This window comes from Borostomias antarcticus, assembly GCF_949987555.1.
Source record: "Borostomias antarcticus genome assembly, chromosome: 8".
Classification (NCBI taxonomy): domain Eukaryota; kingdom Metazoa; phylum Chordata; class Actinopteri; order Stomiiformes; family Stomiidae; genus Borostomias; species Borostomias antarcticus.
This window is the reverse complement of record NC_140241.1, coordinates 21,736,818-21,880,996: the sequence shown is the minus strand read 5'-3', so window position 1 is coordinate 21,880,996 and position 144,179 is coordinate 21,736,818. Positions and strand designations below refer to the sequence as shown.

At 46.6% G+C, this 144,179-nt stretch overlaps 3 protein-coding genes across 3 annotated transcripts; 1 reads left to right on the top strand and 2 right to left on the bottom strand.

Moving 5' to 3' along the window:
- Positions 1-38,073: 38,073 nt before the first annotated feature.
- On the bottom strand, positions 38,074-44,223 carry rnf170 (ring finger protein 170). Its single transcript, XM_084441913.1, has 7 exons — positions 43,919-44,223; positions 43,440-43,603; positions 43,206-43,281; positions 42,856-42,964; positions 41,266-41,339; positions 40,841-40,972; positions 38,074-40,125 (listed from the first exon to the last, which is right to left on the bottom strand). Exons 2-7 carry the CDS (start codon positions 43,577-43,579, stop codon positions 39,856-39,858), a joined length of 801 nt encoding a protein of 266 aa, XP_084298039.1. The 5' UTR covers positions 43,580-43,603; positions 43,919-44,223; the 3' UTR covers positions 38,074-39,855.
- A 2,015-nt stretch (positions 44,224-46,238) lies between these two features.
- hook3 (hook microtubule-tethering protein 3) lies at positions 46,239-72,975 on the top strand. Its single transcript, XM_084441622.1, has 22 exons — positions 46,239-46,580; positions 54,995-55,080; positions 55,638-55,710; positions 55,804-55,854; positions 56,258-56,390; positions 57,002-57,069; positions 57,185-57,247; positions 57,749-57,832; positions 59,788-59,951; positions 61,603-61,743; positions 62,529-62,730; positions 62,814-62,924; positions 63,669-63,753; positions 64,076-64,145; positions 65,136-65,276; positions 65,711-65,798; positions 67,521-67,555; positions 67,679-67,761; positions 68,119-68,219; positions 68,338-68,442; positions 69,106-69,177; positions 70,037-72,975. Exons 1-22 carry the CDS (start codon positions 46,524-46,526, stop codon positions 70,175-70,177), a joined length of 2,154 nt encoding a protein of 717 aa, XP_084297748.1. The 5' UTR covers positions 46,239-46,523; the 3' UTR covers positions 70,178-72,975.
- Positions 72,976-85,903: 12,928 nt separating this feature from the next.
- On the bottom strand, positions 85,904-122,435 carry trabd2a (TraB domain containing 2A; the record flags this gene model as incomplete). Its single annotated transcript, XM_084442343.1, has 6 exons — positions 85,904-86,177; positions 90,082-90,172; positions 105,802-105,976; positions 106,737-106,883; positions 121,101-121,661; positions 122,331-122,435. The coding sequence occupies 6 exons, from the start codon at positions 122,433-122,435 to the stop codon at positions 85,904-85,906; spliced, it is 1,353 nt and encodes a 450-aa protein (XP_084298469.1).
- Positions 122,436-144,179: the final 21,744 nt, after the last annotated feature.

The window sequence follows — 144,179 nt, the reverse complement described above, 5'->3', positions numbered from 1 at the left end:
TCATTGAGATTAAAAACCTCTTTTCCAAGAGCGACCTGTCCAAAAATGGCAGCATAAAAACATGGTTACAACAAAACACACAAACAGGTAAACTACAGTACAGTCAGGCATACAATAGTAAGATTACACGACAGGGCAATCACAGGAGCCAGATAGCTCATTTCTCTATCCTTTAAAACTGACTTGAATTCCCCCAAAGTTATGAGATATGAGAGTTTTAAGTCCTTCTGCACATTGTTCCAGGTAGCGGGGGCAGAATATTTAAAGGCCTTTTTACCCAGTTCAGTTCTGACTCTTGGGACCTGCATCAGAATGATATTCTGAGAGCGCAGGCCGTAATGACTAAGGTTCCTACACATATGTGAACGCAAATACACAAATGACTACAAATAGTAAACACATCTCTTCTTTCAGGTGTGTTCCCACAAACCCTGAACACTGCAGTCGTCAAGCCACTCTTAAAAAATCGGATTAATAATAAGAATAATCTAGACACCTCACAAATAAACAGTTATAGGCCCATATCAACCCTACTGTTTTTAAGTAAAAGCATTGAAAAAGCAGTTTTTCAACAGCTGAACAACTTCCGGGCACTAAATCATTGTTTTGATGTCCAGTCAGGATTTCAACCACACCACAGCACAGAGACTGTTCTTGTTAAGGTCTTCAATGACATCAATTTAAACAGACAATGGCAGAATTTCAGTCTTAGTATTACTGGATCTCAGCGCTGCATTCGACACGGTTGACCACAACATATTACTAGGCCGACTGGAAAACTGGCTTGGAATTTCTGGCAGTGCTTCAGTGCTAGACTGGTTTGAATCCTACTTGAAGGACAGGGACTACTTTGTGTCTATAGGCAATTACAAATCTGACCTGTGGAGTTCCCCAAGGCTCCATTCTGGGGAATCTTCTGTTCAACCTTTACATGCTCCCACTAGCTCAAATTAAGGAAAACAACAAAATCTGTTGTATGTTGACTATAATCCCATACAAGCGCTGAGTAAGTGCATTGAACAAATCAACAATTGGATGTGCCAGAACTTTCTTCAACTAAACAAAAATAAAACTGAAGTAATTGTCTGTGGAACCAAAGAAGAACGATTAAAAGTCAGCGCTCAGCTCTAATCAGTAATGCTAAAAACCACAAACGAAGCCAGAAATCTTGGGTTACTCATGGACTCACACCTGAATTTCAACAGTCACATTAAGACAATTACAAAGTCAGCCTACTATCACCTGAAGAATATATCAAGGATTAAAGGATTTATGTCTCAGCAGGATCTGGAAAAACCTTTCCATGCGTTTATCTTCAGCAGACTCGACTACTGTAACGGTGTGTTTACAGGTCTCTCTAAAAAATCGATCAGACAGCTGCAGCTGATTCAGAACGCTGCTGCAAGAATCCTCACTAAGACTGAGAAAGTGGATCACATCAAGTGTAAAGTCCCAGTTTCCACTTAAAATCAATACCATGACACAATTTTATCCGATCAACCATAAAACCCTGGAGGACATTATACAATATCTGAAATCCTCCTCCTGTTGCCTTGATATTCTGCTTACAGGCTTTTTCAAAAATGTATCTAACTGCATGGCCTCTGATTTGCTACAAATAGTAAACACATCTCTTCTTTCAGGTGTGTTCCCACAAACCCTGAACACTGCAGTCATCAAGCCACTCTTAAAAAAGAATAATCTAGACACTCACAAATAAACAGTTATAGGCCCATACAAACCTCCCGTTTTTAAGTAAAATAATTGAAAAAGCAGTTTTTCAACAGCTGAACAACTTCCTAGCACTAAATCATTGTTTTGATGTCTTCCAATCCACCACAGCACAGAGACTGTTCTTGTTAAGGTCTTCAATGACATCCATTTAAACAGACAATGGCAGAACTTCAGTCTTAGTATTACTGGATCTCAGCGCTGCATTCGACATGGTTGACCACAACATATTACTAGGCCGACTGGAAAACTGGCTTGGAATTTCTGGCACAGTGCTAGACTGGTTTGAATCCTACTTGAAGGACAGGGACTACTTTGTGTCTATAGGCAATTACAAATCTGACCTGTGGAGTTCCCCAAGGCTCCATTCTGGGGAATCTTCTGTTTAACCTTTACATGCTCCCACTAGCTCAAATTATGGAAAACAACTAAATATGTTGTGCGTTGACTATAATCCCATACAAGCGCAGAGTAAGTGCATTGAACAAATCAATGACTGGATGTGCCAGAACTTTCTTCAACTAAACAAAAAAAAATCTGAAGTAATTGTCTCTGGAACCAAAGAAGAACGATTAAGTCAGCACTCAGCTCCAATCAGTAATGCTAAAAAACACAAACGAAGCCAGAAATCTTGGTGTAGTCAGGGACTCACATCTGAATTTCAACAGTCACATTAAGACAATTACAAAGACAGCCTACTGTCACATGAAGAATATATCAAGGATTAAAGGATTGATGTCTCAGCATGATCTGGAAAAACCTTTCCATGCGTTTATCTTCAGTAGACTCGACTACTGTAACGGTGTGTTTACAGGTCTCTCTCAAAAATCGATCAGAGAGCTGCAGCTGATTCAGAACGCTGCTGCTCGAGTACTCACTAAGACTGAGAAAGTGGATCACATCACTCCAGCTCTGAGGTCTTTACACTGGCTTCCTGACTGTCAAATAATTGACTTTAAAATACTGCTGATGGTTTATAAAGTACTGAATGCTTTAGGGCCAAGATATATTTCCGATCTGCTGCTACGTTATGAACTATCCAGACCTCTCAGGTCGTCTGGCACAGGCCTGCTTTCGTTCCCAGATTTAAAACAAAACATGGAGAAGCAGCGTTCAGTTTTTATGCTCCACATATCTGGAACAAACTTCCAGAAAACTGCAGGTCTGCTGCAACTCTCAGTTCTTTTAAATCAAGACTGAAGACTTTTCTTTTTGCCGCTGCTTTTTATTACATCAAATAATTATTCACACACTGCACTGTAACTTTTATTCCTGTATTTTAATTTTTCCTGCATTTTGTTTTATATGACCTTTTATGTGTTTCTTGCACTTTGTCTTGATGCTTTTAATGTCTTATGTAAAGCACTTTGAATTTCCTTGTTGCTGAAATGTGCTATACAAATAAACTTGCCTTGCCTTGTTGTTGTTGAATGGACGGAAGACTATTCACCATTTTAGAAGCAGGATGCATGTTCGATTGCAGTCTGGAAGAGGCATTCCTTACCAAGGTTTTAAAGTACTGTACCAACTGCTCAAAGATGCTATCATATAGCTTGGGTACACATGTATATTAATGGTGTTTATATTTGGAAGCCTGGTAAAGTCCACAAGGGACTTGCAGATGGCAGGAATGCCCAAGCCAAAATCTGAGACATTGGCAAGGTTCTGTTCCATGTCTGGTGTGATTGACAGTCGCCACGTATGGAGGAGGCGCTGCTTCCTGTATACAGTTCAACCTTTATTTACTCTAAATATATCCATAGACTGAGACTGAAAATGTGTCATTTGTGCTCAAGGATTTCTAATCCAATGTGAACACAAATTAAGATTTGAAAGTGTGTGTGTGTGTGTCGTGTGTGTGTGCGTGTCTGTGTGTGCGTGCATGTGTGTGTGTGCGTGCGTGCGAGTGTGTGTGCGTGTGTGTCGTGTGTGTGTGTGTGTGTGCGTGTCTGTGTGTGCGTGCGAGTGTGTGTGTGTGTGTGCGTGCGTGCGTGCGTGCGGGTGTGTGTGTGTTGCTGTAGAAGTACGAAGGGTTGTGTTTGAGAGTTGGAGGTTCATTATTGGCAATAGTGGAGGTTTGTGATGACTCAGGGGCTCCGCCCCCAGACATCCTGACTCACTGTGTATCATCAAGTGATATTTGCTCATTAGAAAGTGTTCTGTATGTACTCTCCAATGAACCTGAGAAAGCATAAGATTGTCACAACACACGGTGTGAGACGCCATCTTGCACATTTGTTGTTGTTTTCTTTGCTCAGTCACACATGCACCTTAAAGTGACTGTAAAGTGTATTATGAGATTTGTTTCTATACATATTTAGTTACTGAACATATATGGAAAGTCTGTGAACTATGTAGTATTGAATTATGGAGTTACTGTATACCGGTAAACTTTTTTTCAACATTTTTAATTTACTGATTTTCAAAACAAGGTTTGATGATGTCATGAGGCCCTACTTATCATGGTGAGTGCACTGTGATGCGTACCGTGATGCGTTAAAACAATTTGGTGTAACGTTGAACAGCAAAATTCGCTGTTTTTGAACTAGGTTTTCTATTAGTTATGAAGGTTTGAGTTTTCATTATTGTGGATGACACTAAACCTTCATATCACAAATACATTTTTACTATTTCGAACCAGGTTACAACATGCACAGAACATTTACTATCGGCAATGCCATTTGGATCTGATCTGATATCTAATAGATAGTTTATCTCGGGCCAGGGGAGGAAAAAGGGCCTAAAACAATATCAACGACTAACCCTTACTTCACACCAACTCCCTGCTCTGTGCCCTGGTCTAGTAAGACACCCATGTTCTAGTAAGACAGTCTCTCTCTGTCCCCTGGTCTAGTAAGACACCCATGGTCTAGTAAGACAGTCTCTCTCTGTCCCCTGGTTTAGTAAGACACCCATGGTTGAGTGAGACAGTCCTCTAGTCTAGTAAGATGCCCATGGGCTAGTAAGACGGTCTCTCTCTGTCCCATGGTCTAGTAAGACACCCATGATCTAGTAAGACAGTCTCTCTCTGTCTCCTGGTCTAGTATGACACCTATGGTCTAGTAAGACAGTCTCTCTCTGTCCCCTGGTTTAGTAAGACACCCATGGTCTAGTGAGACAGTCTCTCTCTGTCCCCTGGTTTAGTAAGACACCCATGGTCTAGTAAGACAGTCTCTCTCTGTCCCCTGGTTTAGTAAGACACCCATGGTCTAGTGAGACAGTCTCTCTCTGTCCCCTGGTCTAGTATGACACCCATGGTCTAGTAAGACAGTCTCTCTCTGTCCCTGGTCTAGTAAGACACCCACGGTCTAGTAAGACAGTCTCTCTCTGTCCCCTGGTCTAGTAAGACACCCACGGTCTAGTAAGACAGTCTGTCTCTGTCCTCTGGTCTAGTAAGACACCCACGGTCTAGTAAGACAGTCTCTCTCTGTCCCCTGGTCTAGTAAGACACCCACGGTCTAGTAAGACAGTCTGTCTCTGTCCTCTGGTCTAGTAAGACACCCACGGTCTAGTAAGATAGTCTCTCTCTGTCCCCTGGTCTAGTAAGGCAGCCCTGCTCTACAGTAAAACCGCCCTGGTCTACAGTAAGACAGCCCTGGTCTACAGTAAGACAGCCCTGGTCTACAGTAGTGTAAGACAGCCCTGGTCTACAGCCATATCTCAACATGAGAAGGTCACAGAGACACAGGGTTTGGACTGGCAGAAAGCTCTGGACCTAACAAATGCAGTAGTCATTCGTTTTGTTAAGGCTGGGTTGTACTATATAAACTGGACCCAAATGCACGACACAGGAGGCGAAAAATAAATGTAAAGGCGCAAAGGTCCAAAGTCCGCAAACCCAAGCTTGCGGACAAGAACAAAGACCAATAACCAGAACCAGAACAGACCAGGGCTGAGTTTCCCAGAGGCATCGTAGCGCTATGTTCATTGTAGCGCTATGATGAACGCCATAGCTTATGATGAACGTAGCGCTACGATGCCTCTGGGAAACTCAGCCCAGACCAGAACAATAGGGACATCAATCTATAGGGCCTAAACTAAGGATACTTACCACACGGATCCTATGGAAAGATCTGGCGATGATTGTTAAGAAATCCAGGTTCTTGTACAGAGATGAGATGATGACGATGATTGGAGTCAGCTGTGCAGTACATGGCAGCAAAGCGCATCACCAATTAGTCACAACCGTATTCGCCTGCGGTGACGTGCCGAGGTGCTGGCCGTCTCCAGATCCAGGGAGAAGGAGCGGGAACGCACCCCGGAGACGGGGAGAGCAGAACCCGGGCCGGGCGAGCGCCGTTACGCATGACGCGTCCAGCGCGCACCGGTGGCCCAGGGGGGGGGCGGAAGGAGGTGGTTTCGGAGGCGAGGACCACGGAGCCGTAACAAGATCCCCTCTCCAGCGTTAGTCACCTGGACAGGACATCAGGTTGAGCCGGTGGAGCCTCATGATCTGGTTGGGTGCACCGGGCCCTCCTGACCACTGTACCACCAGTATGAGCTACTGTTGTCCACAGTAACTGTTAAGGCCATAGTAGCATATATATATATATCTATATTCAAGCTGAGGTAGCCGGTAGCAATAACTAATCCTAATAATAACCACTACTAACTGTCCAGACAAGACACAAGCACCTATTGTATTGCTATTCTTGCACTTTGCCTTCAGCACTAGATTAGGCTCTTAGTCACTCGTTTTAGAAAAGAGATGCACTTGTGAGTTATGGCTAGTAGCAGTATATTGGCTTTTCCTATGTTAAATGCAATTATTAGTATTAGTCGCTTATTGTTAGTCGCTTTGGATAAAATCGTCTGCTAAATGACTGTAATGTAATGTAATGTAATGTAACTGGCGCCAGAGCGGCCATCTTAGTTCACACTCAGCTGGCTCAGGTCTGTAGTGTCCAGCCAGTCAGGGGATGCGTTGACCGTCTGATGGCGGATGGTAGGAAGGACCTACGGAAGTGACGAGTCCAGCGCAACTGACCCCACCATGGTGGGGTCAGTCTGCCGCTGAACATTCTCCTCGGCCAGAAAGGGTGGGAGACATTGTCCACGATAGCCGTCGGTTTGGCCAGCCTTCTTCTCTCTGCCGAGTCCAGGCTGACCCCCAGAACAGAGCCTGCCCTCCTGATCAGCTTATCCACTCCATTAGCGCCCACTGTCCGATTTGTTACCGGTACCACAGCACTCCACCGCGAAGAGGATTGTGGGTAAGAATGCAACAGCATACAGCCAGTATGAAGTTCATTACCAACAACCACATGACCACATTCTTCAAGACGCCAAGAAAGAACACCAAGAAGTATGTCTGTCTGTCTGTCTGTCTGTCTGTCTGTCTGTCTGTCTGTCTGTCTGTCTGTCTGTCTGTCTGTCTGTCTGTCTGTCTGTCTGTATTTTGATGTTCTTGAGAACCAGGCCCTGAATGACACATACTCTCCTGACGTTGCTTTCATTACCTCCGACCCAGACACAGTTTCATTTCAGGATCAGAATCAGAGTCAGAATTTGTTCTGCAGAATTTGTGCGGACAGAGCCACGAAATGCATTAATGGGCTGAGGTCTGTGCTCTCTGAGCACCATTTCTAGTTATTCATACATTCATGCTCCAGAAAGATTTGAGTGAGGAGGGTTTGAAGGGGAGTAAAGGAATCTGTTTTCTTTGGGAAATGTAGTTAAGTAAAAGTGAAAGAAATATAGAAGAAAAGTACAGATAACAATAAAAACTATTTAAGTACAGTAAAAAAAGTTTCTACTTCGTTACTGTGTGAGTGTGTGTGAGTGTGCACGCGTGTGCACAATCAATCATTTGCTGTCGCCTTATGTACTGCTAACCACTTTCCCCCACACCTGATTTCAGTTTCATTGACTGTGTGGGGAACATGGGACCATCGGGTCTTCCTGTTTAAATATTTCTGTATTTAGCATAATCACATGCTGAACATGAGGTTAAAGCAGAGCGTGGAGTCTAAACCCTTTTGACAGGATCTGTCTGAAAAGTCCTTTTAGTTGCTGGATCACACACAGGCTCCCAGCCAATAGGAGGGTAATCATGCCGGCTCTCTCATCACCCCCCGTCCTTGTTCAGATATATTATATAGCATCAAGCTACAACCTGCTCACTTCGGCAGTATTAATCCAGCTATTAAATCTCCGAGCAGCCTCAAATCCCTGCAAAACCTTGTTTGGTTATTTTTTTTCACCATACCTTGCCAGCTAATTATAAGAGATTAACTTATAGGATTGGCTCCGATATACCAACTCTGAAGAGGCTCCTCCACAGACTTTGAAGAGGCAGAGATGCATGAGTACCTAGAAGGGCACATTACTGTCTATGCTGCTACAGAATTTATCAATGTTTCCAGTTACTTCCAGAACTATCTACCCCAACTCCAGAAAATTGACTGCAGAACTGTGAACTCACTTTTTTGTTCCAATGTGTTTCATCTTAAACTGAACAACCTCCTTTAGCCTCCCTGAAACAGCTGAGCGCGCTACGGCCAACAGTTAATACCTTGCATATGTCGAGCTGGAAAATATTACACACTCTTACACATATGGACAGGCTAAAGGTTGCATTTTGTTACAATCTGGGCCTATGGACAAAATTGTATAGTTTTTATGTGGCTTTGCTTGTGGATCACGTACTGTCAAAACGGACTTTGAATGAATACGGAAAGTCTTCTCATGTTGGACACACTATTAATAGTAGGCAACAGCATTAGAAAAGATGTTTCAACAAATACTAATTAAAAACATGCAGACAGCAAGAATGTTTCTCCAGCGTGTTCAGCTAGCCTGTGCCTTTGTTTTGACTGATCTGGTCACATCAGGTTGGGTGTTGACCTATGACCTGACATGGCCGCTGGGAGCGTTCAGGTGAACACTTATGAATAATTCATGAACCAAAACTGAGATGAGCCAAGAATAACCTTTTTAGACAGTTTTGTAGATTTACAGTTGGATCGTTCGCCGCATTTGATCAGCCTAACTTGTCTCGTTTATCACAGATTGGAAACGGGTGTTTTGTTGATGTTGTTTTATCTCATACAGTAGATGGTTAACTGTCAAACTGTGAGTCTCTAAAGGGTGAGAACAAAGGAACTTCCCAGAAGGGGCCCCTCAGCATGTATTTTAATCCCAGACAATTATATCCAGAAGGACTTGATTGATTGGCTACACTCAAAAAGTGGAACAGCAGCACCAGTATAATTAGTTTATAGCAAATCAAGCCTTTCCAAAGTTGCGGCTTAAGCTCCTTGTTCCAGAGCCCAAATCTCTTCCTAGTGTTGTGCCCACAGGAAAAGAAAGAGGGTGGAAGGGATTTATTTCAGGGGGTGCTGGATGGAAGTAACAAAACAAGTATTTTGCTCCCTGATTTCCCTCTGGTAAAAGACAGTAACCAGCAGTAGTGACTACCGTAGATTCAAGGATCAAGATAGAGGCAGATCTATAAATATACATCTGCCTTGATAATTACTGTGTGAATCTAGGATTTAATCCTCTCACTGAATTCAAGGATTCAAGGATTATTCTCTGGAAAGCAAACTGCTTTGATGAGTCGCTCTGTTCTACATTTAAAATTTCAGACTGTTTAAAAAACGATTCTGGCTGGATGACGATTGCCAATGCTACATAATGGATTAATTAATTAGTTAATGTATTCATTCATTCATTCCTGTTTACATGATGGCACTCTGATCGTCTTAACAGGTGCATTCAACCAGATCAAATTGGCCTGACATGAATGCATACCACATAATATGTTCATACTGTAGAGCACATTCACACCATTCTAGAGCAGCAATGTTCCGAGAAACTACTACTGTAATACAAACAGATGGATCAATCACAGGAGAATGTATTTCTTAACATAATGACTCCTTTTACACACGGACACTCAGAGTCCTGAGTCAGTTTGCGCTTCCATAAATACCATTAACACAACTGCTTACAGTAGCTCCCTCAAACACAGACACACACAGACACATACTTGTACAAGAAATACTGATATTTTCTGATAATATCTGATATTAACTTTTTAATTGTATACATCTGGTTATAAAATGTAGTTGAGATGACATATTAACAGATTACAAGAAATGAGGATGTGAATTTCATGATAATGACGGCACAACAATGCAAATGTAATCCACAAGAATCTACACCTCAAATGTGATTTCAGAAATGTTTTTTTCTCATTCACATTATTTACTTTGAAGTGAAACAAAGAAAGGATAAATGTATCTCTCTCTCTCTCTCTCTCTCTCTCTCTCTCTCTCTCTCTCTCTGGCAACATAATTAAAATGATCCACTTTTCAGGAATTCAGGGGGACTGAGTGTGTTGTCAGTTTGATCTCAGGGTTTCCTATGAACAGACGCAAATGTTCGGCAGCAAACTGCTTCACTTCTGAACCCTTAATCAACGTAGGCATGTGGGGCGGTGGTCCAGGAAAGACAAAACTAATTATTCCTTTCCTCCTGTTGCCACCCGGTTTATTTTGAGCTTTCAGTTGGGACATTTGAATAAGCCTCATGCTCACAAATCCAAAACATGAATTTTAGATAAGCGTGGATAGGATTAATTGCAGGGAGATAAACCCCATCCCAGAGCGTTAAAACCATTGCTAATGCAACTGACAGGGGAGTTACGCTGAGCTGCTTCCGGGGGAGGGGGGGGAATAAAAACACGCCATACTGGCTCTGAGAGATGACTGAATAGTCATCCCCAGGCCACACTCTCTCTGTCCCACCAAGCCGAGGATGCCATCACAACCTGAAACCTGAAGAGGTTTGTCTGGGATTCAATCAGGATCGGAAATACAAGACCGCTTGAGGCTCCATTAGCCGGCTGAGGGTATTTCAGGAGGTGGGTTTCAGTGCCTCTTGGCGTTATTTCAGGTAATTTTAGAGTGTTATGGCTGATGTCACTTTTGATTGTTCGACAGAGCTTCACAAACTATTTAAAGATCCAATGATGAACTTTGTACAGGGAATGCCCCGTTCTCTGCTTCCTGTACGGTCTTTCACTCCGTGGGAATCGGGGCCGTGTTGCAGAGACAGGGTGCTGTTCACCCTCCCCCCCTAGCACGGGTAACTATAGCACGCCATGCCAAGGTGTCAGGGATAGGGGAATTCTTTTGCCATGTAATGTCAAGTGCAATTTAAAGGTCCAGGTGTGACGGTAGCCAGCATCATACGAGCTGTCGCTCAGTGTCAGAAACGGTGAGGGTGTTGCTCCGTGGACGCGATGCTGATTGGTCCAGAGCGCCGTCCAGGCTACGGGCGTCCAATGTAAAGCCCGGGGAGTCCAGGGTTGTCTGTCTGTTCCTGTACAGCTCTGGAGCGGACGAATATGCAATCAACACTATTGCCCTTGAACACAACACACATACTGTAGAGCCTGAACACAACTGCATGGGCACGCACAGGGTTTAGTGTTAAGGCTTGGTTTAGTAATGGTCTGAGGTCAAGGACTACATACTTAACCTAGACTAAATATTATAGTGGTTTGTCTTACTGTGATCATCTGTGTTTGATGCTGTTTGAATTGATTATTATTTTAGTTTATAGTTGTTCACTTTTGCAAAAAGAAAACGCGTAAAAATGAATTCAACACAACTTTGCACTCCAGTCACCCAGATATAGTAATGGTAAATGGACTGCACTTATATAGCGCTTTTATCCAAAGCGCTTTACAATGAAGGCCTCTCACTCACCCACACACCAATGGCAGCAGTTGCCATGCAAGGTGCTAGCCTGCTCATTGGGAGCAATTTGAGGTTCAGTGTCGTACCCAAGGACAATTCGATGTGTGGACAGGAGGAGGCGGGATTCGAACTGCCAACCCTACGCGTAAATTAGTGTAATTGCATTTACTGAAATTAAAATGATCTTTACTGTGCAGAAGCTAGCCATATTTACCCACCAAATAATGACATTGGACATTGTATGCACAGTGGTTTGATGAAAAACATGTAACAAAAAAAAAAAATAGTTAAGTGATCCTTTAATGGTCGTCATATGGCAACATATGAAAAGCAGCAGATTAGCTTGAACGAGCAGTCATTGTTGGTCATTGATCTGATTAGCAGACCTCACTGTACATTATGGTGATGTCGTCGCTGTGTTTTCCAACTCACAGGCTCTTCCAGTAGATTTGATCTTGACTGTGGCGGCAACCTTGGTGTGAATGAACGAGTGAGAATGCAATGACAGAGTAGGATGGGAACGGAATTTACAGCTCAACATGGATCAAGAGCTGCGGACCTGAATACTTTAACAAAATCAGACAGTCTCATCTAGAGTTAAAGCTAAATATGTTTTCTTTTCTTTTATTGTTTTGTAAATTTTCATGACCATTGACCTATTTACTGGACATTAAGATATGACTCATTTGACGCATCCTTCTGAACATGTGACTCTCACTGTTCATGTGCTTTCCATTCCACAATTACGTGTGATGGCCCTCCCACTCTGCCTGTGCTTCCTAGCCGTGTTCGGGATCGCTTTCTCGTTCCCTCACTCCCTATTCCCTATATAGGGTTCACCATGTAGTGAACTACCTAGGGAACGGACAAAATGTAGGGTACATGCACTGTTCACTGGAAATCAAGGTGAATTGTGGGTAATAAATAGTGGACTATATAGGGAATGAAAATTCCGTGGAGAATTCGGACACTACAAACAAAATGGCTGACGCCCTATATAGTGCACTATATAGTGAATAGGGAGCGATGCCGAACACAGCTCCTGTGTGTGTTTTCTCTTTGCAGGGCAGTCCTGGTGGGCGGGGCTGGGAGGAGTGTCGTCAAGGCTACCGGCGTTCACCTGGGTCCAGGTGGGGCCTGGGGAGACAAAGGCCTGCTGCCCTCAGATGTCTTGGAGATTCTCTCCCTGAACACATTCTTTTGTTTGCTTAGCATTTTTTGGAGTTCGGGAGTGAAAAATTCCCTCCATTTATTGTCAATAGGGGTCTTTGAAACGACCATATAGTATCTTGACACAGGAAGGTCACAGAGACATGTGGTTTGGACTGGCATAACGATCTCAACCTAACAAATGCAGCAATACCAAACATGTCCTGCTCACACACATCTGCACGTGCACAGACCCACAAAATGCATTCATGGGTGGAGGTCTGTGCTCTCTGGGCACCATTTCTAGTTAAATATGTGTTATTCCTGTAGCCTACTCTCTTGTGTGGACGCCCCCTTGTTTATTCCTGTAGCCTACTCTCTTGTGTGGACTCCCCATTGTTTGGCATGGACATTACAACCCCTTTGTGACAAAAATGGGGTCTGGTCTGGGATTTGTTTGTTGTCCCCTAGTATGTTTTGGTTTGTGCTCAGTTAGCTGGATTGGTTTGGTTAATTGGCTGTTGTTTTGTTGCTTCTCTGTTTGTTGAGTGGACAATGGTGTCATTGTTGGAACCAACTTGCTTGTAGGCATTAGCATTGAGGGGCACTCCGGTGTCTATGTTGACCTTTCTTTGTTTTAGTTTGTTATTTTTGTGCAGTGACGTGGTCAGAGCAGTTGGCTCGGGCACACTTCCATGACAGTCTAGGTGATTGTCCGTGTACTGGGAGTTAGCCAGGTCATGGAGTTCATGCTTAACTATCAATCATGCTCAAGTGTCCCACAACAGACTAACATGAAGACTAGGGCTGAGACCGTCAGTAGTTGTGGGGTTAGGTACTGTAGATAGAGCAAGGAGATTCCTTATTAAAACTGTTTTGTTGATTTGTAAATTGAGTATTGGAGTCTAACTGTAATGAGCATAATCTTGGAGCCGGCAGCATTTCACTGTGACTGTTCACTGTGACTGTTCACTGTACATTACATGTGACAAATAAATGAATCTTGAATCTGTTGTCTCATTGTGGAGTAGCCCAGATAGCAAACAGATGTGTAATGATTCTAGGCCATATATGGGCCGGAACTAAGCCACAAGGGCCAGGGCTGAATTTCCCAGAGGCATCGTAGCGCTACGATGAACGCCGTAGCTTACGATGAACGTTGCGCTACGATGCCTCTGGGAAACTCAGCCCAGATCTGGCCTGTATATGGCCCAGATCCGCTTACTATCTGGGAGTGGTTATGGGGGAGTGATCTCAGTCTGGTTTGGCCCACAGGGGGTAATCAGTTAGCAGCTAAGCTTGATTGGGAATACCTGTGCAGCTAATTCTCTACCAAATTAGTAGAGGTTTTGTTTGAAACTGGTTTGGTGTGGTTGGCACATTAGTAATCTGGGAAGATGACCTCTATTGAGCAGTCTTCAAGTGAGGAGGTATTAAAAACTAAAGACCAATTGTTAAACACTAAAAACCAATTGGTCCGGGTTGCTGCTCATTATGGAGTAACACTGGCAGACAAGTGAGATGTGATACAGTACTTTGCAAAGCAAGGCAAGTTTATTTGTATAGCACATTTCAGCACAAGGCAATTCAAAGTGCTTTACATGAGACATTAAAAGCATCAAGGCAAAGTGCAACACATAAAAGGTCATATAAAACTAAATGCCCAAAAAATTACATTTAAAACAAAATGCAGGAAAAATAAAATACAGGAATAATTCCACACTCCTAGCAGGCCTAATTGAGGAAAGGGTTTAGTCTGCTCACGGTGAGGCCAGTAAAGTGAGAAAAATATTAGCTCATGACAGCCTCCCTGTGTACTAGTTTGCCAGTAGATCCAAAGACCGGTTTGGTGCCTGGTTCTGGCGTGGGTCTGACTTTTGAGCAGCAAATTGAGCTTTTGTTGCTATACTACCAACAGGAGCAGGCCCCTGAGGAACAGGACTGTGCTATTGAGTTGGAGAAAGCGAGCCAAGACTCGCGTATCCGTGAAGTAGATCTGGCCCAATTGCAGGAAAGGCAACAGATGGAACTGGACCGTTATAGATTCGATGTGATTAGGGATGGCAAGCTCTCTGCAGAGCAGCCCGCTGGGGAGCAGTCCGGTGTGGGGCCCATTTGCTGCCGGGGTTTGACCTGTCTGTCAACTTGAAACTGGTGCCCAAATTTACTGAAAAAGACCCAGACATTTTTTTTTTGTGCTTTTCGAATTATTAGCCATGTCTCGTTCGTGGGTGTACTTGGATAGCACTTCGCTGTTGCAGTGTGTTCTATCAGGAAGAGCACAGGAAGCCTTTTTGGTCCTCGGTGTAGCCGATAGTGGAAAGTACTGTATCAGGCAGTTAAAGATCGTAAAATATGGTCTGCACTTATATAGTGCTTTTATCCAAAGCGCTTTACAATGGCCTCTCATTAACCCATTCACACACCAATGGTGGCAGCTGCCATGCAAGGTGCTAGCCTGCTCATTAGGGGCAATTTGGGGTTCAGTGTCTTGCCCAAGGACACTTCGACATGTGGACAGGAGGAGCCGGGATTCGAACCGCCGACCCCACGATCATTGGATGATCCACTCTACCTCCGGAGCTACAGCAGCCCCAGATGCAAAGATGCAGTTCTAAAAGCTTATGAAGGCTCAGATCTTCACGGTGGGACAAACAAACGCATACCGAGTTTGCTCTAGGGTTAGCCATCCACTTGACACGGTGGTGTGTTGCATCAGAGGTTAATTTTGATGAGTTGCGTGAATTGGTTGTGCTGGAACAGTTCAAAGATACTTTACCTGAGCATGCGGCCACCTACATAAATGAACCTAAGGTGGAGACTCGATCCGAGGTGGCTACATTGGCCGATGACTTTGTCTTGAGTCTTGCTGGGGATATGGGTCTTGCTGGGGATATGGGTCGCCGTGATCCGGGTGGTGGTTCTGCCACTCAGACCACCGATCGGTTTCCTGTCCCTGCTTCTAAGAAGGTTCTGTTCTGGTTCTGTTTGAGTTTCTCTACGGTGGTCGCGCCCGTAACGAGCTTCCCAGCCCAACGATGCCATTTGATTGGTTCTCTCAATGCCAGCAGGCTTTTGTGAATGTGAAGGCCTTGCTGTGCCATTTCTTTCACAGCTGTTTGTGAAGGATAGGAAGGTAAGGTCCTTGAGTGCATTCTGAACTTGGCAGAGCTGCTTTTTTCCATTATGCTCCTTATACCTGGAATACTTTACAGCAGACTCTAAAGCTTGAGGTACTTCCTTCAATCGCAGTGTTTAAATCAATGGCAGAGTTTAAATCCTTTTGACATTTGTACTTCGACCTGTAACTGTTTTTAATTATTACTGTATTTATTATTATTATTATTATTATTATTATTATTATCGTGTATTGTATTTGCTCTGTTTATTTATGTATTTGTGTGAACTCGTCAACACTGTAAATAAGGGAAACTTCAGTGTTTCACGAGTATAAATAAAGGTTTGAAATTAAATTAAATTAAATCCTGTTACCGGCCAATGACTGGTGTGGATTGTCCAGTGAGTTTCTTGTCCAAGAAACTCTCCTTTAGCTCCTTTCAGTTAAAGTATTCTGTGGTGAAACGGCAGGATCTGGCGTTGGTTTGGACACTGCAGCATTTGAATGTGTTTGTGGGTCGGGGTGTGAGTCATTTGCTGGTGTATACAGACCCAAACCCGTTTGACTTTTCTCCACTCTGCAGAAACCTAACCGGCGCTGGTGTCTTTTTCTTCAGCCGTTCCATTTGGACATTCGGCATGGGGTAAGGGGTTCGGAAAATGTGACGTCGGATGCCTCGTCACGGACCTCCTCTGATTGGAAGCGATGTGTCTTCCTGTCTTGTTTTGTGTCTGGGTTGGTTCTCTTGTCTCCTCTCTGGAAGCTGGATAGTAACACAAAGTCTTGATGTTCCTTTTCCCCATTCGTAACTTTCAGTTCTCTTTTTCAGTCTTTTCATTCTGTTTATCGCACATTCTCACTTATTTATGGATATAGTGACCTGTATAAGTACAGTATCTGCCACTCCACCGAATAGTTATATATGATGGGCGGTCATTTGAAATGATGCGTTGATTTGCTCACCCCTCGTGCCTGCTTGACAGGTGGCTTTACAGATGCAGGAAGACTGTCAGATTGTGTCAGACTGTGTCAGACTGTGTCAGACTGTGTCGGACTGTGTCAGACTGTGTCAGACTGTGTCAGACTGTGTCAGAGTGCATTCGCCTGCGATGTGGTGACTGGGGTCACTGGGAGGGAATTCGGGGCTCTCTGGAGCTCCGCTTCGCCACATAAAGGAGCGTTCACCCCTGGACCAATCAACGGAGAGTCTCTGCCCACACGCAAAGATGGCGGTCGATAGGCCCTGCCGTAATGGTCTATCACGATCTGGGGGCTCGGAGGGGGCCCCTCTCCATTCAAACAGATGATGTATTCACTTGATGTTTTCTGAAAAACTACTTTTTATTAGTTCATTTTAGTTGAAGAGGAGCTTTGTATATGTTAGAGGTAAGGGTAGATCAATTTTGAATGTGATGAATTGCAGAAATAGCTTGGCTCTGATGTTAACATTTGTATGTGCCCATATCTTATGTTTTAAGCCTATAGCGTATTAATATTTATAAATTATAATGAACATTCCCGGCCTCCTTCTCCAGGCAACATGAGAAGAGGAGGACCCCCCCCCCCCCATCCCCCCAAGTGAGCTTTTCTCTACAAACTGAGGCTTGTGAGGCTCCTGTCATGCATCACTATGCGGTGGCACATCAATTCTCTGGAGTGAAGATACTGAGGTGTGCTCGTTCAAGCCCAGCCCATCCCAGTCAAATCATATCCTCACCAAAACCATCATGTATGGACCACCTTTACAACAGATAATCTAGAAAAGAAAAAAAGTGAATCTTTTATTTTTTAAAGAACTGCTAAATTATCCTTTGTTGTCACATAATTGAAATGTTTTCCACTGGCTGTGTTGGATAGCTTGGTAAGGTGAGGCAACGGGGAATTGATAATTACACACTGGGTATTGGTGACTGAGTGATATGAAAACACAGCTAATGCCACCTGCAGCACACAGAGCTGGTTGACGATCTAACTCAGGAGAAAGTGTCCCCAGATCAGACGAGGTGCGAGGAAAAGTTCATTCTCCCTCTCTGAAGGGAAGGCAAGCTGGTCGTTTGGTTCAAGGGGAAGGGAAACTTTTAACTTTCAGGTACTGAGCACTCAGCCCCTCAGACAGGAGGAAACAGCAGACGATTTTCCTGGTTTCACAGGAGAAGCGAGACGTTTCTGTTTTCTCTAAGAGTTTTAGATCTGCTCCAGCAAAATGCTGATGATAGGATTTCATAATAGTCCTCGAGGTTTGAGAATTGTCTCTGGATTAGATCTACATGATCTGAATGCGTCATTCGTTTAAACCGAGATATAATAAAACAAATGACATTAGCTCGCTCTCTGTGCTCTCAGCAGGCCTCATTCGCTCGGCCTCGGGGCATAGGGATGGATTTTTGTCTATTCTGAGAACACAGTGACAGAAATATACTGTATGAGTACACACTTGTATGTTGATGTGTTAACTCATTAGATTAACATCCTGTTATAATGATTCCAAGTCATCCGGAACAGGTTCTATGGAGAAGAAAGAGTTAATGAACTTCATCTTAAATACATTATCTCAGCTACATTAATGTTTAAGTTCACTATATTAGAGTACACTATTACTGTAGGTCTAGTATGATTCATATTCCATACTCAAAACATCCAGCTTTTTCTCTGTTGTACATTCAACTTTTTATACAATTTAATTAATTACGAGATATACCATTATTTCCTTAATAAATTATTTGAATAGGGTCTAGTGTGCTCTCAGAAGCTGCAACCCTGTAATACTGATCATTGTGGTGGAGTTCCTTATTAGACTCAACTCCCATGAACTTGCTATCTTCACAGTCTAGCAGGACTTGAAGTCTCAGATCTTTACATTACTGAGGACACCTCTGTAATGTACACTGCTGCCCAGTGTCCATGGTGTGACCCTGATGTGTTGCTGTAGTGTGGATATTTTAGATATCCACAACACACAACCAAGCTTGAAATCCTAGTTCAGAGATTCTGGACATACTGCAGCTGTTTTATTGAATTGTTTATAGTCTGGAAACATCTTGTCTTCCTCTAAACCCCAAATGGATGAAGACTACAGCAATTTCCCCAACTAAATATAATACTAAAGTGTTTTCAGTCAGACAACTCAACTCAGCACTCAAGGATCTTCAGGGATTCTCAGATGACGTTAAGATTCATGAAATTATAAACGTTGATGAATAAAACAGATCTGTTTACATATCCTGTATAGGTTAATAGTTTACCACCACTCAACCCCAGAATCATACTAAATAAACAAACAAACAAACAAACAAACAAATAAACAAAAGGGATCACCATGAGATGCCCAACCCTCAAGTATGTCAACTTGTCTTAGCAGATGTCACTGTTGCCTGGGAGACCAGTATCACATCGCCACTAGCTGCATTAGTGATACATACTGTATTGCTCATCACATAACTCCTCATCAAGGGATCTGAGTTGCTATAATTACTACCCTGAACTTTTTCACTGATCAACTTTAGGGGCCAAGCATAACTCATAGTTCCTATACAGCTTAGTGGTCATTAAATTCACGGCTGATTGATTGATGATTAGTGCTGGAATAGTCTGTGTGTTCAATATCATCATATTTATGTACCAAGTATTGTTTTGCCAAGAGGATCGTACAGTAAATAGGCCAAAGGTTATCTGAACCTGTGTCAGCTTCCTTTTTATTAATGTATAATTCGGTAATAGGCCATTTGAAATGTTTTAAATGTGATGTGATTAGATGAATGTCTCTATTGACCCCTATCAACCTTCTGTTCAAATTTCAAGAAATGCATTTTGCCCACAGCTGTACTGTGCATAATGTAGTTGATTCTAGTTATACAAATGTTTCAATATGATGTCTGAAAAGAGGTACCGTGTTTATAAATATCCCATAATACTCAACCTGATCAAACAAACACAGTGTAGTTTCTGTGACCAAACCACATCCTTATGCGGTATCTCTTTCTTTCTAACTGTATATTATGATTCTTGGAGAGAAATATATGACTGTTACAATTTAACGTTTGTGGTTGTCAGTGTGATAACCAAACCTGTGATTTATATAACTAGAGTGTCTTATCTGTTCAATATGCTTCAGTAGGCTGTTTAGTGTACATTGACGACTACTTGTCATTATTTAACAAATCAATTAATTAATTTGCCCGTACGTCCATCCAGGAAGGAGGAGAGCCAACCATGTGGGCAGCGACCTCAAGTCTCACCAGCCCCTAAGCAACTGGGCTGTCCACTGATGAGGCGTTAAGGGCAGCAGTACCATGGACAGCAGCTGACCAGAAGGACCAACAGCTGACCTCACTCCTAGAGAATGCTACGGGACCACACTCGCAGCTGCCACTGGGTACAATTGAATCATTTAGCAGATACTTTTATCCAAAGCTTTGAGCACAACGGCAGGCAACAATATGGGAAGCCTATACCGACCAATAACCACAGCAGTGCCATTTACTGTACATTTACAGGTGTGTTGCTGTTTTGTAATGTCAGTGTCTTCTGACTTTTACATCAAAAGAGGGTTAAATGCATAGCACTACAATCATTCACACAAAATATTATTAGGATGGTCTGTACATCTGTTAATGATCAAGTGCTCCCCTAAGAATCCAAACACACATATATGGTTATTTGTCTCTAGGCCTCGATTGTCCAGTGGCCAGGTCCGGTCTTGAACCAGCAGCCTTATGGTTTCTGGTCATAATGCTCTAACTACTGACCTACCTAGTGCCCCATGACCTTATGGGTACAACCTTATGAAACTAGAAATATAATACATAGAACCAGGGCTTAAAAACGAAATTATTTTTCAATCGGTTCGCTCCAAGCAGAACCAGCATATTTAATGTTTCCGTTGTTGTGTTCCGCCACCAACATAGCGTTATTCCGCGGGGGAACGATACAACCGGGAAAAGGCTCCGCTTTTTTTACAATTATTTTTAAGTTATATAGACCTACTACAAAGAACGGAAAAATAACGTTATTAACCGGTTTTAAAGATTTCAAATTAACGTTTCGGTTCTGGAACAATTAAAGACCATTTCGTTTTCGTTCCTGTTTCTGTTCCTCGTAAAATACCGTTCATTTTCGGTTTTCTTTTCCGTTCCTTAAACCGGTTCAGAGCCTTTCACAGAACAGACATGGGACCCTGGCCAAGACCACTATACCCTTTAGATCTATACACAACATCTCTATCTGTAACCTTAACCTTATGAGTGAAAACCTCATGTCACGTTGATAGTTTGGACACCTGAGAGGGCTATCAAAACAAAAGCAGCCTAAGTAAGTAGCCTTGAGAACCAATGGTTCTTGAGCCTAGTGGCCCATAGGGCAGGAGCCTGTCTCCTGATTCCTTAGCGTGAGGCAGCTTGATGTACAAGTACACCCCCTGGACATGACGCTAGTAGATCGCAGGGACCCTTGATGCTGAGTGCCAAGCAGGGAGGCGTTGGGTACCATTTTTTGGTATGACTCGGCCGGGGATCGAACCCCCAATCTCAGGGCGGACATTCTAGCCACAAGGCCACTGAGCTGGTATCAAAGCAAAAGTTTGCCCAAAACGTTTTCAAAACTCTTCTTCACACATTATTGTTTGTGATTTGTGATTAGGATTTGGGTGTCAAATGTTGGCTATAGTGTAATTAGCGCGTCACGACCGCTATGGTACTAATGTAAACGAGTGACCCCACGCTCCCATGTCCTCTCCCACAACACAGTTAATACCAAAGACCTTTAAATGATCTCATTACAGGCTTATAGTTGCCTACAGTGACGCCAACCATGTGTGGCTAATCCCCGTTATGGCTATCAAGATGAGGGCTGTTGACGCGTGCCTCTCTAGCTTCTGCCCTTGGGGACTTCCATGATGACGTCCATGTCTTGATATCTACTGTACCTCATTCACTGTCAGCGTCACAGCTCGATAATACATTCAGCTATTTAGGTGGAGAACGTGCTGTGAACATGATAGCTTGTTTATGTGATTGTCAGTGAGGGATACCAAACATTGGAAGACTGCTGTAGGGTATGAAGTATGGATATGGTTAGTTATATATATGAGGTATGGATATGATTAGTTGTATTTGTTGTAGTTGTATTTTTTTCAGGCATGTGAATGTGTCCAGCTGATTCATAATTAAAATATTTTACATATATCACTGCATTATATAATCACTCATACTTATGTATTCTATATTTAACCTATTTTATATTAACAGAACTGTTGAGATACAGTATCTTCCAGAGCAGTTCCTAACACAGGCACACACTGGGGGATGCAATCCCAAGGTCTCAGAGGACCCGACAAGGCCAACTAATCAGGAACAAGTACATATGTGACTCAACCCTGATAGCAATGACCGAACTCAGACTCAAGAGGGATGCTCGTACCGTCGTTCCCATGGCTGAACAACAGGCTACGGCTTGATAAAAGGTATCAAAATTCAGATAATGTTCCAGATTGAGTTGTTGTTTTTTTCTCTTTTTCGTGAGAAAAAAAGAGTGAGTTCTTTATTTCTACAGTCCTACAGAATGATAGCGGGGGGAAAATTCTCAGTGGAGCCCTTTTCAGAGAGACAGACTGGAGTACGAGCATCAGTTAACATTCACACAACCACCAAACCACTTCCTTCCTCCCATGTTTTGTGGGTAATTACTTCCTTAATAGAGAATGTGACACGTTCCTCCATGCCTCATATGAGGTTAAAGACTGTGCTGAATCTCTGGCTGTAAATTTTAATTCCCACCTCCGGCTGTAGCCAGTGTATGTCAGGAACATTCAGACAGAGGAGAGCAGGTCTGAGAGAGGCTGGCTGGCTGCTTCCGGAAGCCTGGTTGCTGCTGGCTCACTGCTACTGGCTGGCTGTTGCTGGCTGGCTGGTGACTCCTGGCTGGCTGCTACGGGTTGGCTGGCTGCTATTGGCTGGCTGGCTGGCTGGCTGCGATTGGCTGGCTGCCTGACTGCTATTGGCTGGCTGGCTGGCTGCTACTCACTAGCTGGCTGGCTGCTACTGGCTGGCTGGCTGGCTGGCTGCTATTGGTTGGCTGGCTGGCTGGCTGCTATTGGCTGGTTTCTATTGACTGGCTGCTACTGGCTGGCTGGCTGCTATTGGCTGGCTGCTATTGGCTGGCTGCTACTGGCTAGCTGGCTGGTTGCTACTGGATGGCTGGCTGGCTGGCTACTATTGTCTGGCTGGCTACTATTGTCTGGCTGCTATTGGCTGGCTAGCTGCTAGCTTGCCGGTGGCTCCTGGCTAACTGCTGCTGGCTAACTGCTGTCTGGCTGACTGCTGGCTGACTGCTGGCTCCTAGCTGTCTGCCGTCTGGGTGCAACCGTCTGGGCTGGCCTAGCCCCCAGGGCCGGGACTGAGCTGCTGTTTTAAGAGGGATGCAAGATGCTTCAGGACATGCCTGATATCACATCAACTTCACATAGCACTGCCTTCAGCCATCCTCTCCGGCTCCCATTAGAAAAATAAAGGCACCTCTCAAGATTGAACTACCAGCTCTGACAATAGAGGACGTGAGAGAAGGAAACAGGCTCTCTGCAAATGTGCTCTAGCATTTCAACGAATCGCTGTGAATAGAGGTGCAGGTTTAAAGTAGCACTGAAATAAAAAAAGCATTCTGTCCCATTTTGGTTCACATAATTAGTCATAGTGTTCACCTATTCAACATTTACAAAATTCTACTTTTGTTGTAATCTTATATCAAAGTATATAATTTATTACTTCCTGGAAAACGGTAGGTCACGTGCAGTGACGACAACAGGTACCTTAGATTTTAGGCCAATAATCTCACGACATCCACCTGTCAATAAACGCTATCCTTCTATCGAATCTGTCTAAAGTTCTTAAAACCCGTCTACTTTTCAATGTTCCAATCAAATTCCTCTAAACATATGTCCCACCCTCATAGCTTGTTTGCGTCAGAAATACGTCAAACTACGGAAGTTAGATGATCTCAAACGTCCGTTTCAGTGCGACTTTAAAACGGCTTTTTTTCCCCACACATAAAAAGGCTTTTACTTTGAGATACATCAGGAGTCTGAGAGCACATGGTGATCTTTTCAGAATTTCAGCACGGTCTCTGTAGTTGTTACAGTACAGTGTGCTTCTGAACACTTGCCAAGAGAACACTGTATGGTTTCCATACATAGTCATACATTACTGTAATGCAATCAAACTACATTTGAGTATTTGCAGTGACTTAGCAGACAAATCAAATCAAATTCACTTAATTGAAAATGAACTACAGATGGAACACCTTATGATGCAAAGTCCAACGTGAAATTATACATCGTCCAATCTCTTTCCTCACCACCTAAAAAAGACAGTCAAAACAAACTCCTACACAGCAGTTAATTTCTCATTCATGAAAAGCAAACCAAGAAAACAATAATTATACACTCAAATCGATGAGGTGACCAGTGAACACACTACAGGAAGTAATCAGTTTTCTCATGACCACAATGTCCTGAAACGTGACTGTGATATGACTGTTATTTATACAGTTCCTTAAACGGAAGATTCGAAAGGTGTGTGTGTGAGAGAAATACTGTATGCTTAAAAGAGAGAGAGAGAAAGAGAGAGAGAGAGAGAGAGAGAGAGAGAGAGAAATGAGAGAGAGGGAAAGAAAAAGACCAAAAGCTAATTTTAAAGTAGCCTGATTTCACCCCTGCAGCAGTTCAAGAGTTCACAGCGATGGCCAGTGTCTAGTTCACATCTGGCAGCTAGGCCATGTTTCTCACAATGGCTCAAATAGTGATAAATGGGATATTTCATCTCTTGTGTCATCGTGTCAGCATTGTAATTCTACAGCAGAGGAGAACTAGGCCAGCTGTATGCACACTGGACTGTGTCTAAACAAAGAACCACAGAGCTGTGGAGCACTATACTGGATTTTATTGAACATGCAGTGTAAATTTGTCCTCCTCAACGATGCAAAACAATTTCAACACAAATATATTTAACCTCTGGCAAAAAAAACAATATACAGAAAGCCGTTTCACACACTTCACACAGTTCATTTCCATATCTACCCATCTGTATCCATGCAGTTATTCGCTCCGGGAGCCGGCCTAGTGTGACTAGCCACGCACATGGAAAGTGTGGGAGTACGGGAGTTGATTGGCTGCCTATTCTTCGATGCGAGAGAGGCGATCCACCAATAATGAGCGATCCAGTCAGCCTAGCTGCTGCATATAGCTGTTTTCACACTGTACGCAACTCTCAAACGTGTGTATTGAGCTGATCCAAAGCCCCCTGATCCACGCCACGGTCACGCCATTTCTGGTTTCCTTCAAATGTTCCCGTGAACCCAGCTCTGATGCTGGATCTATTTCAAAGACACAGAATCAATTTTGAATTCCTACTAGAAAAAAAATCCATACTGGACTGACAAACCTCCAGTCCCCTTTCTCTGCTGCTCTTGATTCAGGAGAAACAAGAAAGCTGTTTCGATAATAACATAACCTCTCCCTCCTGCTAATTGAATAAAATGTCCCCTGGTACGATTTTATCCAATCACAGTTTTGTGATAATGTAGCCCTAGGCTGGGGGCTAAATAGGGTGTGCGGGGCTTGAAATTTAAAGCAAAAGGTTAATGCAAATAAGCATGGCTGCAGGGCTGATGAGGCTGTTCTCCATGCAGGGCACAGCAGGGCCCCGGTGGAGCACAGAGACCCAGATGTCATGCTGGCTGGTTCCAGGCCAGAGAGGGGCAAGTGGCAGGTAGGGAGTGACCTTGGCAGGACACAGACCAGTTTATCCGCCAGCCCTCCTTGTACGTGTGAATAGTGTTTGTTGAGCCTTTCGTACATGTGTACCTGTGGAAGGTCCTCTCTTCCCCCCCCATAACCAATCCGGGCTTGTGACACGTCAGGTGAGAGTAGCCCCGTGTCACGAACGAGGAGCCTTATATTCGATCCCGAAATCGGTATGTAACAACGCCGCTGAAACATGAATGTCATCGCTGGCCCAGGGGAAGCCGTGAGCCCACGACCTAAATCGGCCTATTTCAGAGGGAGAGCCAGAATGTCAGCATGTTTCAGCCACAGAGGCGAGATTAACCATAGGCTACAGGAGGGGGCTGTGATGTCACAAGCACCATGGTGTTGCGGAGGATTGCAGGTCAGACTCTTTCCTGCATTGTGACATCAGGACGGCAGTAGAACAACGGACAACATCACTAAGTTCTAAACAGGATGAAGATTGGAAGTATGTTGAAGTATTTACAAACCCGTATGAATGATGTAATCGAGGGCGATTTTTAGGTTCAGCCTTTTTTGAGTACTCATTGCAACTATTTAAACACTGTTGATTGCACTGTACCTCACTGTACCTTTTAAGATATATTATATATCCCCTTTGCAGTTCTTTATTTTTCCATTTGTGTTATATTTTTACGTCTCTATCCATTGTTTTAAGTTTAGTTTATCTAATTTGATAGTTTTATTCTTTATTTGTATATTCTTTATTTGTATATTAGTTTATTAGTTCGTTGTTTTATATAAATTGCTGCTACGCTGTTGAACGGAGCCTCATCTTAAGCGTTTCAATGTCCAGACTCCATATGATCCTGTCACTCTGCATATGTGATTTAAATAAAAGACGTTGACTATATCTGTCTCCATCCTCACCACAGGAGTTCCAGCTGTACTCGGAGAGCAGAGTGCTTCGCTTACTTATACATGGACATGGTTTCTAGGGGCAGTTCCCTTGGAAACAGATTGACGTACTTGTACAGATGCCAGTACATATGCAATGTCGCAAGGCAGGAGGCAGTGTGGTTTTGGTTTACTTTGTGAAAACATGTCAGGAGTTTGTTAGAGCCCTTTTTTCCGAGGCATGATGGCGTCACAGGCAGGGGATGATGATCATGCAGTGCCAACAGAGCCAGTCTAAAATAGCCGCGGATATAAATTTAGCTCGTTCCCCAGATATCAGTCCAAGCCATCCATCCATCCATCCATCCATCCATCCATCCATCCATCCATCCAATATTATAGCATTCCTCCAATATTATAGCATTACTATGATATTCTGAAACAATGCTTTTCTCTTTCTTTTCTAGCCTTGGATCGACAGACCGGCCTTTTGAATGTTGTGAATGATGTAACAGAAGAGCAGCTCTTCTGGGGCTGTCTGCTACCTCATCCAGGGTAATCACTCCAGCTGCGAAATAAGTGGTTTGCCACGGAGCAGTGTGGTGTTGAGCAGTGTGGTATTGAGCAGTGTGGTGTTGAGCAGCGTGGTGTTAAGAAGTGTGTTATTAAGCAGTGTGGTGTTAAGCAGTGTGGTGTTGAGCAGTGTGGTGTTGAACATTATGGTGTTGAGCAGTGTGGTAATAAGCAGAGTGGTGTTGAGCAGTGTGGTATTAAGCAGAGTGGTGTTGAGCAGTGTGGTATTAAGCAGAGTGGTGTTGAACATTATGGTGTTGAGCAGTGTGGTATTAAGCAGAGTGGTGTTGAGCAGTGTGGTGTTGAACAGTGTGGTTTTAACCAGTGTAGTGTTGAGCAGTGTACTGCGTTAACCAGTGTGGTATTAACCAGTGTGGTGTTGAACAGTGTGGTATTAAGCAGAGTGGTGTTGAGCAGTGTGGTATTAAGCAGAGTGGTGTTGAGCAGTGTGGTATTAAGCAGAGTGGTGTTGAGCAGTGTGGTGTTGAACAGTGTGGTGTTGAGCAGTGTGGTTTTAACCAACGTGGTGTTGAGCAGTGTGGTATTAAGCAGAGTGGTGTTGAGCAGTGTGGTATTAAGCAGAGTGGTGTTGAGCAGTGTGGTATTAAGCAGAGTGGTGTTGAGCAGTGTGGTATTAAGCAGAGTGGTGTTGAACAGTGTGGTATTAAGCAGAGTGGTGTTGAGCAGTGTGGTGTTGAACAGTGTGGTATTAAGCAGAGTGGTGTTGAGCAGTGTGGTATTAAGCAGAGTGGTGTTGAGCAGTGTGGTATTAAGCAGAGTGGTGTTGAACAGTGTGGTATTAAGCAGAGTGGTGGTGAGCAGCGTGGTATTAAGCAGAGTGGTGTTGAGCAGTGTGGTGTTGAACAGTGTGGTGTTGAGCAGTGTGGTGTTGAGCAGAGTGGCGTCGGACTCGAGCAGCGGCACGCCGAGAGGTACAGCGTGGCGTGGTGAGTTATGACGCGTTCGGGCGCCGTCCATCCTGCTGGTGACTCAGTGCCTGTCCTGCCCACCTCGGATGAGTCAGGTTCCCACTCAACGCCTTTGCCCAGCCAATCACAGGAAGTGCTGCTGCCGTGTCCACCCGGTCGCCTGCGTCAGAGCAGCCCTGATGGAGATCAGAGTTGGCTTCCTCCTGACACACTTCCTGGTGGGAGGGGGGCGTGGAGGAGGGGGGGGGGGGGGATAAGAAAAGTTCTTCTTTTCTGATTATGTTAATGTTCACCTTTATTTCTCTGCTGTTCTTCTCTCCATCTTAAGCATAAAGAGATACGAGGTGATCAATATTGTTGTGATTAAGTTCAGTGGTGGTCCGGTCCAAAGCCGATTTAACCTGTCCTGTCAAACGAAGATAGATGTAATTTATTATGACCAATATTGTCTGCAGCATTTTCTGGCTTTGCCTCGAATTTTCCACCTCACTTTCTCTCCTGCTTCGTGCGGCGCAGCGAATGGGTTCAGACTGCGCATAATAATGACGAGCTCTATTTGATCCACGGTGATTCAAATGAGACACACTAATGCCTGCAGTGCCGTATACTGTAAATGGCTGTAATCTGACAGCGCCACCGAGTGCGTTCTCTCCTCCCAACACAGGGCCGAGCGTCTGACTTCTACGCGCCGTGTGAAGACGAGAGAGAGGGGCCGAGGTCAGAGAGGAGAGCGGGCGCGTCGGGAGAATAGGAGATTGGACATGAAGTGTCTGCTAGCGATGAAGTGTTTTGATAGCGCGAAAAGTCGTCCTCAGCGGTGGCGCTGCAGCTGCGCGTATGGCTGTTTGAGGAGGCAGCCGAGTTTCCAGTCAATAAACAATTGACCCTCCAACCACTGTATGAATACATTTAATCAAGTTGAAAATCATTGTTGTGGATAATTAATTAAGCAAAATTTGAATCCAAGAGAGAGAGAGAGAGAGAGAGAGAGAGAGAGAGGACAGGAGTCATAGGTTTGCAGTGAGAGTGGAGAACATCTGTATTATCTAGCTCACGACTCAACTCGGTGGAGAAGTGAGGTGCTGGTGTAGAGTGTTCGGGAGCTTTCTCCACACAGCTCTACAGAGTTATCACTGTGGATATCTCTACACTGTACCAAAGCAGAGAATGATGAAGATCTGTCATGAGCTGATGATGGAACCATACCTCAGCTTGCATTGTTCCTCACCTTGCATTAACAATACAGTAGTAGTTCAATACCATTATTTAATATAATATCATATAATACCAGAAAAATTAATTGTTATCCCTTTTTTTCTTTTGAATCCTCAAATTCTAGAACGCATCATTCCCAGATAGCAAGCGGATGTGTAATGATTCTGGGCCATATATGGGCCGGAACTAAGCCACAAGGGCCAGATCTGGCCTGTATATGGCCCAGACCCGCTTGCTATCTGGGTTGCAACAGGAGTCATACACATAGCGCAGAAAAGTGCAGTATTTTGCAATTTGGTGCGGATGAGAGGACAGAACAAGATGTTAAGTAGCTAAGCAAGCGGAGTTGACAGCCACCTGCTGTGTCTACAACCATGCCTCCTTATTCTGACACTTTAGTGGTTATTCAAATGCGTTCTCCCACGCAGACTCCAGCTCAGCAATATCAGGGTAAACACGACACATGTGAGAAGAAACACAAATAACATTTGGCGCTGTACAACGTGAACCGTGTCATCCCTCTCGCTAACAAAAGCCAAGACTACATAATCCTCCTGTGCACAGTGCGACACCTCGGCATTCGCATGCAGGGGACAGAGAACGAGAGAACGAGAGAACGGCGAGGCCTGAATCTGATCCATCCGGGAGATCTGTCTTGGTGCCTGGGTATGAATCATATGTGGGCAGCCCACAACGCTTATTCCGTATGTTGAATAACTTGAGTGTTTGCGGGGCCCAGAAGGGCAGGTGAAACTCAGCTGTCGTTTGTGTATTGTGTGATGTGTGTGTGTGTGAGAGAGAGAGAGAGAGAGAGAGAGAGAGAGAGAGAGAGAGAGAGAGAGGGAGAGTGGGTGTGTGAGTGTATGTGTGTGTGAGAGAGAGAGAGAGAGAGAGAGAGAGAGAGAGAGAGAGAGTGTATGTGTGTGTGTGTGTGTGCGTTGAGAGTGAGTTAAAAGCAAACAGTCAGTAGTCATTGAATGCTCCTGAAGTGGTTGGATGGGCCAGGCTGAGGGTCAGTCCTGGTGAGTTTGAGGAGGAGGAGGCCAGAACAATTTGGACAGAGAGGTTCTTCACTCTGTGAAGAGATTTGAGGTCTCACATGGGCACATGGGCACAAACACATGGGCTCCACAGGAGAGACCTGCTGGGTGACAGAGCTAGAGGTGACCAGATGCAATCTGGGAACATTAAAGAAACAGTTTTATGAAACACACACACATATGGCACATTCGTTTCAGAGTTTGCGCACTGGAAACAGATAATAAATAAATCCAAATTAAAATATTGGTGAAATGTTTACAGCTGCAATAATGCATTGTGTATCCATGAGTACACCTGATCACTTTGTGCGTTCATCAAACGACGCCATGGATTCATGTCTAAGCTCATGTTCTCTTGTCAGGTCTCATGAAAAGTATATTGTTTACACAACCAAACTAACTACCCCAGGTAGCCCTGCGTTGTCAGTCTCCATCGATGTGACTGCTTGAGTAGAGGAGCTTGAGTCTAAATTTGTGGGATGTTTTCTGCTTTATTTCCTCATGGCCAGTAACTTTCCAGAGGTTACCCACTATAGTGAAGCATGCTTGAGCTCCGCATAGACAGAGATAGAGACAGACACACAGGGAGAGAGAGAAAGAGAGAGAGAGAGAGAGAGGGAGGGAGAGAGAGAGAGAGAGAGAGAGGGGGAGGGAGAGAGAGAGAGGGAGGGAGAGAGAGAGAGGGAGAGGGTGGGGGAGGGTAGAGAGAAAGAGAGCCAGAGAGAGATAATGAGAAAGACAGACGGAGAGAGAGAGAGAGAGAGAGTGAGAGAGAGAGAGAGAGAGAGAGAGAGAGAGTGGAACCTGGAGCTATGCTGACACAAACAGCTCCTCCAAAAGGAAGACGTGTCTACAATGGCTCTAATGCCACGGGGGGGGGGGGGGGGAACCTCCAGTGAGCCATGCGAGTTGATGGGTTAGACGTCAACATCAAGCCCCCCCCCCCCTACCCCACCCCCTCCCCCCACACCTCCACGGAGCTCAGAGCACAACCGGAGGGGGTTTGAAAGAAAAATTGTGCCACGCAAAAAATGCCTGGATCAAGCCCCTCTCGGGGGAATCAACCTCTCCGTCTTGCATCGAGGGTGTTTTTTTTTGTGTGTTTTCATTGGAGATTGTTGAGCTAATCATTCTCTCCTTTGCAAGCTAGTTAGAACCATCTGTCTTTGATTAGAACCTCCGCTCTGTTTGTTTGGGAAACGGATCCTGGTGGACAAAACGGTTTCTACGGAGATGAGATCAGACTTGACTGTGGTCAATTAAGCCACACCGCTAAGAATGCCTTACGAGATTATATCTGGTGACATACTAACAGCCCAGGTCATCCTTTAAATTGTTTTTCTGCACTCGTTGTTTTGCAGTGACAATTTTGTGGGCTCCATGAATGTTAGGTGCTAAATCATATTAAGTCAAATTTCTCCACCAGGGAAATTTTGACACTTTTCTGTACTGTATGTGATGGAATATCTGCTATAAGGATTGAGCCTTCAGTATAGTAATTTTATCTGTAGGGTAAAGCAAGACCTTGGACGAACAAAAAACATTGCAAAGCTAAACGACTCCCCAAGGGACAGGACAGTGGACAATCGTGGTAGGATAAAGAGAGTTTCTGGAATGGAATGCGCGTTTCCTCTGGAGGAAAATGACTTCATCGAATGTTAATTCAATTTAGGAAATCTTATATTTAGAACATTCCCAACAGCGTATGACATTAGACGTTACCAAAAGAGGAGCAGGCTCAACGATGAGCAAGGCAGTGGAAAAAGCCTTTTGTCATCTGTCAAAAGAATGTTTTCGGGGATGGAGGGACATCGGGGAGGAAGTGCCTTGCGTGTCGACACAGCAATTAAAGAGGGAAAGACAGCAAGACGGAAACAGGAAACGTATGTAGAAGAGAAAATAATATTACAGAGCAGCCAGTGAACATCTCTGGTCTCCAGATCCACATTGTTTCCCCAATGGAGCTGCGACCCCATTCGGTCCCTACTCCTCCATCTTGATCTGTCACTCAAAACGCTCCTCTGTGTACTCTCAGGGTCGAGGGCGCTGGGAAGACAATACGTTTTCTATTTGTGTCTACTGTGGAATCCCTCTCTCAATGCTGGAAAATTAGCATGCTGTCCGTCCGGAGGTGAGCGCGGTCACAAGGTATATGGTTTTTCCACCCTCGGCATGCTGGGAACTCACTGGATCCCTTATGCGTTCTACCAGCAGCGCAGAGAGCTACACACAATAAGTCATTGTACTGCCGGACCTCGTCCCCGTACCTTTGGCATTGGGAGAAACGCTGGGGCTTCATCCTGGAACTTGGAGCCTTCTGGAGTGTTCCAGAGTGTTCCAGTGTTCCAGAGCGTGGGCAGATGTGGTCACAAGCATTAGAGCCACCTTGGCACTAGAAAGCAGGACTGAAGGGGCGTTCTTTGCGCTCGCTCTCATACTGCAGGTCGGACCGGACCCACACCCTGGCCCAGTTCGACAGCAGGGCGTGAGAACTACCAGTTTATGTGAAGCTTACTCCGAACGTTGGGCGTGCCCGTTTTAGTCAAAGCGGGCCAACTGTCCGTGGAGAAAGTGGTTCCATTATTTTAAAAGTCAATATTGGTTTATAGGCTGGTATTGCCATTGATGTAAATCCCACTTGCTTGTTGATGTAATCCCCGTGAGTTAACTCGGGATGAAGCGTGACCGCGGTTTCCCTTTGACCTTTAACGTGTCACCGCAGCAGGTTAGAAGCGGCCGGCAACAAGGAACGAGCCGGCCTCAGATACGCCTCCGCGTCTGTCCCCGCCCGCGCGCTGTCCAGAGCCCAGGCTAAATAACGACGCTGATGGATATTCAGGCAGCGAGCTGAGCTGGGAGGGGTCAGCGACGCGGAGGGCAGAGGGGCCGCTCGCTGTACCCGCCGGTACGGTGGGCGACGGCTCGGAGCGCAGCCTAGCTCTGACCGAGGCAGACTGACCTCACTGACTCTGCGTCCTCTCTCTCTCTCTCTCCAGATCAGCTGCAGTCTCCAGTCAGTGAGTTCATCTGTTAACCACTTGTCCAGGAGTCCAGGGAGTCCAGTGAGAAGGGGCTGGTCTGACAGGCCGTAAATAAAAAAAGACAGAGTCTGTCTGTGTATATGTGTGTGTGTGTGTGTGTGTGTCTTGCCAGTCAAACCGCTCCATCTCTCGTGTGCACGCCAGCATCTGCACACAATATGAGCGTCTTCTGTGTGTCGTAAAATACCAAGATACACAAGTCACTTCAGATTGAGAATCAGCATCTTGGCTCGGACCCACAACCTTGGGGGGAGATGAAGGGTTCTGAGGCAAACTCAAGACTGTGGGAGGCAGGAATGTATGTCAGGCCCTTGTCATGACAGAAATATGGCCCAGATCATTGACATTTAAGATTTCAAACACTGCGTATCCAATTCACATTATTATGGTCTAAGTTGATAAGGGTTTGTATGATTAATGTATCACCGAGAACATTGTGGACAGGGCAGGACAGGACAGGACATTTGATGCACAACCAGAAGTGATGGCAGTTAATCTACTAGAGATACAGCTGTAGCGCTACAGTGCTATATCTATACTGAACCAGATACAATACTGTCATGAACCTTTAAAACTATATAAGCCTATGGATATCCATGTGAGACAGCCCTCAATGCAAAGATTGATGAATTGTACTGTATAGCTGAGACCTACTGTAATTAAAACATTGCAACTGCAAAATGTAACTATGGATACAGTTTAAACACTGACTGCTTCCAGCAAGCATGTTTTTCTTCAGAAAATGTACCCTTTGAAGTCCAATGTGTTTTTCTGTGTTTACCAAGAATAGTGTTAATATTGTTAGGGTAGAGGTTCAAAGTATTGATATTTACAAACCATTTTACAGTATAGCCTACAAATGTATGAGTCTCCTTCAGTCAAAGGGAGATGCCAGTAGATGGTCTCTGACATCGTAGGCCACATGTTTGGACTGGCGTCCTCATTGCTGACATTCTGTTGTCGTGGGTGACTAACTGCCCATGCCTGCAGAACAGAGGGTCGATATGCTTGGGAGGCAGCGCAAAGCTATGCGAGCAATGTGTCACATATCCCACCATTGAGATCATCGCAGAGATGATCAGAGTGATGATATTATAATGAAGCCTATTAAAAAAAAAGTTTAAATAAATAAATAAAAATGGATGTGTCTTTCTGTTTTGTCTGTTGTAGTAAGACTGTTTTGTCTGTTGTAATTTGACTGTTTTGTCTGTTGTAGTTTGACTGTTTTGTCTGTTGTAATTTGACTGTTTTGTCTGTTGTAATTTGACTGGGATATGTGAAGGTAATGAGACATAATAGTTCAATATTTCTTAGTGTGTGAGAAGAGAACATATACAGAGAGACAGATTGAATCACTCAAGCAGGAAACCACTACAACGAGGGGTGTGTCACAGCAGGAGTGTGTGGAAAAATCTGCACATCAAACCACAAAACCAGAACGTCATTTAAAACTTCTCACATTCTGTAAATCAAGAGACGCTGGTGGCAAGTAATTGGACTGTAGGCTACTGCCACCTGGTGTTCATGAGACTATAATAGGCCTACTAATAGTGTGGCTTCAATTTTATCTAGTTTCACTCGTCCACAAATCAAGGGAATTAAATTAATAGGCAGGGTAAACCTTTAGCAGCTTTGCTGAACACAGCCCCCATGCAACTTAAACTGTTCGCATGAAACATGATGCAGATACAAGTGGACTTGACTTAAATGGTTTTAGAAAATGGAGGCAACTGCGGTCGATTGTATAAAAAAAAAACTCTCGGAACATACATCTTAATGTTTTTGACAATTCAAAAGAAACACCTTCCATCGAAAAGCAACACAACAGCTTTAATAACATAATAGGATGAATGCTAATCTGACCTGTCCTTGAAACGTGAGAGGGGTGTGTCCAGGTAGCCTAATCCATGGCGCTGTAGCCTTGCCTGTCTGAAACTCCATACGCACTAACCTGCAGGAATGGCTCGGACACTTGCTTCGGCGTTGACCTTGGTTTTTACCTGTAGGGCTACAACGTAATGGTATCACACCATGGTTAGCCTTTAGCCTACACATGGACAAGACTGTCCTAGGCAACACTGCTCAGTCTTCATTCAGACTGACTCTGAAAAAGAATTACAGTACCTATAAAATGTTAAGTCATAAAACAAAATTAAAAGGCGACTGTAAATGGTAGGCTACACAACAGAAAGGTTTCACACCACAGTTAGTGTTTAGGTTACACATGGACAAGATGGTCCCAGGTAACACTGTGTAAACACCTTGGGATAGCCTAGGCTAATTAGCCTGGGACCTATTTGCTTTCCAGTTGTGGTTTCCGGTCTACAAGGATAATGATTCCCCCTGTCCAAAAACAGGCCTGGCCATAAACCTACGATACCATGCGGCATGAACTTCTTCTGGAATAGTTTTGTTCTTAATTAGTGTATCCGCCCAGTGATTCAGGTAGCATATGATTTCTATGTCATACCACAGGATCCAGACTAAATAAATGCAACTCTTTCTAATACAGTGTTTATCTGATTTGTTTCTCATAATCAGATTTTATTTTGTTTTACATGCATCGAAACGTAATATAATATTGGTTGCCTAAATAGCAAATAAATAAAGTTGATATCTAAAGCTGATCTGACTCCTCAATGTAACGAAGAGCAAACGTTCTCTAAAGAAAAACAACATCTTCATCAGGAAGCGAACCCGGGACAAAAAATCACTACTGAAAAGCCTTAAAGTCGCACAGAAATGAAAAAAGCATTCTGTCCCATTTTGGTTCACATAATTGGTCATAGTGTTCACCTATTCAACGATGTATGCCAAAAAAATTACAAAATTCTACTTTTGTTGTAATCTTATATCAAAGTATATAATTTCTTACTTCCTGGAAAACGGTAGGTTACGTGCAATGACGACAACAGGTACCTTAGATTTTAGGCCAATAATCTCACTACATCCACCCGTCAATCAACGCTATCCTTCTATCAAATATGTCAAAAGTTCTTAAAACCCGTCTACTTGTCAATGTTCCAATCAAATTCCTCTAAACATTATGTCCCACCCTCATAGCTTGTTTGCGTCGGAAATACGTCAAACTATGGAAGTTAGATGATCTCAAACGTCCGTTTCTGTGCGACTTTAACTGCTCACCGCTGGGCAGTAGCCTATGGTAAACCTTGAAGTGGAAATAGCCCAAGTATGGCCAAATTTTGTTTTCTTTTAATTCCGCCTACTCAGTGATCTGCTCCAAAATGTAGGCTAATGGGTTCTGTTGGCCCAAGCTACTAGTCCACCGAGTTTCATGAAAATTGCTCTGATAGTTTTTTTTGTAATCCTGCTAAATAATGAGCGAACGAAGGAACGAACTAAATAACACACAAGTGAAAATATATAATGAATGAACGAACGAACTAAATAACACACACAAGTAGAAATATAGGCTATAGCTTCACCCCAGCGGTCGCCGAGCGCGCAGCCAAATAAGGTAGACTACAGTAACAAACATGTTATGTCTCTTCTTTCAGATTGACGAGCAGGTGGCGAAAATGCGCGCGAATGCACAAGAGGGGAGTATCTCTGACCTCAAAATCTTGCTTCAAATTTTTTTAAAAAAAAGTGCGTTTGCAGATCTATAAACAAAACAGAATAAACCTTGCATCAAATAAAATGTATGCATTTGCAACTCCTTACCTGAAGTTGCGTGTGTGCTGTGTCGTTGCTCACGTGTGCGTAAACATGTGTGCTGTGTGACTGAATCAAGACCCCTCCCAGATCTCCCCTCTAGAGGAAGCCTCGTCCCCGTCACAGTAGCGTAGAGGTCTCCCCCTAGAGGCCATCTGACAAAGCATCAAAGCGTGGTCGGCATATTATAGTTACATGAGTAGCTACAGTACATGAGTAGCTACAGTACATGAGTAGCTACAGTACATGAGTAGGCTACTAAACGTTCCTGGCTGCCTGCCTGACCTGAATTTGGCTCTTGATGAGAAAAGACGATGGATGGATGGATGGATGGATGGATGGATGGATGGATGGATGGATGGATGGATGGATGGATGGATGGATAGATGGATAGATAGATAGATAGATAGATAGATAGATAGATAGATAGATGGATGGATGGATGGATGGATGGATGGATGGATGGATGGATGGATAGATAGATCGATAGATCGATAGATCGATAGATAGATAGATAGATAGATACTCCCTAGAGGGAAATTTGGTGTGTAGTAAGAATGAAAAGGGGAGAGGAAAGGGAAGAACAGGGACTATATGTACTATATGTGTAGAGTATAGAATTGAATAAAAATATGTACATACATACATACATACATACAGTCTGTATAAATAAATATGTCTAGTAATACACATCATACATAGCCTACATCCACACCTCCACCACACTCAACGCTCAGGCACTGTTATGCAGTCTGATGGCCAATGGCACACAGGAACACCTGAACCTTTAATAATCCCATGAAAAAAACCTTTTAAAACAGAACTAGGCATAGGTCATCTGGAAGCGCTGGCCTGTACGGAGGCGGCCCTTGCTCCTCCTGGGGACAGGGCTGAAGGAGTTTGGGGAGGTGTGGGGCAGCCAGGCCCGAGCCCTCGCCACCCTCCTGGCCTCTCTGGTTCCTCAGGCTGGTTCCTCTAACTATACATGTATATATAAATATAGATATATAAAACTAAAATCCTTTCTCCCTCTAGCACTGACTGCTGGTTATGACTGGGATGTACTTTTTGCTATCAGTCCGTGAATTGGCCGTAGCAAGACCCAAAAAATATTTTTTGTGACATGAGACCCTGTGAATTTCTTATTTTAGATTTTTACTGGCGGGACAATCCCACATCAAGAACATAACCCCAGCTGTCTAGAATAATGTTGAAGAAAAAGTAAGCAAACAAGTTATTAAATACATTGTTCTTAACTTTAATACAAATATTTCAGTGATGATCCACTTATTAACAGATTGCATGACAAAACATTGATTTATCTTTTAATGACTGCAATAAGTGTCTGAGTCAAGTCCTGGGGCACATTCAAACTGGGAAAGTATGACCAGATAAGTGCCCCACGCCAAATTAACCCCCACGCCAAATTAACCCCCACTTAGAATATTGTGAAAGTGAAAACCAAACAGTGGCAATTCAAGCCAGCCAATCAGAGTGCATATTATCACATTCAGTTCTGCTCTCTCTGACATAATTCCTCTAGCACCAACCGCATGACTGAGATTTGGATTAAGATATATTAACAAAGATGGAGCGACAGGGAGAATATGAGCAGGGAGAATATGAGCAGGAAGTGAGAGCAGAAAGCTAAAGTTAAAGGACTAGTTTGGTATTTAGGATTATAAACCCATTGTGTACTTAGCTGTGGCATGAGCAATGACTACTAATATCTCAATAGTACATCATTTGTCAAAATTCTTATATGGACCGTTGTATATGATCATAAATAACTGTACAACAGGCCTTATGATGCTAAAAGACAAACTAGTCCTTTAAGGTGCAGTAGGCGGTTTGGCTCAGATATACTTTTTGTTATATTTTTTGCAATTCTCATTACATCCGGACAGCAACCAATAAATAAAGTGCTCTGACATGAAAATGAAATAAATCCATCATCTGTTGAAATCACTGGACTCTAATACTGTAAGTGCATCCAATCATTTCGAGTTGCCAACTTGAAATGATTGGATGGACTACCTGCCTGTCAAGTCCTACTGTACATATCTGCCTAGCAAGCATCATGTTTTCCTCCAGTTTTGGAGGAGGGGCTTTGGAGGAAAGTCTGAAGGGAGGGGCGGGGATTTTGTTGGTTGCATTAAAAAAAATCCTGAGTCTAACAGGAAGTTGCAAACGGCCTACTGCACGTGCATGTAAAAAGTATCCATCATACAGGTGTCTGGAAAAAGGGCAATAACTACCCAACCATAATGAGCATTGATTTCTACATTACATGGCAGACCTGTACATGCATGCATTCACCTATGGACAGTGAACAAAACTATTTAGGATACATAGCTGTATAGGATTCCGACTGGTAAAAAAAAAACTATCCAATTACAACAGTATCTTGGAAATCTGTCAAATTTACTTTCCAGCTTTCCGCTCTTTGAATACCATCACTTACAGTGTGTCAGTAATCATACTACACCATAGTAATTGTACATAATTTTACATCATTCTGAACTGAAGGTATTCCCGTGAGAGGGATCGTAGTTTAGTGCCTTGCTCAGGGGCAGTACAGCCATGTGTGTGCAGAAACAATTCAGACCAGCAGCCATCTGGTTACTGGGCTGAACTGCCCCCCTCCCCAAAATGACAAACCCATAGAATAAAAACTAAACAAAAAAACATTCTAGTTTGACAGAGTAAACAGAATAATCAGAATCATTTTAAACCGACAAAAAAATATCCAAAATGCAACTTCCTTTTGTATAGAATGCTGTTCCTCTCCTACAGTATTATAGGCCTACTAGATGTAGTTGAACTAGTCTTCCCAACCCTAATTAGATCATTCCAGCCATAGCCAGCATATCCCAGAAGAGCACTATAGGCCTTCAATCACAGTTTTTGCACACAGAGACATAGTGGTCTGATGGAAATTGAAAGCAGCAGGTACAGAGAACCTTAATAGTGTTCTATCTTTCACCTTCGACCTGATATGAGTTGAGTTTTGGAGGTGGGGGGGGGGGGGGGCGGGGGGGTTGTCAGCCTGCCAGTCTCTGAGTCACCACCTCCCGGTACATGATGGAAATATAGATGAAGAGGAGGAGGATGACGAAGAAGTCGTCCATGAAGCCCAGCAGGCCGAACAGCGCCTCGGGGATGAAGTCCAGCGGGGAGACCAGGTACGTGAGCGCCCCCACCAGGCACAGCAGGATGCGGATGCGGAACATCCAGAAGAGCCCGCCCATGGAGAAGATCTCCCTGAAGGCGTGGCGCAGCAGCGTGGGCACGTCCCTCAGTCGATCCATCAGCTGAGGGCAAAGTCATCAAAGTATTACGACACACTGAGGGTTTTAAGTGGTTGAAATAAGGTGAAAAAACTAGCCAAGGTACTGCATTAGTGGTACATCAACTAGCCCAGTGTTTCCCGATCCTCCTGCTGGAAGGCTGCAGAACTGCAGCTGATTGGGCGCCCCGGTCGCTCATCGCGTTAAAGGTGCAGTGTGTGATTTTTGGCGGAATGTAGGGGGGAGGTTGCAGATTGCAAGCAACTGAATACAATTACATGGTGCAACATGGCGGCCTCCGCGGAGGACCCGCTCCCTATGTAGATATAAAGGGCTCATTCTACGGTAACGAAAAAAATATTGTAATTCTTTATGGGATTATACACTAATTAAAACATACTTTAAAATATTGTATTCCATTTCTGCCAAGTCTACAGAAGATACATTTCTGCCAAGTCTAAATATCTAAAATAAAAAAAATAATGCAGCTGAGCCATTGGCCTGTAACGTGCGTCTTGTAACATGCCCACCTGTACTAGTCTGTAACATGTAGCCTGTGACATGCCTGCCTGTAGCCTGTGACATGCCTGCCTGTAGCCTGTGACATGCCTGCCTGTAGCCTGTGACATGCCTGCCTGTAGCCTGTGACATGCCTGCCTGTAGCCTGTGACATGCCTGCCTGTAGCCTGTGACATGCCTCCCTGTAGCCTGTGAGGTGCAGCCTGGACGGTAAACTCACAGATCTGGGCTGTCCAGAGAACCTGCGGTTGTAGTCGTTCAGGTCCTGCAGGATGAGCAGCTGCTCGGCATCCTCGTCCCGGACCTGCCGAGGGTCAGCGCGCTCTTGGAACAGTGGGAACAGCAGCGTCACCTGTCAGCCCACAGAGGAGAGGAGCGTGTTGGTGAATGGAACTAGGCCTACAGTTCCTAATGGAACTAGGCCTGCTAATGCACCAGCGATTAGGAATGTTTACAATTAATCGATTAAGCGATTCGTGGTTGTTAAGGATTTGCTCGAGCACGTGAAATTGACTCGATGTACTATCAAACAACGTGGTTTACTATCAAACAATGTGTTTGATAGTAGATCGAGTAAATTTCACTTGCTCGAGCAAATCCTTAACGACCATGAATAGCTTAACGTCATATCATAGGCCGCCTCACCATTTGTCTGCAGATCGGACAATGAATCGCCCCCAGCCAAGTCCCATACCTCCAGTATGCAATTATACATGAACCTACCGAGCAAAACAAACACAACCACCTCAGAACCAGACACTAGGACTCGCAGAGCTTAGATCTGTGGTCAACGTTAGGGGTGTAACAATATATCGTGCTACAATATATCGCGATACAGAAACGTCACAATACGTCAAGGTGAAAACAATATTGTGATATGTTTATTGTATATCAATGAACGCTGGCTACACAACGCTGGTAACAAACATCTTTTGTCTCAAGGCCTATCCATGATATTACAACAGTTAAAGGGCAATGCTCGTTTTTGACAACCTGGACCTTATTTACGACATATTATAAGAAGTTTGACTCACCGAGATCACTTTGGTGTTGTTCGGAGGCCGGTAGAAGAAATTTAAAATCCAGCGCGAACCAGTATATCCATGTAATGACGGTGATCGGGGCACCGAGAATGCAGTTTCTCAAAATCCATTTTCGGCCGCTAAACGGTTGTTTTCATCAATCAGATTGAATGAATCGACAGTTGCGATTCCTCAACGCGAGGCTTTGTTGTTGTTTTCAAATACGGGGTCTTTAGCCTCTGTAATATGATCTTTACACGCCTTTCCCCACTTGCTCAAGCACGCATGCGCACAGGCCAGCGCGCAGACTGGCTATTCTCCGGCTCACATTCTCTGCGCTACGATCGTTGTTGGTGCCGAGAATATTGTCGTCGTCATTCGTCAGCAACAATCCGATCGTAGCGCAGAGAATGTGAGCCGGAGAATAGCCAGTCTGCGCGCTGGCCTGTGCGCATGCGTGCTGGAGCAAGTGGGGAAAGGCGTGTAAAGATCATATTACAGAGGCTAAAGACCCCGTATTTGAAAACAACAACAAAGCCTCGCGTTGAGGAATCGCAACTGTCGATTCATTCAATCTGATTGATGAAAACAACCGTTTAGCGGCCGAAAATGGATTTTGAGAAACTGCATTCTCGGTGCCCCGATCACCGTCATTACATGGATATACTGGTTCGCGCTGGATTTTAAATTTCTTCTACCGGCCTCCGAACAACACCAAAGTGATCTCGGTGAGTCAAACTTCTTATAATATGTCGTAAATAAGGTCCAGGTTGTCAAAAACGAGCATTGCCCTTTAAGCTCTAAATTCACAAAGTGTATTGGAGTAGAAATGTGGAGAAATGCACTATTGGTGTGAACAGCAGCGCTACTGCAACGCTTCACACCTGCCCTTAGTGTATCGTATCGTTATCGTCAACCCAATATCGTGTATCGTATCGTGAGATTAGTGTATCATTACACCCAGGTGTGAAAATTAACTTTTTGGCTCACGGTGAGTCACCTGCCAAGGGGACTGTAGATTAAAAAAATCTACCAGCCAAGTTTTTTTTTTCTTTTTCATATAGCCTTCCGAAATCTAGTCGCCAATTGGAAATTTTACCTGCATTTGGCCGGTGGCAGGTGTTAATTTTCAGCCATGGTTACACCCCTAGTCAACGTCCACACATACTGCAGGCCCCTTGGGTATGCGTTGCATTTAGCTGTTCGAACTCACCACAGAAGAGGTGACCACAGTTGGTTTCTACAGGCAGCACAGCTTGCTGGAGACACACCGGGCAGGACATGTCCGTGTAGTACTGAGGTCTGGGCTCAGACGGCGTTTCCTGACAGAGGGAAACACCAATAAGAACACAATAACAGGAAGAGAAACACGAGCTGTCTAATGCACCACTTTGCACATTTGTTGAGGTTACAGTTGCTGACAAGTAATGTATAGCTAAAAAAAAAAACTCTTTAGTAGGCAAAAGTAAAAGTATCATCAACTGTAGATTTGTGAGAGCTGTTAAGATGGTATTTGGCAGTCGTACATTGATATGGTACACAGGTGACACGTATGATGAATACCTGCTCTGATTGGAGTTGCTGGCGGACCGCTCGCACATGCTCCTGGTTCTCTGGGTGAATGTTCTGTTGTTCATTCCTGCAAAGACAGACGACCAATTAAAAGCTTCTTCTACTGAAAACATATGGTATCACTTAGGCCTGCATGACAGCTGTATCAGCAGACATCAAGAACAACTGAAGAATATGAATGCAGAACTTTTAACTGGTGTATTGATAGACTAATATTAATATTACCTGCAGAGAAGGGTCAGAAGACCAGCCAGAAATGTGACACTTAAAACGACCACAATGAGCACTGGGTTGCTGACGCCTTCAATGAGTGAATCCTCCTCTTGTATCATGTAGTTCACATCCCCACACAGGCTGTCATCCATAACAGGTCCTCATACCCTACAACACTATTAGGAGCATGAAGAGAGGGTCATATGCGTTCACGGGATAGCCAGCTGTAGAAACGCTCCTAGTCTAATAATTGCAAAACGCTTTACGTTCGTGTGTTGACAGTCCATGCACAATCTACACTATGCAATGCCACTGACATAGTTAGCTAACTTAGCACTAGCTAGCAAGCTAGCCTAACGTTAACTGGTCCGCTCTATTAACTATAACAAGAAACAAACTATTAGGCAGCCTGGGCGAACAAAACAGGGGTGACACAATTGAGAAGCTCGCTGGAGTAGCCAGCCATGCGAATTTTATGCCGAAAGACTCACCCATGGAGATATTAACTAATAGATCTCACCACCACGACTGTGGAGCTGGAATTAGCGCCGCACTTCCGCATTCTTTTACAGTGGTCCACTTCAGACTTACGTCACATGATTGAGTCCAAGTTCATGCTGTAACCGACTGTAACATTTACAATAATTGCACGAGTACCGGCACTTGTCTTATGTCAATGAATACTGCACAGAATTATTCTAGATTAATTAGAGAAGATGTAGACCCATCCTCCGATCTGGCTCTAGCTGTCTAGCGTCACCAGGCTCTCCTCGGGGGAGAGCATGGGGAGAGCTGTCTTTCTGGTCCTGTAGGGTGGCAACCATTAGGGTTGCCAGGTTTTCAGAAACGTTGATAAGTTATCAAGTCCAAAGGGGCTGGGGTCAAACCTGGCGATATCGAAGTAGGTCTATTGTTTAAATGTTAGCTGCTTGTTTAAATATTTTGTTCAATCTATAGGCCTATCCATTGCAATGTTTACTTTCAAAAATCTTCTTATTTTTATTCAATGTGAGAAAATCATGTCATGCAAGAAAATTTGACTGAATGAGCTTCTCAACACCCACAATCACTAGTCCACTACACACAAAAAAAAATATCAGAACCAGCTCTGATAGACATGTCAGTCCTGCCATTCATTTGCTCATGTTGTTACTCGCGAATCAGTCTGGATACTCTCGATAGAGAACATTTTGAGCCCGATCGGAAAGCGATCTCACCAATCAGCATTGGTTCTCAGGAATTTGGAATACAAAGCTACACTGGGTGGGTTTATGACAGCGAGGAGCGGTTGAAGCGCGTGATAGACCTTTTCAGAAAAAGAAAAAAAAAAGGTTAATCCAATCACCTGCCAAATAAATAGTTTTGAAAGTGCCTGCCCTTTCGCAAACAGTTTCCAATGGAGAGTTCCCAGATAGTTATGTGAAACAAACCATATGGTGCGTCAGGCTAGGCATTCGTAGCTCCCATTATAATGTAAGAATTATAATGTGAGAATTGATGTCAAGTCAAGTCAAACTTTATTTATAAAGCACATTTAAAAACAGTGGTTGACCAAAATGCTGTACAGAGGGATAAAGGCACTAAACAATAAAACAATGAAATACAATGTAATACATAGCAAATAACAAGAGACAAACAGGATCTACAAACATAAAATAGTGGGGTGCTCTTGATGTAATGAAGGCCATAGAGAAGAGGTGAGTTTTCAGGAGAGACTTAAAGGCATCCAAGGTCTGGGCAGTTCTTATATGCAGTGGTAGGCTATTCCACAGCTTTGGGCCAGCTACTACAAAAGCTCGGTCACCTCTGGTTTAGTGGTTTTGAGCCTGGATTTAGGGACATCCACGAGCAGCTGACTGTTTGACCTCAGTGCTCTAGCCGGGCTATGGACGTGAAGGAGTTCAGCTAGATACAAAGGACCTAGGCTGTTCAAAACCTTAAAAACAAGTAGCAAAATCTTGAAATCTATCCTGAAGCGGACAGGAAGCCAGTGCAGGGAGGACAGCACAGGTGTGATGTGGTCATGCTTTCGTTTTCCAGTCAGAAGGCGAGCAGCAGCATTCTGCACTAGCTGCAAATGCCGGAGGGAGGACTGGTCTAGACCTACACACAGAGAGTTGCAGTAGTCTAGAGGTTATAAAAGCATGAACAACCCTCTCCAAATCTTTAGGAGGGAGATAGGCCTTGACCTTGGCCATGAGCCTTAACTGAAAGGCTTCTTTGTGTAACTGGATACACAAAGAAAGCAGGCCATAGGGAGGGAAAGTAATCTCATCGCCCCCCTAGTGGTAGCGTTCCTAATGCCGAGAGAATGAATGGGATTTCTCATAGACAAGTCTTTTGAAAATTATATTTTGGTCGACACTGAAAAGTTAGTAGAATGCATTAAACGGCAAATACTTGGACACAAACCTTATTGATTCTGGTGATCATAGTTGATTTTCAATCACAATCCGAATTATGAAAATATTTTTCTCAAATTCCATTGACTTTGACTGGAGGAATGGAGCAATTTTGAAAATTTGAAAGAAGGCAAAATATTGTTTGAAATTCTCACGGTTAGAAGGTTATTACTGTAAAGACACTCACGAGTTTTTGTTTTGATAACTTCACCGAAATGGCTTCGTAGTAATTATTTAAAAATCCGGTCTATGGGAGTTTACATTGAAACTCCTCATTGAAACTCTGGCATGTTTTCACTTTCCCTCCCTATAAGTGCCCAGCTTCACAGATACCTTGAAAGGGGGATAATGTATATTAAGTTTGGCAACCCAGTAGGAAAAACGGGGGTGAGAAGGGGGACAGACCGGTGGTTTTGTGTCTCCACGTCTCTGTTTTGTGAAAATAAGAAGATTACGACGCCGTTGATATTTTAGATATATTCATATGATTTAAAATAGTAGTTGGACCGCATCTGTCCTATCCGTAATTGATTTGCTGGCAGAATTCTTCATCTTGGTGGCTGGCAGACGAGTTGATCAGACACCGAAACAGACGTCTTGTTGTTGGATTCGGAATTTCTAGTGTAGCGGGTTGGATAGCTAGTAAGTTAGCGGATAAAGAGATAGATAGGTATCGTTCGTTTGTTGGATTACGATGAGTACGTTGGATTCAGTGGACCGAATTGAATTATGCGAAAGTCTCCTGACATGGGTACGTATTGTTGGCGATTCTCTGTTAGCTAGCTAGCACTAGTCAAGAACGGGTTGTCCCAGCGGTCCCCCCCCCCCCCACTCAGTTAGCTCAGCCTCAGTCGGTTTCAGCCCCAGCTAGTAGTAGTGGAATGTGTATGCTAGCTAGTTAGCTAAGAACTAACCCCATAACTAACTTCAATGTTATCATATACATCTACATCATTGTTGCCTGGGCTAGCACAGGAGACGTGAAAGTGAGTGAATCATCTCCCAGGCCAAGGACGACTAAATCACTAAATGTCAATCCAAAGCAGGCTAACCTGATGTGCTTCTTTCTGGAACGACACATGTTGCAAGGAGCATGGGTGGGTGCTAGCTAGCCTTAGGATGTGCAGTCCTTGATATCAACATAGTCTGAGTCAGTAGGCAGAGACGATGAGTCAATTCGTTCTTACCCTTCTTACCAGACAAGGAGTCTGGCAGAGAAGATTGAGGATGGGTTTGGCTATAGAAGGTGTGTGTGTGTGTGTGTGTGTGTGTGTGTGTGTATATAAAGGAGATGGGTTGCTGTTCCTTAGGTTTGGCCTGATTGTCAGTCCCTTCAGGATCATGAGCATTGGACCTATCTGTTTACTTTTCAGTTCTTCTCTCTTTGGATCTGGTCCCTCTTATTTCATCAGTAGCCGGGCTGAGCATTACAACCTCTCTGCACTGTCCACAGCTGTCATGCTGCCATCAGTTCAAAGGTTAAGCCGGAATTCCTCAACTTCTATATCTTTGGTCTCAAACATGGATCTGCGGCAACACAGCTGCTCCATTGCCTTGGAATAATGTAGTCGACTCACATTCCTCACTGCCTCTGTTATTGTGGCTTAACCCTATGAATACAACCGCGTCACCGGCAACATTTTTAAAATATCTAAAAAAAAATTTTTTTTATAGAAACATTCCAATACTTCCTGGAAGCTGAGAAACTGCGGTTTCTAGTAATATAGGGAACATCCAATTCATATTTGGAATATTGTCACTGAACTTACAGGGTTAAAATGGTTAAAGGGGTGGGTGTAGCTCAGTTGGTAGAGCGGGTCGTTCAATGATTGAAGGGTCAGTGGTTCGAATCCCAGCTCCGACTGTCCACATGTCGAAGTGTCCTTGAGCAAGACACCTAACCTTAAAATTGCTCCCAATGAGCAGGTTAGCACCTTGCATGGCAGCTACCGCCATTGGTGTAGGAATGTGTGTGTGAATGGGTGGATGTGAGGCCAAGCGCTTTGAGTGCCGCTAAGGTGGAAAAGTGCTATAAAAGTGTAGTCCATTTACCATTTAAAGGCATTGGGTGCGTGAGTTTAGTCAACACACAGGTTGGCAGATACAGGTATGCTGGCTGATATCTTAACTGATCTACCCAACACTTGAACCAGGCTTTGGCCTATTCCTCTGTTATAATCCAAATAGACCTAAATAGTCTTGTAAATTAGACCTTTTGACTGTGCGGAAGACAACAAGATCTTGCATTGACAGTAAAGCCTCACAGTCATTTCACCCCATATTAGCCTAATGTGCTCGTAATTAGTATTTATTTTGGTCAGGCACATCTTTAGGCCTGGCTGTCTGGCCAGCTTCACAGGGGTCCAGCTATCTTTTGCTGGAGGTTTGATGGTTCTCTCTCCTATCCGTTTCCTCACATTCTGGAGAGAAGGCAAGCTCATGTGGGCGTGCATTTCCTCTTTCTGTGTCATGGTGGAGGCCTCGGGAACATAGGAAACTCTAGTGACTCTCTTGGCTGACGTGGAGCTGACCAGTAGCACAAGAGTGAGCTACATTCGATTTTGCCTGATTTTCAGTAGGCCTACATGTCGAGCAACGGTTCATTGGGCCCACCATAAACTAGACTTTCTCGAGAAAAAAGTGAGAGCAATGGTAATCGCTAACATTTTAATGGCGCTCACACTTCAGAGTGAGAGTCGTAGCTTGCTCGGCGAATTAAAGAATCCGAAAACGATTAAGAGATTTGGATTTGATCAGAGTAGCTTGTATCACAGAGGGCTGTTGCATGTTGAACCATAACAGGTAGGTGGAACGAATGAAAGGACGGTTGTCATGCTCTCAATCCTATGCTTTTAAATCCCAGGGACCCCCTCCAGGAATAAGGCTGGAGGATTGAGATTAGATTAGACTCTGCTGCTTTCATGACGCATTTGGTTTGGCTGACTGACCAGTGTTTGGGCTACTCGGGTGTCCCCAGCCTGCCCCTGGCAGAACACAGAGCACCCTATCACAGGCTAGGGTTTTCCAATGCGCATGTGAGAACTAAAAATAAAGCCCTATCACTCCTGTCAACATGTCTTAGTGGAATGGGTCTTGCTGACACAGTGTGGGTTCTAATTCTAAACAATAGGGTTGCTAGGCTAATCTTCTTTGGCCATGAAACATAAATGGGGATAATTGTCTTATTAGACCTACCTCAAATGATTACTGATTCATTCGCTGCTTTACTTACGCAAGTTTGGCCTGTGTGTCATAATAGGCTACTATTTTCTTGCACAATCAACAGAAAGAGGTTCGGTTTAAGAGATCTAGATGTTGCTAGTACTTAGTTTCTATATCATGGGCAATCCTCCAGACACACACACACACACACACACACACACAGTATTATTCATAAGCTGCAGCACTGTAATAGAGAGGTGACGCAATTGGGGATTGGCCAATAGGCTAGGCCCTGATGATAATCTACTGATTGATTAGGATTAGGGTGAGGACTTGGCTCAGCACATCTCATAACATCTTCACACGGTACATTCACACAGTAGGCTAACTGATCAACTTCCTGCCTGGAACCACATAGGCCCAGTCTACCTTCTGAAGCCAAAACAGCGAGCTCAGTCTTGCTTGGGGAGAATGGAAACGGTACAATCACAAACATTTTACAGTTTGGTCATTTAGCAGCTACGCTTTCATCCAAAGCGACTTACAACGTTTTGAGCTAGTGTTGTTAAAGGAGCACGGTTACGCTTGTTTCATTTGAGATTATTTGGATTAAATGCTGAAATTCTCGGTGTGGTCCTTTAAAAACAAAAAAAAATCATCCTTGTTTTCTGTATATGAGAAACGAAGAAGAAGTGGCAAAACATCAAAGGGCAAATGTGCTTGAATCTCCAGCCAGTATTTCCCAGAAGGCAACAGGTGCTCAAACTCCACCCTTGAATGCAGAGACTGGTTTATGGGCGGGCACCCATCCAGCCAATCACATGAAACTCCCACAAACATATGGTAACATTAGCGTTAAGGTTGCACAATTCTGGGAATATTGAAAGTTGGAAACTTTCCATGGGAATTAATGTGAATGTATGGGAATTAAGGGGAATGTATGGTAATTAAAGGGAATGTTTGGCAATTAAGGGGAATGTATGGTAATTAAAGGGAATGCATGGTAATTAAGGGGAATGTATGGGAATTAATGTGAATAAACTGGGAATTTGGGGGTTATTTATACAAACTGTATTTACCTTGTCATAAACACACATAAATATAAACATTGTTTTGTCATAAGCACACATGCCGGCAAACATTTGTAAAACAAGTGTTAAACCAGGCCAGGTCCAGCCTGGCTTATGTGCGAGGCTGGCTTGTTTCTGTGCAGGACCGTTAGGACGGAAGCTAGTCATGCCACTGAAATAGCTGTGAATTGAAATGACATGAAATAATGTCTGATAAATAAAGATGGGTCTTGTCACCTGGACACATCAGTTCCAATGCTTCCAATTCTAATCCAGCACAATAAGGGATAGCCATTTAGCTCATGAGCTCACAACAACTACCAGCAGCTTCCATAATATTAATGGCTGCGGTCAATCAATCAATCAAAGCTTTATTTGTATAGTGCATTTCATACCGAGGCAGCACAATGCGCTTTACAGAGAGCAAGGGAGGTGGGCATACATCCCACATATTCCAGAGGGAAGCACAAACCCAGTGGCTAAAGCAGTTCCACTGATGATTCCTGTAACGTTAGCTATTTGCTGCAGTTGGTTCAACTTCTTTTTCTGGACAAAGGTAAGGGATAAACCCAGATAACACAAGGCTAGCGGACCTACAGCGGGTCCCCGATGGACGAGCTGGCAGACCTCCGGCCGAATCCGCTGGCGAGTTCTTGGCCATTTGCACATCGAATGGCAAGCGGACCTCTGACCCGACATTGGCTCTTCTAGGTGCGCTGGCTTACAGCCAATACACAAAAATAAATTTTTGCTTAATCTATTTGTGAGTAGAACGTAAATGGATTCTACAGCCCTCTTAGTGTGCAGGATGCTAGGAATTAGCTGTGCATGTGATGGAAGAATGCACTGCACATGTGATGGATGAATGCACAGTACAGGGTTGAAATTCAACTGAATTTGCATCAAATCAGGTTGTTTTAACCAAGATCATGCTGCAAGATCTTTTTAACCAAGATCATTCTAGAATTGCAAAATCTAGAATTGCGGTGTAGCCGTCTAATGCATTGTGTTCCGGTGCAGCTGCCCACCGGGAACCGGTGGTATCCAAGTACGGTCGGATCCTAGAGTGGCCTATTGGGCCGTCGCTCCCCGAGGGGGGTTAGTGGGGGGACTCTGGCAGTCTTGAAAGCGGAGGGAAAGCATCCCGATACAAGAGATGCGTTGATGAGGTGGGTTAGGAAGGGAAGGAGTTCAGGTGCAACAGACTGAAGGAGAGTGGAGGGAACAGGGTCTAGGGAGCAGACGGGGGGGCTAGATGTTACAAGGTTGAGGACCTCTTTAGGGGAGGGGGAGGAAGGTAGGGGAAGGCTAGTATCTAGGCTAGTACCGGGTGAAAGCGGGATGTTATAGTTTGGATTCTAACCCTCAGATACTTATGTGTGGGAGATGGTTGGCAGTGGTTCTGGCTTCCTCTAGACCTGCCAGGGCGACCCAACGGACGGGTTAGGGTTAGAACTGTGTCCTGACCAGCGCCTGACGGTGAACCTGAGGCGCGTTGTGGCCTGAACATCCTGGTCGTGTCTCTCTCCGATCATACCCCCCCCCTCGACCGCGTTAGGGTCTCTAAACTGGGAGAACAACGGCTAGCTGCGGCCTCTCTCTCAGGCACGCATGTGTCGCGTGTCACGCATGTGTCGCGTGTCTCTCTCTCCCTCTTCCTCTCTCTCCCTCTTCCTCTCTCTCCCTCTTCCTCTCTCCTACTTCCACTTCTCCGATCGGAGTACTCCGTTTACACACAAAGCTCTCTGTCACTCCTCCCTCAGCTCTGTGGGACGTTTGACTGGAAGTCGGCCCAAGCGTGTGTGTGTGTGTGTGTGTGTGTGCATGCGTGCAGCCTGCGAACCCTCTCCCTCGTAAGTGTGGTTATGTAATGCGCCGTATTGTTTTGGTCCGTCCCCCTTGGCCCTAGGCCCAGCCCCGGGCTAACAGCTGGCTAGCTGGCCCAGACCCCAACATACAGCGGCGTTCTCCATCCTCTCTGAGCTGGCCTGCCCAGCGAGCAGCTCTGACCTGCAACACATGGCCGTCAGTTTGGACAGGGCTGGACTGCTGGTGCTTGGCTGGGCTGGGCCTAGGCTAGGCTGGGCTGGTCTACAGTATAGCTGGGTCTAGACTAGGCTATAGTACACTATAGCTGGGTCTAGGCTAGGCTATAGTACACTATAGCTGGGTCTAGGCTAGGTTGGGCTGGGTTGTAGTATAGCTGTCTCTAAGGCTAGGCTGCAGTACGGTATAGTTGAGGCTAGGCTGTAGTACGGTATAGTTAGGTCTAGGCTAGGCTGTAGTACAATATAGCTGGGTCTAGACTGTGCTATGTTGGTTAATACACTATAGCTGGGTCTAGGCTAGGCTAGGCTGGGCTGTAGTACAATATAGCTGGGTCTAGGCTAGGCTATAGTACACTATAGCTGGGTCTAGGCTGGGCTGTAGTATACTATAGCTGGGTCTAGTCTAGGCTCCGACAGGCCAGCTGAGGGTAGCTCTACTATAGTGTGTAAAAATCCCAGCTAGATCAAATGTGTTTGTCTCGTGTAGTCTGGGGTGAAGCTGAAGTCCCAGCCTGCCTCTGTGTTGACAGGACACCGGGGAACGGCCATGTGACCAGGAGTGACGGTGCCCCACGGGTATGTGGTGTTCCAGTGTCAGGCTAGCCCCTCCCTCTGAGAACAAAGCCCGTTTGGTGGCCCTGTGCTCCATTTGGTCAGAGCTTCCTCGTTGGTCAGCGAACAGCTGGTCTCAGAGGGAGAGAGAGTGACTGTTGTTCCATAGGAAAGCAATGGAAGGCTGCAGCAACATCTCCGCCAGCGTGACTGTTCTCTCCCTCCCGATCTCTCCCTCCCGGCCTCTCTCTCCTGGCCTCTCTCTCCCGATCTCTCTCTCCTGGCCTCTCCCTCCCGGTCTCTCTCTTTCCGGCCTCTCTCTCGCGGTCTCTCTCTCCCGGCCTCTCTCTCCCGGCCTCTCTCTCGCGGTCTCTCTCTCCCGGTCTCGCTCCCGGCCTCTCTCCCGGCCTCTCTCTCCCGGTCTCTCTCCCAGCCTCTCTCCCGGCCTCTCTCTCCCGACCTCTTTCTCACACAGGATAATTCACTGCATCGTGCTGTTTACTTCCGTTATCTGACTCCAGGGACCGATCTGAGATGATCCTCCGTATGCGATACTCAGGATACCAGGATGGTGTGGCAGACAGTAGACATTTCGCAACACTATGTAAATATTATGTGGTCCTGATTTAAGTAAAGTCTTGTTGAGTGTAGGCCTATCTAATCTCCTTATCTTTTAAAGCATAGGCTTATACATTTCTGACGGAGAGAGTGTGTGTGTGTGTGTGTTGTGTGTGTGTGTGTGTGTGTGTTGTGTGTGTGTGTGTCCTACCCCAGTCTGCCCCCGTGATAGCGATCTTGAGGCTGTCTGCGCCGAGGAGCGCTGCCTGTCAGGCCGTCTTATTTACAGTGATCACACAGGGAAGAGGAGCCTGGGAGCACGGCATTCTGGGGCCTGTTATCACACCATCACACAGGCAGACAGACAGGCAGGAGGGCAGACAGATAGACAGACAGATGGACAGAAACACAGGCTTACAACAGACAGACAGACAGGCAGGAGGGCTGGCAGACAGATGGACAGAAACACAGGCTTACAACAGACAGACAGACAGGCAGGAGGGCAGACAGACAGACAGACAGACAGGAAGGCAGACAGACAGACAGACAGACAGACAGGAGGGCTGGCAGACAGACAGACAGACAGGCAGGATAGACAGACAGTAGGGCGGACAGACAGATAGGCAGAAACACAGGCATACAACAGACAGACAGACAGGCAGGCAGACAGACAAGCCACAGGTATGTAGATGCAGCCACAGGTATGTCTAGAGGCAGAGAGGATCTCTTCACTGTCACATTGGAGCATACCTCTGTTCCTTCAGCTCTTGGAAGCGGTCCGTGGCAGACGGAGAAGCGCTTTTCTTTCTCTGGGGAGAATAGTGACAGACTGAGGGAGGAAGAGCTGGTTTAGACACACAGTTACACTTGGGTTTTTATATATCTGCACAGAATCAAATCAAGTTTATTTATAGCACAGTTTCATACAAGTGAATGCAATTCAAAGTGCTTCACAGTAATAAAACAAAGACAATGCAAAGGATCAACAACACGGTAACATAACAAGGGATAAAATCAATATAATAATAATGATAAAATCAGTACGACAAGATCAAATAAAAACACTTAAATCAATAAAATAACCTCCAAAATCAATCAAAGTAAAATACAATGCACTGTGAGTCGTTCATTCAAAGGCCCTTGAGAGAAGTTGTGTTTTCAGTCTGGATTTAGAACATGTATTGCAGCCTGAGGCCGTATGGAAGCTGGTTCTACTTCTCTGTGTTATTAAAGCTAAAGGCTGCTTCGACACATACACTTCTAACTCTGGGGACAGTTAAAAAAGCCACTCTCCGACGACCTTAGGGATCTAGTGATTTCATATGGTCAGCATGTGTGAGGTGTATTTCTGACCCCATCATGCTCTTCAACACTGTAAACGAGGGAAACCTCAGTGCTTTACGAGTATAAATAAAGGTTTGAAATGAAATGAAGTGCCGCTGAAGAACCACTGAAGGCCATGGAGTAAACCAGGCTGTGTTGACAGCGTAGAGGTGTTAGGAATGTCAACACCGGGTTCAGCCGACAGCCTGCGGCAAACTATGAAGGTAGCAGGGACGCTGCCTGATCATAATGTCTTTTCAATGTCTTTTCAGTGAACACCGGTCTACAAGCTATTAACCTAGTCGTTGGCATCTCTCACCAACTGTCAATGGATGGAAGCTTCCAGATTCACACTTATGCCATCGTAACTCTGGCAGTTTTCCCCACTAGACAGGTTGAAGTGCCCTTGGCAGCAGTTGTAAATTCCCTCGTGTCGCTTGTTTCCTCTCTAGATTCAGACGTTTGGAGTGGAGGCGCCGTGCAAGACCGTGGACGACCTCACCGGTGGGATCGCCATGGCCCAGGCTCTGCAGAAAATGTGAGTGGAACAGTCCGGAACTCTAGTAGTCCCTCTTTAGCTATTTCTAAAGGTCTGAGGCTGCTGAGATTAGTCAGTAACTCATCCTTCCTCTATGTCTGTAGGCTAATGACTGTATCAACCTAATCATAGCAGTACAGCGTTGGAACTGGGCCTACAAACTACGGGGGGCAGTAAAATCCTAGATCTAAACTATATAAACAAATAATATTAAATATCTATAGTAACTAAATTAAAGGGCCTGGCCACCATCACCCGGCGGCCCTTCTATGGCCTTACAGTTAAAAGAACACGCCAACTTTTGGGAAAATTAGTGTTTCCCAGAGTCAGATAAGAAGATACACACCCTTCTCTTCTCTGTGTGTGCATTAGACCCGTTAGAGCCGTTAGCCTAGCTTAGCTCTGAATGTGGATTTGAAACATTAGCCTAGGCTAACAGCTCTTAATGTGTCTCAATGTCATAATTATGTCCTTAGCTCCCTCTTACTCCCCCACCCTTACACACACACAGACACACACACACACACACACTCTGACTCTCTCTCTTTCTCTTTCAGAGACATCGTGTACTTCAACGACAGTTGGATCAGCAGGATCAAGCCAGATGTTGGAGACAACTGGAGGTTGAAGGTAGAGAACATTCCTCGGGAGTCGACACTGGAACATTCCTCAGCAAATGTGTGTGGGGGGGAAAGTTTGATGTTTCTGTCTCTCCTCTTCCAGGTCAGCAACCTGAAGAAAGTATTGAAAGGTATCTTGGATTACAACCAGGAGGTAAGAGAGGATGAGTGGGTGGCGGAGTTGAACATCTCATAACTGAATCTGCTGTGTGGCGGAGTTGAACATCTCATAACTGAATCTGCTGTGGGGGGGAGTTGAACATCTCATAACTGAATCTGCTGTGTGGCGGAGTTGAACATCTCATAACTGAATCTGCTGTGTGGCGGAGTTGAACATCTCATAACTGAATCTGTTGTGTGGCGGAGTTGAACATCTCATAACTGAATCTGCTGGGCGCTCAGAGCTTCGGGGAAAGAGAGGGTTCAGTTTTCCTTCTCTGTTGCATCCACATGTGGAGTGTGTGTGTGGAAAGCATCCGTAGAGTGTGTTGAGTGTATGTTCAGAGTGTGTGTGCGCGAGTGTGTGTTAATTACAGCCTCCCCCCCCTGCTGTGCAGATCCTCGGTCAGCAGATCAACGACTTCACGCTGCCGGACGTGGGTCTGATCGGGGAGCAGGGCGACGCGGCCGAGCTGGGCAGGATGCTGCAGCTCATCCTGGGCTGCGCCGTCAACTGTGAGCAGAAGCAAGGTACCCAACACCCACCGTCACCTCTACAGGGGTGCTGTCCGCTCAAATTCAACTCTTGACCTTCTGCTAGGGTTGCACATTTCAAGGAATTTCATTAATCGATAACTGTTAACCTTAATAAACGATAGTCGATTAATGAACGTCCCGCGCTGGACTCCGCTTTGCTCGCTTCATTTTTGTGTCTTCTTCCACTGTGTCGTTGAAATTTCCCGGCATCCCAATTAGCCTTCACGTGCAGTCGAACCCTAAATCTTGATTACATTTCACGCAACTCCCGTTGATAAAGTTAATTCCCCCCAAAAAAGTTCTGTTCCATTAACAAGCAATTAATCGAGTAACCAAATTTTACTCGAGTAAATTCTTATCGGCAATTAATCGATAGTCGATGAACTATTAACATCCCTACCTTCTGCATTGTTGATTTCTTGCGTGAGCCCTCAGGCTTTGGCAGTTTCTACTGAGGTGATGTTTGTTTATTTGTTTATTTAAAGGATCCCCGTTAGCTTATGCCGTAGCGGTTCGCTAGTCTTCCCGGCGTGTTTGTGTGCGTGTGTCGAACTGAGCGCTTACTTGTTGAATAAGGCGGTTGTTCTCTGTCTCTGTCCCTGTAGAGTACATCCAGACCATAATGATGATGGAGGAATCGGTTCAGCACGTCGTCATGACAGCCATTCAAGAGGTACGCTGTCTAGCGAGACTTGACGTCGGTGTTGATTTGAGGGGTAAAGTACTGTTTAGTTCTGTTTGTTACCTCGTCTGTGTGGTAATATATGAATGCTTTGTGTGTTTTCTAGCTGATGAGCAAAGAGACGCCGGTGACGGGAGGAAGCGACTCCTATGTGGACCTGGATAGACAGGTAGGATGTCTCCTGGAGACCTGGGTCATTAAAGGACCATACCGGTCTAAATAGGATTTGATATCCTTAAACTACTCACCCAACGTATATCACATAGCAAAACCGGGGCGAGTTTGTCAACACAACGAGGGAACGATTAAAAAATAGGTTTTGAAGCCAATACGTTCAACTTTTGAAATATATGTAAAACGTGAAAGTGCTAATATCTTTTAACGTGAGCTTTACTTTGGAAAATGGACTGCGGTAATGTGATGTACGTTGGGTTACTAGTTTTAGGAGATCAAATCATATTTAGACCGGTATGGTCCTTTAAGATGGGTTCATATTCAATACCTGTGAACCGGCAGTGACGAAACAACCCGATTTTGTCCCGAAACGGCTCAAAACCACCTCAGCTGTTGTGCGCAAACCCGACGTCATTGAGTCAAACACACATCCGTCGCGTCAGGGTTTCTGTTAGCTCTCTAATTCAAACGCCGGTCTTCTGTTTCTGTCTCCCAGCTCAAAAAGACGGTGGAGGAGCTCAACGATGCTTTATCCACCAAGGAGGAAATCGCCCAGCGATGCCACGAGCTAGACATGCAGGTAGGTCTGCTGTCCCTCACCTCTCTCTCCCTCATAGACCAGATAACTCAACTCAAACCACAACTCAAACTAGTCATTTGGGTATAAAATCGCTGTTTAATAGATAGCCTTCTCCCTGCAATGATTAAAAAAAACATCCATATCGATTAATTGTGGGTTCCCTTTAAGACGGTAAGACCCCTAGTCTTAAACAAACTACTTAATTACTTACTTATTATCTACTTAGACTAGACTATTTCACCCAAGTCGACAACGGCTACGTTATGCTCCAGATGTTTTGTATTATTTATTTGTTTGTTTTCTGTTTGATAACTGACCTGTTTTTCCCTGTGGTGACTGAAACCTCCCGATCTCTGCCTTGCTTCCAAGGCGTTCCATGTTCAGGAGGAGCGCGATAGGCTGAGGTTAGAGTTAATTGAACTAGAGGAGAGGGTAAATCACACTTTCTTCTTCTCTCAGTCCCTGGTGTTTGGTGTGTGAACGCCCTAGATCTGTAGTCTGCTTTAACAGCATCTCCTTTGGAAATCCAGACCCCTGCGTGCGTGCGTGCGTGCGTGCGTGCGTGCGTGCGTGCGTGCGTGCGTGCGTGCGTGTGTGTGCGTGCGTGCGTGTGTGTGTGTTTGTGTGTGTGGGTGTGTGTGTGTGCGGGCATCGGCTACCCTGTCCACCTCAACGCTGCGTGTCACCACCCCAACCCCAGACTAACGCCCCGCCCACCCGCCCTCATGTTAACCCCTAAGTGTGCGTCACCATGGCGTCCCACGGCAACAGCGAGCAGGAAGTGCTCGGCTCTGGCCACGGTGCACGGTGGCTGCAGCGATGTCATCAGTGATGTCACAGAGCCACCAGGGAGGACAGAGCTGTGGAGAAACATCATGGAATCTTGAGTCAGAATCATGACTTGAGAAAAATAATCCAACTGATGCAGCGTTGGTGAGCATAGGTGTCGTAGGCCTTAAAACATGGGCTGGTGCTCTCTTGTGTCCCACTAAACTGGCCAGCAGCCAAATGAGAGGAACAGCCTTTTCACTGTTTAAAAACAACAACAACAACAACGACAACAAACACAAAAACACCACAGAACCACCACACGTCGCAGTCGTCTGGGAAACTACTCTTTCCTCTTACACTTTTAACTTTTTGACGAGAAGTCATTGAGATTTTTGCCACCATGACTGTTTCTCGAACACTCTGCTGCCGCTTTGCTTGCGTGTAGTTTGACCCCGCCCCCTCACGTTGGAAAGGACATGTAAACTGCATGGCGCCCCACTTGGCTCTGTTAGGGTTTGTTGGTTTGTCTTTTTTTGTGTGCTTGCTTTTCTCCTGAATGACATTGACCAAAATACATGTCTAGTGGGTTTGATAGGAAATTGTCGTGTGCTGTGAAGTACCTGTTCTGTCATACACATCATATTGATGATTGATTGATTGATTGATATTAACTATGGCTTTTTTTAGTCAGGAAGAAATAGATGATTTCAAATCCAAGCGATTTTTGTCATCTGTTACTACAGTTAATTCAAAAATGAAATGGTCAGTGACACTTTGTTTTGGTAATTTAGCCCTGTGTCAACGTCCAACTTTCAAACTTTACTCTATGACCTCATTCTAATCAATGGGCCCAGTAGCAGCAGTAGGAGAACCCCCAAGTTCCAGCACCCCCCAGTCCCACCCTCCTCACTCCTCTCCTCTCCTCTCCTCTCCTCTCCTCTCCTCTCCTCTCCTCTCCTCTCCTCTCCTCTCCTCTCCTCTCCTCTCCTCTCCTCTCCTCTCCTCTCCTCTCCTCTGCTCTGCTCTGCTCTGCTCTGCTCTGCTCTACTCTACTCTACTCTACTCTACTCTACTCTGCTCTACTCTTCTCTCCTCCTCTGCTCTCCTCCCCTCTCTCCTCCCCTCCCCTCCTCTCCTCTCCTCTCCTCCTCTCTTCTCTCCTCCTCTCCTCCCCTCCCGTCCAGGTGGCGGCGCTGCAGGAGGAGAAGAGCAGCCTGCTGGTGGAGAACCAGATCCTGATGGAGCGTCTGAACCAGTCGGACTCCATCGAGGACCTGAACAGCCCAGCGGGCCGCAGACACCTGCAGCTCCAGAGCCAGCTGGAGCAGCTCCAGGAGGAGACCTTCAGGTGAGGGGGGGGAGGGGGGGGACGCTGGGGGAGGGGGGCAGTGAAGGCGGAAGGAGAGAGGGGTGGTGGGGGAGGAGGATGGGAAGGGAAAGCATGCTGCAGACGCGTGGAGAGGTGTGAGAGGCATGGGGGATAGGGCTGGGTATCGATTTGAATTACAAGAATTGATTCGATTCACAAGGTTCAGAATCGATTATTACGATTCGATTCAATATCGATTCGGTTAGTGTTACTAAAACCTTTTTTTTATTTTTATGTAACCTTTATTACATGACTGCCAAGTTATGCAACACATCAATACTAGGGCTGGGTATCGATACTGATTTCCAAAAATGAATCATTGAATGAATTCATGAACTATTCATTCCTTAATTTATTCATTCATTCATGAAATAAAAGATCGATTTTGGGATTCATGAATCGATTCTGAATCATTTGATTCAGAATCGATTCATCGATTTTTTTTAACCCAGCCCTAATGGGGGAGACCGGGGGACGTCCAGGCAAGGAGGTAGTCTTTCCGGCCGGACGTCCGTCCCCTGCCCTGCGAAGGACAATCAGTCTCCTACAGAGGACTGAACCACATCATCACTGCTGTGATCAGACCGGATTATCTAGCGGCTTCGGTCATGGCCGACCTCTAATGCAAAGAGTCTCTGTGAGTGTGTTAGTGAATCCCCCCCCCCCCCCCTAGACCCGTAGCTCACAGCCAGGGTTCGATTGTTAGGAAGCTATCGATCCAACACTCCCTGCTCGTCTGGCGGGCTCTCTAAAGGCCTTTTATGTTGTACAGATTACAGTCACACACCCAGAATGCCTTTTCATTATGTGTGAATGGGCTGGGAGGAGGCCAGCGCTGCTATTAACCCCCCCACCCCCCCCTTCTAACCTCACCTCACTGCAGCCTATCAGAGCTCTCCCTGCTGGGCTGGGACTTCCAGCCCCTCCCCCCCGCCCGGGGCCCCGCCCCCCCCCCCCTCGCATCCCCGCTCCAGTTAAAGCATAGGACCTGGTGCTGGTGGTGGCGGGGGGCTGAGGGGACCACCCTCTCTGGTTCTGGTATGCCACCCCCCCCCCCCTAGTATCACCGAGGACCCAGCGGGGGGGTGGGGGGGGTCAGGGGTCAGGCAGGCGCTGGTCGGGTGACTCACTGGGGGCCAGGTGCCGTCCACTGTCGGGTTCCGGTTCTCCCCCGGGAACCACCGTGGGGCCGAGCGGACCCCCGCACCACTTCACGCAGCCGGGCGACCGCTGCGGACCGCGGTCAAGCTTCTCGGAGCGGGGTTCGCGTACGGCAGCCGGCGCGGCGGTTTCGAGCGGTCGTAGGACGGAAATTGATCGTTTCGCCGCCAGATCAGAACGTTAAAAGCCTTAAAGCTGCCGTTGTCGAGAATCTGCGTTTCAAATCTCGGAAAGACGAAAGAACGAGACGCATGTTGTAAAACCCGGCGTCCCGTCGTGGTCATTCGTGCGCGAACCCCGGCTTTTGGAGGACGCCGTCCACCCCCCCCGTACCGGAGCTGTCGGGGCAGCGTGCGATCTGACCATGATCTGACCGTAATCTGACTGTGATCTGAGCGTGATCTGAGCGTGATCTGACGGTGATCTGACCGTAATCTGACCGTGATCTGACCGTGTGTTCGCGCTGCAGGCTGGAGGCGGCAAAGGACGACTACCGCATCCGCTGCGAGGAGCTGGAGAAGGAGCTAGTGGACCTGAGAGGTCAGAACGAGGAGCTGACCTCCCTCGCCGACGAGGCCCAGTCCCTGAAGGACGAGATGGACGTGCTCAGGTCAGAACCAGTAACATTACACACACTCTCTCTCTCTCTTTCTCTCTCTCTATCTCTCTCTCTTTCTATCTCTGTCTTTCTCTCTGTCTCTCTCTATCTCTATCTCTTTCTCTCTCTTTCTCTTTCTCTCTCTATCTCTCTCTCTTTCTATCTCTCTCTCTGTCTCTCTCTATCTCTCTCTCTTTCTCTCTCTCTTTCTCTCTCTGTTCTCTCTCTCTCTCTCTCTCTGTTCTCTCTCTGTCTCTCTCTCTCTCTCTGTTCTCTCTGTCTCTGCCTGTAACAATACAAAGGAAACGTATTATTGTATAGTATTGGTGACAATGAATGGAACAATAGACTCACAGTGCGCTGGACTCTGGACCAGGTATATTGTTCCTCTGGTTCTGGCAGGCTGCCATGCTTCTCTGCTGGGGGTCACAGTGGGGCTGCTCCTCTAATAGGAATTCTGACTGCTCTGTCGGAAGGTTTCAAATTCTCTCTCTCTCTCTCTCTCTTTCTCTCTCTCTTTCTCTCTCTCTTTCTCCCTCTCTCCCTCTTTCTCTCTCTCTCTCTCTCCCTCTCTCTCACTCTTTCTCTCTCCCTCTTCCTCTCCCTCTCTCTCTCTCTCAATCACTGTAGAAATTCCCCAGTGAAATAGTGAATAGTTGCCCAGCCTAAAGTGTGTGTGTCTGTGTGTGTACATGCGTGCGTGTGTGTGTGTCTGTGTGTGTGCGTGCGTGTGTGTCTGTCTGTGTGTGTGCGTGTGTGTCTGTCTGTGTGTGCGTTCGCGTGCGTTTTCACCACAGACACTCGTCAGACAAGGTGTCCAAGCTGGAGGGGATGGTGGACTCGTACAAGAAGAAGCTGGAGGACCTTGGGGACCTGCGCAGGCAGGTGAAGCTGCTGGAGGAGAAGAACACGGTGTACATGCAGAACACCGTCGGCCTGGAGGAGGAGCTACGCAAGGCCAACGCCGCCCGGGGCCAGCTGGAGGCCTACAAGAGACAGGTACCACACACACACACACACACACACACACACCCTACCTAGGATCATATGAATGCGAACTGATCCGGCCTCCATCCCTGTAGGTGGTCGAGCTGCAGAACCGCCTGTCGGAGGAGTCTAAAAAGGCCGACAAGATGGAGTTCGAGTACAAGAGACTCAAGGAGAAGGTGGACTCGCTCCAGAAAGAAAAAGATGTACGTTCCTGCCAAAAAACTGTCTTTCACGACCCAACCCAACTTAGTGTACAGTTTCATTACATAACATTACATTACAGTCATTTAGCAGACGCTTTAATCCAAAGCGACTAACAATAATTGCATTTAACATAGGAAAAGCCAATGTACTACTACTTGCCAGAACTCACAAGTGCATCTCCTTTCTAAAACAAGTGAGCATAATCTAGTGCTGAAGGCAAAGTGCAAGAATAGCAATCTAAAATAAATTAGGTGCTTAAGAGGGAGGATCGTTGTAGTACTTCTTGAGGAGATGAGGTTTGAGACTGCGACGAAAGATGGGCAGCGACTCTGCTGTCCAGACATCAGTGGGCAGTTCGTTCCACCACTGCGGCGCCAGGACCGGTTTCATGTCTGACCGTTACGGGAAACGGTCTCCGTCCCGAGCGGCCCGTTCTGGCGAACGCTCTGGAAGGGAGCAGAAGACGAACGGAATCAGGAAACAGCTGAGTCATGCGTTTAAGTTGATGTAGCAAATTGCTGTTTGCGCAGGTACGATCGTGGCGTATGTTTTCGGGAAGTCGGCGCCGCGGTTTCCGTCACCCCCATGGCGGCAGACATTTTCCGCGGATTCAGACCCGTCTCTCTGAAGTCGCTCTGCCCGCTCAGCGACTTAACACGCGCATGTTCTGGAACATTCGCAAGGTTCTGTTGTCCTTTCCTTCATCTCTGTCCCCCCTCTCCCTCGCCCCGTCTGTCCCACAGCGCATGAGGACGGAGAGGGACTCTCTGAAGGAGACCATAGAGGAACTGCGCTGTGTCCAGGCCCAGGAGGGACAGCTGACCTCAGGTGACCCCCCGCCCCCCCCCCCCGCCCTCCACACTAAAGCCCGCCACCTCCCTCGGTGTGCCGGACTAACACACTCCAGGTTACGACCCTGGGAGCCACTTAGCTGAGTTAGTTTGTTTACGGAGGACTGAAAAGGGCCCCTGGTGCTTCTCAACGGTTCGCAGCTGTTCAGCGTCTCACAGCTGCTCTGTTCACACGCGGCTTCCTGTCGCTCCGGTCTCGTCTCTAGCAGAGCTGTTTAACACGTAAACAGTGTTTATCTCTCACAACACCTCCGTGTCTCTCTCTCTCTCTCTCTCTCTCTCTCTCTCTCTCTCTCCAGGCCTTGTTCCCCTCTGCAGCAACGAGGGCTCCGATTCGCTGGCGTCCGAGATCATTACCCCGGAGATCAGGTAGGACCTCGTAGCCGACCCCTGACGCCTGACATTCCACAGCCCCTAAAGAGATCGTGCCTTCCCGCGAAAATAAAAAAAACTTAATTTCCCATAATGCATCACACATTGTTTTACTCCGCTCCGACGACGCTCCGGTTGTTTCCTCTTTAAGTACCGCTAACATGTGCCGGGTTCTCTCATCTTCAATCGTGCGTGAAACGGTTCCATCCTCACATCAGAGGAGGGTTTTATTTAGTGTTTACGAAGACCTCTCAGGGTTAATTACACGTGTTATGAGACGCCTTTCAAAGCCGAGGCATTCGCTCCAGGACACCGAGCTGTTTAGGCTCCTCCTTCTCATCTCTGACCAGTTTCGGCGTCTGTGCTCCGCCGCTCCCGGCCACGCCCCCCTCGCAGGGACTTCCTGTTCCCCCGCTCCCGTGTGAGGCGGCCGACAGAGCGAGGCCCTCCTCTGCTCCGATCCGATCCGCCCCGCTCGGGCTGTGGAATGCCGTGTTACGTAACGGTCACACTCCAGATGCCGGCGTTGCATCAGCCGGCCGGCCGCGTGTTCCGCCGGCTTCCCAGGATTCCTTCCATCTACCCCCCTCCCCCCGCTCCGGCTAGCCCAGTCCAGCGGCCCCCGTCCAGGTCTGGAACCGCTTAAACGAGCCTCCGGCTGGGCCGCAGCTGGTCGGCCCCGCCCTACGCCGGCTGCACTTAACTTCCAGCTCAACATGGCGTCGCTGGGAAAGCTATTGAACCCCCCCTCCTCCTCCCCTCCTCCCCGCCCTGCACAACGTGTCCTGAACCGTACTTAAAGGGCAACCGTCCGCTCCAGAATCTTTCCGTTTTTTTCACAAAAAACGCCCTCAGTCAGAACGGCGTCGCTCTACCGCGCACCCTCACCGAGGCGAGCCCTCAGAGAGGTTACAGGCGGTCGGCGGTGATCCCGGGTCTCAAATACGCTGACTCCTGACCTGACCCCCCCCGGCTTGTCGTTCCCAGGGAGAGGCTGATCCGTCTGCAGCACGAGAACAAGATGCTGAAGCTGGCCCAGGAGGGCTCTGACAACGAGAAGATCGCCCTGCTGCAGAGCCTGCTGGAGGACGCCAGCGCCAGGAAGAACGAGCTGGAGACGGAGAACAGGTGCGTCCGGCCGCCACTTCCTTTCCCGCGGGCGCTGCGCGTCGCTCGGTTTCCCCCCCGCCAGTGTTTGGGGCGACGTGCAGCGCCCGTGGGGAACGAAAAATTGAGACTTCGGTCTCTGGCGGTCTCTGGCGGTCGCCGCCATTACATCAGCAAGCTGGGCCGTAGCGGTGGCTAACCCCTTCTGTTTGTCCGTGTGCGTGCGTGCGTGCGTGCGTGCGTGCGTGCGTGCGTTCCTTCCTTCCTTCCTTCCTTCCTTCCTTCCTTCCTTCCTTCCTTCCTTCCTTCCTTCCTTCCTTTCCTTCCTTTCCTTCTTTCCTTTCCTTCCTTCCCTCCTTCCTTCCCTCCTTCCTTCCTTCCTTCCTTCCTTCCTTCCTTCCTTCCTTCCTTCCCTCCTTCCCTCCTTCCTTCCTTCCTTCCTTCCTTCCTCCCAGGCTGGTGAACCAGAGGCTGATGGAGGGGCTGAGCCAGGTGGAGGAGCTTCAAAAATCCCTCCAGGAACAGGGTTCTAAAGCAGACGACGTAAGTACTGGACCCGGACCTGGACCCGGACCTACCACACCCTGGAGCCCCGGTCAGACCAGCCTCACTCACCCCCGACCCGTAGAACCTCTCACACCTCTCTGGAATGCCAACCTGGAGCTTCTTGTCCCCTTAGTCAGTGTGGAAGACCTTTTTGATTTTAGGACGGCGCCTGCTTAACTGAGAAGGAATATAGCACCTCACCTCCATGTGTCATAGGATGAATGCTTGTTTGTTGTCATACTAACCCATTCTAACACTCTTGTGTTGTGGTTGCATGTTGTGTTTGTGTTTTTGTTGTGTTGTTGTTATGGTGTGTGTGTGGTGTCATTTCTGTTTTAGCTCTGGAGAGGCTGTAGTTTTCCTGCCTGCCCAATATGGTGGTTACAGGCCATGTGCCTAGAGCTCTCCTGATTGGATAGGGGGGGCTCCTCTCGACGATGACCTCGGCAGGAGGAGTGGTGTGTGTGTGCATGCGTGTGTGTGTGTGATCATGTAACACAAGCGCCTCTCTGCTGTCTGCTGTCCTCGCTTAGCGTGACTGACCAATCTAAAACGCCTCTGTCCCTCTCTCTGTGTGTGTGTGTGTGTGTGTGTGTGTGTGTGTATGTACAGTATGTATGAATCTATGTATGTATGTATGTACAGTATTTGTGTGTGTGTGTGTGTGTGTATGTATGTACAGTGTGTGTGTGTGTGTATGTATGTACAGTGTGTGTGTGTGTGTGTGTGTGTGTGTGTGTGTGTGTGTATGTGTATGTATGTGTGTGTGTGTGTGTGTGTGTGTGTGTGTGTGTGTGTGTGTGAGTCATAGTTCACTGCATCTGTTCATTCATTAAATCTCTCTGGTCTTTTAATCACTGCCTCCCCTCCCAGGCGTTTGTAAGTATGGCTTGATGACCAGCAGTAGTTCGGACTCCCTCACTAGATCTAGCGTCGTCCCTTTTAAATATTCGTCTACAATCATGTTCATGCTTTTGGGGACTTTTTCTCTCGCCGGTCTCTCAATGTCCTTCTTACTGATCTGGTGGTGTGGATTTGAATCGGAGTGGGCTGTCTAGATATTCCGTACAGTAGATGCTTTGTCTGCGATGCCACAGTGGAACGTTATACGGCGTTAGCAGCTTGTATAATCATAACAGCCGTGTCATCTGATCATACATGGATCATTAACACATAGAGGGGAAATAGGGCCATTTACTGCATCAATTGCAGACATACAGTGATTACATTGCTTTCATTGAATTCACGCTGATTAAATCTGGAAAATCAAATAACCGACAACTATTATGTAAGTATGGCTTTATTGTAGAGACCAGACCATTACAGATTAATAGGAGTAATGTCTTAAATATCAGACTTCACAATGTAATGTTGGAGTAGATGCACTAGAATCACTTACTGGAACATTCTGTGCTCAGTAGTGCCCTCTGGTGGATGACCACGGAAGTATTCCAAAGGAACAACTAGACATTTGGTCGTCATACAAAACAGCAAATGCTATATAGTGCATAACAGACACAGGGCAATCTAGTGAAGTCTGTTGTCAATTCCAAAGACAATAGAACTGTTAGTACACATTTAGTATCTATACACGCACATCGTGATACACATCAGACTAAAGCCACTGCTATTGAAGCTCTCCTGTAGGTTGTTTTAAAAAATATCTACTGACTACAATGCACGGAACAGTGACCAAACGTTCGTTTTTGTCTTCCTCAGTCAATCATTCTGAAGAAGAAGTACGAGGAGCACATGTAAGTTATCTGTTCAGATCAAACTCAAATGCCGAGTTTTTTTTCCCCCTGAAGAAATGGTTGTGAGATGTTTGAGGCATTTGATCGGTCGTTAAATCAATGGATTTTTTTTGCATATTCAAGGGAGAAACTACGGGAGGTGAACAACGAGCTGCAGAAGAAAAGTGCTTTCATCGACGACCTGGAGCCCAAATACAGCTCAGCCTGTGAGTGAGGAGCCTGTCTGGCTTCTTCATCTGGCTCCGCCGGTCAAACAAACTACCACCCATGTTCATCCTCTCTCTCTCTCTTTCTCCTCTCTCTCTCTCTGCTCTCTCTTTCTCCTCTCTCTCTCTCTCTCTCTCTGCCTTTCTCCTCGCTCTCTCTTTCTCCTCTCTCTCTCTCTCTCTGCCTTTCTCCTCTCTCTCTCTCTCTCTCCGTCTCTTTCTCTCTGTCTCCCTCTCTCTCCGTCTCTTTCTCTGTTTTTCTGTCTTTCTCTCTCTTTTGTTCTCTCTCTTTCTCTCTCCCCCTCCCTCTCTCTCTCTCTCTCCCTCCCCCCCACCCTCTCTCTCTCTCTCTCTCAGCTCAAAAAGTGGAGGAGCTGGAAGATGCCTTGAAGAAGAAAGATGAGGACATGAAGCAGATGGAGGAGAGGTATAAGAAATACCTGGAGAAGGCCAAGAGTGTAAGTATGACCACGCCCCCCCAGACCAGACCGGACCGTACACAGTTCGCCCCTCAAAGATCCTCCGCTAACGACAGTGGCGTGGTCGTGCGGTTGTAACCGGGGTCTGGTTCTGTAGGTGATCCGGACCCTGGACCCCAAGCAGAACCAGGGGTCGGCGCCGGAGGTCCAAGCTCTGAAGAACCAGCTACAGGAGAAGGACAGGATGCTGCACTCTATGGAGGTACCGTTCAACACAGTCGTTCAATACAGTCGTTTAATACCGTTATTTAATACAGCCATTTAATACAGTCGTTTAATACTGTAATTTAACACCGTTATTTAATACAGACAGCCATTTAATACAGTCGTTTAATACAGTCATTTAATACTGTTATTTAATACAGACAGCCATTTAATACAGTCGTCTAATACTGTCATTTAACACCGTTATTTAATACAGACAGTCATTTAATACAGTCGTGTAGATACGCACAAGTGGCATGTAGCAGTGTAGCGAAACAGAACATAAGGTTACACAATCAGGACGGTCTCGCAAGGCGAAAAGTCTCGCTCTAAACGTGTTCAAAATCTGTCTCGGTGAACACAGAAATCTGTCTGACTTCGATTAATCTCTCTTCACATGTGATTACTGTTTTTTTTGCTTCCCTCTGGAATATGTAGAGAGTGGGTCCTATGCCCACCTCCCTTGTTCTCTGTAAAGCGCATTGTGTTGCCTCTGGGTATGAAATGCGCTATACAAATAAAGCTTTGATTGATTGATTGAATACAACAGCTCATATGAATGTCGCATCGTCAAGTGACCTTGTCAACCCTGTGTGTGTGTGGTCGCCTCAACAGGGCGGTATACGTAAACCTGACTGACTCTGTGCCGTCCTCTTAACAGAAAGAGATCGACAAGACAAAGACCCAGCGAGACCAGGAGGAGAAGCTGATCGTGTCCGCCTGGTACAACATGGTGAGGAGGCCTCGTCGTCTTCATCTTCATCTCCTGCATGTTCCAGCTGGGCCAGGGTCATGTCGGCGTGTAGTCACTCAGCCCACTAGAGGGCGCTCTAGGCTCATAGTGGCTCTGGCAGGATCTCAGCTGGGTTAGACCGAGCCTAATGAAGAAGGGTCTTTATTTAGAAAAACAAAACAGAATCTTGATAATCAGTGTTGGATATTAATTTCCTGCTGAGTCCTGCTGATCTCATTGAGGGATTTATTTTGCACATGGATTCAAGGCCTTGATTGAACATGTAACCTCGGATGCGAGGTATTTCCTGATGTGTGTGTGTGTGTGTGTGTGTGTGTGTGTGTGTGTGTGTGTGTGTGTGTGTGTGTGTGTGCGCGCGCACGCGTCTCTACTGTGCGTGTGTTTCTGTGTGCGTGTGTGTTTCTCTCTGTGTGTCTGTGTGCGTGCGTGTGTTTCTCTCTCTCTCTGTCTGTGTGTGTGTCTTTTTGTCTGTGTGTGTCTCTCTCTCTGTGTCTATGTGCGTGTGTGTTTGTTTCTCTTTCTGTCTGTGTGTGTGTGTGCGTGTCTCTCTCTGTCTGTGTGAGTGTGTGTGTCTCTGTGTCTATATGTGTGTGTGTCTATGTGTGTCTGTGTGTGTGTGTGTGTGTGTGTCTGTCTGTCTGTGTGTGTGTGTGTGTGTGTGTGTCTCTCTGCGTGTGTTTCTCTCTCTCTGTCTGTGTATGTGTGCGTGTGTGTGTTTCTCTCTCTCTGTGTCTCTCTCTGTGTGTGTGTGTTTCTCTCTCTCTCTCTCTCTCTCTCTCTCTCTCTCTGTGTGTGTGTGTGTGCGTGCGTGTCTCTCTCTCTCCGTGTGTGTGTCCAGGGCATGGCCTACCAGAAGAAGGCAGCGGAGGACCGTCTGGCCAGCACCGGCTCGGGTCAGTCCTTCCTGGCCCGTCAGCGCCAGGCCACCAGCACGCGCCGCGCCTACCCCGGACACGTCCAGCCCGCCACCGCCAGGTAGACGCGGCGGCCTGGCGACCCCTGACCCTTAACCCCTCCCTCCCGCACCACCCCGCCCTCCACCCCCAATCCCCCGCCCAGACCCCCCGACCAAGACGCCGCATCGCCGGCCGCAGTGGCTGAGTGGCGGTCCGATCGCGGGACACGGGAGCGTCCCTGACCCCTGACCCTCCGCTGTCCCTCTGTCCGGACGCTCCGCTACCCCGTCACGTTACGCAGAACTCTCCCCCCTGGGTTCACATGCACACTTCTCCCACACAGCTTTCGTCTTCAGATTTGCCGCCTTTTTTTAACGAGCAGCCTCTGTAACCCCTCCCCCTTTTTCCTCGCCGTCGCTCGCGGCCGTCCGCCAGGATGACGTTCTCCCGTAGAAACTGACAGCGGAGTTTTACCGGCGGAGTTGTGTTTTCCCATCATGCTTTGCAGCGCTCGGGGCGGAGGTGTGTTAATAGCTGTACAGGGAGAGGAGGCGGAGGTCCAGTACAGGTTTTGTGTACAGCGCTGTGTGTGTGTGTGTGTGTGTGTGTGTGTGTGTGTGTGTGTGTGTGTGTGTTTGTCAGTGTTGAGACAGTCTTGTGCGTGCCTGTTGTAGGGGATATGTAAAGGTTAGATCAATTGGGACTTGCTACCAAGATAACAATTGTTAAAAACATTTGGATGAGCATATTAGGACATTGTCATCTACGGTCAGACAGACCAACACAACAGCAGACTGTTACAGTGTTCTTTCCCCTTCCTTTCGGGTCAGCTGCCGGTCACAACAGCAGCTCTCTGAGGAAACTCAGCCAACGTAGTAGAAGCGGCCATGACAGCACAAGAGGTGGAGTCGGTCAGCGTGTCGTCCGCCAGTTCTAGGATCGTCGTCTAGCAGAATGTGTGTGTTCTTGGAGGCTAGGGTCAGACTCTAGGCTACCCGTATCTACCTGACCAGGGCCAGACCGTCGTGCGTGTACAGCGGCCCTGATCATACTGTTTGACAGTAGTTGTCCTCATCGAAGGCATCCAGGAGGTTTGCGATGACAATGTTGATCACCAACCACTTCTGCGACAGGTGGTCAGACAGGTCTCACTGATGGGGCTCGTCAGGACTTGACCACTAGGTCACAACCACTTGATTAAGGAGCAGCGGTCAGACAGACAGACGGAAGGTTTCATACCAGCAGACCAGTGTACAAGTCCTGCTGCTATCATTTACATACAATCTATCTAATGTTCTGGTGTATCAGGGTATGTTGGCAGGTGATTTTGTGTGACTTTGGACACAGGATATCTATATACATATACGCTGTAGATGCAGTTTTGAATAAGCAAACGGGACGTACCTCCAACCAATCCTCTTGACTTTGCTACGTCACTCATCCTCGCATTTCTGTCATCCGTTATCGTTTGCTAATGCCTGTGGATGAGTCCTCGGGTGGGCCCTCCTCTTCTGCGCATGAATCAGAGACCAAACGCTTCACTAACACACTGAACCAGAATGACTCACTCTCCTGTCATGTTCTGATGATGATGAACCCTCCCTTGACCAGTATGTCTGCCCCCCCCCCCCTCTCTCTCTCTCTCTCTCTCTCTCTCTCTGCTCCCTCCACAGTGATGTGATTGCATGACCTCCGACCTCCGCCGGGCTGGGTTAGACGCACAGGCGCATGACCTGCCGTTCCGTTTGCATGACTTGTCTTGAGCCTGCGAGTAACCCTTCATCAACAACACTAACCCCCATGGCTGAGACTGCCCCCCCCGCCCCTGACCCCCAACCCCAGGATGGGAGTGTAATTTTGTATAACCCCCAGAACAAAGTGGCAGAGACTGTGGGAAGAGAGATGCAGCCACGCCCAGGAACGCTAAATATTTATTTCCTTCTTATTTACACATGCAGTATTGATTTTAACGCATTGGATTTTTATTTCCCCCTCCCCCCATCGCATTGAACCAGACTGTATAACCTGCCTCTAACCTTTCTCAAACCACTAGCCTGATTGATAAGTTGCTCAAGAGCCTTTAAAAAAAAAAAAAGAAAGATCCCAGAGCTTACAGGGTAAGACGTCGACGTCCAGGGGCGTGTTGACTCTCAGCTTGTCAACGTAGACCCCCCCCCCCCCCCCATCATGTAAACATGAACATTTTAAAAAGTGCTTTTACCTCAAATGTTATAGTGTAAAAGTTGAGCTGGAGCTGGAGCTTCGGGGCCCAGCAGTGTAGAATTACGGCCCCCAGTGCTGCCTCTGTCGTCAGAGATTTCACACCACAACATGTCTGTATTATGCAACTGTCCAGCTTGTGTGTGACTCTTATTCGCGCGCGTGATGTGGTGATGATTCGTAGTGCGAGGTGGGACATCTCCGTTGAGACCAGAGGCCTCTGGTCCACTTGTGCGCACGTCTCAACGACGGTTTCTAAACCACTCACCATTAACCACCAGGATGGAGCCGTCAGGAAAGTTAACCAGGTCTTTCACTACCGTCCATACAAGTGGATCGTCTTTCCTACAGGAGACCAGGAACGTATTTGAATGAAAAATTAAAAACGAAGGCTTGTTTGGTCAGAATCTTATCACCAGGTTTTATGGTTGCTATATTTTTTATTCATAGGAAGACAGACTTTTATTTTACATTAACTGAAGTAGCAAATAACCTTTCCATTTGCCAAGTTTTGTATTGCTTGTATACAATATGTACATACTGTATGTGAGAAACAGTTTAGGAAGATGTTAATTTGAGACAACAAAAAAGATGTGGTTTGAGATGGATGAATTTCATAGTACCTGTCCATTTGAGACTTGTTGATAAAATGGGCTTCCTACACTGCAAAAAATGTACAGTTGGTAATAACGTTGTAAATAAAGCTTGTATAAAATTAAAAAATCATTGAGTGTTTTCTTACAACAAGTGGGCCGGCTGTAGCTCAGGAGGTAGAGTGGGTTGTCCCATGTTCGTAGGGTCGGCGGTTTGAATCCCAGCTCCTCCTGACGACACGGCAAGACACTGAACCCCAAATTGCTGCCAGTGAGCAGGCTAGCACCTTGCATGGCAGCTGCCACCATTCGTGTGTGCATGTGTGTGTGTGAAAGGGTGAACGAGAGGCCTTGTAAAGCCCTTTGGATAAAAGCGCTATATAAGTGCAGTCCGTTTTACCGTTTACCATAATTATAGACATTTCTAAACACTTTTTTATTTAATCATTTGATAACATATATTGTAGGTTCTGCCATCTTCAACAGAACCTGTCATACATGTTTCTCATCCTTGCACATCTCACGGGAGAATGCGTCCCTTGTCTCCCCCCTGTTTTGACATTCTAATTCTCTGGGATCCGAGGTGGGAGATTCGGGCTTCTTCATCTGGCTCCCATCTTGATAAAGTGCTAACCCTGCAGTCCCCCGCAGCAGACTGGGGTTTCTCATTACTACAATAACAGGGTGTCCCCGTCCCGACTCCTGGCCCTGGGAGGCTCCCAGGCACGTCGGCTGTGGCCCCGGAGAGCAGAGGAATGCCTGGACCTGCTGCCTCCCTGGGCCCCTGCCTGCCTGGCTGGCCCCGGAGAGCAGAGGAATGCCTGGACCTGCTGCCTCCCTGGGCCCCTGCCTGCCTGGCTGGCCCTGGAGAGCAGAGGAATGCCTGGACCTGCTGCCTCCCTGGGCCCCTGCCTGCCTGGCTGAAGCCATGGTGGGACGAACGGCTACAGCATGCAACACTGGGAGTTCTACTGGGTCCTGGACTAGGACTGGGAGACTGGAAAAGGGACTGGGAGTTGTATTGGGACTGGGAATGAGACAGGAACAGGGACTGAGAGTTGTATTGGGATTTGGAATGAGACTGGAACTACGGACTGGGAGTGGGATTGAGACTGGGAGACTGGGACTGGGAGTGAGACTGGGACCTGGACTAGGATTGGGCAACTGGAAAATGGACTGGGAGTTGTATTGGGACTGGGATTTAGGACTGGGATTGAGACTGGGACCTAGGACTGGGAGTGCTCTCTACCCTCATCCCCTGAGAACGAACACTCTTACAGGACAGAACCCCATGCTGGAGAGACAGGCCAACATCAAAATGTAAGCATGTCTCTGTTGTACAACATTGGAGGCAGATACATAAGATGCAAATATTTTAGTTGTTAATAAATTAAACTCCAGAATGGAGAAAGCAAACTTTCATGTGTAATACTGTAGTTCCAAAAGATAGTCTTAGAGTGTAAACACTGCAATGCAAATTTGATTGATCTCTAACGTATAAGGCACCTCTGGATGTAGGCCAACTCTGATTAATATTCTTAATGCATGTTGGTTGTGTAACACGGTAGTTCCAAAAGATAAGTGTTAGAGTGTAAATAAATTACTCTAATGCAAATTTGATTGAACTCAAGGCGCCTCTGGATCTTGGCCAAGACTGAATAGAATGCTCTTAATGCATGTTGGTTTTAAATTGGTCCTCAATATTGAAGTAATTATGGTAGCATTCCACAGAAACTCAGGCCAAATGAGGGGAGTCATTTTCTAATGGAAGAACCGCGATCATTCCTTCACAACTGAGTGATTGGCCAACAATACAAGCGTTATGACTTTTTCAATTTACATTTCAAACGGGCCTCAGCTGATGACAGCACAAAGCAGTCATTGATCCCTCCACATGTGTGAGCTTCCTGGGTTGGTTAGTGTGGCCCGCTCTGGAAAGCTGCCCAGCGGTTATCTGACCCCTTCATTTACACTTCCCCTGCAACCAGGCTTCAGCCTCCATTTTTGCAATATCATTTTTGGCAAGGCTTTAATAAAACGCAGGTGAGAAGTGCAACACGAAAACTCAAACCTCATGCTTTGGTTGTTGACACAGGGAGACAAAGAGGGGCTCTTGGTTCACATTCAGAGTCAAATACCGTTGTTGTTACGTCCTTTATACACGACACGTACAGGGGAGTCAAATTCTTGGGTTCTGGCTGCTCAAACCCGTAGCAACAAGATAATAACAGTACAGGATAATAACGGTAAAGACGTATAATACAGGATAATAGTAATAAAAACAATAGCTACAATAGTAATAAAGGTGAAAAACAACATAATAGAAGGTTATCTTTTTTTCTTTTCTTTTTTGTTAGCCTTTATTTAACCAGGTCAAATCCCGTTGAGATACAAAGACCTCTTTTCAAGGGAAGCCTGGCAAAGACAGCAGCTTAAAAACATCCGAGTTGCACAATTAAAACAGACAACACAAAAGCACACAATAATAAAACTACCTTACGCGCTTAAAGTGTATAGTGCACGAAGGTGCGTTGTTGTGTGTGTGTGGGTGTGTGCTTGTGTACCAGTCTGAACGGAGCCTGTGTGTGAGTGACACATGCAGCCGTTGGTGTCCATTGTTCAGGAGTCTGCTAGCCTGATGAGAAGGTCTCTGAGCCGACATGTCCGGGCCTCCAGGCTGTGATACCTTTTACCAGGCGGTAGCAGCTCAAACAGGTCCTGGTCGGGGTGGCTGGTGTTTTTGATGATCCTGAGGGCTTTGCTGGAACTCCGACCGCTGTATGGAGGGGAGCTCACACACTGATATGTTGGCCAGTCCCCATACCATGCTGTGATGTTCCCACTTAGGATGGGACAAAACATTGGTACGGCAATATATCGTCATACTTCCTCTCGTGATGTTGCCAAATATCAATATTATTATTAAAACGCTGTCAGTAAGGCCTTTGGACAGTTTATTTTACATTGGAATGATGGCACACATGATGAACACATGTTGCACTCATTATGTGTGTCAGTGTGTGTATGTTAATTGTTAAAGAGGCACTAAACTATGCACTTTGCTACATTGTTTTATCTCAAACCATTCTGTGAAAATCACACCACGACCAATGCAGTGAATAGATAATTCCTGCTTTCTGCCTTTTTAGTGGTATTTTTTCCTTCAGTTACACAGATATCGTGATGTATCGTAGACTTGTCTTGCAATGCATCGCAAAATCGCTATATCGTGATAACATCGTTATCGAGGGCGAAGTATCGTGACAGTATCGTATTGTGAGTTACAGTACTCTGCAATTCCCACCCCTTGTTCCCAGTCAGGATGCTCTCAGGTGTGCCTCTAGAAGGCCCGTAGGATCTTGGACCCCATACCAAACCTCTTCAGCCATCTGAGGTGGAAGAGGCGCTGTTGCGTCTTTTACACACCACATGGTCGGTGTGCACCTCCCAGGTTAGGTCCTCAGTGATATGGACACAGAAGAACTTGAAGTTGCTGACTTTCTCTATAGTGGACCCACTGGTGGTGATGGGGTCCAGCCCCTCTACTCTCTTCCTGTAGTCCACCATCAGCTCCTTGGTCTTCGACGTTGAGAGAAAGGTTGTTCTCCTGACACCACTGTGTCAGGTTGTTGTGGTCTCCTGTAGGCCGGCTCATCATTGTCAGTAATCAGGCCTATTACCGTCGTGTCATCAGCAACTCGATCAGTCGTGGGTGTACAGGAAGAAGAGGAGAGGGCTCAGGACACAACCCTGAGGGACCCCTATGTTGAGGGTCGGAGGTGTTGGAGCCCATCCTCACCACCTGCCGTCGGCCTGAGAGGAAGTCCAGGATCCAGCCGCACAGGCTGGGGTTGAGGCTTGGGTCCCAGAGCTTGGTGTCGAGTCTGGAGGGGGGGGGGGACTATGAATGCTGAACTGTAGTCGACAAACAGCATCCTCACACAAGATGTTCCTCTTCTCCTGGTGGATGAGGACGTTGTGGAGTGTTGTAGAAATGGCGGCATCGTATGGTTGTAATGAGCCCCATGAACAGCAAAAAGGTTTCTGACAGACGGCTAAGTATGGGGGTCACAAGCTAAACATGCTAACATTCATTTTATTTTATTTTTTATTTTATTTTTTTAATTACACACTAGCCCTCTCATTCCTGCATTGGACCACAGACTCCAAACTCGAAAATTGTGTTCGTTTAGTGAAGCAACCAGCGTCAGTGTCAGTCTATATGAGGACATTGCTGACAGCCTAACATTTCTGGGCACAACCTCCTCCAGTAAATGGTCTGGGATTATACTATATCAATTTCACCACTAATCTACCACTGAGCCATTTGCCACTTGAAGCAAACTTATTTTTTCACCTCCAAAATGGTACATTTAAGCCTAACCATTTAGCAGATCCTTTTAGAGCCTACATTTGTCTAGAGCCCACATTTGTCTAGAGCCGACATTTGTCTATAGCGAGTGAACTGACTGATGCCTACACACCAGTCATCATCGGTAAAGCTTCTTTATAAACATAGAGAAGCTTGCAATTTGCATGACTTGAGTTAAGCCTATGCCTTCAAACTTGTTCACTGTTCCAAATCTGCTAATTCACTTATTTTATCTTCTTTTTTGTTTCCTTACTCATATCCTATTTTTTGCCCATGAATCATATGTGTGGTTCTCATTACAGACCACGACTTTCACTAGCCTACGGTATTTTAGAGCTGTTTGGCCCAAGTGTAGGCCTAGGCTAAACCACAACACAGAGACAGACGTAGAACACAAAAACCTCCAACCTGAGAAGGTGTGTTTGAATTACCCTGACAGTTGAAGTCAAACTGAGTCATGCGCCGAGAACTCCGTCCAGTAAATCAAAGGCTGTTTGAACAGCTGCGTTCGTTCTCACACGTCCTGCCGCTGTGGAAGGGCTTTTCGGGAATAATGTAGCCGGATTAATGAAGTCACCTCAGACCGAGAAGGGCACAGACGCCTATCAGGCCAGAGACCACGGCGGAAGGGAAGGGAGGAAGACTAGCAGCCACTCAACAACAACAACAGCAGCAATGGCGGCCAACCGACTCGGAAGTGAGGTCATATCAGTGGGCTCCACACATGGATGTATTACCTCACCTGCAGAGCACCTTGCCGGGCTGCATTCTCACAGAAATTTTGCATGGAGGCAGGCAGGCCCAATGACAATCACGTTTTTACCGCTCGAAAACCTTGGTGAGTAGGCTTAATGAAAGTGTATTAAATGGTAATGGTAAATGGACTGCACTTATAGCCTAGCGCTTTTATCCAAAGCGCTTTACAGTGACCTCTCATTCCATTCACACATTCACACAACAATGGCAATGAAGCCTATTACTAGTAACTGAAAAGTAAGTGAAAAGTGATAATGGAGACATGTGGTCCCTGACAGCCAGGCGTAAGTGAGCGGCCTAAGGCCCTTGACCAGGGCTAGGTTAAATCCTATAATGAGACCTTACACGGTGCACCAAAGCTGTGAAGGAAAAATAGTTGTATTCTGTCCTAACTCCATTTTAACTGGGAGTTTTATGGTCTCCAGAGCAGACCTCAGATGGCTTCAAAGAACTACAAAAAGGTTTTCCATGAAAATTCCAGTGATCCATTTCGGACAAGATGGGCGAGATTCTGGTCAGAGCAGAGCCAAGGAAACTCGGGCTGATGTACAACCATGGAAACAAGGGTCCAGAAGAATGAGTCAAGATCAACATCAGAATGATTAACTTCCTTTCAATCTTCCCTGTGATGTGGAACGAATTGCTGGTGTTTGGAGAGCAGTTGATCCAATGTTAGTAAGAGTTAGGCTGGGTGCTCTTTTCTCTCACTAACAATAAAGAAAGAAAGACGTTCTTTTTTCAATCACATCTGTTTCGATGTCAACCGGCACAAAGCAAATCTTAAACACGAACATGACTTGGTAACAGCAGCTCGGTAACAACTGTTTATCTTGTTGCGGTCGTTCCTTGCCAAACTAACATCTCAAACGAGTCGTGATGATTAGCATCGGTAAGTCTTTCTCTGAGATTGTGAAGTCCAGACCTGTGAGGACATCTCCTTCCCCCACTTGGCTACGTATTGTGGAAATGTCTCACTTAGTTTGGACCTCACATTCACCCTCAACAGAGAGAGAGAGGCAGTACCAGACTGTACCAGCTATCAGTGCCAGGGATAGACAGTTATTTATCTGAGGCAAATGGTGGGTAAAAGGAAACCACGGTCAATATGACTGACCATCTGCAAATTGGCTGATTCATGTCCCTGGCAAAGCCCTTACTGGAAGCCATGTTTCATGTGGTTTGCTTTTAGGATTACAGAGCCATGAGGAATTTCTGCGGATCCTCCTGCAGTGAAAAACACGCTCCCACACACAGGCTAACACGAACCAGCCACCACAGAATATCACTGAGATGTATTGCACAATCTTCTACCTGCTTTCTGTTTGACCATAACATCTCTTATCTTCGTTCTTTTCTGTGAAACATGAGTCGTTATCCTCGTTTTATGATAAGAGTGGTTATGGGATCATAGCCTTTTACTTTTTTTTTTATCACAAATCAGTGAACTCTTGAGAAAAAACCCTAAAAAAGTTAGGTTTCAACCGTGTTGAGTGTAACTGGGAAGCAGTGCAGCTGCCCACGGCCATACATGCCTCTCACTCTCCGGCAGTGCCTCTCTCCAACTCGTCCATCCGAGCCCTCTTTGAACAGAAACCCGCCGTTCAGTTCCCAGGACTCCTGCGGTCCCGGACCCACGGAGGTTGACTTTGGCTCCTCGTAGTTTCATCAGTAGTCGGCCTGCCAGACCGAGAGGCTCTCACAGTGCCGGAGGTTAAGTGGGGGCGTCATCGCCTCTCTGAGGAGGTGGTGCTGGAGTATGGTAAGACTACGGAGAGGGAAAATATGGAGATGTCTGTCAGTCTACGTCTTTTCTCTACTCTTGTCCTCTCGACTTTCCTCCTGTCCTCTATGTCTCACCTTGTGACCTAGTGTTTGTTGAACTGAGGCCTACAGATGAATAACCATGTCACATGTGCAGGTGTGTTCCTGTTTTGTAATCTCAGTGCCTTCTGACTTTTTAAGCACACCAGAACCGGGTAAAATGCATATCGCCACACCACATAGAAGACATTGTGTACTTGTAAGAGATGTATATCACTCACACGAAATATTTTTTAGGATGGTCCGTAGGCTACATCTGTTAGGCTACTGATCAAGCTCTCCCCCCAAAATCCAAACGGACATAATGTTTATTCATCTTTAGGCTTCAAATAGGGATCAGGTGTTGCTGTTGCTAACTAGATAATTCAGGATATGTTGATTTGTTCTTTGACCTGCATCCGTTGAACGGTTCCTCATGTTAAACAAACAACACCTGCATACATGATGATCCTCAGGGTGGCTGTGCAGGTTAGGTGAGGTTACGCAGAATTGCTCACATCTCAGTGTGTACCTGCCTTCTTTCAAACATGAAACAAATACGCTCATTTACATGTACATTTTGAAAACCGTTTGAAGAACTCGTATACAGAGGAAAATGTCTGTTCTTTATAAAGATCACATTCCCTTTTGATTAATCTAACCACTTTTATGTGGAAATTATGACATAATGTCATGCTCAAAGAAATGGATCTGTCAAATTTTAGTTCTAAATAAAACATCAGATTAATGTATGCCTCGCCAAAGTATTTTAGGCATGAAAGGCACTATAACAAACCAATAAACAATAATGTGACTACAATCAAAGGCTGTATATTGATGTTTGATGTCATGCTTGAAGATGGCGTATGGGTAAGGTGAACTACCCTTCTATAGAGCAGTTGTCTTTGGCCCAATGCAGATGCCCCCTCCATAAATCATACGGCCGTGAACCCCTTTAAACATTAAAGAGGGGGCAGTTGCAGGTGTGTTCCCCACCGCCCCCCCCCCCCACCCCCGTCGTGTCTGCCCTTCTTCATCCTGCCTTTGAAGCAGTGTCAGAGGCAGCAGCAGCTGTTTCTGCAGGGGTGGGGTGGGGTGGGGGGGCACGAGAAGCCACATGTCCCCCCGGTTGGGGTAGATCTAGGCCGAGGCTGCTGAAAGTTCACCGAGGTCCGCCTAAGGGCCCGTGAGGAACTGAGGCCCCCGCACATAAAACCATGTTTCCAATTTAGGGTCTTTAAACTGAGGTGAAGTAGCAGACGTGTATATACCGTAGGTAAGGTGTTAACAGCAGGTCTGGGACCCCGGCAGGACACAGGAGATGCGAGAGCTTCAATTCAACTCAATTAACATCCCCGATGAATTTCATTTTGGTAATCTTGCACCATCAAACCCAGCCCCAAGATCCAAAATTGGAGTTTGACCGGAGCTTCAACATATGGCAGCACAGGTACTACTGAGTAGTCTAGGGCAACCGCTTATAAAAACAAATGACTGTGAACAATGACGCCATTTTGTTGAACTAAGTAAGGGTGAGAACATACAGGTCATAAATGCATCAGCACAGAGTAATCTAGTATTGTCTGGCGAATGTGGTTTGACTGGTGGTAAACAGGTCATTCGTCTGCGTTTCCTGCTGCCCTGGCCTGTGGGCCTCTGTAATAAATCATTATTGACCACTGTATATTTTCACAGCTTTCTCTGCAGGCTATCGGGTAAATGGAGCTAACTAGGACTGGCTTTTGAATTTACTCAACCTTCATGACATGGGCCCCAACCAGTCGTTTTTCATTGAGGGCTGGTGTTTTGTGAAACTACCAAGCTACCACGTTAAAAAGAGGTATTTTGATGAAAAGTGATATGGCATGTGTATTTGTGTAATACTAATGGAAAATATTAAATGTAAAATTTTCGCTCACTGCTACATAGAGTGGAAATTCAACAATATTTGCTCACAACCTAGTCTCACGATACCAGACAATCTCAGATCTCAGCCTACCTGGGGATTTCTAAATGCAGGGTAGTTGCTAGAACGGCATACAGAGTAAATGTATACGGCCGTTATCAGACAAGCGTGTACACCCAGGTCCCTGACAGGATCAGGATAACGAGAGTAAAGTTTTAACTAGATAAATATTTTTTTTTATTGTTTTCAACATTATATCAAAATATTACAATCGTCTCGTGCCACAAAGCTGAAATGTGAGAACGCTACACAAAGCTGTTTGTGAACTTGCTATGTGACCGAGATCCAACAGAAGTGACGGGGCGGCAGCAAAATGAACACATCACAACAGTTACAAAGACATGTTTAGATGACCTACAACTATATTGTTAAATAAATTAAACAAATAATCTCTATGTAAAACAGACAAATTCTCTCAGCAAAGAAGAATGGAAAGGCAAAGTTAACACTGGTACATTGAACCCCCCCAACTCCCCCCAACCACACGAAATTCCAATCTAGGGGAGACAAATGGGTTGTGGTGGTTAATACCTCAAATTTCTCAAAAATATACTGTATATCTATTTATAAACAAAAACAAAAACAAACAAAAACATTTTTTCATATTTCTAAAATACATCTATAATATGTAGATACAGTATATACAATTTACCACAGAATTATGCGATACAAAACAGATTCTTCTAAACGTGAAGAATAAATAAAGGCTGCAAGAGAACGATCTCTGTAAAGGTTAAGAGCTGTTTACGGTTCTTTACATCCGTACAGTAACCCCCCCCCCCCAAAAAAACAACAAACAAAAACAAAAAACAAACAAATAAAAGCTAAAATGTCCGTGGGTGGTGACTCAGGGGGCTGGTGTTTTCTGAATCAGACCATAATTTCTCCCAGTTTGTGAGCAGAGGGGCTTTGTGTCCCTGCTGGCGCTCCGTCCAGAGCTAGAGCTGCAGAGACCAGGTGTGAAGGAGCAGCGCCAGCAGCAAGGTGAGTACGCCCAGCAGGGGGGTGGAGGAGGAGGAGTCTGACGACGATCTGCCGTGATTGGCTCTCCGGTGATGAACCCTCTCCGGCGGTTGGACCGTGATGTAGCCGTTGATGATGCGGACGAGCGGAGGAGGTGGTGATTGGACGGTGGTGCTGGAACACAGAGAGAGACACCGCAGGTTAGATTCGGCCTGCCCGACCTGACCCCTGACCCGACCCCCGCGTGGTAGCGGTGATCTAAAACCAGTCGGTGTGTCTCAAACCCGGCCACCCAAAACTCCTGTCTGAAGCAGACACATGTACATGTGTGTTTACTTACGAAAGAACACTTCCCTTACGAATTACAAAGCGTCCAATGAATTCCTTTACACGGTGCCAAGGAACCCCATCCTTTGTTTGCGCAGCGCTCGGGAAGCTATCGGATTGATCGGACAAACCGTTCAGCGTGTCTCCAAAACAAATGTCATCAGATCGTAAAGCGTGCACAGTTTCCATGGATGGAACCAATAATCATGTCTTTTCCCTGCAAGATCCCAGGAGTTGGCCCTGGGCGCTGGGCAATACGACGGGGACTTGAGCCAGGAGAAAACAATGGGAAATAAGCACGCTTGTACCATAATAAGCAGGGCGGACCACTCCAAAACAAGCCGCAGTCAATTAGATGAAGTTTTACTGAGACGCGAGTGATCCGTGGAGGTCTGGTCAGGTGGTGTGGCGTGCCAGTTGGCCGCGGTGCTTCGGACCGTGGAGGGAGGGGGGGGTGGGGGGGTGGCAGAGTGCTCTGGGAGACCAGCGGGTCTCGGACCGTCCAGCTCGCCTGCTGAGCCCAGCTATTAAATCATTTCTGCCGGCCTGTTTGAAACCCGGTCTGCAGGATCGCTGCCGTCGTGACTGGGACACCGGCCAGCCTAAACAAACAGCCGGGTTCCTGCGCTGCCATTGGCTGAGAAGAAAGCCTCAACCCGGTTTCCCTTCCCGACGGCAAATACGACAAAATAAAGACCGGACTCTGAACTGAGATTCACTTCATGAGGCCATGTTCTATTGACGTGATAGCTTTACAGGTTTTCTCACCGCTAAGTGGAGGACAAACTGCCGCGGTTAAACGGTGAGCGCTAAGCAGGGAGCGCTACAGCGCAGTGAGTTTGTGACTACAGGTGACCAACTGCCCTGCTTTTTCAATTAGGCCAAAATGCAAACGCTTTTCATCATTGGCATGTGCTTGCAGTTAATAATATTTACTTTCCATTGATTGGTCTTGGTTTCATTGCTTGGATACAACCCTGGATTTTGTGCTTACTTAAGAAAAGTTACAGTCAGAAACGTTCATTCGTTTTTTCTGCGTTTGCCTTTGAGTTCAAAAACTTTAAGCAGGGTTTATTTTAGTTTGACCGGTGTTACAAAGATCTGCCAACGAAACCTGGGGCGTGCAGTGTAATCAAGTATGACGCGTCAGCGTGTGGCCACGCATCAAAGAGTCCGGAGAAATGCCCGTCTGTTCCACACTCACTTGGCAAGAATGATGTTGGAGGAAAATCTCTCAGACTGATGTTCGTCAGTGAAAATGTTGAATATTAATGATAACGAAACACATTTTCAGACATAACATCCAAAATTCAGAAGTTTTCGGATTTGGAAATGTACTCACAATCATATTCCTTTCATTACGAGCTGGCGAGAGGGTCTGGATCTCTGGTGTATGTTGGAACCAGACACAGTAAACAGGCTTTATTTTCCACGGAGAATAAATAAATAAAGTCTGGAGCGGCAGACTTAGACTCACCCCTTAACATGCAGCGCACACCGAAAGGGGAGTCCGGATAAATTGTTTCAGTGTTTGAAATTGTAAATGACATTCACATCCTCCATCTGTGTCAACAGTTCCTGAAACAGACGGCCTTCGACGCCGGGGCCAGTTTCCACGGCCCCGGGACAGATTTCACCACAACCGCTCTCGAGCGTGTACGGAGAGACAACGGATCTTCCTATCTAATATCTAGATGACTCAATGTGTTTTTACGATCCTTAATCTAATCTCTGTGTCAAGCTTTCAAGTCTGTTTGGTCCACAGATGCACAAACATAAATAAGACATCCATCTGTGTGACATTTTAGTTACAAAGGGCTGTGAGAAAGCCTGCAGGCCGCAGCCGAAGGTGGGCGGGTTCTTCGCGTTCGAATCCATGAGGCCTGGCCCAGCGGCAGACAGAACCAGTCGAGACAGAGTCCTGACCCCAGCGACAGACAGAACCAGTCGAGACAGAGTCCTGCCCCAGCGACAGACAGAACCAGCCTAGACAAAGTCCTGGCCTAGTGACAGACAGAACCAGTCGAGACAGAGTCCTTCCCAAGCCACAGACAGAACCAGTCGAGACAGAGTCCTGCCCCAGAGACAGACAGAACCAGTCGAGACAGAGTCCTACCCCAGCTACATACCTATACAGAACCAGCCTAGACAGAGTCCTGCCCCAGACAGAACCAGCCTAGACAGAGTCCTGCCCCAGCTACATACCTATACAGAACCAGCCTAGACAGAGTCCTGCCCCAGACAGAACCAGCCTAGACAGAGTCCTGCCCCAGACAGAACTAGCCTAGACAGAGTCCTACCCCAGACAGAATGAGTCTAGACAGAGTCCCGGGGCCGGGAGGAGCCAGCGTCTCACATGAGGAGGGGGTGATCTGATACACCAGGCTGTTGGAGCCTGCAGGCCTGCGAGGAGGAGGGGGGGGGGTGTCAGTTAAGAGATCCTACAGACAGCGTCCATTACTCCCCAGACTGGAGCTGAGCGCCGACACCTGAGATGTCCTGTTCCGAACCCCCCCCCCCCCCCCCCGGACCGATTATCCTCCCGCCGCACGAACTCGACACTCCGCCTGAGCCCTTCCCGAGGAGCACGCATGGCGAAGCACGACGGGACACTCTTCGCACGGGACGTCCGAATTCGACACCCCCTGCCGTGCCCTTCCCAATGTTAAGCGCGCGTGACGGGACGAATGTGCGATGACTTTTCAGCGCTTTCCACAGGGGGTTCTGGGATACCTTCTTCCGTTGATCGGTACAGAGATCAGTTTAAACGAGCCCCGAGTCTCGAAACAAGCCCCGCCCCCCTCTCTCTCTCTCACCTCTCCTCGATCCGGACCCAGAGCTCGTTGAACTGCCGGTGCCGCTGCTTCTTCAGCTTGTTGCGCCGTTTCTTCTTCAGCTTGCGGTCCACCTTCTCCAGCAGGTCCAGGCTGTCTGGCAGAAGCATGTGGGGCAGGGAGCCGTCCTCCAGGGGGCGCTGCCGGTCCTCGTGGAGCTCGTGGAGGAAAGGCTCCAGGTGAGGGGGCTCCTCCGGATCCTGACCCGGGGAAAGGCCTGCCCGCTCCGGGGACGACTTGGACGATCTCCCCCTGCAGAATCGCCAAGATGGAGGGAGAACATTATTCGGCATGGGAAGGAGATAACATCTTCTCAGTGCGTTCATAATGCTTCAGGTTATGATGAGCGAACGGGTGATATCATAGCTGAGTACTGGGAAGACAGGGAGAGAGAGAGGGGGGATAATCAGTTCAATACATGGAGCCTAAAGCCTACTATAGCCTGTAGTAATGGGGACTAAGAGACCTATTTCTCTTTTCAAAGACATCTGCTTTTGATGAATCACAACCATCCCTGACATGTTCGTTCACACGCGCGCACGCACACTCAACCGTACATGTGGCTTCAAATGATGTTTGATGAAAACATTATAGGAATCCATCACGGCTTCTGCACTGAGGCAAATAAACATGGACGCCAAAACCCTGCTGTCCGCTTGGTTGTGCATATTTACGATGGAATGTTCCCATCTCCAGGCTTCTAGTGTCTCCTCCAATCTTGGATCCCATTCATTTTGAAAAATGTGTGTGTGTGTGTGTGTGTGTGTGTGTGTGTGTGTGTGTGTGTGTGTGTGTGTGTGTGTGTGTGTGTGAGTGCGTGTCACAGTTGGGGTCAATACAGTCCGTTCAAAAGTTGAATTATTGCAAATGCTTTTGTATAAGATTGACGAGAAGCTTTTAGCAACAAAAGTTGTTTGATTTTTACACTTACATGCAGAATGGTTTATTGAGTCCTGGATGTGAAACTGAACTGACCTCAGACCTGGTTTGTGTGTGCATGTGTGTGTGGGTGTGTGTGTGACTACAGTGTGTACTATGTGTGTGTGTGTGTGTGTGTGTGTGTGACTATGAAAGTGAAGGAGAAAAAGAGACTGAAAGATAATAACTATGTGTGTGTGTGTGTGTGTGTGTGTGTGTGTGTGTGTGTGTGTGTGTTTGTGTGCGTGCATGTGTGCATGCATGCGTGTGAGAGAGAGAGAGAGCGAGAGAGAGAGACTCACTCGAGGCTTGAGTTCAGGGGGGTGGGACGAGTCTTAGATTCTCCAATGATAAAGCAGGGATTATTTATCCTGGGTGAAACCTATCTTCACCATCTTCTCCACTCTGCCGGGCGGGAGTTGAGTTCCTGGGATCTGCAACTGCCTGTCTGTCTGCCTGTCTTCCCATCAGTCTGCCTGTCTTACTGACCGTCTTTCTGCCTGCCTGTCTGTCTGTCTGTCTTTCGTTCTGTCTGCCTTCCTGCCTGTCTGTCTATCTGCCTACCTGTCTGTCTGTCAGTCTGCCTGCCTGTGTCTATCTGCCTACATGTCTGTCTGCCTGTCTGTCTATCTGCCTACCTGTCTGTCTGTCTGCCAACCTGTCTGTCTGTCTGTCTGCCTACCTGTCTGTCTGTCTGTGTCTATCTACCTGTCTGTGTCTATCTACCTGTCTGTCTGCCTACCTGTCTGTGTCTATCTACCTGTCTGTCTGCCTACCTGTCTGTGTCTATCTGCCTACCTGTTTGTGTCTACCTGCCTACCTGTCTGTCTGTCTGTGTGGTGGGGAGTGTGTGAGATAGGAGCCGCCGCTGACGTGACGAGGCCTGATCATGCAGGTGCAGAGAGACGAGGTCCTGAGGCCCTGAGATCGCCCCCCCGCACGGCCACGCTGGGCTGGAGCCCAGACACAACACACAACCCATCAGCTCTGCCTGCTTCGTCCTAGCACCGCTTCTCTGCGTAGAAAAGCAAGTGGGGCGGCTGGTCCAATGATCGTAGGGTCGGCGGTTCGAATCCCACCTCCTGTCCACATGTCACAGTGTCCTTGGGCACTTGGACACTGAACCCCAAATTGCTCCCATTGAGCAGACTAGCACCTTGCATGGCAGCTGCCATGTAAGTGTGTGTGAATGAGAGGCCATTGTAAAGCGCTTTGGATAAAAGCGCTATATAAGTGCAGTTTATTTACCAATTAATAGGAGGTCGCATTGTCGTCTGTACGTCCCGCTTGTCCACACATATTACCTACAGTAATAGTCATTTCGTCCATTACGACAGGCCGTAACATCATATGACAAGCCCTGGTAAGCTGCACGGTTGACCGTCATCTACAAGCCATCGTTCCGCACGTGGTCGTGTCACCCGGGCGACCCCTGGCGACCCAGTCAGCGGCGTTTCAACTGCAGCCTCGCAAATCAAAACTCCTACTCTTGCGTTAGGAGCTGTGGAGCTGAGTGTGGCGGGGGCACACAAAGACCCCGTTTGACTCGTGAGTGAATGAGGAGCCCAGGGGAGGTTCTGTAGTTGATTAAGTGGACGGGGGTTATTTGGGCTGTGGGGGGCTGTCGGGGGGTGGGGGAGGGGGGCGTGGGGGTCTGTTGGGGGCTGTTTGAGTCTGTGTGGTACCGTTTGAGGTGGTACTGTTCGGGGCTGCTTAGGGCCCAGCGGTCTGGGTCAGTTTGCCCACAAGGACGCATTATGTCGACGGGAAACAAAAGACGCACAGACCGAACCTTTCCCAAAACAACCGGCAAGGAATGAGCGGAGGTCGGAGAGGCGCGCTAATCCGAGTTTGCGTGCGGTAGCTCTCGGATGGCCCTTGGCGAGAGGAGAAACGCACGCTAATGACGCTACACCCTTCGCCGGAAACAATAGCGCTGCCCCTGACACAACCTAGTTATTTCCGTTTTCCCCATCAAAACATCCACATCAAAGCCGTTATGTGATTAGTGGATTACAGGCCATTCCTGGCCAATGACGTGCGTCGGCTGCCTGATGTCTCCCGCGTGGGAATATAAGACTAATACTTGGATCAGCCGAATAATGAAGTGAGGACATCGTCATCTTTCAAGCGGGGAGAAATAAAAGACTAATTACTAGTGAGTTCCTGGTGAATTATTGGTGAATCTGAAGACAACACATTTTTCACAACAGCTGGAGCAGAACTCGACATCTGTTTTTGGTCTACGGGTGAAATTACACAAACTAGGAGTGCACTTACTTGGAAAATGATTTCCATTTGAAAATCCAGTCGGTGAAACAGGGAGACAAAAATAAATAAATAGCACACATGCCCGGGGGCAGTGGGTGCACTGAGAGAGGCAGCCAGCCATGTAACCGTACACCAATTTAAGTGATAAAATATGGTGTGCCAATTTTACAGGGCCAAGTTTTAAGAATTCATAATAAGTAACAAATCTGAGGTACAGCGAGATACTCTACTTCGCCTTTCCAGCTCCGCTGGCAAATCAGTGTGTGCCTACAGGAACATCGTAAAGGTGGGGTGAGATGATATCGTGTGTGTCTGACTGTTAAAAACACACACACACACACACACACACACACACACAGAAAATAACAGTAGTCTAGCTCTTTATGATCTGGATGTTCTCAAGCAGTTAAGTTCTACGGTTCCCCTGAAAGCTATGTTGACCTTCGAGTGGTGAGAGCGGCCGCACGCTGAATTCCAGCGAAGGCCGCAAGCCTCGGCGTTAACCGGCGGAGTGAAGCGAACGCTGCTACGACTCTGTGCTCCCTCTGCTTGTTTATCGCTGCAGGAAGCTGTGTTTCAGAGGCCAGAACCAGGCCAGAACCAGGCCAGAACCGGGCCAGAACCAGGCCAGAACCAGGCTGCAGCTCCTTCATACCCTCCAGACCAGCTTTAGGCTGCCTCCGGCAACACTCACTCTCTCTCTCTCTGTCTGTCATCATCTCATCATTCACAATTGTGTATGTGTGTGTGTGTGTGTGTGTGTGTGTGTGTGTGTGTGTGTGTGTGTGTGTGTGTGTGTGTGCGTGCATGCGACCGTGCATGTGTGTGAGACCCGTCTGTAGGTAAAGAAAGGTGAGGACATAGAAGATAAGGTGAGGGAAGTTAAGCGTTAAGGGTGTGTGTGTGCGTGCGAGCACGCGTGCGTGTGTGTAGGGTAGGGTGAAGACAGCCAGGGTGTGTTTATTACCTGTTAAGGGGCAGCCCAGCAGGGGTGTGCTCCACCTCGTACCCTTGACTCCGCAGAACATCAATCACCGTGTTGTTGCCCAGGAAGTGACCTGCAATATAAACAAGTTCTCCTTTCAGCCTCCCAGCGAGCCACGGCGCCCTCCTCCAAAAGAACCGGGCCTGGTACCGCCGTTACAACCAGCCCCCCTCCCCCTCTGTCTCCTCATCTCCCTGGAGGAGAGCAGGAGATGGACAGAGAACACACAGGGAGGAGCATGTCGCTATTATCAGGTTGCATTACATGGCGCGCCACACACGCATGTGTGTGTGTGTGTGTGTGTGTGTGTGTGTGTGTGTGTGTGTGTGCGTTTTAGAGGTTATTGTGTCGCGGCCCGAGCGTTTCACTTTTTAAGAGCATTGTGTAGTGGTTGAGGTTGTCATGACAGCTGTGGACAGCAAGGAGCGAGGCTTGTGGTCACATAAAGGGACAGTGCGTGGATTTTCTAATCTTTACGAAGGTCCTTTAAAATCCAGGAGAAAACATGGCTGTGCTGTTTATGATCCTTTTGTTTGATGATTCGTGGGGGACCTACAGGGGGTTTACGGCTGCTTTCTGAAGCCTTTGATGAACAGCTGATGAACAGCTCCTCTGTAGACACGCTGGGGAGGTGAGCGCGAGGTCCTCTGACACACTGCCCCGACTCGACCCCTGACCCCTAGCCCGACCCCTGGGTCTGCCCTGTGACCTGGACAGAGAAGCCCACTCTCCTCTCACTTCCACTGCTCCTCCCAAACCCTCCCTTCTCCCCTTCTCCCTTTCTCCTCCTGCTCACTCTCTCTCCCTCCATCTCCCCCTCCATCCTCTCTCATTCACTCCTCCTTCAGATCCCTCTCTCTTCCTTTTTGTTCTCCCATCCCTCTCCCTCTCCCCTCTCCTCCGCTGCGGAGCTCGGCCAGGTGTAGCGGGCGGCGGTGGGGTCCTCAGGTTCCCCCGCGGGTCAAAGAGGTCCCGGTTCTCCCCGGGCGCGCTCACAAAGGGAGCCGGAGCTCTTTGTGTTCGGCAGCCCAGCCGTGAGCCGTAGAAGTGGGAAGACAAAGAGCCAGGCTCTAATCTAGGCCTAATAGAGGGCTGTAATCACCCAGGACCCCAAGCCCCCCCCCATCCCCCCAGCCCCGGCCCAGCCAACCAGCACCACCGAGGGACGACCCCCCCCCCCCCCCCCCAACCCAAGCCCCGCCACCCAGCACCACACACAGAGGGAGAGGGGGGCTACAGGTGGGCGTCAGCTGACAACTCCGGCATTTTGTTTTAGTTGACGTATAGAAGGCCACGCTTTGATAAGAACGGTAAAAATAACTTAATGTGTAACTTTTTACTGCAAGAATGACAGGTTTACAAAGAAGGGACGGTTGTCGAAAGAACGCCGAGCTTGTTGGGAATTGTGTCGACGCTTCTGATGTCACTAAAGCTGTGTTCACGTACAACAGACAAGACGGTTTAAAGCAGTTTTACAATGTTTGTCGTTTTAGAATGCCTGTTCTAAAATTGGAGTCTGGAAGATTCATCATATCAAGTCTTTAGAACTTTAGAGGAATTGAGAAAGCAGCTTCAAAAACTGCCTGAACCAGTCTTGGCTGTTTATGTGAACCCGGCTTAAGAATGAAAATAAGAATATCTGGGGTTATGGGTTATTACAGTACATATGCCATGTTCATGTTCTCCATAACATTGTTCTGGCATGTTCTCTGCAGCACACGCTGAGGGACACAGTTTCCACCAGGGTCTATCATTACCGAGCCGTTCAACTACCAGCGGTCACTAATAAGCTATAAATCAGTATAAATGAATAACTACTATCCTATTAATCAGTGACTTGGGGACAAGTGGCTTTCCTGTGCTTTTAACTGTGAACAACACAAAGACAAACGACGGCATCTGGATTGTACTAACTGGGTTAGTAAATCATTGTTTGCACTTTAACACTTAGTACCATATTTCTGATACAGCAAGCCATCAGTATCTAGACAATTTATGTCTGCGGGACAGCAATGGAGCCTGTTTCTTAAGCAAGCACAACGCACAAAGTATATGACGAGTGAAAAACCACGCAGCTAAACCCCACTAAATCTAAATCACACTAAATCTGCCCCTGGAAACCGAAACGACCCTTCTGCTACCCCCTTGGTTACTCTGAGGATCAGTAGGCCCCATGGTAGAGGAGAGAGGGGGAGAGGGAGAGAAGAGAGGGATAAGGGAGAGAGAGAGAGAGAAGAGAAAGGGATAAGGGTGAGAGAGGGAGAGGAGAAAGAGGGAGGAGAGAGGGATAAGGGCGAGAGAAAGGGATAAGGGTAAGAGAGGGAGAGGAGAAAGAGGGAGAGGAGAGAGGGATAAGGGTGAGAGAGGGAGAGGAGAAAGATGGAGAGGAGAGAGGGATAAGGGCGAGAGAGGGAGAGGAGAGAGGGATAAGGGCGAGAGAGGGAGAGGAGAGAGGGATAAGGGCGAGAGAGGGAGAGGAGAGAGGGATGAGGGCGAGAGAGGGAGAGGAGAAAGAGGGAGAGGAGAGAGGGATGAGGGTGAGAGAGGGAGAGGATTAAGAGGGAGAGGAGAGAGGGATGAGGGCGAGAGAGGGAGAGGAGAAAGTGGGGGGAGGGGGGGGGGGGCTGCTCCTGGAAACGCAGCGCGGCGTGATTTATGAGGGTTCACTTCACGGGGGGATTAAGGTGGGACAAATGGAGAGGCCACCACAACGCAGGCCCAATGAGGTGCCACTTCAAAGGCAAGCCCCCATGCCCGGGCCCTGGGTCAGCCAGCGAGCCTACGGCCGGACCTCGCTAACACAAGTTGAGCCATCAATCAGGCCCGGCCCGCGCCGTAGTCCCGCATAACTAACACCGGGAGAGGGAACGTGGCCAGCTAACGTGGAACATAATTAATCCGCCGTTTAAACATTTCAACTGTGTATGTGTGAAAGAGCCAACAGGGGAGATACGTCGGACTCTCCGACACCCTGCAGATCACACGGTCTGACAGAGCTCATGTAGGAGCGACGAAGACTTTAAAAGACGGTTAGTTGCGAACCAACACTGGAAATGCTATGAACTTGAAGTCGTTATGATGTGATTAAGCACTGAAACGACTGTGCACTTAGAGGGCTGGTTACAAGGGACTCTAACGAGGCAATTCTCGTATTGTAGTGATGGCGGGAATCCGCCCCCTCCCCCCCCCCCCCCCCCCGAGTACTTCACAGCTACATGTGCTTTTCCCATATTAGGTAGGCTATGACCACAGCCCGGACCAGTGATGAATAAGATCCAGAAAGGCTGATCAAATTATTCCAAAGGCAGTGTCCTTCGCAATAATCTCCTCAGACGAAAATGTTTATAGGCCCACCTGTTCCCACAGCCATGGAATTAAAGGCAAAAAAACTAAAAAAGACATCTCTGATTAAAAATGATTGATGTCCTGGCAAGGGAGGGGAGGAACAGAAAATTATGTTTTAACAGTTAGATTTTTCCTGCAATTACGGTGTGTGTGTGTGTGTGTGTGTGTGCTGTAGCCTTTGGCAGGCCGAATGAACTCCTGCTCCACATCCATCAGGTGGTTTGTGACAACTCTCCCCGCTAACAGTAGGCCTCTGAGCCCAGCTGGCATGCTAACCTTAGGAGAACTTCGTCGGAACTACAGTATCTAAAACTAAGGAGACGGAGCGTCTGGAAGGTCAGCTCACTGCTCGGTTCACGTAGAACAGCCAAGAGAGATTTAAGCAGTTTATGTTTGCAGTTCTGGAATGTCTCTCTGGAGTTTAGGTTGTGTGTCCACCGGCATGCTGTAGCTTTTTTCATTTCATTTCAAACCTTTATTTACACTCGAAAAGGACTCTGAAGTTACCCTCATTTACAGAGACGTTGAGTTTACAAACAACAAATACAGAGAAATCACATACAGCAAAGACAACAAAATGTAAAATAGAATAAAATAGCATTCAGCTAAAACAATTACAAGTTGAAACACAATGACCAGACAATACACATTTAAACTCTGCAAGGGAGGGAAGAGTTTCCATACACGCCAAGCAGCGTAGGGCGCCTGGGTTCGGTTCCGCTCAAATCCGCCCGCGCACAAACAGCGTCTGTTGCGTTGCGCGACTGGTGACTTCGAGCTAGGCTACCAATGTTTTCACCTACGTTAGCAATGAGTGTCGCATTTTTGCTGACTCTAGATTAACTAGCCAAGTTAAAGCTACATGAGATATCTCGGCACTTTGGCAGCCTCTCTGGTCGTGATAAAATCGGCACTGCGTTTTAAGAACCACACTTCCCACAACTCCCCACTCACTCGCTGTAATAATGGGAAAAATGATATGATATATGATAACAAACATGCGTGAAGCAGACTGGATTGGAAGATTGTAGCTACCTCAATGGACTTTCTGGAAGGATGGCTTCAGTGCAGGTAAATACCGGTCTTCTTTCTTTTATGTGCATATAGATAAATTCACGGGGCATGAAATTCAACAAATGCCTGTCTAAGCAAAAGTGTTTTTAGCTGCTGTTTAAAAATGTCCACAGAGGCTGCAGCTCTCAAGTCTTGGGGAAGAGCATTCCACAGTCTGGGTGACTCAAAGGCTCTGTCACCTCTGGTTTTAAGCCTGGTTAGAGGGGCAACCAACAGAGCTTGGTCAGCAGACCTCAGTGACCTGCTGGGAGCATGTGCAGGGAGCAGTAATATGAGAAGTTCTGCTGGACCGGGTTAACAGCCTGGTGGGGGCATTCTGGACCAGCTGGAAGCGCTCCAAGGATGCTTTGCTGAGGCAAGTGTTTCTTAGGTGGAAAAAAAGTGTACGGGTCAGGGACTTGATGTGCTTGTCAAGGTGCATCGCCTGATCAAAGTTGACACTGAGATTTCTCAGGTTCGAGTGGATTACAGTTGAGGGACCCAATATAGCTCGCTACCTTAGAAGCAATGCTGTCAGCAGCAACAATGAGAACTTCAGTTTTGTCAGCATTTAGTTGAAGAAAGTTACTGGCCATCCATTCTTTAATAGCAGACAAACAATCATGCAATACATTAAAATTATCAGTCTTGTTAGGTTTAAAAGAAAAGTACAATTGAATGTTGTCTGCGTAACAACGGCATGAAATGCCTTCAAAATTGCTGAAAAGAACTTGTTTGGTTCTAAACAGAACTGTTCTGTCAGTGATCCACTCAATGGATGTATTGACATCCAACCATGTTCTCCAAGTGGCCAGTTGATGTCGGGCCAAAGGCAACACAGAACACAGCCCATTCTGACCGTGGCTTCGACCCGGCACACAAAGCCCCCACAACCCCGCGTATCTCCGGGGAGATGCTGGAGATAAGGACGGCGACGGAGCTGAAAGCGGTCATTCAAAACTTCCTCGGCTACAGGTTTTCCAGAGAGCTCCGGTGCACCGTGATCCTTCTCTCTTCTTCTAGATCCTTCTCTCTTCTTCTAGATCCTTCTCTTTTTCTAGATCCTTCTCTCTTTTTCTAGATCCTTCTCTCTTCTTCTAGATCCTTCTCTCTTCTTCTAGATCCTTCTCTCTTCTTCTAGATCCTTCTCTCTTCTTCTAGATCCTTCTCTTTTTCTAGATCCTTCTCTCTTTTTCTAGATGCTTCTCTCGTTCTCATAGCCCAGAGTCCACTAACATACTAATCTCTCTCTCCGCTTAAACATGCCTAAAAAAAGCAACCAGTATCCCCAATATTTCTTTCTTTCTTTCTCTCTCTCTCTCTCTCTCCCCAGTAATTAGAACATATGGCAAGTCTTTAAATATAGTTTCTTTTCCATACAGTGCAATATTTACATTACAACTTGTAACCCGGGCCGAACGGGCCGTTACCAAAACATTACACATGCTAAGTAAATAAACGTCCAGAAACGCCATTCTGTAGCGCGGAGCCCGTGAAGCTGTTTATGTCCACATCTCCCTGCTAGGCTGCATTCCTGACAGCCAATAAGCAACGGCGCCCGCTGGAGACCGGGGTGGCCGGCTCGGGGGGGGGGGGGGGCTCGTACACGGGCCTCGCTCAGCAGCCAGAGGACGGTTATTTCTCTTGAAGAACCAGGCTCCCCTTAAAAAAACGATCGCTCCAGTCTGCTAAGACTCCCAAAAACCGGATGGTGGGGGGGGGGGGGGGTGGATAGGGTGGGGGTGGAAGCTGTCTGTAACACTTTTAGATATTTGATGTGAATTACGATAACATGTGACGTTATCTGCCGAGCGCTGTCTGTTTTTCGGGGGGGGTATGCAACATCTAACAGAGTGTGTCTTTGATGGGAAGCATGCGGTACGCCTGGTGCTTCTCACACACCCACGCCTGCTGCCCTGTCCCCGGGCCTGGGACCGCGGCAGACAGGCAGGCAGCGGGAACCAGCGCTCCTCCAGGGCCTGTCCACCCGGGAGAGGGATAACGCTGGGTCAGCGTGTCAACAAGTCCCCCCTCCGCCCCCCACTCCTCCACCCCCCGACAACTGAGTAAACATCTTAAAACTGTGCTGAGAGAGAGACGCCTGGCCTGCTCTTCACCGTATCCCCCCCCCCCCCACCGCCCCTCCAGGGCAAAAAACATCCCCCAGCGGATTCACGTCACCCCCCGGCTCCTCTGTGACGGGGGGCGTGTCCTCCGGGAGCAGACAGCCACGCCGGCTACCAGACGGGGGCCACGCCCACGCGGAGACGTCTCCGTCCGCCGGGACGCGTCTTGATGACATCATCTGCTGGGAGATAATGATAGGGCCGGTTCCCACGGCGTGGACCTTCTTGTGGTACCGAGCCGGGACAAGGGGTGGGCCCGCGGTCCGTTAAGCGCAACGCGTGCGGCGGACAAAGACGAGTGACATAGGAAAGATGGTCCCAACGGTTAGGGCTGTTGTGACACTGACACAAAAGAGGAGTAGAATCCTGACCATTTTATCCCAGCGGGCACAGGCAGTAGCTAACTACATGTCTTCATTGATCACACAGCAGAAGCTTTACACTGCGCTGACTGTCACAGAGAATAACACGTTTATTAATTGAAAGAACAGCCACACTGACCTCTGTGTGCAATAACAAATGCTGCCAATATTCCATTAATACACATATCAAATTAGTCCATGTCTGAATTCAGTTTCTGGGCCCTTGTTGATGGACAGCAGAGTCTCACCAAACCTCAGTCTAAAAAAAAAGGGCTGCAATCTGAGAAAATACAGACACCGGTTCAGCATTAACCTCGGCCCAAAAAAGACAATTTGATTATACATTGTCATGATGCCTGATGATAATCAAACACGACCAATTGCATTAATCTCAGTCCAGTCGGGCTTTTCCTTCTCCAGATGAGCCGGGCTTTGAAACCACCCCTGGCCATTTACCCGACACACTCCGATACACATTGAGGGGATCTAATAAGGGGAAAAGGGGCCCACGTCTCCATCACAGACTCACAACCGACGCCGTCCAATCCCGATCCTCAAACCCGATCCACCGTGTTCCGAGATAGCCAGAATCTCACTCACAACAATGGCTGTTTTCAATACACTGAAACAGAGTTTTTTTCGAGGGGCCAAATCTCTTTGCTCTTAGGTGCCCTGGCTCGTTGTATGGATTGATGCAGGCCCTATATTAAGTCTGGTTAAAGAGCAAAAGCCGTGGACTGAGCCAAACAAAACCTTGACATGTTGTTTTAGGATTCTACCAGGCCCTCACTAATATCACTGTGCTCTTTTCTAAAGCTGCAGTGAAGCAATTTCCTTAAAACAAATCTGAATTTCTGGAGTCATTCAGCACTTCAAGCGACTGTAATTTTCCAATAAACCCTTCCACATCCGGGAACTGGATGAATATGTGGGGCTGCAGCACGGCTGGCACAGCATCAGTTAAGGGCTTTGTCATTGGGTTTGTTATTTGTTTACTCCCTCAGACAGAATGCAGTTGTGGGTAACAAGATGGTCTGATCTAACATCAGATATGTGGTCACCAGCTGCAGGGGTCCACTCTCCTGGACCACAGAGAAGCAGGTGAGACGCCAGAGACCGGACACGGAGGTATGGAAGTGAAAGGGCCAGGCGCTGGTGGAGGACTGAGGTTTCGGCGAGACAACAAGCCCAGACGGACAGCTCTGGTTCGGTCAGGAGGGGCCCTATCGCCGGCTCTTCTGGAGCCCTTTCTGATTCTCTCAGGCGTGGAGAGAGACGGCACGCAGGTATGCTTTCACTTCTCCGGGTCATGTGATCACCTCTCTATCGCAACCAAATATCTGCTAACAGGTCTGAAAGAGAGACAGAGAGAGAGGGAGAAGTAGCAGGAGAGAGAGAGGGAGAGAAGTAGCAAGAGAGAGAGAGAGAGAAGTAGCAAGAGAGAGAGAGAGAAGTAGCAAGAGAGAGAGAGAGAGAGAGAGAAGTAGCAAGAGAGAAAGAGAGAAAAGTAGCAAGAGAGTGAGAGAGAGAGAAGTAGCGAGAGAGAGAGAGAGAGAGAGAGAGAGAGGTAGCAAGAGAGAGAGAGAGAGAGAGAGAGAGAGAGAAGTAGCAAGAGAGAGAGAGAGAGAGAAGTAGCAAGAGAGCGAGAGAGAGACCGACAGAGAGAGAGAGAGAGCAACAGAGAGAAATAGTGAGAGAGAGAAAGAGAAACAGAATCCAGATTGGGATTGAATAGGACGAGAAAAGGCATGCAGAAACAAACAATGGAGCAGAATTTAAGTCCAAAGATGCCAGAGAGTGATAACAGGGGATCAGAAAATGCACTTCGGAGAGGGATCAGGTTCAAACTACACCACTAAGACCCAAAGACCACATGGACTTCAGCTTGAAAGGGTGCCCATGTAAAGTCTACATTTGAGCATGGGAGTGTTGAGGCTATTGAGGCTGACAGAAGAGCCTAGAAAATGAACCTTAACTGGGCTAGCCTGCAATCAGCACAAGATGGACAGCATTACCACCCATCTATTCCAGTCAAATTAACATCAACAATGTCCAGACAGTGAAACTGAAGTGTTGGCAGCCAAGGGCTTTTGCTCTTCATCCTGTATATAGTTTTGAAAGAGGGAGAGAGAGAGAGAGAGAGAGAATGAAAGAGAGAGAGGGAGAGAGAGAGAGAGAGAGAGAGAGAGAGAGAGGGAAAGAGAGAGACAGAGCGAGAGAGCGAGAGAGAGCAGGGTTCATGTCTTGGGTTAGCGTGCATCTTCTAAATCCCCTTTTGTACAAATAAGAAAAATGTAAAAAACCTTCGCAAAAGACACTGTCGGATAATATGCCCGTTTTTCTCTCTCTCTCGAGCAAATGGGATCAACGCAAACCTGCAACAGTCGTTCTCTTTCTTCCTCCCGTCCTCTGCGTTCAGAACCTAAACATCAGGAAGAGGTTTACGGCCGACTAGTGTAGCTGTGTGCTCGACAGCCTCTCTGGATTTACTCTGTGAACAATGGGATCCTGGACATGCAGAGAGGGTGTGAAGCTATTTCTTAAATAAACCAAGCCCTGAGAGTTTGTGGTGGCACAGGCCCTTTGGAGCGGAGGGGGGGGGGGAGGATTACATATCTCTGGCTGGTTTGGTCTGGTCTGCGCACTGCCAACCAAAGCAGAAAGGGAAATGGTGAGAGTTGAACATGGCCCAGCTCCTTTACTGTGTGCAATGAAAGAGAGATCAAAGTTAGGATGCCATTAAAGCGAACAGCACTGGAAAAAGAAACAGAATACTGATGCATTTCGAGTCAAAGTCATTTGCGCTGGAATGTCTGATTTCACTCAGAGGTTTTATAAAGTAGCTAATCTCACGGAGAATATGCTTTCTGGAGAAAGTATGAACAACAGGTTTTCAACGGCAACAGCAGGTCGCAATAGGGATTGCAGATCCACTAGAGAGAGGTCTATTATTCTGCAGGCCTGTGTATCTGCTTGGGGCTAGTCTTTCAGATCCTATCAAATCAAATCAAACTTTTATTTCGAGTGCATTCATAATTGCAGCATGCTTTCCAGCAAAACGATAAAATACACAAAATAAAAGTGAAGCAGGCAGCATTAAGAGCAGTGAACCAATAAAACACAGACATGAAGCAGAATCATTAATTGACGGCGTTCATTTTAACAGATGCTGTGTTTTTAAGCGTGATTTCAAAACCTCTATTGAGTCTGCCTCTCCGACCCGACCGAGCCCACCGGTCCAGAACTGGGGAGCTTTCACAGAGAACCCGGTCGGGGTTCTGCGTCTTGGCGCGGAGCGGACCGGCTCTTGGTGGGGCGGAGTGCCCTCGCTGGGCCGTATGAAAGGAGCGTGCCTGTCTGCTACAGGAGGAGGAGGGGGGCCTGGGGTCGAGCAGCGCTTTAAAAGGCAAGAGTAGGATCTGAAGACCAACTTAGGAGCCCGTAGGGTACGTACTGAGGGGCTACTCATCTCATCTCTGTCTTTATCTATCTATCCTCATCCCTCCTTCCCTCCAAACTGCCATGTTTCCCCGAAAACCCTGTAAACAATGCAGTTCTATAACGAAACGAAGCCAGCGGTCCATATGGGCCCACTAAACCAGCATCTGATGTTTCCTTCAAAGAGCAGAAGCCATGTTTTTCTGATTACAGCATCATTCAGCTCAGACTTGTATCTTCTTAAATGAAAGACATCTTCAACCTTGTTCAGTATGAATCATTTCTAAATCTCAAATTCCAGGAGCACCATACTGCACAGAGCATATATAGCGTTGTGAGGGTACGACACAAGAGTCGAAGAATCGGTGTATACACTATCCGATATACAAAGGGTTGAGTGTCTCCCCACATTTAAACAAGGAGTGCAGGTACACATACTGTATACCAGTGCCAGGGTATAATTGAGGTAGCGTCCATGTATTCACCCAGTATCCATGCACAGTGTGCATGGTTACACTACACAGTCATTCCAGAAGGAGAGAAAATCCCATGAGAAACATCAAGGTAGCCATTCAATACCTCCAAGTGGAAGTCACAAATCACCAGAGCGGCAGTCCCCTCCGGGCACCATTTTGCATGTTTGTAGTCTCAAATGAAAAGGATGGGCTCTCATAACAATTCCTGCCTGGGTCACCAATGGAAGATCTACAGAATATGTAATTTTCTTTCCTTTCATAGTTTTGGTATTTGTGGGCCAAACGAAAGTTTGCCCAGGGCAAAAACAAAACGCCTTATTCCAGGTGCACCGGCTATGGCTGTGGGTTTGCGGGGTCAGAGTTCAGAGAAGTTCAACTCTTGTCAGTAAATCAGAGAGGCTGTTGTGACAGGTCCTGAGTGATACCTGAACATGTGAGACGCGCTTGAAAACCAGAGGCTGGTGGACTCTTCTGAAGACAACTCCGGGGAAATGGAACTCGCAGCGCCGTTTGAAAAGACAACTGCCGTTTTCGAAGGACACCCGACACTGCGGACGTCTGTGCCGGTTCATTGTGGAAAGCCTTGCCTTTGTCTTCCTCGTTCCTGATTCAACCATGTCTTCGATACAAAACAGTACATTTCCTACAGTATGAAATAAGCCACCAAACAGCCGTTGAAGGCCTAGAGAGACACCCGCCATAACACCCTGAGACAGAAGGAAGTCTGACAGGCAGGGAGTGGAGGTACTAGGAGAAGCAGAGAGCCAGGCCTCCACAGTGTGAGTGTGAGGTCTGATTTTTACTGCCATGTTTGACATGTGTGTACTCGTGTCACCAGTCACACCAAACAATTGTAAAATACCCGTTTATGAGAAGATAGCGGAGCTAGGGGGTTTGAAGTAGTGTTGGCTGCTTAAAAACACTACTGACATAACAGTATGCACTGTGTGTAGACAGAGAGAGAGAGACAGAGGGAGAGAGAGACAGAGGGAGAGCGAGAGAGAGAGAGAGAGAGAGAGAGGTCAGTGATGTAGCGCTCTACGCTATTACAACCAAGCCACACTGACAAGTCTAGGTGCTCTGTAAATAGTAGCTACATGTCAGTTTTGACTCTGCCACAGCTAAGCTAACCCAGACATTCACTTAGCATGTCTCACCCCATTGAGGTACCAAAGACAAACCTAATCGTCTGTGAAGAGAGTAAAACATTTCAAAAGTACAGTAAACATTGAGGTTGTCGACCGCAGTTGCAATTACTTAGCCACAAATATCTAAATTTGTGGCTTTGGACTAAAGGGCACCGTGATGTTCTAAACAGCTGTAGAAACGTATAGCCTTCCTCTCAACGCTCTCAGGATCCGCGCTGCGTGCAGAAACAGAGAGCCCCGACCCTCGACAATATGTAAACATATCATTTTATTAAAGAATGAGCGCCAGTGTACGGCTGAAATTAAAAGGAACATGGATTCCGATTGTATACATGGATTGGGTTACGCTGCTCTGAACCCGGACTATAACCGCTTCCATATGCTCCTTGAAATGTACAGTCCTCTTTCACCATCCCTATCTCTTCAGTGTGAGTGATGGCAGAGGTATTTCAGCAAAAGAGATGAAAATAGGATAAATTTGAGGACGTCATTGGCTCATGGAAAGATGTGGCCGTTTATCAAACCGAGAACAACCGATTTAAAAGAAGAGCCATACTGGTTAAATCATACTGTAGGCCTGCATATGAAAATACGTGCTATAGCCAACAATGCGTTAATACAGAATTACCGTTGTATTACTGCAGAAGCATAATTAGCCATGTGGTGTTGGGTGTTTATACTGGATCTCCAACAGTTTTGGGTTATGATAGGTTAACTGCTCCTTTCACTATAGGCCAAGTCAAACAGAACGACCAGCAGGCCAACAGCTACCTAGCAAAAAACCAGTAGGACTGCTAAGTGGGACGCCGGCAGATCTTAGACAGATATCCTGTGATTAAGCGTTTGTGCTACAGTGGCAACAAGTATCAATCTTTTTGGACCTCATTACTTTTCCGCCCGCCAGCCAGCGTGGGGCCAGCGTAGGGCCAGCGTGGGGCCGGCGTGGGGCCAGCGGTTGGCGATGGGCTCTGGCGGTCCGCCACTTGATAACACCGGGGTCTGGGTTCTGAGACTGGGCAGGGACCCTAGACCAGTGGCCCCCACTGGGTCGTCCAGGCCCCACTTCCCTAACCACTGGCCCGCACCCCCCACCACGGAAATAACATTCTTGAGATCGCTAATGCGTACGCTAGAGACAGAGTGAGCCAGAGAGAGAGACAGAGAGAGAGAGAGAGAGAGAGAGAGAGAGAAGAGAGAGAGAGAGGAATCAGAAAAGGGAGGGAGGGAGGTAAAAATGATCGTTTTGGTTTGGCTGTATCCAACTGACATCCAGCAGACATCGCTAAGTGAGTTCCAAGATGCTCGGCTCAAAACCCAAACAGCATGACAGCACATTTCTCGCACAGGACTGACAAGAGATAAACCCGAGCCAGTTTCCATATCATTCTCTCTGGCATCTGCGGCCCAGCTTGCTCAGACTACTAGCCCTAACCGCTCACCCCATGCTTCTGGACTTTATAAAAACCCACATTGTATATAGCTCATCGAGGCATGCATGCCACCATAGTCCTGTAATAAAGAAATATGCAACACGACTTTGAAGTCCTCCCTAAACTCCCATCGCCATGTGGGTTTCCCAACGAAGAGCACATTTTCCCGGAGCCCACCTGAGCGTCAGATGGTGTGTTTCCCCCTTTTGTCCTGATGCAGATGTAGTCTGCTGCCCCTTTGCTGCCCAGGGCCTGGGACACGGCGAGGACATGAGATGGAGACTGATAAGGTCGGCCTTACGACTGATGTAAGAAAGCGGCCCCGGGGCCTCCCTGAGCAGCCAGGGGCCTCTCTATGAAGGACTCCATTGTAGCCGGGAGCCTGTCTCTCAATTTTCACCCCTCTGGGGGATAATTAAGGACACGTTTACCCCCACCCCCCCCGACCCCACCCCCTAGTCGCTCACGGTCTGTATCCAAGCCCTTTTGATAGGGAGCAACCTGGCCTTCCCTGTCCGAGGTTGCTGCTTCTGGGTGAACGGCCGTATCAGTTTCATCCGCCTTATTGGACGAGGCCCTCGTAAAATACCCACGGGGACGAGTCATGAAATGTAGTCCTTGTTAGGACCTGCGAATCCAGCCGACCGGCGCACCTATTAGGTGGTCTCTGCTTTCACTCACAGACTTCCTGTAGCGCGGGAGCTGACAGCAGACTGCCGAGACCTTTGCTGACGTCGAGAGCTGCCACCGTCCTTGGAGGAACTCAACTCTGGGTTAGATCAGATGGAGCTGATAAACAGTCATGTTCTAGAATACAGTCTGGTGACAACCAGAGTTCTAGAATGTTCCTACCTTTGCAGCTCTACTCTATAGCAGGTTGGCCCCGCCCTTAACCTGAATACACTAACCTAACAGCATCATCACTGTTGCGTGACGTTTGCCTTAACTCCATTCTAAAAGACCACTCAGATTGGGTTAAATCACTGCATCAAAGTAGCGTTCAACAGCCCAGATGATTGAATAAAGGACCTGCATTCCAACTCTACAGACGCACAAACAGCACGCCGACTCTGTTGAATGAGACACAAGTCTTGTTTGCTTTGCTTAGATACCCAGCCGGTAGAATTCCTGTGTGTCTTATCTCAGCTAGTCACACCGCGCCACATTAAATCACTTATCAGGCGCCTCGCTAACAAACTGATGCAAGGTTACCGAGGAATACCAAACCTTAAGTTGATTTCATCCCAGACTACGTGACTTAATCAAACAAGCCAGCCACCTGGCTGACCGTGAAGTTATCTTCCCAGCCTTAGATTTAGGACAAGGTCTGTGACCCGATGGCTCACAGACTCCGTCCGTCATGGAAGAGAAAGATCTGAAGATAAAGATATAGAATATGTTTTAGTTCGACTCCAACAAGAACCACCTGTTTAAAGAAACAGCCGATTGTCGGACTGAACAATAACATTCTCTCCTCGGTCACAGTGTGCTGAGGACTGGGTTCCGCCTCCTCGTGAGGCTGACTTATTTCGTAGCTCTCACAGGGGGGTACACAAGAGAAAGGCAGCGTGGCCTTGTAAACCTGAGGTTTGGTTGTTAAATGTGCCCCGTACTTTCGCCATCGTTAACTGGGAATGTGACGTTATCCCTCTGAGGGCTTCGGTTTCACACCTATGGGAAGCACAACTTTCAAGTCCGACATGTTTTTATACGCAGCTGTAACGCACATGACTACAGCTGGGCCGGGGAGCTGGAGGGAGGGAGAGAGGGATGGGACTTGGCTGGAGGAGTAAGCCTGCCTCAGTCTGCCATGGAGCTCCATCCCCATCAACTCTCCAGAGTTCATAGGCCCTCTCTCTTATAATCTCCTTGGCTTCAAATTCGGAGGTAAATAAAACTGACAATGCGGCAGCAAGTGGATTCTGGATCCCCAACACGTAACTCTGAGAGCGTTGCCATATGGATCACTGGAAAAAGCCCAGTCAAAGAGGTGGAGCCTGAGGACAACAAGGCTAATTAGCGGCCTTCCAGTTTGCAGTTCAACTCCAGCTACTTCACGGCCGGGGCTAAGCCCTCTCTATCCCACACGAGTGCCGGCGCTCACAAAGAAAGGAATTTAAGTAATTTGTTCTAAAGTAGCTATAATCAGATTTTCAAATTATTTAATTGAATGCCTGACCCGAGTCTGCCAGGATCGGATAAGCTATGGGTGACCTCCGACTGAACTGGAAGGACTTTACGACATGCTGTGTTTACGTAAGAGCCGGGGAGCGAGGAGAGGGTGGGGGGCAGGGTGGAGGGCTCTCCGGAGGGCTCGGACTGACCTGCTCCGAAGGCAAAGAAGAAGCTCTTGTCCGGGTGCTCCTCCAGGAGGTCCCGGACCCTCTTGCCCATCCTCTCGTTGCGTTTGTAGATGAGCTCCTGCCTGAAGTAGCTGTCGATCTCCTGGGCTGTGATCTGTTCGCTGGGGGGCAGCGTGACGTTGTTGAAGTTGGGCACCTGGAAAAGAGGGGGCGGGGTTTAGAGCCTGCGTCGGATCAGGAGGGAAACTGTAGGTTCGCTAAAATGGTGGGCCCAGTCTAATCGCTGGAGCACAGTCTAATCGCTGGAGCACATCTAGCACCACGTTTAGTTAGCTGTCATCCTGGTGTTGGCTCTGGAAGAGGAGCTCCAGGATGACAGGGCCAACGGAAAAAAATGATTTTCTGATTTACGCATTCCAATAAAGCTTCGGAAATTCAATAAAGTCTCTGCTAGTTGAAATAATGCCATAGTAATTACCTCGTCAATGGAACTGAGCTTTTCTTTGTGTGTCATGCAGCTCATTACTACACATACAAACAACTTAAGCTCAAATGTTGCCCTAAATTATCGCCCGGCCACACTAGTCAGTCAGAAAACGGAAACCGAAAATTACTAGAACATGTTCACTGTCCGTTTGAATTTGTGTAGACTATGCAGAATGTGTGTGAGGGATTTCTGACAGCTACACTAGCTGACCTTGTTGCTCACATTAGCTAAACGGACGATTACGTCTCCGTCCGGACAGCAAAAGTTCCACTCCTCTGGGCGTTTTTATCAGTTGTAGCGGAGGGAAACCGAATCCGTGCTCTCGCGTAATCTACGCTGTCCGTTGACGGGTGGTTTCCAAAGGGAATGAATTGAAATTGACGGCTACGGAACCAAAACCCAACGGACATGGGGCGGCCGGGGCCCTACTGGCACACGCTACAGCCCCCTGGCAGAGGCTCAGGCCTACCTGGGAGGTGTCGTGGTTGAAGATGATGGAGTTGAGGTCTCCACAGTTGTAGTGCTTGATGAGGTCCTCTGTGGTGTAGGGGACCTGTAGGCTGCCTGCTCTGAGAGACTCCTGTTGCAGAAGGGTCTGGTTCAGGGCAAAGATCACCTGGTGGATGACACAAACATTAGATAGAATACCTTCTGTCTGACTGCTAATTTCCTGTTAGCCATTGCAGGTGGGGATATTTCAGGGAATTATGACTCAACTGACAAGAATTCAAATGGGACTCGATTCCAAACTTCTGATGGATATGGCCTCATACAAGAAAGCACACTACTTTTCTTGGCATTAGTAGTTTTCTGGCTCAAACGGGTCAATTCTTCAACCAAACAGATTTAATTGGCGAGTGTGTAGTCTTGAGGCAATGCCTGGACGTGTGGCAGCTCTAGAATACTAATTATTCTTCAGGAAACAAATTAGTCAAATAGATGAATGTCTCCTCGATGCACTAGCACATATCTGGCCATCTGCTACAGGAAGAGCTTGTGGATTTGTCATATGCCTGTGCTAGGGTCTAACAAGTTTGCAACTGAACCTTCCAATGAAAACAATGCATCATAAGTTTAACACTTTCTATCCAGATAACTATTCTACTTTATCCTTGGGCCAGAAATGGTGTGAGAAACACCAGATCTGAAGTATTATTTTGTTCTGTTCTGTAACTTGTAAGCTGTTGTAAACTGTCAAACATGTTTCGTCAACAACATGAAATAAACGATGGTGAGGGTCTAGTGAAAGCAGGAATGAACTGTATTTAACACTGAGATCTTGGGACGTGCGTGTGAGCGCTAGTGTGTTTGGTCCACATAGCGAAGGCTGGATGGCGGTGTTTTTCCCTGGAAGCCCCTCTTCTGTTTCTCCTGTTGGACAGCCTACTATTGTCCCGCCGTGAAATTGTCCTGTGTTTACCGAGTGGCCTGCTGCCTCTGATCACCAAAGCACATGGGCTCCCCCCAAAGCTCTTCATCACCCCTCCATTGATCCCCCACAATGGCTCTCCCCTTACAAAAATAACAAGTGTATTTGTTTCTCGACGGGGGAAAGTCCATCAAGCGGCGCCCGCGTTGCGGCGCCACAGCTATGTGTGAGCGCGTACACAGGTCTGCAGCCAACGTGATCATTTGATATTTCTATGCACACTGTACGGCGTTTTATTTTTTTTATTTTTTATGTGTTGTTTTCAACGGTGCCTAGATTACACTTTTTCCTCTGGCGGCCATTGTGGGAGCAGCGGTGCAGGAGAGAGAGGGCAGAGCCGGGCAGATGCCTTCTTGTCAGGAACAAAGGGCCCCCCGCCATCCTCTTCGCTCCCCGCACTTTCATCTGCCTCCCATCAAAGCGGCACTCTGCATATGAAAAGGGACGGGCTTTATGCCGCTCAAATTAGCCTATCGCCACCCCGCCAGCGTCCGGACTCCTCAACAAAAACTCTCACATCTGTTCCGTCCAAGCTTCATCTTCAGGAGCTTTTCTCAGCCCTTGCCTCAGAGCGCCTTTCAGCCCCTTAAATTATGGTTGTGAGGGGAGGGGGGGGGGGTGGATCACTCATACAGAGAAAAAAAAAGAGAAAGGGGGAGGGTCTGAGAGAAGAAGAAGAAGGAGGAGGTGGAGGAGAAGGAGAGCTGAACGAATTACATTTCTTCCTGTGATCCCGTCTCTGTTGTGGCTTTGCTGTGGGTCAGTGAGTGCATTTCTCAGCTCAGTTCCCCTCATTCAAACTCCTATAGCCGTGTGTGCACACCTCGGACCCTCGTTGGCTTCAATCAAAGCGTTGTAGCCAATGAAAGTCAATAATTCCCCTTTGTGATGGAAATATTACTCAAGCAAAAGCAGGACCTTTTCCAAGAAATGTTGTTTTTCAAGATAAAAAAAAAACAAACTGTCACTCCAAAACAATTACAGTTAAGAGAGAGCTCTTCCAAAATAACTTAATCTTAAAGATACATCAGGGTTTTTCCTGGCTCAGAATGTGTCTTTTGGGGGTGATGCGCACACAATTTTTGGGTTAAACCAAAATACCAGCGTATATAGGCCTATATTCTTCGCTGTCGTTCTGACCGAGCTCACTTTTCACAATCACAGGAAATCTCCCAACATGACACAATAATGGATATGAAGCCAAAATGTTTAAGATACTGATAACCTGTCTATTAATGATCTCGATTACTATTGGTCCAAACCATGGACGATTGCAAGACAGAGGGATGGGCTGCACTTGAAACAAGCTATCAAACGCATTTGGAGAGGATTTGAATTACTATTTTTATTTTAGCTATGGCTAAAATATCTTTGGGGGCGCCAAAAATTCCTCTATGCAGGAAAAATCCCTGTACATTAGTATCTCCTCTTTAGTCTTAAGGACTAGAAAAATAGGCTAAAGACGACAGCTCCAAGGACATCTTGCCACCAAGAGCTTTCGTTTAATGTTGTCTTTAGGGATACAGGCACATTAAATCACTGTTGTAACGCTGTCCAATAGCCAGCTACACAGGTGCAAAGTTTGGAAGACTACAGCACCGGGACAGGATGAGAGGTGTCCAACCAAGGTGTGCTACACATGACAAACAGATGACATGACACCTGCTGAATTGATTGCAGTGACGGTGGTTCAGTTGCTTAAGCTTATCATTTATCATTTCTGAAGCAGTTAACTACTCCAGTCTGTGGCTTGGTCCCAAGTGTTTTGGGGAAGCTCGGGGCTCACAAGCCTCAAACAATGATTCCAGCAGCCAGACAGCTCAATGGTCTTGGCACCGTCCCAGGGACCAATGAAGACTTCCAACTGCCTTCCTTTTTTTTCCAAGGACTACGTTAGGCCTTAATGATGTTATCAAAGAAACTGTAACTTTGTGGCTAGGCTGTACACAATGACTAACAAATGTATCATCGCCTAAAATGGATTGTTTACAGTAGGGATGCACCGATATGAACATTTTGGTGCAGCAACAGATCCTAACATTGCTGGCATGGCCGATAACCGATATTTAACGATGTCGATATGTTCTGTATAAAAACAGGTTTCTATGATAATCAAATGTTATACATACTGTAAAACACATGGAAACACTGTCTCCATCTCCAAAACATTTGAAAAAGCCGATAAATCGCACAACACACACAACAGCAGCTAGACAGAAATAATTATCAGCTGTCCACATCGGCCCCGTTTTGCACATCGAGACCGATACCGATATATTAAAAGAAGACTAAAATCGTCCGATACCGATATGATTGCCGATATATTGTGCATCCCTAGTTTACAGTAATATTATGATAATGACCTAAACAGAGGGACACATTTTGAAGAAGGATAGCGGTTGATTTAGCCCAGTGAGGTTAAAGCTTAATTCTTACACTGGACTCTGGAATGGTCCAGGAATCAGTGAGTTCCTGTGTGTGGTTGCGGACAACATCGCTCTTACTTAAGTCAGGGCAAGGTAGCTGGGGTTGACCACACTGTGCAGCAGTTAGCTCCCCTCAACGTGTAGCGGCTGCAGCCTCTCCCCCTGGGAACTTGGGTCGTGATATTTCACCTCCCTGAAGACACGTCACTTTATTTTCCCCAACCTCAATCACCTAACCCCATTTTTGGACCTCGGCATGTCTGCAAACATCAACAGCTAGACCTTACACAACCAAAAAACGTATGGCTTTCATTATTATTATTTTTTGTTTTAATAAGTATATTATCATCTGCAATTCTGCCACTTTAATTTATGTTTTTCCGAACATGATAAAGACTGCGTCAAATAAGTCTACATTTCAGTACCTTCTTGAAAAGCAAAAACAGCACCATCGCCTCACCAGCCCAAGTGAGTGAAGGAGGGGAGGGAGGGGGTTGCCTACTACCCCCCCCCCCCGCCCCCTCACCCCCCTCCCACCCCAAATAAATCCCTCAGCGCTGCACGAGAGCTTTCCCTTTCAGGCTGGGAACTCCGCTTGTCACCACGTCCGTTCCAAAGCGTCGGCCCTGGAGCCCTAGATCCCCGGTGCTGGTCAGCCGGGTGAACAGGGCTGAGAAGGAGGGCTCTTCGGCGGGGAGGTGAGCCAGGAGGCATGCGGGGGTAAAAACTCTTGCCTGTTCATGTTATCTCAGCCCGTGGGACGCTCTGCCTCCCCGTCCCCTACTTTGATCCTAAAGACCCTCCACTAGCCAGGTCCTGAGATTTGACCCTTGCATTCCTGTGGGGTCTAATGACTGCGGAGAGAGCCTGGGCTCGTCATCATGGATTACTGGAGACGTTTGAGCTCCTGCTAAAGCATGTCTTTGAAGAGTCTTTATTAGGTGGGCTAGCTTGTAGAAGCTAGCCCAACTTGTGCTATTCCCACTATTTCTTTCTTTCTTTATTCTAGTTCTCCCCAGTTTTTTAGCCCTCAACTACTTCTTCATACTTTGTGTTAGAAACTTCATTCAAACTTTAAAATGTTCGTGAGGTTTAGCTCTTTAACGGATCCATTCAGATTTTTGATATTTTTCATAGTTTTTTTAGAAATGTAACTTTTAAAACTATTTTTTGTCCCATTGAAACTGCTTGAAACTGCTCAGTTTCAGTATCATTATGTTTTTAGAGTAGTGGCAGCTGTTGCTTTGAAAATATTCACACATTTTGTAAACTTCTGGCACTCCTACAGTTTTGAAAGCTTACACACATATTATACATCAAAATGTTCACACAACTGTGCTGATTCGTACAATGTAAGCATCTAAGCTGTGTGACTTACAGTTTTAACGGTATGACGATTTGTTCGGCACCTGCGCTCCCCAATGAAATGTATGGTGCCGCACTAACTTTTTAGCTGCTAATTTTGCATTTTTACCCTTTTTCTAACTTGTCGCCATGCCTACAGTTTTGACAGCTCATACACATATTATACATCAAAACGTTCACACAACTGTGCTGATTCGTACAATGCAAGTATCTAAGCTGTGTGACTTACCGTTTTTGAGTTTGGATGATTTGTTCGGCAACTGCGCTCCCCATTGAAACATATGGTGCCACACTAACTTTTGAGCTGTTAATTTTGCATTTTTACCCTTTTTCTAACTTGTTGCCATGCCTACAGTGTTTAAGCTATACGGACATATTATACATAGAAATGTTCTGCAAGTTCTCAGGATTCCTATAGTGTCAATATATAAGCTGTAACATTTATAGTTTTCGCGATAGAGCTGTCTGAAGCCTGATGTCTAGGAGTGTCAGTTGGGATTAGAGTGGTGGCAGCTGTTGCTTTTTTTTTTAAATGTGTGTGCATGTGCAGCCTCTCTTAAAGGTACAGGCACCCTAATGTGGTAGCACAGAACTCAGCCAAAGTGGAATAAAGACACATGATCTTCACTGGTGGGGGCCGGTGGGTAGCCCGGAGAGGAGTACACCGTCCCTGACTGGCTATGACCAAAAGGGGCAGAGCCTTGCCACCACGCCACTATTCACGCCACAGAACCCACTTTTCAGCCCCTGAGTGGGCTAGAGACACACAGTCTTCAATGGTGGATGCATGGAAATTGCCTGGAGGTCACTGTACTGTCCCCGACTAGCTGTGACCCAAGGGGGCGGAGCCTAACCAGCACGCCACTATCCACGCCACGGGCCTCACAACTCAGCCCCTGAGTGGGCTAGAGACACATGGTCTTCACCGGTGGAGTCAGGTAGGTGGCCCGGACAGGGGTACACTGTCCCCGACTGGCTCTGACCTGAGGGGGCAGAGTCCCGCCACCACGCCACTGTCCACGCCACGGACCCCACAATTCAGCACCTGAGTGGGCTAGAGACGCACGGTCTTCGCCGGTGGGTGCATGGAGATTGCCCGGTCTGTAGTAGTACTAGCAGTAGCTGTTACATACAGCTGCAGCAGCTAGCCCACCTCACATTTTCTCCAGGAAATGTACTTTCTAGTTAATTTTCCAATCCGGGACTAAAGTAAAATATAGAGGGGTGCATCACCAAACTTCCTAGCTGGCAGCTTCATCCCGGAGAGAAAAACGCATTGTTCTCACTGCGGATTCATTCAAAACGCAACCTCAGTGAAGACTCGCACGCTGGCCAACTCATGGCTGCTGCACAACTCCACATCGGCTATTTTCAGAGACAGCTTTGTCAACCGAGTTCTGAAATCCAGCTCTATAAAAAAAAAAAAAAGCTCTATAAATACACATGAACATACACAAATAAACAAAAAACGAGAATCAACCAAAGTAAATAACTTTAAAGAGCTGAGCTGTTTGTGTGCATGGGAACGGCGGAACGGCCTTCTGTCATGGCTATAGGGCAGGGAAAATAAACCGGTCCGAGACCAGTGGCCAGGGACAGATTCATATCTGCCGGTTTACTGTACGGGCCCCTGTCTGGTCTGGTCAAGCCAGGGTGTGTGGGTCCGTATGGTTGGTGAAAGGAAAGAGAGGCGCAGAAGAGGGGTCGTGGATGAGGAGTAAGGTGGGGTCGAAGAGTCGGGGGATGTGGTGGTTCAGCGAGAGAGAGCTGGGGGAGGGTGGGGGGGTTAAGGTGGGTGTGGTAGGGTTGAACGTGAGGAGGGTGTGTGTGTGTGTGTGTGTGTGTGTGTGTCGGGAGACGAGGCAGCCCGGAGGGGTGTGTGTGTGTGTGAGATCCTCGTCTCTCTCCTCTCTCTCTCTGATATCCCAGCTGCCGCTCCGACCTCGACACTGCATCCGCTGAAGGCTCCGAGGGCCATGTCTGATATTACAACGAGCCCCGCCCCCCCCCCCGCCGCCGCCCCCCACCGGGGCACTCGCTCTGCAAAAACATTCTTGTGGGGGCGCGTTTACCTTGGTGCGCGGCCGCAGCCAAATATTTAGGCTGTCACAGTGAATCAGCCTCAAAACAAGGAGGAAGGGGGGGGCTGCCGTGGCCAGAATGACAGCTCCTCAGAGCCCCCCCCCCCTCCACCCCACCCCTCCTATCACAAGTGCAGGGCAGTGGGCCGCCGCCCATCCTAAAGGCCCCCCCCTCCCGGAGCCTCTATCAACACCCCCCCCGACAGAGACGGGTCGGCAGGAGAGGAGAGGTGTGGGCCACAGAGCTCCTCTGTTCACAGGGCCCCGCACACGCCTTTCAAAACACTCAATAGCGGAGCCACTCAATTCAACAGTCCATTGAGGAAAACATGAGAGGCGCAGGAAAAAAAACACACACACGAGCGGCAACCAAAATACGCATCAATCTTAACGCCGGCGGTCGACCGAGGGGAAATAATGTTCATCTCGAAGACGCCGTGTGTTCAGCGTGAGACGCCGCCGAACGTAGCTGAACTCTCCCGTTAATCTTTGTCTCTGATGTTTGTGTGTGGAGGAGTTGTCGGGACAGGACCCGGAACACGGCGCGGCCCCCTTATCAGCGAATTCTTATCTGTTCTGCAATTCTAAACCTCTAATTCAAGCTTCAAAGATCCCGACAGTGAGAGATCTACCTAGAGATGAGATTGCCAGTGAATTACCGTTTTTTTTCAGGGGGTCATGACAGATTTGTGTTGACAGGAGTCCCAGTAAAGCTTGGCTTCGTGATCCGTCGGCCATCCAGACAGATAAATCAACGGAGAACGGTTCGCTTCGGTCGGATCTTTGAAGCCGCCCGGTTTATGGCAACAGTGGTTTGGTGGCCAGCTCTGAGGTTTAACCTCTCGACATCTCTGGGGTCAAAAGGTCACTAATGCACTTCCTATCTGAACCCCCGTGCGCACGGAGGTCTGATAAACACTCTTGCTAAACCTCCTGTATCATGAACGCTGTCACACCTCAGACAGACACCTACATGTCTGTTTTAACTCCGCGGACATACGCGTAGTCCTTTGCGGTGGAAACTAACCGCTGGAAGGAGCATTCTATATTATTTCAGAGATTTCGTCATATTTCAGCACCGCACCGTTCGCACTGGCTGAGCGGAGTTAGGGATGCACACAACAGTTCATTGTTCGGAGCGTAGATCTTTGGCACCGAGAGACTAAATAAGAGAAGTGCTGCCAGGAAGGGCCTCTAGCCACCCCTCACGGAGGCACAGTTGTAGCGGTGAGGAGGACAGCTGCATGGAGATGAAACCACACAGCCATTCACTACGTTACAACCAACCCCCCCCCCCCCCCCCCATCCCTGGCCCGGGCTCAGACCGACGCATACTGGCAAATGACTCCTTAATGAAATGAACCTAAACTGTGACCAGGATGTGTGTGAAATGAAATGAAAAATGTGCCCATCTCATGGAAAATAGCGTCGGGAAGAGATATGTCCAAAAACCTCAAGAGAACTCAATACGCCTGCGGTCCGAGAACGGACCAGGCCTGCGGTTACTGAACCAACAGCAGCGAGAGAGAGAGGGGGGGGGGGTTAGCGGAGGCATGGTTGCGCTGGCGTCCCCCGCGACCCACAACCACGTCACCACAATCCTCTGAGCATCATGCTAAATATTTAAGCAATGCATCTAGCAACGCTTTTGAGTTCTGTTTGCATGTAGCATTATGTCGCATGTAGCATTATCTCTATTTTATTTTTTTTTATTTTAGATTATTTTAATCTTGGTTAAAATGTATAAGAATGTATATTATATAGAAATATTATAATAATATAAATGGTCTAAAATAAATAAGGTTGAATTATGGAAAACCTGTTATTAATCAGTGCTCTCTGAATGACAGGGGAAATGTTTGAGTTCAGGCAAGTGGTCTATAGGGAGAAGCTACAGCTGTAAGCCTGCACACAGATTGAGAGTGAGTTGGGCTTTTAAAGAAAAGAGAGAGAGAGAGAGAGAGAGAGAGAGAGACGCAATTAACTTTGCTGCATAGAGGAACAGTGGGCTTCTTGTCAGGCGTCCACAGCTCTTGTGATGTCAGCTACCAAATCCAGACAAAGACACCCCATCCCCGAAAGACAAACACTCTTTGGGTGTAAATGACCCTGAAAACACAGGCCGTTTCATCTGAGAGTGTGGAATTCTCCCGGAGCGAGCACAAAAACCAAACAATGCGAGGGGGCTTGAGGGGGCTGGCTAGGGGAGGGGGGGGGCGCGCTTTCACTCCCCCCAGGGCCAGAGAGAGAGAGAGAGAGAGAGATGTAAACGCTGAGCCCCCCAATCCCAATACTAACATGGCGTATGTAAACACGATTCTCTGTGTGCTGTGTAGGACAAAGTGCTTGACTATAACATCTGAAAAAAAAAAAACACCATGCAGTGTTCTGGATTAATAGGGGATGAGGGTTTGAAAACAATTCTTTATCATCCGAGTTCATAATTCGCAGCTGCGAACGGTTTCGTAGAAAAGTGTGTTATTGTGAAATACCAGGTATCCAGGAGTAGTGAGGACTTCCTATATCCTTCCTATTCACTCACTGTGACACAAAAGGGATGATGTAGGTCGTCAGAATATTCTAAAAACATGAAGCGCAGCTGGCGGTCACTGTTTTCACAATAGATCATTTGTGCAGAGCAGATAGAACTATCACTGTCAGGATATAAGCAAAGCCGCTCGTTAATGAAAGGATTTATCTCTCTCAAAACAGAACGCAGCCAACAGCAATATGGTCTTTCCACACAATCACGCTGACGTCAAGTCTACCTGAAAAACTGCCCACAAACAGCCAGGAAATGACTCCATCAACAGCCCAAGGTGCGACTGATCACATTCCAGATCTCTCAATGTCTGACATTCCCAAGCTTTTAAAAGGGCATCAGATTATACATGAATTGTCTGTTTTCACAATAATATCTAGACATAAACACATACTGTAGGCTACCAATCCAAGCAGATAAGGTGTGCACACACGCACACACACACACACACACATACACACACACACACACACACACACACCTCTACAGTGCAAGCTATGAGACACAATTTGTATTTTTTGTTATTTTGAGTCTGTGCAACAGACCATCACATTTCCAGTTGTCCAAAAAACATATCTGCCAGTCAAACACCAAGTCTTAGCAATTTGTCAAAGGGAAGCTTGTTCCACCAAAGATATTACGCCCCCATCAATCCACACTACAGTTAATCATAAACAAATCTCGCATGGTGAAACATTTATAGTTAATGTGCTTCATACTTAGCGAGCTGACATTCTAACACAAGGGGAAAGCTGTGAGTCACGAAGGATGAGAAGTTGCTGTCTCACGACCGGTAACAAGTGTGCTCCTGTATTTACAAACATCACTTGGGTGGAAGAAGAGGAGAGGCTAGAATTCCTTGCGTGTTTCACACCGCTACGCTCGCTGTGGATACGGGTATGTTACACAGTCCAGATATTTGCCTACCAGGTGGGAAGAGCAGTTCTTGGTCAACATGTCTCGGATAGAACAAATACATAGAAGAAGTCCCATGTGGGAAATGCCTCTGAAAACGCTGATGTCTAGACTCTCGTGGGTGTTGTCTGCAGAGAGGGATGTTTTAGCATCTCAGCTAATTTGCCTTGGTTTATTTGTTTGCGAGTGTTGTTTAATAGTTGGTTTTGGCTAATTAAATTTCATCTAACAAATAGCTTAATCGTGTACCGCCAGTCAGAGTGAGTAACAATATCAATAGTTTTTTTTCCATTGGTATTTATAGTTTTAATTGTCACTGTTAGTGATAGTGATGCTAACCTATTGACACTTGATGTGTATCTATCAATGGCTCCCCAATCCTCCTGTACCTGTTGTTAACTACCATGCTATTACATGTGCTAATGACGACTGACTGACTCTAGGTCAGTGCAAATGAAGCCCCCAGGCAGCTGTTAAATTGCCCCGGTAGCATAGCTCTGGGACAATGCCTTGAATGATGGGCTTTAAAGGTATTTAAATTGAGAGTTAATTACTGACATGTTACTACACTAGGCTTATAGTAGCACTCAGTCAGAACTTGAGGACATTTGAAGGTAGTTTTGTTTGCTATTACTGAATAATCAAATCTTGGAATACTGGACGGAAAATCTATTTTCCTAATGCGAGTTAGTCAGTTGAAATGAATTGCGATAGCGATATCTATAATTGCATCTGCATTAGTTTTGGCACTGCCATTTAGTTCTGCTTCATTTACATTACTGGACTTTAATCTGGCAGGAATCGCTCTTGTGATCTTGAACTAACAATATTTAGGTTAAGTGTAACTGCTTTTGTCACACTGTGCAGAACAAAAAGACTTTTGACGTGAGTGATGGCTTATTTGATTTGTTGTGAGTCGTTGTATTTTTCTATCAAAGCCATTCAAACATATTGCTCCTTCATACATAACAGAATGTTTCTTGTGTAAATACAAATGTTTTATGATGAACTCTATGGGTAGCCTGTCCTAAACCTATGGAATAGTCCCTCCCAAAATAGTTTTTCAACTCTGTCTGTCTGGCACTCAAGGCGGCTCAAGATCTTAAAGATCACTTGTCCCCATTCTGGTTGCAGTAGCCAGTTTCTACCGTGTTAAACTACCAACAACCATCTTCCACCTCTCCTCTCAAGCCTGAGTCGGATCACTGGTCTCTCTGCCAGACAGCCTGGCCTCAGCGCGTTTTCATGACCTGGTGTTAAAACAGAGACAAGCTATTAAATCCCCATTTGAGCTACACAAGCTTGTGTTACACAACCCGGAAAAGCCCAGGGCAGAATCCAAGAGACTTTGTGTAGTATACGTTTTCAAGGTTCAGCCTGGTTCCTGGGTGGGGAAGGGGGTTGGCAAGACGGCAACACGTCTTATCACCTTTCAGCTATGTTCCTGCCTGTGAAAATGACATCAAAATCACGGCAGGCTATCCGGGAATATCGGAAAAATTGGACCAAAATGGGAGATCCTGAATAGCACTGCTGCTCCATCCCCACTGGCTTCCGCTGGCATCCATCATGACGGAAAACACCTGCGGAATGTGAGACATCTAATATCTGGCTGTTTGGTCAACACAAGCAGGGAAACCAGGCACCCTGGTGAAATGCATCCACTCCTCAAGGGGAGCCACGAAGACAGCGAAAGGCGGTACTGAGCTGAGCACCTCCGTGCGGTTCTGAGGACGATGAGGCTGAGTTCATCATGTCACTCACTCACTGCTCTCTGGCTCTGGGAGAAATACCGGGACCTACTGCCGCTGATCTTCACGCCATGATTATGAAATACAGGTTCTGAACGGGCGTGTTCCTTCCCCATGGGTCGTGTCATACTGACAGATGACTTTCTGCACTGTGTGATTGTCGACTCCATGAATCCTCCTCCACAATAACACGCAGCCCTTTAGCGCAGACAGAGCAAGAGTACAACCCAGAGAGAATAATCCTTTTCGCATTTAGGAAACATTTTGGGGGAATCTTCCTAATCAGAAAGGGGGATGGTATGTTCATCTTTGTTCCATCCTGAGTTGAAACATCCCTCATTAAGATTTAATCTGATTACCGGGAGTTTCAGACAGATTTTCCGCTGTGGGCAAACTCAACAAATCAATGGCAACTCGCCCAAATAGAACCCCGGGTGGAAAATAAGGACATCCATTGTGTTCACATGCCTCAAAAGCCATACTTTTACAAACCATATTACTTGCAAATTTCACAATAACAACAACAACAAAAAACACATGCGTTTTGTGACAGTGCCATCTTATGAAACAAAGGATACTGTGTTTAAAAAAAAATGACATTCAAGTATTACACTATTTGCATAAACCCTCAGTTCAAACACATCACATGAATAAGTGAGTTTCAAGACCTATTCATGTAATTTATCTACATTCCAAAACTATAAAGCAGGTTTAAGTTTAGTTTAAAGCTATTGTAACTTTATTTTGTGGAGCATTCTTCTTAAATTGAGTATGGAAGGAACACTGTGGAAATGGAATATCACAATTAGGCTACAATCAGTGGTGCTATTGAAAAGTTCCACGGTTGGTTTCATGTAATGCAGAAGTATGTTTGGTTTTGGTTATAGAAATAACTTTCTCATCACAGAGCTGCCTTCTGAGGAAGAGAGAGACACTTTAATCTCCCTTTATTCAGGCACCTTCGTAATAAACCTACTTTGTCATCACACCTAGGGCTGTTTCGTTCAAATATGACAGTTTCTAGGCCAAACTAAAATATTTAATACGATCCATGAATTATGCAAAGACAAGAGAGAATAAAAATGTAATTTCAATTCTAATTTTAGTTTTGTATGCTATTTAAAGCCTTTACCGTCACTCTTCGAAGCACAGTAACAAGGGATTTAAGTGATTATAAGTGATTTCAGTTAAATACCAATCAAACTTATGCCACTGTCTATCTCTGATTATGGCTTGCATCCATGAGTGAGTTTCTGTCTAATCATCCAGATATTATCTCTTTTAACTCTCCACATCTACTGTCTGTTACGGAGACGACTGTCACAGAGAAAGTATAATCAGAGACAAGTCTATAAAACCCATCCCCAGCTCTGTCTTGGATGACTGACCTACCTAGCATTCCTTCAGCTCTCTCACAGATGTACACTGAGACAGGCATTCATCATTTCTCTATGGACCATTACTCCCAGTGATGGGGGGGGGGGAGAAACACCACTTTCATTACTGGGCTGTTTCGTCTAGGTGTGGAATGTCCGACGGGTTCCAGAGTAGACAGAGAGAAAGGGCAGTCCTTCATCAGTTCATTGTTGCCTAAAACCACCCCACTTAGTCTAATGTGCTGGTGGAGGTCGGTCATCAGGAGATGTGGACGCGGTGTTCAGATCAGACCGGCCTTGCTTATTTAGCAGGCAAAGGCAATGTTGGGGAATAAATAGCTTTGAGTTGCTGGGCTCTTCTCCGTCAGAGCAAAGCCTAACCCCAAAACGCACAGTAGCTGTCACTAAAAATGAAGGTTTTGTCCGTGTGGTTATTGCTATTCTACTGTGGACAGTGGAAAACAAATGGCTGTAGCGTTATGAATTGGAGCTTATGGACTTCTGCTCAGAGGGCCTGGTTTAAAATAACATTCTTTCAGCTTATGGGTGTTAAGCAAAATTGTCATGTGTAATCCCTTTAGTTCAGACGGATTATTAGCAGAAATTCCACAATACACAACACGGTTTCATAGAAACTGTGCTTTGAGGGACACACATAATTGCAGGGGGTCAAATTGGTTGTCACACGCCCTTGGATAAACACTTTTTTTTGGGGGGGGGGGGTTTCAGACGAAAACCATTAGGTTCATTTTTTCTTAATAACGGACGACACACACATAGAAGACTATTTGTTCAGCTGATCCCTAACACCGCCTAACATCGCCATGAGTAGAGAAAGAACCATGGAGGCCTTTCTTCAAAAAATAACCAGTCTTGGTGTAACCCCCCCCCCCAGACAATCAGTAATCTGCGCTAAGCAGGTTTTAAAGGCTATAAAACTCGTCTCACCTGAGAGAAGTTGAGTCCGTTCAGAGGATGACACTGTTCCTCCACCTTCTCCACGGCACCCGTCCTCTTCCTCATCCGCTCCGCCTCCTGCGCCAGGTACAGGTCCAGCACGGGGACGCCGCGCGTCTTGATGTCCGCCTCGGTCAGCGAGTTCACCATCAGCATCACCCACACCGGCCTCTTCCGCTCCCAGTTACCGGCGATGGCGTTGAACAGGTAGTCGGCGTAGAGGCCTTTCCCTCGCTGGTCTGGGGTCATCCAGGAGGGCATCATGAGCTTGACGTACTCCAGGTGCCTCTTCAGACGCCGGTAGATGTCCCTGGGGAGCACATCCTGGAGGTTCTCCCCCTGGGGCAGGAGCTGACAGCTGGTCAGCGCCGAGATGGTGTACGGGTCGGTCAGGTCCAGCTCAAAGTAGACGATGTTGCTCTCCTGGAAGGCCTGCTTGGAGTTCTCGGGGATGAAGTCCCACACCCGCGTGTAGGGAACGTGGATAGTGCCATAGAAGTATGACGGAGGGTCCCTTTTTATGGTCCAGAGGAACGAGTTTAATTCACTTTGCTGCGAACGAGACGATCGATTTGAGCAAATTAGTAGTGATCATCATCCCCCACAAAGACCATTAAAAGAATGGATTGGATATTTGGCTCTGTGCAAGTGTGTGTGTGCGAGAGAGAGAGTGTGTGTGTCTGTGTGCCAGCGTGTGTAGGCCTACAGTATGTCTGCACGCATGCATGTTTGTAAGAGAGAAATGGGAATTAATACCAGGTTAGTCACTCATGTCAGTGATCTACTGTAATTTAAGACTCAACTAGGCTATGTAATACGGTCATGTATCAGACTTAACACCACTCTATTCGGGAGACTGTTGATTCAAGAAGTGCTATTCGATGCTCACAGAGTGATAATAACTTATTAACAGGGCCCTTAAGAGCCAGGAGGACAATACACATCTGAATGGCCGGCGCGTTCTGCAGTGTGACAACGTTGTAAAACTAATAACGTTGCCACGTTCGCTAGATTGGTGCTTAGCTGTAACGATTATTATACACAATAAAATCTAGTATATCCTAGCCTACTACATATACCAATTTATTTGTAGGACATTTAGGCTATAGCCTATCCATTGCTCAAAGAATATTTGACAGTTATATACTATAACTGTCAAAGTTGTGTTATTTGTGGTTCTCTGGCTCGGATAGTTATTTAGTTATCAAAGAGGCTACTTACTTTTTTATTTAGCTCGCAGTTAGAGGAATCCTTGAGGCTCCATTGGTCTGCTTTCACCAGCAATATTAGGAACGCTTGAATTAATGCGGCCCCAGTGACCAGCATCGTAGCTCCAAACGTGCACGGTATTTTCACAACGTGTCTCAAGCTACTCAAAACCAATTCCACCAGGAATAAGTTATTTTCCAAGTTTCAATTCCATGAAATTACACAAAACACGGCAGCATTTATCCGCCATACTGCCGGACAGAGTCATGTTCGTGCAAGGCTGCGATAAATTGAAAATGCAGTTTCACGTGGGAGAAAGCATTAAAAGTTCAGGCTACCTCAGGGGAATGGATGGCAATGTCACAGTCCTGTCCTTGTAGTGACACGGCTCCTTTCCCTCGTTTGATAAGATTCGTTCATGACACGACTGGGGTAGGTCCGAATCTTAATATTAAACCAAAGCTAATCGTCCTTTCTTCTCTCGCCAAGAGTTCATATTGTTAGAAGTTAGATGCTCGCGCACGCAACAGGTTCTCGTTGAGACTTCGGACACAGGAGACGTGATGTTTTGTATCGGTGTTTCATTCACTTCCCACCACGAATCCGCGGATCTAAATTTAACAGCGCTGCTCTAGATGTGGAATAGGTAGATAGGTATTTCCTACAGAAAAAGTAAACCTCGGACAACAAACGTAGCCTACGTCCGCGAATACATCCCGATATTTCCAAAGTAAGTTTTCTCATCAATTCCTTTTCTGTTTCCACAACTTCGTTCGCAGCTCAGTAGTCTACTCCCTCACCGTGTTGTTGGGAGCGCGTGAGCATCTCTGTCAGGCAGGCAGGCATGGTCACTACCTAACCCCCCCTCCCCTCCCCTCCCACCCGGCCTCCTCCTCCTCCTCCTCCTCCTCCTCCTCCTCATACACCCCCTCCCCGAACACTCTCACACTGTGCAATAATCTGATTAAACTACTCGTCCCCGAGGGTCGTAGCGGGAAGAGCACTCGCAATCACTTAATCTAGATGGCCCAGAACTTCATTAATAGATCAAAATTAGATGCGCAAAGGGGTGGATAACTGTTAATTGGCAGCATCCAAAAAGTTAGTCCTTTTGCAAATCAATGGTCCTTTTCGATATTGTCGATAGATTTTTTTTTAAAACTTCGCCTTTAGAAAATGAGTGGTTGATAGCCTATGTTGTGGTTGATGGAAAACATGTTAATATATGAACCCGAACCAGCTCGATAACAATGACATTAAAAACATTATCATGGTAATGAATTACTTTTCTCCAGGGTGTCGAAGTCTGTTGTTAGATTGTCCTAATGCAATGCGATACAAATTGCGCTGAATTATCATGACAATAGAAACCATTGATGTTCGATACGTTTCTGCCGTAGAGTGCAACTTTCACAGGAGGCATCTAAAGCATGCGTACGTAGACGTCTGTGCAAATAAAAGGGGTTTACTTCGACAGACAGTCGATTTGTAGGTAAATACAGCTTCCACACCTTAATCGATGGTCGTGGGTCAGCCGTATAATGTCTTAGACTGGGCAACTGCAACTGATTGGAGTTCTAACAATTCTAAGCAATCCTGTTAAATATGGCCAGACGGATTACGGGCCCTAATCCATACACACACACTTTGGCATTTAAGGTCCTGCATTCAGATATTTACACATAAACCCACACATAGTATGTCTTCTAGACACAAATAACCTAAAGTAGCCCTTTTCATTACAACTCAACACTACTGTAGCCTACTTTTGAAAATGAAGTAGCCAATGTTGGTCTTCACTTTACCCGAATTTCACACAGTCAGCTAAAATCATCTAATTCCATCTCAAACCGACCTTGGATAACGCCTGTACGAGCACCATCTAGTGGACGAGAACATCTCGTTGAGGTAGGCCCTATTCATCCGCAGCACGTTGCGGCTTGACACAGAGGATACCTCAGATACATCCGCCTGCTCATCGGGGTGTTCTCTCCGTGGTAAGATGTCTTTGTGTCAGAATGGGCTGTATCTCAGTTTTGAAATAAAGTAAACCCTTTCACGTGTTTAAAGTGATTAGATTATCTTTTAGATGACACTCTTTTTCTGAGATAGCAGGATATTGACAAATTGATACATCCCTCTTGTATCCTATTTACAGAATAGAAACCAAGCTTGGTATGAAACTACTAGCCTAGTATTGAAACATTAGTCAGAAACATATTGATTCAATTGCTGCACAAAGCTGTCCTCTAAATAACATGAGTGAAATGGTGATCTTGTTTTTAGCCTTTCTAACTACTGAGTGCTGTTGTCCCACCGGAGGTCCAGCTGGGAGTTCACCCCCCCCCCCTCTCCTCTCCTCGGAACTACAGATCCCCAGAACTCCTTACAGTACATCAATTTAGATCCAAAACACACTCTCTCTCACACACACACACACACACACACACGCACACACATACAGTACGTGCACATATGCTCCCAGGCCATGCAGTTGTGTGTTTATACTGCGATAATGTCCTGCGATAATAAAAAGTTAGAAGTGGTCGGGTGTGTGGTCTGGCGTGCCAGTAACTGGGCTGCTGCTCCGTCAGGCAACACTGAACCCCGAAGAAACAAACAGGAAACCAGAGCAAATTGATGTGTTAGGGAGACTGATGCAGTGATGTAGGACAGGACAGTTAGAGAAATTGATCCAGGACAGGTAAGACTGGTTACGTACAGGGGATTACTGGGTCTTGATGTCACTCAACAAATATTCTTTTATTTCATTTAAAGGTACCCAACGAAACTAAATCAAAACAATCCGTTCTTTGTTTATTTTCGAAATTCCTCGATTATATGGTTCCTTGTAGTCTAATAAACATTTTGAATCACTTGAATGTCTTTCCTACCTTGTAATATCTTTGCAAAATGATATTTAGCTAATTTTTTGAAAACAACAAAGATGTGTGAAACGTCCCTATTATGGGCTCTGCGTATTGACGCAATGACGTAGTACGCAATTTTCGGGGACCACCTTCTCAAATTTGCTCTAGAGCGCATACTAGTGGTCAAAAACGACATTGGGTACTTTTAAGCTTCACAGCAAGTGGGGAAGAAGCAGATATAGAAAAGGTTTAATACTAGAAAAAGTGTTTTGCAATGCTGGATGTAGAATAGCTGATCATGTCAAATCAAGTATGAGCATTGTGATGGCTGAAGTATTGGTATTCATTTTCTGAAAGTTGTTTGCGAGATTGTTGTTGACTGATGCAAAATAATAAATCCATGAAACTAGTTCCCTCCAGACACATAGTTATGATCTAGACAAGCTATTTCATGTAATGCACAACGTAAATGTGTCCTCTCCCTGCAAGGAACTGACAACAAGATGCAATTCAGACATTACATTTCAAGTTCGAGGTTGACAAAGCCAGAGAGAATTGGCAGGTCTGCCATTAAACCAAAAAATGGAGCACTGGTGTACTTTGAACTGGTGTCAGAGAAGGACCTCCTGGTGTGTTCTGACTCAGGCTATGTGAGAAGCCCAATCTAAGACTCTCAGCACATCGGGGTTCTAATTACCTCTCTGTGGCTCAGCATGGGAAAGAGAGCCCATGTTTGCTCAGGATATCGGACCATCCCCAAGTGCTCTGGTTCTGATTTAGAAATCTTATTTAAGATCCCAAGCTGAGTTTAAGGAGTGGAGACGCTGGGTTCCATCTTTCTAAGAGGGCTTTATGAGTTCTGCGTCTCAGCTGGGGCCTGGGAACTCCCACACACACATACACACACACACACACACACACGCATACTGCCACACAAAGGGGACACTGAAGACATCCCTGAAATCACTTCCTGTTGATAATGGCGTACAGGTCAAAGCCGGCCTAGGCATTTCTCAAGCTTTTGAAATACTGTATCTTTTACTGAAACAGGCTTTGGAAATGTTGCTATGAAATTTGAACCGGTATTTTAATTCATTCCTTCCTTCATTCACAGAACTGACAGATATCCCTGCTAAAAAACAGAATATACTACTCTATGAAAAAATAAGCAAACAGGGAAATTGAAGTCGCATGAAAACATTGAGGTTGGGGTAGGATTTCAAAATTGTGATGAACCAGACAAGCTGAATCTGTTGGAATTAGAACCAGATGTCTGGCGCGTATAGCTGTCTCCTTAAAATACAAATGTGTACATAAAAGCATATGAATGGCATTTAGCATCAAAAGAGATCTTTCTAATTCTGAAATGTCTAAAAGGATAAATAAAACAAACAAATTCATAGAATTAAACCACTACTTTACAGGTCAGGCTACTATGCATTAAATGTGAGGATCCCCAGTCATTATTAAGCATTTCGTTCTTACAGTGGGAATACCCTTGCAAAATACAGTGACAGACTGACTACTTACTTACCATTAGATTTTTTTTAAGGAATTCTGTTGATTTATATTATTAACAAGCTTGTATTTTAACAGATGCTTTCATTATATTGTCATTTCCATGGTGGATTTATTTATACTGGAAAGTACTGTCAATGAGCATAAATGAGAACAATCTTTCACTTGCTACTCCATCTTCTTGTTGATGTTAACTGGACCAGAGAGTATTGAGTCTGGGAGTGGGGGGTGGTGTGGCTGATGAAAATACACATGGGCATCAGCCAATGAGGGAGCAGCTAACATCATGAGTGAAGCCATGATTATCACCATGATGAAAATCACACACATTAGTGTATTTGTATAAGGGAGTAATGTGATACTGCTATGTAACATACTGTATGCAGAATTGCATGTTGTTGCTTGTGACCACGTGTCCATAATATTACCAATGAAGCCTGTTTGAAGCAACTCACCACCATCACTTTGTATGCTGAATGATTTCCATAGGGCTTTTCCCCATTGTGTGTGAGGATAGCAGACATTATTCAACAGCAGAACTATTGAAAAGCTCACAACATTTCATTGAAAAGCACAACTTCCGGGATTTAGGGGTTAGTGTGTGTTTAATTGCAGTATGTCCTTTATCCAGCAGAGAGAGCCATTATACCCCATAGTTGAGTTTAATGGACACATACAGTAAACAAGAGCTGCTAGTATCCCCTCTACATGTATCTAGCTCACCTACTGTGAATCAGAAACTAAATCAGCCCTTTTATTTGTATATTTTGGAATAACACATTTCTATGGTACATGTATAAACTGTTTTTCTAATGACTAAGATGCATAATTATCCTACTGTGACAAATCACTAATGTCAAACTCAGCTATTTCCTAACCAGCTTGAACAGAACACGTTTGAGTTCCCGCGCAGCGCTCTCCGCCCGCTCCCCCCCCCCCCCCCCGTTCTATGTTCACCAGGCAGCCGTGTCCTCCGGCTGTAACCGGCTGAGGCAGCCGGCCGTCCGGTGGGAGAAGCGGCCCCACATTAGCGGGACCACCCAACGCTCCGCGCCGCGCTCGCTCTCCCCGGCCTCCTGGCCCAGATGGCGGGAGAATGCGCTCGCGCCTCCCCCCCCACAGCGACTGTGGGCCGCTGAGTGCTCGGAGAGCGCCTTGACAGGCCGGCCGCAGCCGCAACTAAACAAACACCTGCGGTTAAAGCGCTACGCCCCCCTTCAGCACTCCGCCCCCCACCTACCGCCGACGTTCACCCACATCTCTGTTCTCCAGCCTCTGCCCTCCATACCTCCTCCCATTCCAGTCACTCCCGTGTGTCCCCCCCGGGGGAGAGGGTCCCTGGCCAGCCATGGCCGCCTGCCTGCCCTCCAGCCTGCTGGCCGGACTCAGCGCCCCCCCCCCCCCCCCAGCAACATGTTGCTAAACAGTTGGGAGGAGGGGGTTAATGGTGCCCCCAGATCCCCAAAGGCAATATTTGCTCTGCTGTCTGAGTCTCCCTTGTGTTTAGACTCCGCGGGGAGCAAATGGTGGAGGAGGGAACACAGTCATCTGTGTGTTGTTTTCCATCGCTCAGCTTTGATCAATGGAGAGAGAGAGAGAGGGAGGAAGAGAGAGAGAGAGAGAGAGAGAGGGCGCAGTGAACTGAGGTCAACCCGACATGATCTCTCCAAGATCTTTGAACCGTGGGTGTGTAATTGTTTTAGCTGAGGGGATTGACTGCACTCTGGTAGCTAACAGTCCACCGGTGTTGTGACCATCAATGGAAAAGAAAGTCACTATCTGTGGATGTTTTATTTTATAAACGAGTGTAACTTATAGTAGATATTTATCTTGTACATGAATGAAATAAGGCGTTTTTGTTGTTTGTGACTAAGGTTGGGTTTCTGCACATTCAGAGAATCTTACAGAAGGGCTTTGTGGCACCATGGTGGTAGGGAGGTAGTCAGAGCACGGTTGTTTTCAACAAGTCACCGGGGGGGGGGAGACGTTTTCAGCACCCTCAACAGATCATCAAGAGATCTTTGTGTGTAATCCTCATAAACCAATATTTCTGCCCAGCTGGAGGTTGAGAGGCTCCCTGTCCGACTCCCTGTGATCGTCAGCTTATAAACAAATGAACTGTTTGGCTGGTGGCGCCAAACAAGCCACAGGGTGTCACTCATGTCAAAGTAGGTCACTGGGTCTCATACAGCGGAACCTTCTTTATTGACAAAAGGAAATGTCTACAGAGAGCCTTTGAACCTGGAGTCATGACATAGGACTACAGTATTTGGCTGGTGGTCTTTTACACAATGTCTTTATACTCTCTGCTGGCTCTTAACCTTTTGGCTTGTATAAAATTGAAAAATGCTACCATGGCATGATTTAAAACCAAAACCAACTTTCTAAATGTTTTTGTAAGATATTGCAAGAGGAAAGGGTTAGAACCTTCCAGATTCTACATAGAACAAGACCAAGTTATTCTAATCTCATTTTTTGGAGAGAAAAAAAATCTCATAAAGGACTGAAGACAGCAGTGGGATGCCTGTGTTTTAACGTATGGTTGACTTTGACATTTCATTAACAATACCAATAATAAAAATAACAACAACAATAATAGTATTATTATTATTATTATTATTAAAAATAAAATTATTATTATTATGCTGGTGAATTGGCCTACAAATGTATGCTTTCTCTACAGTTGAATCTGTGCTGTTATTCAGTAGAAAACAAATTGATGTTGGATATCATGTTCACTTGGTTTGAAGAAGCTATAGTAGCATATTTGTTCTCATGGTTACAGTAAACACTGTGCCAGACCTATATAGCCTCCATTATTATGGATAAGACCCATTCAACTTTGTAGTAGGCCTATTTCCATCCATCCTCCAAGAGGTTGATTATCAATAGGCCTCTGTTATAGGGCTGGGTTAAAACAAATCGATTAATCGATTCTGAATCAAATGATTCAGAATCGATTCATGAATCCCAAAATCGATCTTTTATTTAATGTATGAATTAATAAATTAAGGAATTAATAGTTAATTCATTCATTCAATGATTCATTCATTCATTCATTTTTGGAAATCAGTATCGATACCCAGCCGTAGTAGGCCTGTTGATGTGTTGCATAACTTGGCAGTCATGTGATTAAGGTTACAGCAAAAAAACAAAACAGGTTTTAGTAACACTAACCAAATCAATATTGAATCGAATCAAATTGAATCGTGCTTATCGATACTGAACCTTGTGAATCGGAATCGAATCGATTCTTGAAATTCGAATCGATACCAAGCCCTACTCTGTTACCCTCCCCTCTCCCTGCCGGGAGGACCCTCTCCCGGGCCTCGAGCCTCACCTCCTTCTATCCCTCCTCTGCTCAAGAGTCTCCATGACTCCTCTGAGGATGCTCCGTTTGGGCCCTCCTCCCCAGGTGGGTGCACCTGTGTCCCGCCCTGTCTCTCCCGCTACCGCCTCCCCAGCGGACTCCTCCTGCTCCGGTTCCTCCGAGGTCTCCTCCACCAACCGGGACCAGAGAGAGAGAGCTAGGAGAGTGAGGAGAACAAGTTCTCCACCCCCAACAGGGACCAGAGAGAGAGAACTAGGAGAGTGAGGAGAACAAGTTCTCCACCCCCAACAGGGACCAGAGAGAGAGAGCTAGGAGAGTGAGGAGAACAAGTTCTCCACCCCCAACAGGGACCAGAGAGAGAGAGCTAGGAGAGTGAGCAGAACAAGTTCTCCACCCCCAACAGGGACCAGAGAGAGAGAGCTAGGAGAGTGAGGAGAACAAGTTCTCCACCCCCAACAGGGACCAGAGAGAGAGAGCTAGGAGAGTGAGGAGAACAAGTTCTCCACCCCCAACAGGGACCAGAGAGAGAGAGCTAGGAGAGTGAGAAGAACAAGTTCTCCAACGACAACAGGGACCTGAGAGAGAGCTAGGAGAGTGAGAAGAACAAGTTCTCCACCCCCAACAGGGACCTGAGAGAGAGAGCTAGGAGAGTGAGGAGAACAAGTTCTCCAATGCCAACAGGGACCAGAGAGAGAGCTAGGAGAGTGAGGAGAACAAGTTCTCCACCCCCAACAGGGACCAGAGAGAGAGAGCTAGGAGGAGAACAAGTTCTCCAACGCCAACAGGGACCTGAGAGAGAGCTAGGAGAGTGAGAAGAACAAGTTCTCCACCCCCAACAGGGACCAGAGAGAGAGAGCTAGGAGAGTGAGAAGAACAAGTTCTCCAACGACAACAGGGACCTGAGAGAGAGCTAGGAGAGTGAGAAGAACAAGTTCTCCACCCCCAACAGGGACCTGAGAGAGAGAGCTAGGAGAGTGAGGAGAACAAGTTCTCCAATGCCAACAGGGACCAGAGAGAGAGCTAGGAGAGTGAGGAGAACAAGTTCTCCACCCCCAACAGGGACCAGAGAGAGAGAGCTAGGAGGAGAACAAGTTCTCCAACGCCAACAGGGACCTGAGAGAAAGAGCTAGGAGAGCCAGGAGAACAAGTTCTCCAACGCCAACAGGGACCAGAAAGAGAGAGCTAGGAGAGTGAGGAGAACAAGTTCTCCAATGCCAACAGGGACCAGAGAGAGAGAGCTAGGAGAGTGAGGAGAACAAGTTCTCCACCCCCAACAGGGACCAGAGAGAGAGAGCTAGGAGAGTGAGGAGAACAAGAGCAGGGAGAACATTGAGACAAAGGAGGCTGAGGTCTCCAGGTACAGTACTGCCTGGCGTCGAATCGCATGCATTCAAATGGACTGAAATGGTCAACTGTAAATAGCATAACATCTGCACGGTCGTCATTGTTCATAGTGGATTATAGTGGCACCTGTGAACTGTACCACTCCTCTCTCATCTCCTACTTCTTCTTGTCCATTCACAGATGATACTCGGATGTACTCATCTGTCCCCCTGGTGCACATACAACCCAGCAGAGTGCACTGAGCTGATTGCGTCTGTCCTACAGGGTTGCCTAATATCGGCAGCACTTGCTTGGTGAACGCAACGCTCCAGTGTCTGTTTGGCCTGCCCGCCCCTCTGCAGCGACATTGTCAGGCAGGAGTGACCGCTACCCACTGCTCTGGTCTCTGGGTACCCAGTCCCCCCCCACCCTGACCCCCCAACACACACGCACGCACACACACAAGTCTAGAGCCTGACCCCAGTAGTGGTGACAGTGTTGCTGTAATTAAGGTGAGACAGCTGCATGTGTGTTCTCTGTCTCCCCCTGCAGGCGTCTTGCAGAACTGTACAGTGCCAGGCTTGGCAAGCACACCTCCAAGGACAAGGCCCTCATGGGCATGGTCAAGACCTATTTGTCCATATACGATGATGACTACATGTATAACTATGAGCAAGTACAATAAGAAGACTCGTTCATTTGTGTGTGTGTGCGTGTGTGTGTGTGTGCACTGTAAGGAAAAAATCTGTAGAAAAATGGATTATGTGATGGCAATAAATTACCAGTACCAACATCAGTGTCTGACCGGATGAATTGGTAAAAAAAATCCCACAGACACACTCCAAGATCTTGTAGAAAGCCTTCCCAGAAGAGTGGAAGCTGTTATAGCTGCAAAGGGGGGACCAACTCCATATTAATGCCTATGAATTTAGAATGAGGTGTCATAAAATCTCCTTTAGGTGTAATGTGTAGGTGTCCCAATACGTTTGTCCATTACAAGCCAACATAACGGTAAGACTGCCTCATCTAATTTTGCACCAGGCAAATTCTAATTATTAAAAGAAAAAAGGAAGGCTATAGCTTTGACAATTTAAGAGGTTGTCAGTTGTCAATCAGGGCCTCAGTTGACTCAGATGCTTCTGGGCAAAGATCAGGTTGTGCGGTTGGGCAAACGGGACAAATGCTATGTCTTGTCAGACTCTCAAGCAACTTCTCAGATTAAATTGAGAGCTTTTGATATTAAGATTAAAGCTATCTAGAAACAGATCTATGCTGAACGTTTGTATATTATATTCAGAAACAAAAGGAACTGGGGTGTTATAGCATCATGGTTCAAATTCCCTGTCACTCTCTCACTCACTCACTCGCTCACTCAGTCACTCGCTCACCCAATAACAACTGAAATGTCAGTAAAATTAGAAAATAAAGTGCTTTTTATTTTTTATAGCGGAAACGTAAGTTATATTGGGTGATGACTTACCAACGATAGGGTCCGTTCAACTCACCGTCAGTTCAACTCGGAGCTAGTAGGCTACATTTCAAACCTAAAGTATTTCTTTAGCTATGAACAGGAGCTAAAGACGGCTATCCCGATCCTCTGTTTTGGAATAGTGTTTTACAGGTTTACTATTGTTATTTCTGCCGGAGACCGTTCGTCATTCGGGGAGCTTCGAAAGCACGTGGTAAGATGCCACAGTTTATCTATCTTACATTGCTTCTGTTCAAACAGATTGCTTCTGTCTGTTCAAATACTGTAGCAATAGGTAGTCTTCTTTCTATGAGCTTGGATAACTATAATCGCTTGAAATAAAAGCCGTTTAACCTAAGGCTGTGTGTCCACTGACAAGCTGTATGTAGTTGAACAGTATGGAATTATTTTTGTGCCAAAATTCTGAGCGCGCAGAGCACTTAAGTTTCTGTGATCGATTATCTTAGCCTAGCGTAAACTCAACTGCAGGTGCTGCTCTTCTTCCTAGCGCGGCAGTATATGAGAGAAACTGATTAATGAGCAGGACGTGGCAACAGTTTTCTGACCATAAATTAGTATCGTTATATAAGTTATTACTCCATGTGGATGTGTTTAGTTCGTTTTGTTTGTTTATTCTTTTTGCAAAGACTGATAATTTGCCAAAGGTTAGGAATAAATCCAGTTCTTTCCTTTTAACACCTGCCTCGATCTCCTTTGGATCATGGAGTAATGCCTTATAGGCTAGGTCTACGAGTCAGAAATCTTAACGTCCTGCGTGAGTGGCAAGAATTAATTTTGCCAGTTGGCCACTACAAAAGTCAGAAAACTGCTCCTCAAGACAAAGATACAAGACAGGCCCTACTTGCAAGTGTATGGATCAAGAACGGACCTGAAAACGGCTCACCAGATGGACAGTAAGCACCAAGTGTAGCTAATAGCCTATTGATTAGAACGCATTGCTAAAGTTACTGTGTGGAAACCATTTCATGAATATTGTCTGGCGATACAACTAGCCAAGCATGTCAATCATGGAAAGGGAAATGTCTGAAAAGAGTACCAAAGCTAACCATCAAAGCACTGGAGGAGAAGCTTAGTCGGCTTAAAAGAGAGAGGAAATCGAAGTTGTGTTGCATTACCAAAAAGAGAATGAAATTGATGCTGTCATTCAGGATGATGGCAACGTTGAAGAGTTGTCTTCTAAAATAGTCACTGAATTCACAAAGATATAGGAAATTCTGTGATGCCAATGCCCTTGTGAGTGAGGAATACATTATCCAAGATCAAACAGTGGTATGAGTCAAATGCCGCAGAGTTAAGGCACTTTGTGGAAGAGTGGAGGACTGGTTAGAAATGAAATCACAACTGGCAGACGCTGAGGTTAAGCCCACGGATACCGCCTCAATGGTTCATCCAAACGTAGTAATAAAAGGCACACAAGCCGATCTTGTTCTATCGTGTCTTCAACCACATCCTCTGCTAGAATTAAGATAGAAGCTGAAAGAGCAGCACTGGAGACACGTGTAGAGGCATTAAAGCAAAGACATGACATTGAATTACAAGAGGCTTTGCTTAAAGCAAAAAGGGAAGATCTGAACTTGCAAACTGATATCGCTGCAGCTAATGCAAAACTGGAGGTCTTAACATTAAACGAGTTGGTTCACAACACCCCCACTGAGCCTAGGAGTAGGATGACTGCCTATCTTGACAGAGCATGCCATCATAGTATAGGGCAGCTATAGAGCTGGGCAGTCAGAAACGTATGTTCTAAGGAGTAGGCTGCATGTGACGCAGAGAACCAGGTATAACAATAGTCCAGAAAGAGTAAGCAGAGCTCACTAGCTAAATACAATGGCTAACAACCAGCCCACCACATAACCTAGACCAGACCATGCTGCTGGTATTGAAGATTCGCTTAACATCACGAAGCGACAAAATGAGATTACGGCACTTTTAGTAAAGCAACAAAAAGTATCTACTCTCCCATCGCTGGATATCCCGGTCTTCGATGGGAATCCACTGGAGTTTGGTTTCTTAATGAAAGCGTTCGAACACGGGATAGAAGAAAAGACCGACAGCGATAAGGATAGGCTGCATTTCCTTGAGCAGTATACCTGTGGTAGACCTAAGGTGCTTGTTCATAGTTATTCACATGCATCCTGACAGGTCATACAGAAGCGAAGAAGCTCCTAAACAAGCACTTTGGTAACGAGTACACCATTGCCTCTGCCTATGTTGAGAATGCCCTAAATTGGCCTGTAAATAGGTCAGAAGATGGAGAAGCACTCACTGAGTTTGCTGTGTTCCTCACCGGTTGTTGCAATACAGTTGACAACATGGGTTGCTGCTGAGGCTGCATTGGAGATCATCCTCTGGGGTTTCCCCAAGGGGGGCGGCTGTAGCTCAGTTGGTAGAGTGGGTCGTTCAGTGATCGAAGGGTCAGTGGTTCGAATCCCAGCTCCGACTGTCCACATGTCGAAGTGTCCTTGAGCAAGATACCTTACCCCAAATTGCTCCCAATGAGCAGGTTAGCACCTTGCATGGCAGCTACCACCATTGGTGTGTGAATGTGTGTGTGAATGGGTGAATGAGAGGCCATTGTAAAGCGCTTTGAGTGCCGCTAAGGTGGAAAAGCGCTATATAAGTGCAGTCCATTTAAGGAAATTGCCATGGTTCAGGAAAGACAGCTGGTGTCAAAAGGCAGCCCTCTTTATCGGTTGTCACCAGTCATGCAATGTGGTATTTTGAGAGTCGGTGGCAGGTCAAATAGATCAGCCATGCAGGAGGAGTCAAAGCACCCAGACATCTTGGCCAAAAGCTTGCACCCCTCACCCCTCTCACCCCTCTCATTCTCAGATCTCTGCACGAGGAACTAGGACACAGTGGCAGGAATCATGTCTTGTCAAAGGTATGACACACATACTGGATTTTAAGATCTCATGCATCTGTCTGGACAACCCTGTCACGTGTAATCTGCAAACACCAGCATGGAAAAATGGAAAGTTGGATTATGGCAGACCTTGATCAAAAGGTACGGTGTGGTATTTACTTGTTTGGCAGTGAGGGCTGATCACATTGAGATGGCAATCTCTTTGGACACGACTTCTGTATCCATGTGCTGTGCAGATTCATCACTAGGAGAGGACAGGTCCAGACTATCCGTTCTGACAACAGGACAAATTTTGTAGGCGCCAAGTGCGAGTTATGGGAGGCTGTTCAGGCTTTGGATCACACAAAGATTCAAAACACCTTAGTGGCAAAAGGGATCACGTGGCTCTTCAACCATCCTGCCGCGTCTCATTTCAGAAGAGTATGGGAGCGGAAGATAACTCCAAATGAAACGACAAACAACTTGTAATGGCCCCTGCCTTGCACTTTTTGCGCCAGTGGGTTCTTGCTCCCACAATAGAATGCTAATTCAAAAATATGGGTAAAACACCTGTGAAAATTTGATATGGAAATTTTCTTCATATTAACACATATATGCATTGGGCCATATTTTTCCAGACTTTTCTTAGTGTGTGGGGGGCAATTTAGTTTTTTTGAGCATCTTTATTAATTTTACTCCGTATCTTATCATAGGATGCTCATGAATTCCTGACCTACCTGCTGTGTCAGTTAAAAGTGGAGGGGGAAACTGTGTGAAGCGTTGGCAGATTACACCGGCCCCGTCGATGACTGGGTTCAAGATGAAGAGCAACAGCGCCTGCTACGGTCCCATCTCTCAGTGCCCCGTCCTCCGGCTTAACCAGATGGTTTACTTTTAAATATATGCTAACCGAGGGTGGATGTACTCCTTCGTTCTGCTTTTCCAGCTGCGGAGCTCAAGTCCTCAGGGATAACCATCACAGCGGCTTGTCGCTGGAGCTCAGCCCAGACCTCCTGCAGAGCCTGCAGCTCACAGCAGAGCTCTAAATGTCCCTTCATCCATTTGGAAATGTTGTATTCCACCGTATGACTGAACAACCTTGCTATATTCATCACAACTCTTATGGTATACATTGCTGCTATTTTTTTTTGGGAGGTGCTCAATGATGTCGTTTGTTTGTTTGTTTGTTGCCTTGGCAACAGTGCTGGAGTGCACCTGCCAGCTGTGCCTTGGGCGCCACGCCTCAATGGTGGACCAGTTCCAGACAGCTCCACTGTGAGCCCCTCACATTCATGTGGATTAGAACAGAATATATTTGAGTAGAAGTGTGTCAACTAAGTCTTGTGGGGACAATAGATAACAACAGACAATACATACAAACAATACTGAATATAAAAGTGCACCGTTTAAAACTACACAATCATATCAGGGCCAGGGATGTATGGCTTAGTACTGAATCCGTATCTTACATAGAGGAAGCCATAAATTGTGTATGTAATTCAGGTTTATTTTGACTTGATCTGACCCCACAGGATCAGCCACCAGTGAGCAGCCAGGGTCATGGCAACAAGGATCATTCATGGTGAGGAGAACGACGGAGAGATGGAGGGAGGGAGATAGAGGGAGGGAGGGAGAGAGAGAGAGAGAGGACAGCGTGTGTTAAAGTAAGAGAGATAGAAGGAAAGAGAGAGATTGAAGAGAGTGTACGTGTTAAAGTGAGTGTGTTAGAGAGAGAGAGGGGGAGAGAGAGAGAAAGATAACGAGACAAGATGGAGGTAGGACGAGAGTAAAAAGCTAATGAGATGGTGATGATGGTCACTAGGCGTCCTGTAATGGAAAGGCATCCTAACATTTAATACGTTTCTTTACACAGTGGGAAAACGGCACATACCAGCTGTCTGTCACACACACACACACACACGCACACACACACACATACATACACACTGGAAAACATAAGAGGTTTGATTCACCCTAGCTTCATTCTGTCCCTATCTCTCCCCAGGTCAGTTATGTGACTCAGGCCCAGGGCAGTGGATGGCTTTGTCTGGACGACAACAGAGTTCTGAAGACCAACGAGGCCACAGTGCTCCATGAAGCCTCCTCAGCATACAATCCTCTTCTACATACTCAGGTATGGCATTGGCCCAACGTTAGTAAAGTCATCCCAGGCAGCTAATCCTCAGCTCTACCAACACTGGATCTTTGTAGCTGTCTTGTTTTTCTTTGTATTGTGCTGACTTTGGGTTGATGTCCCGTTGTTGTTCTGGTAGTGGACCAGGAGCGGGGGACCATGCGTCTAAATAGTCAGACGGTTGGGTCCCACAATCTGAGTTCAGGAGGAGAAACACCAAAGGCCTAAAAACCACCTACACCAAAACAAACAAAAAAATAAACAAAAACAAACAAAAAGACAGCCTAGAAAGCAAAATAAAATCAAAAACCTACAAAGAACAAACAAACAAAACCAAAAAAAAGTGGGCTTCATAGACCTCCACATCAAACGAGCAGGGGAGGCATGCCCACCACAGTCTGCCAGTGGTAGACCACCGGGATGAAACAAGCACAGACCAGACGAAGGCCCAGTCTGCCACCAACGGACCACCAGGCAATGGGCACAGGCCAGGGCAGTGGTCGGCCACCTTCAGAACCTCTGGTTTCCGTGGGCCTTTTAATAGCAATGTGTGTTGATGAGACATGATTAAAGTGCATATGAACTGGCAAATGTAAATTTTTCCTGAAAGAAATGGGATTTTTCACTGTGAAAATGTAAGCAATGATATATCTAGATGAGTACAGCGATTATCATAGATCATCTGGGAACAGTGTTGGGCAAGCTAATTAATAAAATTAATCTAGTAAAGTTACTGATTACTTTATCTAAATTGTAATTAGATTACTGATTTCTCTCTGAAAAGTAATTACTTTACTTTTTAGTTACTTTCTAAAACCAGATCATCATAGAAGTGCTGATCTAGAATCAGGTTTTTAATACACAATATACATCATGTACACAAGAAAATCTGATCCTATACCAGCACTCTTGGCACATCTCGGCTTGGAAAGTGTATGGATGCCACAGGAGGACTGAGAAGTCAGTTAATCCTGCATTCGGATAACATCATGCAGCATCACTAAGGGCACATTTTATATTTGGCTGAGGGCAGGTAAAGGTTATTCTCATTTCCGTGAAGAACCTTGGTGAATATTCATAAGGACGCAGCTTTAGATAGGCACAGTGTATGCGTGCTAAACAGCCCTTTTGAAGTGTAAACATTGTGCCCGGATTAAAATGACTGGCAGCTTTGTGATTGGTTCAGCTCAGTCTGAAGCAGTAAATTAATCATATGCTCAGGTACAAATGATCTCTGACATGCTGAGAGTCTCTCTTTGCCAAGTGGCTATTAAAGTATGAGAATGGTGCACCTGCTCTAGGAAGACTAGAGGCGACCTCAAAAGCCCTTCCCCTGTCCAACTAATTTTGGGCTCTAATTGAAAGTTAGCAGTTTTGATTGTGAACAGCTTTGAGACTGCGTGCGTGCGTGCGTGCGTGTGTGTGTACGCGCGTGTGTGGTGTAAGAAAGAGTACACTGCGTGCAGCAACTCTGCTGTGCCCAGAACTTTATTTGATTGTTTTGGACATAATTTGATCATTTTTGGACATGGTGTCAAGATTTTTTCCAACGGCTGAGTCACTTTCAAACAAAAACTCCCCCCGAGTCCCTAGGTAGAAGGGTAATCAGTCATGTTGCTAAGGAAACAGAACATTGTGCAGGTGGCAGCAGGGTGTGTTTTGGCCATGATTTCAAAGATTCTCTTGAATGTTGACTGCGAAAACAATGCAGTCTTTTTAATTACATTGGAATGTTAGATGTTTCTTTAGCGTGTATGAGTCTTCTATCGACTGTCACACTGGACATATTAATCAGACATACCTGTTCTGGTGATTCTAGATAAATCTTCATCCTTCAAAAGTCCTCTCTCTCTCGCTCTTTCTCTCTCTCTCTCTCTCTCTCGCTCTTTCTCTGTCTTTCTCTTTCTCTCTCTCTCTCTTTCTCTCTCTCTCTCTCGCTCTTTCTCTCTCTCTCTCTCTCTCTCTCTCTCTCTCTCTCTCTCTCTCTCTCTCTCCTCTTTCCACAGTCTCCTTGTGGCCTAGTCACGAGGTACTCTGAGCACTCATGAATAAATCAAGAGATGGAAAGCAACAAAAAAACAAGGTTGATTGTAGGACACGGGAGCGGCTGATTAAGGACATGTTATGTCAGCAACCTCAGATGGTACCTGGCGTCAAGGTGGCCGGGTTAATGAATGGACATGACACGTTCAAGCACGGCACACACCTGTTCCGCCCTGACCCCAGGGACTAGTGGGGCCGGAGCTTCTCCTCACCCGCTGGCAGGGTCTGTAGTGGTCAATCCATCACAGCAGGCTGGCTCCTGCTGTTCACAGCTCTGGATATCATCAGAATGATAATAAGGCCGGATTCATAGTCGACGCAAACTACATAAGCGCAAGCTTCACAAGGCCACGCAAGATCCCGTTGCGTCCTTGCGTGTGTCATGCCGAAATTTGTCACTTGACGCAAGCAATAGTGCAATTCCTTGCGTTTCCACCAAACAAAACACGGAACGCAAGAACGCTTGCGTTGTTTACGTCGACTATGAATCAGGCCTAATACTAAGGAGGTGAGGTAAGCGGTAGGCTCAGTGGAAGGAGTGAGGAAGATGGTAAACAGACTGCACTTATGTAGCGCTTTTTTATCCAAAGCGCTTTACAAAGGCATCTCATTCACCCATTCACACACCGATGGCGGCAGCTGCCATGCAAGGCGCTAGCCTGCTCATTGGGAGCAATTTGGGGTTCAGTGTCTCGCCCAAGGACACTTTGACATGTGGACAGGAGGAGGCGAGATTCGAACCGCCGACCCTACGATCACTGAACGACCCGCTCTAGCACTGAGCCACAGCCGCCCCAATAAGAGGGAGGCGAGTTCGGCCGTGTGGAAGGGGCGAGGGAGGCGACCCGGGAGGTGGACAGATGACTCCCGGGGCAGGAGGAGAGACGGGGGTCAGGCAGGGCACAAGGACCGCGGAAAGGTCAGCGCCACAGCGAGGAGAACTGTTCTAGACGGGGTACGTCATACCCGAGCTGTAGGCGAGGGGATCGAGGATCACCAGAAGAGCCACTGGGATGACCAGAAGAGCCACTGGGATGACCAGAAGAGCCACTGGGATGACCAGAAGAGCCACTGGGATGACCAGAAGAGTCAGTGGGATGACCAGAAGAGCCACTGGGATGACCAGAAGAGCCACTGGGATGAACAGAAGAGCCACTGGGATGACCAGAAGAGCCACTGGGATGACCAGAAGAGTCAGTGGGATGACCAGAAGAGCCACTGGGATGACCAGAAGAGCCACTGGGATGACCAGAAGAGCCACTGGGATGAACAGAAGAGCCACTGGGATGAACAGAAGAGCCACTGGCGAGCAGGCGAGAGCCCTGGTGAACGGGTACTCGTACGCCCTTTTAATATTATATCCGCATTATAATTGTGGCCTATAGCCACATTAAGATAGTAGATTTTTGTGTATAAGTGTGGAATTGTTCCACTGTGCTTCTTTGTTTAACTCCCACTCTACCCAACTCAAGTAATGCGGCCTGCTCATTCTCATTGTCACAGAACCCCCCCACACACACCTGCCACCGATCTGATTGGCCGAATGGCTGATTGATTTCCGCGGGGGGTCCAGAATGTGTTAGGGGATAACAAGCCCCCCCCTGCTGCCCCCCCCCCCTCCCCCGGAGGGCGGGCCAGGCGACTGTCTTGTCCCGGTGTTTGACACTCGGAGCCTGTGACAGACCTCCATTAGGCCGGGGACCGGAGGAAGCCCCACAGGGGCGCCGTGTGACAGGGCCACCCGCTAGGAGACGAGCTGAGTGATGGAGACACCCGCCCCGCTCTCTCTCTCTCTCGCTCGCTCTGCCTTTTGTTCTCTCCTTTTCTCTCTCTCCCTCCCTTTCTTTCTTCCTCTCTCGCTCCTCTCTCTCTTCCTCTCTATCCCTTTTGTTCTCTCCTTTTCTCTCTACCTCTCTTTCTCTTTCTCTCTTGCTCTCTCTCTCTTGCTCTCTGCCGCTCTCTTCCTCTCTCTCCCTTTTGTTCTCTCCTTTTCTCTCTCTCCCTCCCTTTCTCTCTCTTCCTCTTTCACTCTTGCTCTCTTTCTCTCTCTCTCCCCCGCTCACCTCTCTGTCTCGCTCTACATCTCTGTCTATCTGTCTCTATCGCTATCTCTCTCTCTTCATCTCTCTCTTTCTCTCTCTCCCCCTCTCATCTCTCTATCTTTCTCCATCCTTCTCGCTCTATCTCTTCACTCTCTACTCCATCTCTACGTGTCTCTCTCCATCTCTACTTATCTCTCTCCATCTCTACGTATCTCTCTCCATCACTGTCGCGTCTCCAGACACAGTTGAAGCGTCTCTCTGGCTGCCGGGCCCTGAAGGCTCAGTTTAATTGAAGTGTAGTGCGGTATTGCATTCTTTAACATGTGCACTGGAGGAGGACACAAACACACACACACACACACACACACACACACACATTCCCTCACTGATCCTAGCAAAACTGGCCTAGCTGTGTAATAACTGGGTAATAACTGGGTAACAATATAGTGCTGTGACATAGTATAGAAAGGACCTTTCTTTGGTGGTGTCATGTTTGGAGCCTGAGGTAGCCTGGTAGCTCCTGGCTAAAGGCTATAGCTGGTAGCCTGGAGTTGGCCTGGTAGTGGTGGCTGGTGGCTATAGCTGGTAGCCTGAGGTTAGCCTGGTAGTGGTGGCTGGTGGCTGTCGCTGGTAGCCTGAGGTTAGCCTGGCACGGGATAGAGTCAGCAGAGCTGAGCAATAGCATGAGCTACGGTTGCGAGTTATAATTTACATAAAAGTATTTAAGTAGCCTACTTATACTGTATATAAGTATATAAGTACTTATGCTGAATGACCACTAAAGAATGACTTGAATATATTATATGTGCAACATGAATATTTCTCTCCTTAATCCGTTCCCTCTGCGCTCTTGTGAAGGTGAACTGCTTTAGTTGCCTTTCATGCAAAGATCTCCAGCTAACACTCATGAGCGTACGTGACAAGTACGATGATTAAAAATAGCTCTGGGCTTGTCGGGAGCGGCCTAAGTGCGTTGACTCGTGGAGCTATCTGCTAATCCCATGAAGGGCTGCGGAAGTTAGAAATGCAATTATGGAGTCGTTCTGGCTCAGGTCAAGGGTCGACTCTTCTCAGGGCTCAATTTGAACGGCCGTCAGATGAATTTAGCGTGCGGTCTTTATTCTGGGGTTATTAACCAGAGTGGGGTGAGGGGTTGTTAGTTATGTCCATATCATTCACTCACTCACTCACTCACTCACTCACTCACTCACTCACTTCACTCACTCACTCACTTATTCACTCACTCATTCACTCACTCACTTCACTCACTCTAACCTACTCACTCACTTATTCACTCACTTATTCACTCACTTATTCACTCACTTATTCACTCACTTATTCACTCACTTATTCACTCACTTATTCACTCACTCACTCACTCACTCACTCACTCACTCACTCACTCACTCACTTACTCATTCACTCTTGTTTTCCACTGCCTCTTCTATCGGTCTCTTTCTCTCTCACACACGCACGCACACACACACGTACACACATTCTCTCTCACACTTTCTCTTTTTTTCCTTGTCTGATGGTTTTGTAACATTTCTATTCACCTCACCTTTTCCTCTCGTGGCGATTTAGACATTTAGTCTTTTGTCTTTGTTCTCCTCGGGTCATTTGTGTCCTTTATGGAGCCGTTTGTGGACGCCAGCTGACACATTCTCAGACACACACTTTCCTTCGGCCCTGAGGCTGATTGATACCCTGTAACCCATGAACGGGCCGGGCCATGGAGCGTGTTCTGCGTTCAGACCCCTCCCTCTCTTCCCGGAGCCCCTTTCCTTCCCGTACGGCCCCCGTGTTGCAGAGAGCCAGACGCAGAGGTGCCGGCCGCCATTTTGAAACTCATCGGGTCTGCATCATTCACCGAGAACACTCCCCCTCCCCCCCTTTCTGCTCAACCCCCCACGCCTCTCATCCTCAGAGCGAGCCTGTGAATCCATAGCCTGTGTGAACGAGGGACACGGTCCAGCAGGAAACACGCTTTCAACGCAGGGTCAGTCCAGTGAACGTGTATATCAGTCTGCAGTGTGTTTTTTTTTTGTTTACAGTAAAACTGCGTCCATGGAACTGACCCACTGGGTTTATGCAGACCTGTGGGCCTACCGGCTTATCAAGCTCACAGGCATTCAGAGATCATCTGTCGCGCCGGGGAGCGGAATTCAATGGCTGTCTGCTGCTAATTAGGTTTTTTGCTCCCGCGGTTGTTTATGGTAAATTAAGGAGGAGCTGTGTCTGCTAAAGAGATGTGAATTAGTGGGAT

Excerpts from the sequence above, each read along its gene's own strand:
- rnf170 (XM_084441913.1), bottom strand. The coding sequence starts at position 43,579 with ATGGATGACAGCCTGTGTGGGGATGTGAACTACATGATACAAGAGGAG. Across the intron at positions 43,282-43,439 it reads CTTCTGACCCTTCTCTGCAG|GAATGAACAACAGAACATTC; the intron begins GTAATATTAATA and ends CTGTCTTTGCAG. Across the intron at positions 41,340-42,855 it reads CTGTGGTCACCTCTTCTGTG|GTTCATGTATAATTGCATAC; the intron begins GTGAGTTCGAAC and ends TTTGCTCGGTAG.
- hook3 (XM_084441622.1), top strand. The coding sequence starts at position 46,524 with ATGAGTACGTTGGATTCAGTGGACCGAATTGAATTATGCGAAAGTCTC. Across the intron at positions 61,744-62,528 it reads GACGAGATGGACGTGCTCAG|ACACTCGTCAGACAAGGTGT; the intron begins GTCAGAACCAGT and ends TTTTCACCACAG. Across the intron at positions 68,443-69,105 it reads GGATGCTGCACTCTATGGAG|AAAGAGATCGACAAGACAAA; the intron begins GTACCGTTCAAC and ends TCCTCTTAACAG.